At 49.2% G+C, this 144,179-nt stretch overlaps 1 protein-coding gene across 1 annotated transcript; it reads right to left on the bottom strand.

Moving 5' to 3' along the window:
- Positions 1-29,067: 29,067 nt before the first annotated feature.
- Positions 29,068-124,938, bottom strand: LOC138282304 (E3 ubiquitin-protein ligase TRIM39-like). Its single transcript, XM_069219691.1, has 4 exons — positions 124,286-124,938; positions 116,610-116,632; positions 94,969-95,066; positions 29,068-30,369 (listed from the first exon to the last, which is right to left on the bottom strand). Exons 1-4 carry the CDS (start codon positions 124,694-124,696, stop codon positions 29,852-29,854), a joined length of 1,050 nt encoding a protein of 349 aa, XP_069075792.1. The 5' UTR covers positions 124,697-124,938; the 3' UTR covers positions 29,068-29,851.
- Positions 124,939-144,179: the final 19,241 nt, after the last annotated feature.

Here is a 144,179-nt window from a genome sequence, read left to right as displayed (position 1 = left end):
GACCCTATACATCCCCTAACTAGAAGGCTCTGACAAAACTGTCAGTGTTTTGCTATTTCCAATCAATCATTGTGACAAAAAATTATAGTCGTGCATGTTGTCATAAATGACCGTGTAGTCATACAATTTTGTTTTCAAATAATTGATTTTATGAAGAACCTGAAGCACTTGTTGCATATTGTTGACTGCTCGCCACAATTTGGATAGAAACTCTTGGTTTTCATTCGAGGATGCTATTCCATACGTTAAATCGAAACCCACATTTTGAACTATAACACGATGGCAAATAGAGGCCGTGGCCATCACTCTATCACATGCAATATGCATACTGCTGTCTCCTCAGCCATTCCCACATTCTTCCTCTACATACGCACTCCTGCTACCCCATATCTTGTCCCATTTTTTATGTCACCCTGTACTCAGATAGACCACGCTTTTAGCCTCCCTGAAAACAGCCCAGGTCATCCTTCCAAGCCCCAACGCTTGGGGGCTGCCACACCCCACAGGCCCTCTCTATATTTCATTTAGCCTCCATGGCCGAAAGACAGCCACCTACTTTTGTATTTTGGCCAGTTGTCTTCGCTACGGATATTCAAAAATAGTAATTTCTGGTACAATGGAACTTTACCCCCATTCACCCAGGTCATAACGCCCTTCACACCCTCCCAGTATCACTAGGATTTCCAAGCTGGACCAAAGGATGTGGTAAAAGGTCACCTTCTGTTCGCATTACTTAAAAATTAGTGATACCCACAGTCGATCCTGTGCAATAATGTAGAGTAGTGGGGGCTTGAAGAATTCTCAGCAGTACCAGTCTCAAAAGGGCATGAATCGGCAACTCCCTTGGAGATCTGGAGCACAAATGCCCAATCATCGTCCTCCAATCCTCCCACATTCCCTTCCCAAGCCTCAAACAAGAAAATCAATGGGCCAGCGCAATTATTCATCAGATTCATATCAATTAAAGAGGTTGTTTTATTTTCAAATAGCTCTGTGAGGATGTTATCTTCTAATATGGTTGCCTCAGGCAGCTGTTCAGCCCCCGGATGTGAAAGCGCAGGGTATTCCCCAGCGGGAGCTGACGATAGCCCTCCAATCCAAACACACTGTTTTCTAACCTATGCTCAAGTGAAATATATTACTGTTTCCTCTAGACACCAACCGCAAGTTCACTACCAAGCAGTTCCCACTTTTGAAAAACTTTCAAACATCCCACCTCACTATGCACAGGGGTGTCATGTCCAAGATGGTGTCTTCCTGTTCCACATAGTAGGATGCACCCTTTCACATCTGTTGTACAGTGTTGGTTTTTGCAGGCCAGCCACTATCTAAAGAATGTTAATAGAGCGCCCTCTCGTATCCCACGCACCCAAAGGCATCCCTGTATGCCCAAAATGCTGTGTCCTGCTGGACACGCAAACACCCACGCACTGACCAGTACTAATTATGTTATCCAATAATATCTGTTAAGATCCATAGCAACAAGTCAACCCTCATATGCTCTGAGCTGCTATGTAATGAAAGCTGTAAGCGAGCCTCCCTCATTCCACAGCAGCAGTACAAGCTACTGTTTTATCTTTCGGTTCACCTAGCTTGAGACATTCATGTCTCAAGACATACAATAATCGCTAGAGTGATATCAATTTGTATAGTGAGGCCCTCCCGATGAGAGGCAAGGGCAGGGCCTGCAAAAGGCGCATATCTCACTGCAACCTACTTAGCTGGGTGAGGAGAGTGGACTCATAGCACCCTGATGGCTCACCAGCAATGTATATAACCAAGTACATTAATCCATCTTGAAATACGGGTGCCAGGCATAATGGAGGCAATTCCAGCTTGTCCCCAGACAGTGGAAATACAAGGAACTCATCCCAGTTAATAAGGTAGCAAGAATGTTCTGCGAAATATTGAAGACTTGCATATTCCTATCCGCGGCACAACGTGGATTAGTAACAGAGCAATACATCATGTGCGTATAGCAAGATTCCCTCATCCCAGGCCACGTAGGCCCCGATGCCCCATATCAGGGAATACTGTTGAAAACCAGGCTACCAGTTGCTCAAGTGCAAAAGCAAAGATCGTAGGGGAGAACGGACACCCATGATGCATGGACATGTGCATTAGAAAGAGTCGTAAGAGGGTTGCATTAAACCAAACCCTAGGCATTTGTTCCCTGTATAGGTGGTGGATCAAACTCCAAAAGCAAGGGCCGGATCGCAGCGCCTCGAGCAGTGTCATTATGTAGGGCCATTCAATACTATCAAAGGGAATTTTGGCGTCTAACAAAAAGAGAACCCGTCAATTCCGCTGTACACGTGTTGGTCAGATATAGATTTTCATAAAGGCGCTTCAAATGGAGGCTTGAACTCTTCTATGGCATAAATCAGGATTGATCCGTATGTATTATCTTGCCTATTATGTTACTCAATCTGACAACCCAGGCCTTGGCAAGTACCTTGATCTCTGTATTTGGCAAAACAATGGGTCTTTAGAAACCGCACTCCTAAGGGGTTTTTCCATTTTTATGTAGCACTATCATGGTCGCTGTTCTTTGATCTAATAGTAAGGTCCCCCTATTGAGAGACTGCATACAAATTTCAAGCATGGGCCTCGTCAGTTCATCAGTCGTGCATTTAAAGAATTGAGAGGACACTACATTGGGTCCAGCCACCTTACAAGACTGCAAACTTTGCAGTGCCTGCACTATCTCATTGACAGTCAACTCAACAGTCAGGGCCGCCCTGTCACCCTCATGACAGTTGGGAGAGGTCAATATCCCTCAATAAGACCATCCTGGTCAGTGATTGGTGTAAACCAGGATCTCTGTGTCCCTCTTGTCCTGGCAAGCTAATTGGTTAGAGACTATGGCCCTCATTCTGACCCTGGCGGTTTGTAACCGCCAGGGCAGAGGGCAGAGGAAGCACCGCCAACAGGCTGGCGGTGCTTCCGGGGAAATTCTGACCGCGGCGGTAAAGCCGCGGTCAGAAAAGGGGAACCAGCGGTTTCCCTCCGGTTTTCCCCTGCCCCAGGGAATCCTCCATGGCGGCGCTGCATGCAGCGCCGCCATGGGGATTCCGACCCCCTTCCCGCCAACATGTTCCTGGCGGTTTACACCGCCAGGAAGAGGCTGGCGGGAACGGGTGTCGTGGGGCCCCTGGGAGCCCCTGCAGTGCCCATGCCACTGGCACAGTCACAGTGAATGCTAGTGATTTCTTCAAGCCTGGAGTCAGTGGTGTTTCCTGCATGTGTGACCAGGTAGTATACAAACCTGTCTAGTGCCCAGCATATATTCCCCCTCATCTGTGTCTCCTGGAAGCGATTCACCTCCGCAGCATGTCTATGTATGTCCTGTAGGACGATGGTGCGCTTATTCCGGTTCACTAGGCCATTAACATTCCATGCCAATACTTAAACAGCGCAAGACATTGTGAATCTGTAGCGCTATGCGATGGACCCATGAATGCAGTGACCTTGTACTCTATGGTCCTCCTTTACAAACCTGTGCTCCCCCGAGGGCCCTCCGTACCACCCCTCCAACTAGTCAGTAAAGGCATAGTCTGACAACAGGCAATAGTCTCCTATGTGCCCACCCAGCCAACTTGCAGAGTGCAGGTACACCCAAAAGTAGGTTCAAATCATCTGGGTTGGCCTGGACCAACATATAAGGGTGAGGTGATATTGTTTAACCATCACTTGTGTGAAATCCACCATGCACCTCTGTACCCTCAAAATTGCAGACTTTGAATCGTTGAAATCCATATAGTGATAACACACACATTTGTTGCAGGTGTCCTCAATCACAACCGCGCTTCACAAACAGTACACACCACTTCCCCGTTCGGCTCATTGATCCAAAGTACGAGATAAGAAGAAACAACACTGGACCAAAACACAAGATCATTTCCAGCCTGCCACCCGTCCTGTGGTGCTTGTATTAGGACAGCATAAGACAGTCTGGAGATTGTCCATTGTCTTTGTGTGCCTGCGCTTCAGGGAGTTGTGCTGAACCCCCCTTCCAGCTCCTCGCATCCTCACCTTGCTTATGTTGACATCCCCCTCTGTTCCTCACCTATCGGCATTGAAGTGCCAGGTCTTTCCTTCCACTATCACCCGCAGCAGGAATGCATACATCATCATATAATAAAGGCACCTGCATCTCGCAGAACTTTTTTTCACCTCCTGAAAATGGGGTCGCTGTCTTTGCACTTAAAGTATGAAATCAGTTTAAAAAGTAACAAAAATATGCGGGATGACAGTGTTTTAATACTAAATGTCACCTTTCATTCGGGCAGTTTGAAAAATGTGTTCCGTGTAATGGAAGTTGAAAAGCCTGCAGGTTATAGCCTAGGTGGGTACACACTGACATAACTGTGGATCCGGCGACTCTTTCTATAGTGAGAAAGTGGGAAAACTGTTTGGGGACATAATTTCATAATATTGCGATCGTCCGAAAAGTGTTCCAAACTCTGCCAGCTCCAGCACACCCACTACTCAGATGTTATTTCTTCTGGTCCTTCCCTCGTGGTCCTCCAGCTGAGCCCCCATTTTTTCAACACTCCATGATCAGGAAAAAACTGTTGGCTCCCCAGGTGTTTTGACGTGGATTGATATTGCATGGTATCCATTTCCGTGACTAAAACCTTGTCTTCCACTTAAAGATCTGCATGTCGGAAAGTCACATCTATCATCGCGGAATCCAGTTTAGGTTGCAAAGTCACCTTCGGACATGAATAGCAGTCATAATTGCCCAAAGCGACAGTTTGGTCAATGCAGGTTATAACCCTTTCTTTACAGGCAGAACCACCTGCCGCTCCACCTGAGCCACTGGCAGCCTATTGACCGCGCAGTTGTCCATTTTATTGACCCTTGTGGGGACCTGCACCTGGTTTCTCACCATGCTGGAGTGTCCACCAGATGCAAATGGGTTCACCTAACCAAAACTTCCAGACCCCTAATTCTTCCACACAGCATTGATCAGTACAGTAGATGGGGGACTAGGTATAACTACCACCATGTGCCGCTACTGAGATGTCACTACCTCATGCAATCGATCATGCTCAAAGTCTGATGAACCGCTGCAGGCCGCAATGGCACACCCCTACAGCCCCTCAGAGGGCCCACTACAGTCAGCGCGTCGCTCACAGCGCAATTTTGTCCATGCCGATGGAGCCTACCATGTGGGTGGTGAAGCTACGGTCATCCTCAACGGCTGATTCTCCCAAGGTGCCCAAAAAAGAACTAATTGCCAATGAAGGCACCAGACTGCGCCTTGACTCCCGAGAGCTGCATCCTGCGAGTCGATACAGTAACCTTGAGGAAGATGGTGGTGTTGGTGGTTGGAGGTGTTGGGGTAGGGTGGGTTTCTCCTCTGCACCCAGAGTCAGCCAGCCAGAGGTGAAGCCACAACAGCCACAATCCACCACTTTGCTCTGTCACCGAGGTGAATGGGGCGCCATCTCCCAAGCTCCAGAGTCATCCTGCCAATCTTTCCTCAACACTCGGTGCTACAGCCTCGCCAGGCATCACCTGTCCTCCTCTGCTGTCAGGAGCGCCATCCCTCCTGGAGGAGACAGGCCACCCGCACTGCTTCTCAGTGGCACCCCATGTGTGGGTCACCAGCAAACCAGGTACTTTGGACAGAATAATGTATGGATTTTACCTGGAGGATCTCACCGCTAGTTGCAGAGATCAATGACCATACGCCATATTGGCCAGCGGCTAACTAGGCCCCAGTACCCTCTTCCTACTCATTTTCAGTATTTATTTCTTCTAAATTTATTTTTGTTATGAAAACCTTGAAGGATCTAAACAATAAACCCTTTCTGAATTAGTAATTTTGTGTAGTTTCCATAGATCTATAGCTGTTCTGGATTACAAATGTGTTTCACACTGGTTTCTGCCACAAACGTTAGTAGATTGAGAGCATAACAGATAGAAAAAATTATGGCACCTACACAAACTCAGGGAGCTGTGATACAAAATTAAGTATTTTGATTCCACTCTGCCATTTTTCTGGAAAACGTGGAAGATGAATTTAGTTCAACAAACCATTCCCAAGTGACATTTCTGAAGGGAGGCAGGGGGTGTAGGGGGTCGAGTTAGTAGCATTTTCTCACATTTTTACTCCATAAAAAAATATTAACGAAACAAAAAACAAAAAGCCAATCAAAAAATTAAAATCTAAATCTTAGCTATACTTTAACTATTTCCACAGTTCCCTACAGGGTAATCCATAAACCCTGGGCACATTTAGAATCCACAGGTTGCTGTAAAAAACAATAGAAATTTATTGTGGACAGCATATGTGGTGAAAAAGTGATGGATGCTTAAGTGTAAACTACTCCAAATTATCCAAAAAATGTTAGCAGAGGGGGTTGTGGGGGACACAGCAGGAAAAAGGTTAAAAAAATGAGATGTAGGTAACTTGGATAGAAAAATCACTGTTTATTTAATTGAACAATATAGAAAATTACTGCTGTTTCTGATACTTGAAAAATAACTGGCACAAGGTCCAAAGGGGCACACTGCGAGCTGTAAAGGTTTACAAAGGGTGGTGGGTATGGCTGGATTTTTTTTTTCCTATGGTGGTCAATGGTAGTGCTTTGTGGCAATCCAACTTATTTAAAAAAAAAAATATTTTTATTGTAAACAAAGCTCATCATACAATGGAACCCATATCAATTAGATAAGCATGGTAGCTCAATCAAGGAATACAATACACGATCATTGATCTTAAGTCGTCTCAAGTCACACCCAGTCACTCTTGTCTTCCCTCACTTCCTGAGAGTCGACTTCCTGTGTCTCTATATGCCTCCCACTTTGACAATATTAATTTGTATTTCTTCACGCATCCCCTGCTGTTGTAAATCACTTGTTCCGCTCTTTGGAAGCAGTCTAAGTCCCTCTCCCAGTCTGTGATTCTTGGAGGGTACCTCGCCCCCACCCCTATGCAATGTGTCGCTTAGCCACTCCGCCGGCAAATTTTGGCAAAATCTTCATGTATCTGGGCCACCCCTCATCACCAGTAATGCCCAATAACAACCATTTTGTCTCTAGGGTTGTGTGCAGTCCAGTTACCGTACACATTATTTGAACCACCCTCTCTCAATATTCCAGAATCTTTGGGCATCCCCACAGGGTGTGGAAGAAGGAACCTGCTGCATCGCATCCCCTGACACACCTGTCGTAGTCAGTGCGACCCATCCTATGCAATAGTGTTCTGCGCTGTGTAGAACCCTGAACTGTATGAGATGGAAACGGGCCTTTATGCCCACCTCCCTGGGGGTTTGCATCGCCTCCACACAATCCTCAGCGTTCCTAAGTTGCTTTCCCAGGCGGACCGAAATGTCCTCATAGGGTCTGGGAAATTGTCCTTAATTTTCTTGTATATCCGTGAGATAGCCCTACTCGCCACTGGTTCGGTCAGTTGTCTGCCCTTCAGGGGTGAAGACTCTGGTAGCTGTTCTCTCTCTACTATGTGTCTGTGGAGCACGTGGCCAGGTTGCAGTATCCTATAATGTTCCCATTGTCTCATCTCATATTCAAGTTGAAGGTCCTCAAAAGGTCAATAGTGCTCCTCCTCTCCATACATCACCCAGGAACTCTATCCCGATGAGCTCCCACCTTAAATCCCTGGAGTTTCCACACATCCTGCAACAGTGCGCAGGACCAAAGTTCGGTTCTATCTGTTAGTTTCCCTTCCCATCCTAGAAATCTATGGGCCATCCTCCAGGCTTTAACTACTGACTGCGTTTGAAACGGCAGAGGATCCAAATGGTCGCCCCCATACAGGAGCATATGAAAGCCCAGAGGTCCTATCGCCTCTCCATCCAGCCGAAATGCTAGGTCGTCTAATGCCACGAACACACAGTCATTGACCGTGCACAGTTGTGCTCCCCAGTAATGCGTACGTACATCCGGTATCGCCAGGCCTCCCCTCTGGAATTTTGGGCGATGCGAGAGATATCCCTGTGCCATAGCAGTTTACTCAATTCACTATTAATGTTCTGAAATACTCAGGGGAGCACCTCACATGGAGTATTTTGCAGACAATACAGAAGCAGCAGCAGGGCCATCATTTTAAAGAGAACCGCAGAGAGACCAGGAGACACCTCCAATGCAAGACATCCGCCTGGAGGCGCCTCAGTTGCACCAACAGGTTTTCCTCCAGGAACGTGGGCACATAGCACGTGACAGAAATACCTAGGTAACAAAACCATTCCATCGCCATTGGGGCAACACACCGCGTAGGTAGTCCAGGGTCACCCCGTGAGCTGGTAGGACAACGATTTGTCCCAGTTGATTTGGGATCCCGAGTAACTACCAAATACTTGGAAGATATGGAGCAGCCTGTCCGTCACTCTTGGTCTCGCCGCATAGAGCAGAATATTATCTGCATATAAAGAGAATAGCTCCTCACATCCCTCCTTCCCTTCTATGCCACATACCAAAGAATCTTGGCGTATCAAAGCCGCTAGTGTCTCAAGCGCCAGTGCGAAAATCATAGGGGACAAGGGAAATCCCTGTCTTGTCACCCTGCTGAGCACAAAAGGGCAATATATTGACCCGTTCAACCGCACCTGTGCCCGTGCCAGGGGGACCGGTATAGGGGCCACACCAATTTGCAAAACCAGGGCCAAATCCCATCCTGTCCAGTGCCGCAAATAGATATGGCCATTCTATACTGTCAAATGCCATTCTGGCATCCAACGCCAGCACTACAGCGTCCTCGTGGTCTGCTTCATTGATCATGTGCAGGACCCGATACAGGCGACAGAGGTTGAGCCTAGTCCCCTAACGGAGGCATAAAGCCTGCCTGATCAGGATGATTCAGTTTTCTAATCACTCTACTCAGCCTGTTGGCCAGTATCTTTGCCAAGACCTCAAACGCTACATTTAATAACAAAATGGGACTGTACAAACCGCAAGACTCAAGGTCTTTCCCTTTCTTTGGGATTTTCACTATTGTGGCTAATCTCTGATCCCTTGGCAGGATCCCTTCTATCCTTGCTGTCCTGAACATTTGCAGCATAAATTCTGCTGCCTCTTTAACTGTACACTTGTATAGTTCAACCGTGATACCATTGGGCCCGACTGCCTTTACGGACTGTAAGTCTCGAAGGGCATGACCAACCTCCTCCCCCTCAGCTCATCCCTGGCCTCAGTTGTGACAGTCGGCAGGGACAAATCATCTAAGAGCCCCACACATTCCCTTCCAGAGTATTCGAACATGTACTCGTATAGCCACTAATAATAGTCCGCAAAGGCCTCTGCAATGTCTACACTGGTCCTGCACTCCTGCCCCTTAGCATCTTGTACTGTCATGACCCAGTTCTTCCCCCACTCTCTTCTTTCAAGCCAGGCTATTAATTTCCTGGCCTTATCTCCCACGTCATAGAGCCGTTGTTGACCTGCGAACGCATTAGCCCTGCCTTCTGCCAAGTCCATCAACTCTTGCTGGCGAAGTCTAAGTTGGTGACATTGTTTAATACACGGCCGACCGGACTGCACGGCTACCCTGTTGAGTGTCCTGATCTCAGCTTCCAGACCCTCTACTTTGATCTGGTGTCCCTTTTTAATTCCTCCTATTAGCACCTGCACCTGGCCCGGATCACTGTTTTGTATGCCTTCCATAGGGTGACTGTTGATGCCACCGATGTGTCATTTTCTTGAAAATACAAAGTGGTCTGCACTCTCACTTTATCCCGGAATTCCAGTTCTAGGAAGTGCCAAGGGTACAACCTTGGAGGCAGTCCCCTAACCCTCCTCGGACCCCCGAGTGCCACCGTCACAGGGGAGTGATAAGAGATCCCTCTTGCAAAATGAGTCGCCCCATTGAACCGCCTAGCCTGGGAATCAAGCGCAAAAATGTAGTCTATCCGTGAAAAACTGCTGTGTGCTGCAGAAAAATACATATATTGACTACCCCCCAGAGATCCACCAGGCCCAACGCTTCCACAAACTTCCTAAGGGTACTCTATCAACCCGTCACCCTGGGCCCCGAAACCCTGTCCCCCTGCACATCCATGACATCCTTCATATCTCCACCCAGGATCAGGATGCACCTGGGCAGGCCCAGTAACTCTCCTCCCAACTCTCGGAATGTGTCACCTTGCATACTGGGAGGCACAAAGTGAGCAAATGTTTATCGTTGGACCCTCCCAGGTGCCTGTCTGCATGACGTACCTACCTAAGGGGTCTGCACACGTGGCACCTGGAGTAAATACCACCTTTACGCTGACAATTATTCCAACCCCCTTCAAACTAGATGTGTGACCCGTGTTTACAACCAGGGAGTAACCCATTAGATCTAGTGCCTTGTATCTGTTCCCTTTAAAATAGGTTCCCTGAATCAGGATAAGGAAAATGGCTACCTGTTGCAGTTAACACAACTTTTTGCCTAATATTGATGCTGACTTGACTGGGAAGTGTGCTGGGACCCTGCTAACCAGGCCCCAGCACCAGTGTTCTTTCACAAAAAATGTACCATTGTCCCCACAATTGGCACACCCCTGGCACACAGATAAGTCCCTTGTAAAAGGTACCAGTGGTACCAAAGACCCTGTGACCAGGGAAGGTCCATAAGGGCTGCAACATGTGTTGTGCCACCCTAATGGACCCCTCACCTAATACAGGCACACTACCATTGCAGATTGTGTGTGTTGGTGGGGATAAAAAGGCAAAGTCGACATGGCAACCCCCTCAGGATGCCATGCACACCAAATACTGCCTGTGGCATAGTTAAGTCACCCCTTTAGCAGGCCTTAAAGCCCTAGGCAAGGTGCACTATACCACAGGTGAGGGCATAGCAGCATGGGCAATATGCCCCTACAATGTATAAGCCCATTCTTAGACACTGTGGCCATATAAAGTATATGGTCTGGGAGTTTCTAAAAACTACCTCCACACCTCCATAATAGCTACATTGAACACTGGGAAGTTTGGTATCACACTTCACAGAATAATATACCCACACTGATGCCAAACCTCGATTTAACGCTTTGGTGCAGGATTGACTGGTCTGTGCCAGCCTGCCACTGAGATGAGTTCCTGTCCCCCTGGGATAAGAGAATTTGTGCTCTCTGGGACCAGAAACAAAGCCTTCACTTGGTGGAGGTGCTTCACTCCTCCCCCCTGCAGGAACTGTAACACCTAGCAGTGAGCCTCAAAGGCTAAGGCTTTGTGGTACAATGCCCCAGGGCACTCCAGCTAGTGAAGATGCCCACCCCCATGGACACAGCACCCACTTTTGATGGAAAGTCTGGAGGAGATAAAGAGAAAAACAAGGAGGAGTCACCTTCCAGACAGGACAGACCCTAAGGTGTCCTAAGCTGAGGTCACCCCAGCCTTAGGATATACTCCATCTTGTTTTGGAGGATTCCCCCCAGTAGGATTAGGGATGTGCCCCCTCCCCACAAGGAGGAGGCACAAAGAGGGTGTAGCCATCCTCAAGGACAGTAGCCATTGGCTGCTGCCCCCAGACCTAAAAACACCCCTAAATTGAGTATTTAGGGGTGACCCTGAACCCAGGAAATCCGATTCCTGCAACCAGAAACAAAAAGGACTGCTGACCTGGAAGCCCCGCAGAGATGACAACTGACTTGGCATCAGCCCTACCGGCCTGTCTCCAGACTCAGACAACCTGCACAGCGACACATCCAGCAGGACCAGCAAACTCTGAGGACTCACCTGCAACTACACAGGGAGCACGTTGTATGGGCTAGGCCTGGGTGGACAGGGCTGGGTGGATGAGGGAAGGGGGCAGAGTACATTGAACAGTCATGCATGGGGATGAATGGGCCACAGGGATAGAGTTGGGAGGGGGCCAATTACAACGACGGTGCAGTAGGTAATGACTGTTCCTCTTTACATGTCATGTAGGTCAGTGCCCACCAGAAGAGGGACATTTGGCGTGCCATCGCCAAGGAAGTCCGGACCCTGGGGGCCCACCAGAGACGGGGCACCCACTGCCGGAAGAGATGGGAGGACATTCGCCGCTGCAGCAAGAAGACGGTGGAAGCTCAGCTGGGGATGGCCTCCCAACGTGGGAGGGGTGCCCGTCGCACCATGACGCCCCTGATGTTCAGGATCCTGGCGGTGGCCTACCCGGAGTTGGATGGGCGCTTGAGGACATCACAGCAGACACAAGGGGGTGAGTACAACCTCATCCTATGGACTTTGCGTGCAGTGGAGCTGTCTGGGTGGGGGTGGTGGGCTGTGGGTGTCCCTAGGCCAGGGCAAGTTAGGTAGGCAAGGCCCCTCGGTTATGTAGGCCATGTGGCACTCTACCCCAGCTCAGAAAAAAAACAATTTTATGTATAGTTGCCCCTTTGCCATCCATGTGGGCAGATTACTACCATTGCCATGTAGGCCATATCCCAGAAATAGCATGTGCAGAGGGCAGGAGCACGGCGTAATGCAGGGGGCTGCTGTGTTTGTCTTGTCCGCCAACGTTAGCGGTATGCCATGCACTAAAACTCTCTTTCTTCTGTCTCCCCCCTTTTTGTGCTCTCCCTATGCTTCTGTACATCAGCATCAACAGGCGGAGGTACAGTGGCACCGGAGCACGAGGGAGCTGTATCCCACATGGCCATGGAGGGCCACACCACAGACTCTGAATTCACAAGTGGGACGGAGGGCGAGGGGAGCTTCACGTCGGCCACAGGATCACCAAACAGCGACACGGACTCGTCCACCGATGGGAGCTCCCCTGTGGTGGCGGCACCATCTGTGCGCCCCACTTCTACAGGTACAGCCGCCACCTCCCCTACCAGCACCGCCCTCCCAGCAGCCCCTCAGCGTTCGCCCGCGCCCGGTCACCCAGGAGGGTGGGCATCACCTTCGCCCCAGGCACCTCAGGCCCTGCCCCAGTCACCCCTGCTGCCCTCAGTGAGGAGGCCATTGACCTCCTCAGGTCACTCACTGTTGGGCAGTCTACCAGTGTGAATGCCATCCAGGGTGTAGAACGAGAGTTGAAACACGGTAATGCATTCCTGGAAGGCATTAATTCTGGTCAGGCTGTCCTTCAGCGAACCCTGCAAACTCTGGCCTCAGCACTGATGGCAGCCATTGTCCCTGTGTCCAGCCTCCCCCCTCCACCTTTCTCCACCCAGACCCAATCCCCTGTACCCCAGCCCGCCCCAAGCACACCTACAGACCAGCATGCACACAAGTCAACACACACAAGTAGCTCAAGCAAACATAGGCACCACACACACCACAGGCACTCACACAAGCATCAGACCCATACAGATACAGCAACATCCACTGTCTCCACTGTGTCCCCCTCCTCCTCTTCTCCCTCCTCCCTCCCAGTGTCATCTACACACACACCTGCATGCACCACATCAACAGGCACTAGGACTCGCACCAGGACACCCAGCACCACAAGCAGCTCACCTGCACTCACCACCTCCACTGCCATATACACGTCCCCTGTGTCCTCTCCCAGTGTGTCTGTGACGCCCCCTCCCAAAGTACACAAACGCCGGCAATCACTCACCCAACATCCATCCACCTCACGACAGCCTCCAGTCCCTCACCTGCACCCAAAACAGCTAAAGTGACACAACCTACAACCACCTCCTCTTCCTCCACTCCCAGAGCCCCTCCAGCTACCCATCCCAGTGTCCGTCAGAAACTGTCCCTATGTCCTGTCCCTATGTCAAATTGAACTTTTTGCCCCCCACCCTCCTATTCATCAATCCCGTCGTAACGCCTCAGCCAAAAAGCCTACCAGTGGTGCGTGTTCCAGGTTTTTGGAGTGCCCCGTCCACCAGGGCAGGCAGTAGGACCCGGAGCCAAGGCACTGTCAGCCCACCCCCTGTAAAGGCTCCAAAACTGGAGAGTGGACGACGGGACCGTGTCAAGACTCCTGAGGGGACAAAAAGTGAAATGGGATCCAAGGCAATTGGTGAGTCATCTGTAACTCCAAAGAAGGTGGGGAAGGTCCCGAGGAAGTCTCCCCAACCTGTTGTGAGTGTCACGGCGGAGAAGTGCGCCATCATTTCCGGCGGTCCAGACACAACCGCCAGCACCGTCGTCACTGGTCCGGAGACCACCGCCAGAGTCATAGCCCAGGAGGGCTCAAGTATCGTTACTGGTCCAGAGACCACCACCACCGTATTGTACATTTATTTTTGACAGATTTCGTGATATATATCAGTATATTTTTTTATGGGTAGTATATTGTGACAATACAAAGTTTGACCGCAATTCGCTTTGTCTTTGCATTCTTCTGGGGGGATTGTGGGTTGTTACTGTGATTTTTGTGACTGCATTGGTGTGTATATTGTGATATGCGAGGGTGGGGATGTTTGGTGGGTGTCCCTGTAACTTTTGCCTACCCCCTCCCCTGTGTCGTAGGTGCAGTACTCACCGGTATCTTCTGCGCGTACGTTGCTGTTGGTCGTAGATGAGCAGGAATGCAAGGGCTGGGAGTATTTGTAGTTCCGGCTCCATGGAGTCCTCGTTCCTCGTGGGATGTGTTAAGGTGAGCGTTTTCCCATAGCAAAAGCTGTTTCCGCCGTGTTTTTATCCACGGGGAATCCTCCCCGGAAAAGGTGGCGGTTTGGTGTGTTGTGATAGTGTGGGCGGTACATTGTCTTCCGCCTGTCTGTTGGCGGTGTCCGCCGCGCTGTTTGCCTGTACCGCCGTGGCGGGCGGTGTGTTAAAGTGGCTGTCTTAGTTGGCGATTTCCGCCAGGGTCGTAATTCCCTTTTTTTGTCCTCCGGCCTGTTTGCGGTGTTACTGCAGCTTTAACACCGTTCGCCAGGGTTGTAATGACCACCAAATTGTGGTAGCATGCTCACCAGCAGACGGGGAGCTGGGACTTCAGAAAGGTGAAGTTAAGTTAAAGGAATACTGTGAGCAGGCCCTCCATTGGAAGATGGGACGCAGTGACATCACAAAGGGCTTTGATTTAAAGGAAACTGCATCAGCCTGTTCTCCATCTGGAGAAAGGAAGCTGTGACATCAGAAAGGACTTTAAAGAAGACTATAAAGTGCAGTAGCCTGCTCTGTAGTGGTGCGAGAAGGAGATGTGACATCATGAAGGGCTTTACGTAGGGGAAAAGTGTGGCAGCACGCACTCCAGCAGGGAAGGGAGATCTGACATCAAAAGTATTTTTAAACTAAAGTATGGCAACTTGCTCTTCATCGGGAAAGGGGTAGCAGTTACATCGCAAAAGGCCCTTAGGTGAAAGTGTGAGAGCCTGTCCTCTAATGGGGGTTGGGATCTGTGACATCACAAAAGGCCCTTAGGTGAAAGTGTGAGAGCCTGTCCTCTAATGGGGGATGGGATCTGTGACATCACAAAAGGCCCTTAAGTTAAAGTGTGAGAGCCTGTCCTCTAATGGGGGATGGGATCCGTGACATCACAAAAGGCCTTTAAGTTAAAGTGTGAGAGCCTGTCCGTGACATCACAAAAGGCCCTTATGTGAAAGTGTGAGAGCCTGTCCTCTAATGGGGGATGGGATCTGTGACATCGCAAAAGGCCCTTAGGTGAAAGTGTGAGAGCCTGTCCTCTAATGGGGAATGGGATCCGTGACATCACAAAAGGCCCTTAAGTTAAAGTGTGAGAGACTGTCCGTGACATCACAAAAGGCCCTTAGGTGAAAGTGTGAGAGCCTGTCCTCTAATGGGGGATGGGATCTGTGACATCACAAAAGGCCCTTAGGTGAAAGTGTGAGAGCCTGTCCTCTAATGGGGGATGGGATCTGTGACATCGCAAAAGGCCCTTAAGTTAAAGTGTGAGAGCCTGTACTCTAATGGGGGATGGGATCTGTGACATTGCAAAAGGCCCTTAGGTGAAAGTGTGACATCGCAAAAGGCCCTTAGGTGAAAGTGTGAGAGCCTGTCCTCTGATGGGGGATGGGATCTGTGACATCGCAAAAGGCCCTTAGGTGAAAGTATGAGAGCCTGTCCTCTAATGGGGGATGGGATCTGTGACATCGCAAAAGGCCCTTAGGTGAAAGTGTGAGAGCCTGTCCTCTAATGGGGAATGGGATCTGTGACATCGCAAAAGGCTTTACCATAAAGGAAAGGTGTGGAGGCCTGGCTCCTAGAAAGAAGGGGAGAGCCGTGACATCACCAAGGCTTTTGAAATAATGTAATAATGTATGTATGGCCACATGCTCTCCAAAATGAAAGGGGGAGATGTGACATCACAATTTGTTTTTCAATAACCTGTGGCCACCTGCTCCCCAAGGGGAAAGGAGGAGATATGACACCATAAAGATTATAAGAGAGTATAGCCACGTGCTCTTCAAAGTGAAAAGGGGAGCTGTGACATCACAAAGTGCTTTTAGACTATGACAATGTGTTGCAGCCTGCCCTTCAGTGGGGGGGCGAGGGGCAGGAGGGGGCAGCAGCGACACGAAACACATTTAGGTAACAGTAGCCACCTGCTCTCCAGCAGTGGAGGGGGCTATGACATCACAAAGGCTCTTAAGTTAAAGAGGGAGCTATGACATCACAAAGGCTCTTAAGTTAAAGAGGGAGCTGCAGGAGCAAGAAGGCACCCAGCAGATCAGGATACAGAGCTACACCCGACTCTCCGAGGGCCTGCAGGAGTGATGGCCTGAACTCCTTTACCTGACATGTGCAGGGCACAAGCCTTGCATCTACTATTACAGTCTGTGTACATCTGGTGGGAAATGTGGGAGAAGCAGTGAGAGACACAGCCAGCGTGACAGGCGTCCTGAACATAAATATATATCAAGTTTAACCCTTCCAGCTCGGGGGGAGAAAACCTTGATGATCTGGGACAGCAGCGCAATGTCATCTTCCAAGTGTCGTCCAGTTTTGTTTTGTTTTGCTACCAAGGATTGAGCTTTAAGTCATATGTCCCAGTTGTTAATATTTGAGCCATTACAGCATTACAACACTTTCTATGTACACAACCTTGAAGCTGCAAGTCTGCAGTAGTAGGCACTGTGAAATTTTTGATCCTGAGGTAGAAGGAATGTGATGCTTTCCTGATCAACCAAAGTGAGATCAGAGTGGCATCCCTCCGTGGGGGACAAGTCCCCCAAATTCACAGAAGACTTCAGTGACACCAGTGCCGGGAATGCTACTAAAGTGCATGATGATATTTTTCTTCAGATGACGGGCCGTGCTGAAGGTATATCGCTTCAGATGATTGGCTGTGCTGATGGTATGTCTCTTCAGATGATTGGCTGTGCTGATGGTATAACTCTTCAGATGATTGGCTGTGCTGATGGTATAGCTCTTCAGTTGATGGGCTGTGCTGATGGTATGTCTCTTCTGATGGTTGGCTGTGCTGATGGTATGTCTCTTCAGATGACGGGCTGTGCTGATGGTATGTCTTTTCAGATGACGGGCTGTGCTGATGGTATGTCTCGTCAGAGGACGGCGTGCTAATGGTATGTCTCTTCAGATGTGCTTTGTCTCTTCAGATGATGGGCTGCGCTGACGGAATGTCTCTTCAGATGACGGGCTGTGCTGATGGTATGTCTCTTCAGTTGACGGGCTGTGCTGAAGGTATATCTCTTCAGATGATGGGCTGCGCTGACGGTATGTTTCTTTAGATGACGGGCTGTGCTGATGGTATATCTCTTCAGATGATTGGCTGTGCTGATGGTATGCCTCGTCAGATGACGGGCTGTGCCGCCGATATGTCTATTCAGATGAATGCTGTGCTAATGGTATGTCTCTTCAGATGATTGGCTGTGCTGATGGTATGTCTCGTCAGATGATGGGCTGTGCTGATGGTATGTCTCTTCAGATGATTGGCTGTGCTGATGGTATGTCTCATCAGATGACGGGCTGTGCTGATGGTATAGCTCTTCAGATGATTGGCTGTGCTGATGGTATGTCTCGTCAGATGATGGGCTGTGCTGACAGTATGGGGGTCATTACGACCTTCGCGGTATAAGGCGATTACCGCGGTGCAGAAGATCGCCAATATACCGCTGCAGCCGTGGAATTCCGCCACAGCTATTATGACCCACATCTCGGATTCCGCCGAAATTCAGACACCCACACAAGACCGCCACACCAAGGGTCAGCGATAAACTGGCGAAAACAAATCCTCCACCTCCACGCCAACAGAAACACGCCCATGCTATTACGACCCACGAATCCACGCAGCGGTCTTTCAACCGCGGTATTCCATTGGCGGTACACACCGCCACGCTCAAAATACACACACAGCTCCAATACACCGCCACATTGGACAATTCCAAATACACACACCTGATACACATACACACACAACTCCCACACACCCAACCCAATATAAAACACACACCCACATCACATACAAACCCCTACGACCACAATTTCTGAGGTAAGGCCAGAGAGAGACAGCACAGAATAGAGAACCCCATCACACCGAGGCACACTACACCATCACCCACACAACACCCACGCACAAAACACCACATACCACAACACTCACCACACTCAACACATACACCACCTCACACATCACACACACCACCCCATGGCACGCCAAAGACACCCCCGCTTCTCCGAGGAGGAGCTCAGGGTCATGGTCGAGGAAATCATCCGGGTAGAGCCACAACTATTTGGCTCACAGGTACAGACCACATCCATAGCCAGGAAGATAGAGCTATGGCAAAGAATAGTGGACAGGGTCAACGCTGTGGGACAGCATCCAAGAAATAGGGAGGACATCAGGAAGAGGTGGAACGACCTACGGGGGAAGGTGCGTTCCACGGTATCCAGACACAACATCGCTGTACAGCAGACTGACGGCAGACCACCACCTCCTCCCCCACAACTAACAACATGGGAGGAGCAAGCCTTGTCCATCTTGCATCCTGAGGGCCTTGCAGGAGTCGTTGGAGGAACGGACACTGGTAAGTACATTTTTAACTATCATATCCCCCACCCTACCTGCATGCTATCACACACACCCACCCTCACACCCTCCCCTATCACCCCAAAGCCTCACTAATCTACCCATTACACCAACCACCCATCCCAACCCCAAGACCTGCATGACATAACTAAGCATGGATACCCATCACTAAAGCATACCCACTGCACAGACCCACAACACCCCCCAACCATCACCACACAAGCCCCCACACAGGTATGCCTGCACTGGGGTACACGCGCACCCAAACATTGCACATCATGAAACACACACATGCAATAATCCTGTACTCATACCCCCGCAGGAACCCGAAGGAACGTCACCACACCAGAGGGTCCAGACAACACCACTCCACCCCCAGAAGAGGCCCACAGTGACGACAGCAGCTCTGCCCCAATGGATCTTGATGACCAGCCTGGACCATCATGGGCCTCAGGACAGTCGGTTCCCCTTGCCCAGCCACAGCCTAACACCGAACTGCCACCCTCTGGGAACACCAGCACAGCACCCACCCAGCGGGCCCAAACCTCCCTACCCAGGACAGGTCAATCAGCGGTGTGTCCACCACTACAGGGCACCCAGGCTAACCCACCACCCCAACAACAACAGGGACCTGGGGGCAGTGGTAGTGCGCACACGGTCCAGGGGACGGAGGCACAGGAACACAGGGGAACTGGGAGGGCTGCTGTGCGACAGAGGGAGGACAGGCCAAGGGAACCTACTCTCAACGAGGCCCTCTCCTCCATCATGGGAGCATACCACCACTCCCAGGAGACGATGGCTACGGTACTGGGCAAGTTGCAGGAGACCCTGCGTCTGCAGGAGAAACAGTATTTGGGCTTCAGGGAGGAGCTCAGGACCATCGGCTCCGCCCTGGGCACCATTGTAGGGGTGCTGACAGACATTCAAAAGACCTTGAGGGACACCGTGGCACTCCAAGGGGCCCCTGACACTAGCTACGACGATGAAATGCCCACCACCTCCGCCAGTGCTAGTGGACAGGATGCCCCGCCACAGGACCACCACACCAGCACTCCACCCCCTGCAGACGGACAACCACCACGAAAGCGGTCCCTGAGATCCAGGAACAGGACAGAGTAAGATGGCAAGAACCCCGCCAGGAAATAAGACCACCCTGATTGTCCTCCCACTGTCCCACTTTGTTACCCTGTCCAAATCGGAACTGCCCCAGCTCCACTTCCAATGGCCAGATGTGCAATGTAGCTGTGAGACTAATAGACTGGACTCTGCCATGGACATTCTTCCACCATAACCCATCCCCATTTCACAACCCCCCTTCATTGTTATGCACTTAAATAAACACCCTTGAAACACCAATAAAACTGGAGTCAGTCAATAATTGTGAACTTTATATTGTCAATTACAGTGTTAAAAAAGGTTACCCATTCGAAGGCCAATATACCAATGTCACACATCACAAGCCTTTCAAGGCTGCAAGCTGTTGACACGTAGGTTACCACTATAGTGAAACTGAAATGGAAGGGGACAACTCAGTTAACAAATAGTGAGTGAAATGTAGGTACAGGATAGAGGTAGATGTGTGAAAGTTAATATTATGTGAAACATGAAAATGTACTCACCTGTGTCTCACTGAAAATATTGCTGTATGACTGACTCCCTGTTGTCGTTTTCATCTTCATCAGCTTCATCCTCATCACTGTCCACAGGCTCCACAGGCTCCACAGCTGCCACAACACCGTCATCTGGATCATCCTCCTGCAGAAAAGGCACCTGGCGTCGCAATGCCAAATTATGGAGCATGGAGCAGGCGATGATGATGTCGCACACCTTCTTCGGTGAGTAGAATAGGGATCCACCTGTCATATGCAGACACCTGAACCTGGCCTTCAGGAGGCCGAAGGTCCGCTCGATCACCCTCCTAGCCCGCCCATGGGCCTCATTGTAGCGTTCCTCTGCCCTGGTCCTGGGATTCCTCACTGAGGTCAGTAGCCACGACAGGTTGCCTCTGGAGTTCACCTATCATATCAGGGATGCTGCTATTGCGCAGGATGTAGGCGTCATGCACTGAGCCAGGGAACATAGCATTTACCTGTGAGATGTACTGGTCTGCCAAACAGACCATCTGGACATTCATAGAATGATAACTCTTCCTGTTCCTGTACACCTGTTCATTCCTGCGGGGGGGACCAGAGCTACATGGGTCCCATCAATGGCACCTATGACGTTGGGGATATGTCCAAGGGCATAGAAGTCACCTTTCACTGTAGGCAAATCCTCCACCTCAGGGAAAATGATGTATCTCCTTACGTGTCCTCCACCTCAGGGAAAATGATGTATCTCCTTACGTGTTTCAGCAGGGCAGACAACACTCTGGACAACACATTGGAAAACATAGGCTGGGACATCCCTGATGCCATGGCCACTGTTGTCTGAAATGACCCACTTGCAAGGAAATGGAGCACTGACAGCACCTGCACATCAAGGGGGATTCCAGTCGGATGGCGGATTGATGACATCAGGTCTGGCTCCAACTGGGTACATAGTTCCTGGATTGTGGCACGGTCAAACCGGTAGGTCACGATGACATGTCGCTCTTCCATTGTCAACAGGTCCACCAGCGGTCGGTACACCGGCGGATTCCGCCATCTTCCAATATGTCCCAACTGACAGTGCCTAACAAGGACAACAGCGAAGAAACTGTCAGCATTCCTCCAGGTATGTACCCACAGTCAGACACAAGACTACAACAGACAATTAACCCATACGGGAAAGGTTTTGAGTGTAGGCCTCGGTATGTGTGACGCAGTAGTAATTGAAGCCATGTGGGCCCCTGAAATGGCAGCTGCCTGACCTCTAAACTGGGACAATGGAATTGTGGGGTAACTGCGCTGGCGTTGGACACCGTCGCGGTAGGCGGTCGTAGACCGCGGCGCAATGCTGCATTGGTTAACATTGGACCCTATGGGTCCCAGGAGCCAATGAACAGGTGCGCTGGCGGTGATGATGCGCCCCGCCGCGGACGTCACCACCATTTTCTATCTCTTCAATCACTAGATACCTGACCTTCGACAGGAGAGGACCTACACTGCTAGTGCTGCTGTGACCTCGGAAGCGACGATGGCTGCTGCGTCTGGAGAAAGGGCCCCTGCCTTCACTGCACAGGAGTTGGAGAAACTTGTGGATGGGGTCCTCCACCAGTACACACTACTCTACGGTCCTCCAGACCAACAGGTTAGTACACATGGAGCACGTTGTATGGGCTAGGCTTAGGTGGAGAGGGCTGGGGGGATGAGGGAAGGGGGCAGAGTACATAGAACAGTTATGCATGGGGATGAATGGGCCACAGGGATAGAATTGGGAGAGGGCCAATCACAATGACAGTGCAGTAGGTAATGACTGTTCCTCTTTCCTTGTGCATGTCATGTAGGTCAGCGCCCACCAGAAGAGGGACATTTGGCGTGCCATCGCCAAGGAAGTCCGGACCCTGGGGGCCCACCAGAGACGGGGCACCCACTGCCGTAAGAGATGGGAGGACATTCGCCACTGCAGCAAGAAGACGGCGGAGGCTCTGCTGGGGATGGCCTCCCAACGTGGGAGGGGTGCCCGTCGCACCATGACCCCCCTGATGTTCCGGATCCTGGTGGTGGTCTACCCAGAGTTGGATGGGCGCTTAAGGACATCACAGCAGACACAAGGGGGTGAGTACAACCTCATCCTATGGACTTTGCGTGCAGTGGAGGTGTCTTCTGTGGGTGTCCCTAGGCTAGGGCGAGTTAGGTAGGCAAGGCCCCTCCATTATGTAGGCCATGTGGCACTGTACCCCAGCTCAAAACAGAGGCAAGTTGATGTATAGTTGCCCCTTTGCCATCCATGTGGGCAGATTACTACCTTTGCCATGAAGGCCATATCCCAGAAATAGCATGTGCAGAGGGCAGGAGCACGGCGTAATGCATGGGGCTGCTGCGTCTGTCTTGTCCGCCAACGGTAGCGGTATGCCATGCACTAAAACTCTCTTTCTTCTGTCTCCCCCCTTTTCCTGCTCTCCCTTTCCTTTTGTACATCAGCATCAACAGGCGGAGGTACAGTGGCACCGGAGCACGAGGGAACTGCATCCCACATGGCCATGGAGGGCCACACCACAGACTCTGAATTCACAAGTGGGATGGAGGGCGAGGGGAGCTTCACGTCGGCCACCGGATCAGCAACCAGCGACACGGACTCGTCCACCGATGGGAGCTCCCCTGTGGTGGCGGCACCATCTGTGCGCCCCACTTCTACAGGTACAGCCTCCACCTCCCCTACCAGCACCGCCCTCCCAGCAGCCCCTCAACTTGTGTCCCGTGCCCGCTCACCCAGGAGGGTGGGCATCACCTTCGCCCCAGGCACCTCAGGCCCTGCCCCAGTCACCCCTGCTGCCCTCAGTGAGGAGGCCATTGACCTCCTCAGTTCACTCACTGTTGGGCAGTCTACCATTGTGAATGCCATCCAGGGTGTAGAACGAGAGTTGAAACACGGTAATGCATTCCTGGAAGGCATTCATTCTGGTCAGGCTGTCCTTCAGCGAACCCTGCAAACTCTGGCCTCAGCACTGATGGCAGCCATTGTCCCTGTGTCCAGCCTCCCCCCTCCAACCTCCTCCACCCAGACCCAATCCCCTTTACCCCAGCCCATCCCAAGCACACCTACAGACCAGCATGCACACAAGTCAACACCCAAAAGTAGCTCAAGCAAACATAGGCACCACACACACCACAGGCACTCACACAAGCATCACACCCATACAGACACAGCAACATCCACTGTCCCCACTGTGTCCCCCTCCTCCACTTCTCCCTCCTCCCTCCCAGTGTCGTCTACACACACACCTGCATGCACCACATCTACAGGCACTAGGACTCGCACCAGAACACCCAGCACCACAAGCCGCTCACCTGCACTCACCACCTCCAATGCCATTTACACGTCCCCTGTGTCCTCTCCCAGTGTGTCTGTGACGCCCCCTCCCAAAGTACCCAAACGCTGGCAATCACTCACCCAACATCCATCCACCTCACGACAGCCTCCAGTACCTGCACCCAAAACACCTAAAGTGACACCTCCTACAACCACCTCCTCTACCTCCACTCCCAGACCCCCTCCAGCTACCCATCCCAGTGTCCGTCAGAAACTGTCCCTCTGTCAAATTGACCTGTTTGCCCCCACCCCCCTCCAGTTCATCAGTCCCGTCGTAGCGCCTCAGCCAAAAAGCCTCCAGTACCAGTGGTGCGTGTTCCAGGTTTTTGGATGCACCGTCCACCAGGGCAGGCAGTAGGACCCGGAGCTAAGGCACTGGCAGCCCACCCCCTGTAAAGGCACCGAAATTGGAGAGCGGACCGTGTCAAGACTCCTGGTGAGACAACAAGTGAAATGGGATCGAAGGCGATTGGTAAGTCAGCTGTAACTCCAAAGAAGGTGGGGAAGGTTCCGAGGAAGTCTGCCCAGCCTGTTGTGAGTGTCACGGCGGAGAAGTACGCCATCATTTCCGGCGGTCCAGACACAACCGCCAGCACCGTCATCACTGGTCCAGAGACCACCACCAGAGTCAGTGCCCAGGAGGGCCCAAGTATCGTTACTGGTCAGGAGACCACTGCCGGAGTCAGTGCCCAGGAGGGCCCAAGTATCGTTACTGGTCAGGAGACCACAGCCGGAGTCAGTGCCCAGGAGGGCCCAAGTATCGTTACTGGTCAGGAGACCACCACCGGAGTCAGTGCCCAGGAGGGCCCAAGTATCGTTACTGGTCAGGAGACCACCGCGAGAGTCAGTGCCCAGGAGGGCCCAAGTATCGTCACTGGTCAGGAGACCACCGCCGGAGTCAGGGGCCAGGAGGGACCAGGATCCCACAGCCCCGCTGGGCGATGATGGAACGTCAAGCCACACCCCAAAGTCCAGTGTGGAGTTCGTCATGCCACACCCCAAAGTCCAGTGTGGAGTTTGTCATGCCACACACCAATGTCCAGTGTGGAGTTCGTCATGCCACACCCCAAAGTCCAGTGTGGAGTTCGTCATGCCACACACCAATGTCCAGTGTGGAGTTCGTCATGCCACACACCAATGTCCAGTGTGGAGTTCGTCATGCCACACCCCAATGTCAGTATCTGAACCGCCATGTCAGGCCACCGCTGAACAGTCCATAGCCAGCCATGGCAAAGCACTGCTGAACAAGGCCAAGACCGCCATGGTGAAGACCCCTGAACAGTCCATAGCCAGCCATGGCTAAGCACCGCTGAACAGTCCATAGCCAGCCATGGTGAAGACTGCTGAACAGGGCCAAGACCGCCATGGCAAAGCACAGCTGAACAAGGCCAAGACCAGCCATGGCAAAGCACCACTGAACAAGGCCAAGACCAGCCATGGCAAAGCACGCTGAACAAGGCCAAGACCGCTATGGTGAAGACCACTGAACAGTCCATAGCCAGTCATGGCAAAGCACCGCAGAACAAGGCCAAGACCGCCATGGTGAAGACCGCTGAACAGTCCATAGCCAGCCATGGCTAAGCACCGCTGAACAAGGCCAAGACCGCCATGGTGAAGACCGCTGAACAGTCCATAGCCAGCCATGGCTAAGCACCGCTGAACAGTCCATAGCCAGCCATGGCAAAGCACTGCTGAACAAGGCCAAGACCGCCATGGTGAAGACCGCTGAACAGGGCAAACAGCGTGTGGGTATGAAAAGGCCACCACATCAGGCATCCTTCTCCCATGTGCAGCTGGGACAGTGACAGGACAGGAACTTTCACGGGGAGACTCATCCAGTCTGGCCACCAGTCCCACCCAGTACCAGTTGAGAACTGCATCTACTTGCGTCAATGTGGCTCTGCACTCCCCAGGATGGCACAGTGGGCAAGCCACCCACTGTATAGACTTGAGAGACTGTGGTTTTGCACTCCCCAGGATACATCAATGGGCATGGAGCCCCGTCGTGGATCTGGCTTTGCAGTCATCTGGCTGAGGTGCCCCCCCTTCCCTTCCCCCTGAGGTGCCTGTAGTGTTTCTATCTGATGCCCCGGCAGTGTTCTCTCGGATTTTGGTTGGGTATCTATTGTGGGCCTCGCCCGTGCATTTTGGACTGTTGGTGCACGGACATTGTTGTGTACATATCTGCACTACTTCTTGTATTGTATATATAATAATGACAGATTTCGAGATATGATTCAGTATATTTTTATATGACATGTATATTGGCACATTACAATATTTGAACGGATCTCGCTTTGTCTTTGCATTTTTCCGGGGGAACTGTGGGTTGTTAATGTGATATTTTTGACTGCATGTTGTAATCTGCGAGGGTGGGGGTGTTTGGTGGGAGTCCCCCTAACTTTTGCCTCCCCCCTCCCCCGTGTCATAGATGCAGTATTCACCGGTATGTTCTGTGCCTACGTCGCTGTTGTTCGTAGAGGAGCAGGAAGACAAGGGCAGGTAGGATTTGGAGTTCCGGCCCCATGGAGTCCTCGTTCCACGTGGAGTGTGTTGAGGTGAGCGTTTTCCCATAGCAAAGGCTGTTTCCGCCGTGTTTTTATCCACGGTGAATCCGCCCCGGAAAAGGTCGAGGATTAGTGTGTTGTGATAGTGTGGGCGGTACATTATCTCCCGCCTGTCTGTTGGCGGTGTCCACCGCGCTGTTTGTCTGTACCACCGTGGCGGGCGGTGTGTTAAAGTGGCTGTCTTAGCTAGCGGTTTCCGCCAGGGTCGTAATTCCCTTTTTTTGTCCGCCGGCCTGTTTGCGGTATTTCCGCAGCTTTAACACCGTCCGCCAGGGTCGTAATGACCACCTATGTCTCTTCAGATGACGGGATTGTGCTAATGGTATGCCTCTTCAGATGAATGCTGTGCTGATGGTATATCTCTTCAGATGATGGGCTGTGCTGATGGTATGTCTCTTCAGATGATGGGCTCTACTGATGATATGTCCCTTCAGAGGATGGCTGTGCTGATGGTATATTTCTTCGGATGCCTGGCGGTGCTGATGATATGTCCCTTCAGGTGATGGAGTGTGCTGTTGCTATGCCTCTTCAGATGATGGGCTCTGCTAACAGTGCATCTCTTCAGATGACGGGCTGTGATGATGGTACCTCTCTTCAGATGAGTTCTGCTGACGGTATGTCTCTTCAGATGAGGGGCTGTGCTGACGATATATCTCAAAGACAGAGACAAAGTAGTCCTGTTAATAATTCAGGCAGGACTAAAGCTTGTAATTTAACAAGCACTGGCAAAGCCAACAGCTCTAGATTTTTTCATTTGTAAGCCAGACCTACAAGTTTTGCAAAAAAAACAAACTAAATTTAAATTAAGGTGACGTGTTGTAGTCCCCAACCATTTTCCCTTTTACAGTCCATCTGTCCTTCACCACACTTTAAAGTCCACCCTCCTTTACCCCTGAATATATGTTACAGTCTCCCACCCCGCCCTTGTGCGTGGATAGTGGGGACAGTGTCATACTGAGCCTAAAATGTGCACCTCTTGTCATTTCCCAAATGCCTGCGAGGCACAACTAATGGGCTCCTCTTTGCAGGACACAAAAGTATTTGAGACACTTAAGGCCACACTTGCGAGCACAACCACAGGTCAGGGTGACGCGGTGAGTCCTCAAGGAAACTCTAAAATATATTCAGTTCTCCCTTGGGAATGTGGGCAACCACTGAAGAGGAGAGAACACATACACATCACGTAACAAATAACATGTAACAGAACAGAATTCAACCCCTTTTATTTGTAAACCATTTAAATTTGGGTCCTGGCCATTTCTGGGCACTGCTGTCTTTGGTTTACCCAGGATCACACATTGAGGTTAAATGGAAACGCTGCAACTGGTCTGTAGATCTAGTGATCCACATAGGAAGAGCTGTCACAGATGGCATATCCTCACTCTCTGTGTGGTACTTCAGGGGCCTCTTAAACCCTGTTGATGTTTTGTGAAGCTTCACACATGTAGGGGTATTTAATGAACACTAGGAATCTTGGACACTGGGATCCAATATGGAGTATTTCCAGTTGGGCTCTGTGCCCACTCAGTGCTTTTACTATTGCGTCTCTGATAGGAGTCCTGCTAATGTTATCGTTTGACACAACTATGGCCAATAATAGGTTTTCTTTCAAATGTGCTAACTTAGCAATGACCTGGAGAGCCCTTCTCATACTCAGTGATGTCGGGTTTATCGAACATAGAGGCCTGATGTGCACATACACACAGTACTCCTCAGCAGATGCAGGGTTAAGAGTTCCCTCGTAGGGTGCAGTAATAACACTCTGGGGTCCAATGGAGATTTCTTCAGCATTTTTTGAGGCAGCTCTGGACCCGCGTCCCTGAGGCAGCCGGGTTTTAACTGACTCCAGGAACCAGAGGAATTCATGCCATGTATTTCTATCAGCTGACATTCTGGGTCAGACTAAAGATACAACGCAGAGCACTGATAGCCTCCATTTCACCTCTGGTGCTCTTGTCGATTCCAAAAGTATTACAGGGAAACAAATTGATGTGTTACATCTTCGAGAGACTACAGAATGGATTCACAAGCGCCTCTACAGACCCGTCTCTGAAGGGACCACTACTCAGACACAAAATGTGGATTAAAGTGCTTAAAATAAACAATTTTGCCAATATCTCTTTATATTCGTGAAACCCTTTAAATTTCTAGCTTTAAAAAGTTAGTTTGTCTCTTAGTGACAGCAGTGAGACTACAGCTGTGTTTTTTAATGAAAGTATGCTAGTGCCATGCTGTGCACTGGGCATGTGTATTACTACAGGGCACAAAGGATGGATGCCCCCTGATGGGCACTATCACGCAGCAGGTGATGGGTGTTTACAGGTATAATGATTGCATTCTGCCAGCTGAGTAGTGGATGCCTGAGGTGAAGCCCCAGTGGGGTTGTGCCAGTCCACATGTGCCGTGTGCAGGGACCAAGGTGTTTATAATGATTCCCACCCATTTGTCTGACAATAATAATTTCATCTAGCAACGAAAAGGTAGCAATGGCAAAATGAATGCACCTCCCATAAGTGTCCAGCAGTGCCTAGGTAGATTACACTTATTTCAGAGTGTCTACCAAGGGTGCTATATGGTTGTGTACCCCGCAACCCACAGGTAGAAATATGTATGATTAATACATAATACATTCAAACATTGCAACCAAAGCGCTCTCTTTGTTCAAACGTGTGTAGCACAGTCCATCGCATAAGTCCGTCCTGTGTTGCAAGATCTTCTTTTATTGTGAAAGTTCAATTCAATTCATATTCCCGTACAGTTCTTCATCACAGTTCTTCATGCTTGACAGCTAACACGTGTTTCATCACAAAGTGACTTTCTCACGGCTGTGGGGTATAGAAATGAACATATGCACCTGAACCAAGTGTCCATGGTGAGCACTGGCTGTTGTGTAAAGTGACTTCCCAACAAAAGGCAGTGACGTGCTGCACCAAGTGTCGTATGGAAATGTGTATAAAGATAGTGCAGCGTGTGCATCCAGTGCGTGTGTAGAAATCCTAATGTGAGATGCAGTTCATACAAAGGCAGATATAGGTAACAGAGGTCAGGACAGAGAATACCTTAAGTGTCCATAAAAGGGAATGATTGAAAGACAATAATCAATGAGTCCACCATGAATAGTTTTTAGTGCTATTAGTGCCTGTACTGACCCCCTCCATAGCCCCTCCCCCTGCAGCTCCTACACCAGCCTCAGCTCTGCTCCTGGGGCGGGGGGGGGGCTCCTACACCATCCTCAGCTCTGCTCCTGGGGCGGGGGGGGGGACCCCTACACCATCCTCAGCTCTGCTCCTGGGGCGGGGGGGTGGGGGGACCCCTACACCATCCTCAGCTCTGCTCCTGGGGCGGGGGGGGGGCTCCTACACCATCCTCAGCTCTGCTCCTGGGGCGGGGGGGGGGCTCCTACACCATCCTCAGCTCTGCTCCTGGGGCGGGGGGGTCTCCTACACCATCCTCAGCTCTGCTCCTGGGGCGGGGGGGGGGACCCCTACACCATCCTCAGCTCTGCTCCTCCCCTCCAAAAACAGAAGAAGGGGAAGAGTCTGCAAGTGAAGGGGGTCTGGGGGAAAGTGTAGAGAAGCTCCATGGAGTCCGCATTGTACAGGGACAGCCGCCCCCCCTCGTAGTCCAGATACACCCCCAGCTTCAGGGGCTCGTCACGAGGGGACAGAAGGGTCTGAGGGGAGGTGAGAGCCGTGTATTCACCATAAAACCCACTCACAGCCCAGACCCCCCCCTCAGGTGACCATGTGATCCCTCTCCTCCTTTCCACAGACTCTGCTGCGACCCCCACTCCCCATTCTCCCGGCTCCCCCAGCACCTGCACCTCCCAGTAATGTCTGCCTGAGGTGAACCCCTCATTCCCCAGCACACAGGGATCACGAAAGGTGAATCTCTTGGGGGTGTCCACCAGGATCTGTTCTGTCCATGTCCCTCTCACACGTCTCCCTCCCTCAGACAGGCGGAGCTCAGGATGTGCTGTGTCTGGATCCAGAGTCACCATCACTGAAGAGAAGAGACTCAAAGTTAGAGATTTAAAGCTATATACATTTTATTTATACCATATATTCAGGTTCACAGGAGGCAAAACTATACAGCACCTCTCTAGAAGGAGCACTCACTGCACAATACACTGCACTACACAGCAACTACCTGGAAGGAGCTCACAATACAATACACTGCACTATACAGCACCTACCTCGAAGAAGCACACAGTACAATATACTGCACTATAGAAGGAGCACACCTCACAATACATTGCACTACACAGCACCTACCTGGGTGGAGCACACAGTGATTTACACTGCACTACACAGCATCTACCTGGAAGGAGCACACTGTACTGAACAATACACTGCACTACACATCACCTACCTGGAAGTAGCACATAGTACAATAAACTGCAGCTACCTTTAAAGAGCACACTCTAATACGCTGCACTACACTGCACCTGCATGGAAGGAGCAGACTGTACTACACAGCACCTACCTGTAAGGAGCAGACTGTACTGTACAACACACTGAACTACACAGCACCTACCTGCAAGGAGCACACAGTACAATACCCTGCATTGCACAGCGCCTACCTGGAAGGAGCATACTGTACTGTACAATACATTACACTAACAGCACCTACCTGGAAGGAGCACACTGTACTGTATAATACACTGCACTAGCAGAACCTACCTCTAAACAGCAAACTTCCAATACACTGCACACCACAGCACCTACCTGGAAGGAGCACACTGTACTGTACAATACACTGCACTACACAACACCTACCTGTAAGGAGCACACTGTAATGTACAAAACACTGCACTGCACCTACCTAAAAGGAGAACACTGTACTGTACAATTGTAGGAAAGTACCATCTTGCCTGGCATGTTACCCCCATTTTTCACTGTATATATGTTGTTTTAGTTGTATGTGTCACTGGGACCCTGGTAACCCAGGGCCCCAGTGCTCATAAGTGTGCCTGAATGTGTTACCTGTGTAGTGACTAACTGTCTCACTGAGGCTCTGCTAATCAGAACCTCAGTGGTTATGCTCTCTCATTTCTTTCCAAATTGTCACTGACAGGCTAGTGACCATTTTTACCAATTTACATTGGCTTACTGGAACACCCTTATAATTCCCTAGTATATGGTACTGAGGTACCCAGGGTATTGGGGTTCCAGGAGATCCCTATGGGCTGCAGCATTTCTTTTGCCACCCATAGGGAGCTCTGACAATTCTTACACAGGCCTGCCACTGCAGCCTGAGTGAAATAACGTCCACGTTATTTCACAGCCATTTTACACTGCACTTAAGTAACTTATAAGTCACCTATATGTCTAACCTTTACCTGGTAAAGGTTAGGTGCAAAGTTACTTAGTGTGAGGGCACCCTGGCACTAGCCAAGGTGCCCCCACATTGTTCAGAGCCAATTCACTGAACTTTGTGAGTGCGGGGACACCATTACACGCGTGCACTACATATAGGTCACTACCTATATGTAGCTCCACCATGGTAACTCCGAATATGGCCATGTAACATGTCTATGATCAAGGAATTGCCCCCTCTATGCCATCCTGGCATTGTTGGTACAATTCCATGATCCCAGTGGTCTGTAGCACAGACCCTGGTACTGCCAGACTGCCCTTCCTGGGGTTTCACTGCAGCTGCTGCTGCTGCCAACCCCTCAGACAGGCAGCTGCCCTCCTGGGGTCCAGCCAGGCCTGGCCCAGGATGGCAGAACAAAGAACTTCCTCTGAGAGAGGGTGTGACACCCTCTCCCTTTGGAAAATGGTGTGAAGGCAGGGGAGGAGTAGCCTCCCCCAGCCTCTGGAAATGCTTTGTTGGGCACAGATGTGCCCAATTCTGCATAAGCCAGTCTACACCGGTTCAGGGACCCCTTAGCCCCTGCTCTGGCGCGAAACTGGACAAAGGAAAGGGGAGTGACCACTCCCCTGACCTGCACCTCCCCTGGGAGGTGTCCAGAGCTCCTCCAGTGTGCTCCAGACCTCTGCCATCTTGGAAACAGAGGTGCTGCTGGCACACTGGACTGCTCTGAGTGGCCAGTGCCACCAGGTGACGTCAGAGACTCCTTGTGATAGGCTCCTTCAGGTGTTAGTAGCCTTTCCTCTCTCCTAGGTAGCCAAACCCTCTTTTCTGGCTATTTAGGGTCTCTGTCTCTGGGGAAACTTTAGATAACGAATGCATGAGCTCAGCCGAGTTCCTCTGCATCTCCCTCTTCACCTTCTGATAAGGAATCGACCGCTGACCGCGCTGGAAGCCTGCAAACCTGCAACATAGTAGCAAAGACGACTACTGCAACTCTGTAACGCTGATCCTGCCGCCTTCTCGACTGTTTTCCTGCTTGTGCATGCTGTGGGGGTAGTCTGCCTCCTCTCTGCACCAGAAGCTCCGAAGAAATCTCCCGTGGGTCGACGGAATCTTCCCCCTGCAACCGCAGGCACCAAAAAGCTGCATTACCGGTCCCTTGGGTCTCCTCTCAGCACGACGAGCGAGGTCCCTCGAATCCAGCGACTCTGTCCAAGTGACCCCCACAGTCCAGTGACTCTTCAGTCCCAGTTTGGTGGAGGTAAGTCCTTGCCTCACCTCGCTGGGCTGCATTGCTGGGAACCGCGACTTTGCAGCTACTCCGGCCCCTGTGCACTTCCGGCGGAAATCCTTTGTGCACAGCCAAGCCTGGGTCCACGGCACTCTAACCTGCATTGCACGACTTTCTAAGTTGGTCTCCGGCGACGTGGGACTCCTTTGTGCAACTTCGGCGAGCACCGTTTCACGCATCCTCGTAGTGCCTGTTTCTGGCACTTCTCCGGGTGCTACCTGCTTCAGTGAGGGCTCTTTGTCTTGCTCGACGTCCCCTCTCTCTGCAGGTCCAATTTGCGACCTCCTGGTCCCTCCTGGGCCCCAGCAGCGTCCAAAAAACGCCAAACGCACGATTTGCGTGTAGCAAGGCTTGTTGGCGTCCTTCCGGCGGGAAAACACTTCTGCACGACTCTCCAAGGCGAGAGGGATCCGTCCACCAAAGGGGAAGTCTCTAGCCCTTTTCGTTCCTGCAGAAACCTCAGCTTCTTCTGTCCAGTCGAAGCTTCTTTGCACCCGCAGCTGGCATTTCCTGGGCATCTGCCCATCTCCGACTTGCTTGTGACTTTTGGACTTGGTCCCCTTGTTCCACAGGTACCCTAGATTGGAAATCCACAGTTGTTGCATTGCTGGTTTGTGTCTTTCCTGCATTATCCCTCTAACACGACTCTTTTGTCCTTAGGGGAACTTTAGTGCACTTTGCACTCACTTTTCAGGGTCTTGGGGAGGGTTATTTTGCTAACTCTCACTATTTTCTAATAGTCCCAGCGACCCTCTACAAGGTCACATAGGTTTGGGGTCCATTCATGGTTCGCATTCCACTTCTGGAGTATATGGTTTGTGTTGCCCCTATCCCTATGTTTCCCCATTGCATCCTATTGTAACTATACATTGTTTGCACTGTTTTCTAAGACTATACTGCATATTTTTGCTATTGTGTATATATATCTTGTGTATATTTCCTATCCTCTCACTGAGGGTACACTCTAAGATACTTTGGCATATTGTCATAAAAATAAAGTACCTTTATTTTTAGTATAACTGTGTATTGTGTTTTCTTATGATATTGTGCATATGACACTAAGTGGTACTGTAGTAGCTTCACACGTCTCCTAGTTCAGCCTAAGCTGCTCTGCTAAGCTACCATTATCTATCAGCCTAAGCTGCTAGACACCCTATACACTAATAAGGGATAACTGGGCCTGGTGCAAGGTGCAAGTACCCCTTGGTACTCACTACAAGCCAGTCCAGCCTCCTACATTGGTTGTGCAGTGGTGGGATAAGTGCTTGAGACTACTTACCACTCTTGTCATTGTACTTTTCATAGGAGAAAAATATACAAAACAAGGTCAGTGTATATACACATAGCCAAAAAGTTTTGCATTTCCTCTTTTCACTCTTTTCTAAGTGCTGAAAAGTACTTCTAAACTTTCAAAAAGTTCTTAAAAGTTTAAAAAGTTTTTTCTGTCTTTCCAAAAAGTTCTGAAAACTTTTTTTTCTATCACTTTAACTCTCTCTAAAAATGTCTGGTACAGGCCAAAATGTTGAACTGTCCAAAATTGCATATGATCACCTTAGCTGGAAAGGAGCAAGGAGTCTCTGCATAGAGAGAGGTTTGAGTGTAGGGAAGAATCCTTCCTTAGAACTGTTAATTAATATGCTTAGAGTACAGGATAAGGCCATAAGTGGCCAATCTGGTGAAAAAGTAGCTAATGGTTCTCAATCTGATCCAGGGACTCCCCCAGGAAAAGGTTCAGGAAAGAAACTTCTCAGCCTGCCCATTACTAGACAGTCTAGCATAGTTGGTACAGAGGTTGAATCACACCATACTGATGGTGTGCTCTCACATTATGCTGGTAGCCAAGCTGTTAGGGTGCCCTCTGTAAGGGACAGGTCTCCTTCTGTTCATTCCCATCATACCTCTGTATCTAGAAATGTCCCTCCCACCCACCCTGATGACAGATTGTTAGAAAGGGAGCTCAATAGATTGAGAGTGGAACAAACCAGACTGAAGCTCAAGAAGCAACAGCTGGATTTGGATAGACAGTCTTTAGAATTAGAGAAGGAAAGACAGAAGTTGGGTTTAGATACCCATGGTGGCAGCAGCAGTATTCCCCATAGTCATCCTGCAAAAGAGCATGATTCCAGGAATCTGCACAAGATAGTTCCCCCTTATAAGGAGGGGGATGACATTAACAAGTGGTTTGCTGCACTTGAGAGGGCCTGTGCTGTACAGGATGTCCCTCAAAAGCAGTGGGCTGCTATCCTATGGCTATCATTTAGTGGAAAAGGTAGGGATAGGCTCCTTACTGTAAAAGAAAATGATGCCAATAATTTCCAAGTTCTTAAGAATGCACTCCTGGATGGTTATGGCTTAACCACTGAACAGTACAGGATAAAGTTCAGAGAGACCAAAAAGGAGTCTTCACAAGACTGGGTTGATTTCATTGACCATTCAGTGAAGGCCTTGGAGGGGTGGTTACATGGCAGTAAAGTTACTGATTATGACAGCCTGTATAACTTAATCCTGAGAGAGCATATTCTTAATAATTGTGTGTCTGATTTGTTGCACCAGTACTTGGTGGACTCTGATCTGACCTCTCCCCAAGAATTGGGAAAGAAGGCAGACAAATGGGTCAGAACAAGAGTGAACAGAAAAGTTCATACAGGGGGTGACAAAGATGGCAACAAAAAGAAGGATGGTAAGTCTTCTGACAAGGGTGGGGACAAATCTAAAAATGAGTCTTCATCAGGCCCACAAAAACACTCTGGTGGGGGTGGTGGGCCCAAATCCTCCTTTAATCAGAACAAGGAAAAGAAACCATGGTGCTATTTATGTAAAATAAAAGGCCATTGGACAACAGATCCCAGTTGTCCAAAGAAAGGCACCACAGCTCCTACCACTACAACCCCTACTGCTACACCTAGTGTCCCTACTAATAGCAGTGGTGGTGGGAGCAAACCTACTAATAGCCAATCCAAGGGAGTAGCTGGGCTCACTTTTGGTAATTTAGTTGGGGTTGGTCTGATTAGGGAGACCACAGAGGCTACTTTAGTCTCTGAAGGGGCTATTGATTTAGCCACTTTGGTTGCTTGCCCCCATAACTTGGAGAAGTACAAGCAACTAACCCTAATAAATGGTGTTGAGGTCCAGGCCTACAGGGACACAGGTGCCAGTGTCACAATGGTGATTGAGAAACTGGTGCACCCTGAACAACACATACTTGGACACCAGTACCAAGTAACCGATGCTCACAACATAACACAAAGCCACCCCATGGCTGTTGTAAATCTCAACTGGGGGGGGGGGGTAACTGGTCCAAAGAAAGTTGTGGTAGCTTCAGATTTACCTGTAGACTGTCTATTAGGGAATGATTTGGAGACATCAGCTTGGTCAGATGTGGAGTTGGAGGCCCATGCAGCAATGCTGGGCATCCCAGGGCATATTTTTGCTTTGACAAGGGCTCAGGCCAAAAAGCAAAAAGGACAGGGAAGCTTGGATCCTGGAACAATGGACCAAGTGCTCCCTAAAGCTAGGGCTAGTAGAAGCAAACCACTTCCTACTATCCCTCCCTCTACAGTGGATTCAACTTCTGAGGAAGAAGAATTCCCTCCCTGTGCAGAACCTACACCAGAGGAGCTGGAAGCAGACACTGCTGAGCTTTTGGGTGAAGGGGGGCCTGCCAGGGAGGAGCTGAGTGTGGCACAGCAAACCTGTCCCACATTAGAGGGTCTCAGACAGCAAGCTGTCAAACAGGCTAATGGGGATGTCAGTGACTCTCACAGAGTTTACTGGGAGGACAACCTCTTGTACACTGAGCATAGGGATCCTAAACCTGGAGCTGCCAGGAGATTAGTGATTCCTCAGGAGTACAGAAAGTTCCTCCTAACACTGGCACATGACATTCCCTTAGCTGGGCACCTGGGTCAAATGAAAACTTGGAACAGATTGGTACCATTGTTTCATTGGCCTAGGATGTCTGAGGACACAAAGGAATTTTGTAAGTCCTGTGAAACCTGTCAAGCCAGTGGCAAGACAGGTGGCACTCCAAAGGCACCCCTTATCCCACTGCCTGTGGTTGGGGTTCCCTTTGAAAGGGTAGGGGGACATAGTTGGCCCCCTTGACCCTCCTACTGCTTCAGGCAATAGGTTTATCTTAGTGGTAGTGGACCATGCCACAAGATATCCTGAAGCTATTCCTTTAAGGACCACTACAGCTCCTGCAGTGGCAAAGGCCCTCCTGGGAATATTTTCCAGAGTGGGCTTCCCAAAGGAAGTGGTATCAGACAGGGGAAGCAATTTCATGTCTGCATACTTAAAGGCCATGTGGAAGGAGTGTGGTGTAACGTACAAGTTCACAACACCCTATCATCCACAAACAAATGGACTGGTAGAGAGATTTAATAAAACTCTCAAAGGCATGATTATGGGACTCCCTGAAAAACTCCGCAGGAGATGGGATATCCTTCTACCATGCCTCCTTTTTGCCTACAGGGAGGTACCCCAGAAAGGAGTGGGCTTCAGCCCCTTTGAACTTCTTTTGGGACACCCTGTTAGGGGTCCACTCGCACTTGTAAAGGAGGGTTGGGAACAACCTTTAAAAACTCCTAAGCAGGATATTGTGGATTATGTACTTGGCCTCAGATCAAGGATGGCTGAGTACATGAAAAAGGCCAGTAAAAACCTTCAGGCCAGCCAAGAGCTCCAGAAGCAATGGCATGATCAGAAGGCTGTTTTGGTTCAGTACCAACCAGGGCAGAAAGTGTGGGTCTTGGAGCCTGTGGCCCCAAGAGCACTCCAAGATAAATGGAGTGGACCCCACACAATTGTTGAAAAGAAGGGTGAAGTCACCTACTTGGTTGACTTAGGCACTGCCAGGAGTCCCCTTAGGGTGCTCCATGTCAACCGCCTGAAACCCTACTATGACAGGGCTGATCTCACCCTGCTCATGGCAACAGATGAGGGACAGGAAGAAGACAGTGATCCTCTACCTGATCTCTTCTCTTCCACAGAACAAGATGCTCTTGTGGAAGGTGTAGTTTTGGCTGATTGTCTTACTGCTGAGCAGAAAGATAATTGCATAAATCTCCTAGGACAATTTTCAGAACTCTTCTCTATTGTGCCAGGCACCACTTCTTGGTGTGAGCACACTATAGATACTGGAGACAGTTTACCTGTCAAAAGTAAGATCTATAGGCAGCCTGACCATGTCAGGGACTGCATAAAGCAAGAAGTTCAGAAAATGTTGGAACTAGGAGTGGTTGAGCCCTCTGACAGTCCATGGGCTTCTCCTGTGGTACTGGTACCAAAACCCAATTCTAAAGATGGAAAGAAAGAAATGCGGTTTTGTGTAGACTATAGAGGTCTCAACTTGGTAACCAAAACTGATGCTCACCCTATACCCAGGGCAGATGAGCTCATAGATACACTGGCATCTGCCAAGTATCTAAGCACTTTTGATTTGACTGCAGGGTATTGGCAGATCAAATTGTCAGAAGATGCTAAACCTAAGACTGCATTTTCTACCATTGGAGGACATTACCAGTTTACTGTAATGCCTTTTGGTTTGAAAAATGCACCTGCCACTTTTCAGAGGTTGGTGAACACAGTCCTGCAAGGGCTGGAAGCTTTCAGTGCAGCATATTTGGACGATATAGCTGTCTTTAGCTCCAGCTGGGATGATCACCTGGTCCACCTATGGAAAGTTTTGGAGGCCCTGCAAAAGGCAGGCCTCACTATCAAGGCTTCAAAGTGCCAGATAGGGCAGGGTAAGGTGGTTTATCTGGGACACCTTGTTGGTGGGGAACAGATTGCACCACTTCAGGGGAAAATCCAAACAATTATTGATTGGGTTCCCCCTACCACTCAGACTCAGGTGAGAGCCTTCCTAGGCCTCACTGGGTATTACAGGAGGTTCATTAAGAACTATGGCTCCATTGCAGCCCCTCTTAATGACCTCACTTCCAAGAAAATGCCTAAAAAGGTATTATGGACAGCAAGCTGTCAGAAAGCTTTTGAGGAGCTGAAGCAGGCCATGTGCTCTGCACCTGTCCTGAAAAGCCCTTGTTACTCTAAAAAATTCTATGTCCAAACTGATGCATCTGAATTAGGAGTAGGGGCAGTCCTATCACAACTTAATTCTGACGGCCAGGATCAACCTGTTGCTTTTATTAGTAGGAGGTTGACCCCTAGAGAAAAGCGTTGGTCTGCCATTGAGAGGGAGGCCTTTGCTGTGGTCTGGGCTCTGAAGAAGTTGAGGCCATACCTGTTTGGCACTCACTTCATTGTTCAGACAGACCACAAACCTCTACTTTGGCTAAAACAAATGAAAGGTGAAAATCCTAAATTATTGAGGTGGTCCATATCCCTACAGGGAATGGACTATACAGTGGAACATAGACCTGGGAGTAGCCACTCCAATGCAGATGGACTCTCCAGATATTTCCACTTAGACAATGAAGACTCATCAGGTAATGGCTAGTCTTATTGTCCTTCGTTTGGGGGGGGGTTGTGTAGGAAAGTACCATCTTGCCTGGCATGTTACCCCCATTTTTCACTGTATATATGTTGTTTTAGTTGTATGTGTCACTGGGACCCTGGTAACCCAGGGCCCCAGTGCTCATAAGTGTGCCTGAATGTGTTACCTGTGTAGTGACTAACTGTCTCACTGAGGCTCTGCTAATCAGAACCTCAGTGGTTATGCTCTCTCATTTCTTTCCAAATTGTCACTGACAGGCTAGTGACCATTTTTACCAATTTACATTGGCTTACTGGAACACCCTTATAATTCCCTAGTATATGGTACTGAGGTACCCAGGGTATTGGGGTTCCAGGAGATCCCTATGGGCTGCAGCATTTCTTTTGCCACCCATAGGGAGCTCTGACAATTCTTACACAGGCCTGCCACTGCAGCCTGAGTGAAATAACGTCCACGTTATTTCACAGCCATTTTACACTGCACTTAAGTAACTTATAAGTCACCTATATGTCTAACCTTTACCTGGTAAAGGTTAGGTGCAAAGTTACTTAGTGTGAGGGCACCCTGGCACTAGTCAAGGTGCCCCCACATTGTTCAGAGCCAATTCACTGAACTTTGTGAGTGCGGGGACACCATTACACGCGTGCACTACATATAGGTCACTACCTATATGTAGCTCCACCATGGTAACTCCGAATATGGCCATGTAACATGTCTATGATCATGGAATTGCCCCCTCTATGCCATCCTGGCATTGTTGGTACAATTCCATGATCCCAGTGGTCTGTAGCACAGACCCTGGTACTGCCAGACTGCCCTTCCTGGGGTTTCACTGCAGCTGCTGCTGCTGCCAACCCCTCAGACAGGCAGCTGCCCTCCTGGGGTCCAGCCAGGCCTGGCCCAGGATGGCAGAACAAAGAACTTCCTCTGAGAGAGGGTGTGACACCCTCTCCCTTTGGAAAATGGTGTGAAGGCAGGGGAGGGGTAGCCTCCCCCAGCCTCTGGAAATACTTTGTTGGGCACAGATGTGCCCAATTCTGCATAAGCCAGTCTACACCGGTTCAGGGACCCCTTAGCCCCTGCTCTGGCGCGAAACTGGACAAAGGAAAGGGGAGTGACCACTCCCCTGACCTGCACCTCCCCTGGGAGGTGTCCAGAGCTCCTCCAGTGTGCTCCAGACCTCTGCCATCTTGGAAACAGAGGTGCTGCTGGCACACTGGACTGCTCTGAGTGGCCAGTGCCACCAGGTGACGTCAGAGACTCCTTGTGATAGGCTCCTTCAGGTGTTAGTAGCCTTTCCTCTCTCCTAGGTAGCCAAACCCTCTTTTCTGGCTATTTAGGGTCTCTGTGTCTGGGGAAACTTTAGATAACGAATGCATGAGCTCAGCCGAGTTCCTCTGCATCTCCCTCTTCACCTTCTGATAAGGAATCGACCGCTGACCGCGCTGGAAGCCTGCAAACCTGCAACATAGTAGCAAAGACGACTACTGCAACTCTGTAACGCTGATCCTGCCGTCTTCTCGACTGTTTTCCTGCTTATGCATGCTGTGGGGGTAGTCTGCCTCCTCTCTGCACCAGAAGCTCCGAAGAAATCTCCCGTGGGTCGACGGAATCTTCCCCCTGCAACCGCAGGCACCAAAAAGCTGCATTACCGGTCCCTTGGGTCTCCTCTCAGCACGACGAGCGAGGTCCCTCGAATCCAGCGACTCTGTCCAAGTGACCCCCACAGTCCAGTGACTCTTCAGTCTCAGTTTGGTGGGGGTAAGTCCTTGCCTCACCTCGCTGGGCTGCATTGCTGGGAACCGCGACTTTGCAGCTACTCCGGCCCCTGTGCACTTCCGGCGGAAATCCTTCGTGCACAGCCAAGCCTGGGTCCACGGCACTCTAACCTGCATTGCACGACTTTCTAAGTTGGTCTCCGGCGACGTGGGACTCCTTTGTGCAACTTCGGTGAGCACCGTTTCACGCATCCTCGTAGTGCCTGTTTCTGGCACTTCTCCGGGTGCTACCTGCTTCAGTGAGGACTCTTTGTCTTGCTCGACGTCCCCTCTCTCTGCAGGTCCAATTTGCGACCTCCTGGTCCCTCCTGGGCCCCAGCAGCGTCCAAAAAAACGCCAAACGCACGATTTGCGTGTAGCAAGGCTTGTTGGCGTCCTTCCGGCGGGAAAACACTTCTGCACGACTCTCCAAGGCGAGAGGGATCCGTCCACCAAAGGGGAAGTCTCTAGCCCTTTTCGTTCCTGCAGAAACCTCAGCTTCTTCCGTCCAGTCGAAGCTTCTTTGCACCCGCAGCTGGCATTTCCTGGGCATCTGCCCATCTCCGACTTGCTTGTGACTTTTGGACTTGGTCCCCTTGTTCCACAGGTACCCTAGATTGGAAATCCACAGTTGTTGCATTGCTGGTTTGTGTCTTTCCTGCATTATCCCTCTTACACGACTCTTTTGTCCTTAGGGGAACTTTAGTGCACTTTGCACTCACTTTTCAGGGTCTTGGGGAGGGTTATTTTGCTAACTCTCACTATTTTCTAATAGTCCCAGCGACCCTCTACAAGGTCACATAGGTTTGGGGTCCATTCGTGGTTCGCATTCCACTTCTGGAGTATATGGTTTGTGTTGCCCCTATCCCTATGTTTCCCCATTGCATCCTATTGTAACTATACATTGTTTGCACTGTTTTCTAAGACTATACTGCATATTTTTGCTATTGTGTATATATATCTTGTGTATATTTCCTATCCTCTCACTGAGGGTACACTCTAAGATACTTTGGCATATTGTCATAAAAATAAAGTACCTTTATTTTTAGTATAACTGTGTATTGTGTTTTCTTATGATATTGTGCATATGACACTAAGTGGTACTGTAGTAGCTTCACACGTCTCCTAGTTCAGCCTAAGCTGCTCTGCTAAGCTACCATTATCTATCAGCCTAAGCTGCTAGACACCCTATACACTAATAAGGGATAACTGGGCCTGGTGCAAGGTGCAAGTACCCCTTGGTACTCACTACAAGCCAGTCCAGCCTCCTACACCTATACACTAATAAGGGATAACTGGGCCTGGTGCAAGGTGCAAGTACCCCTTGGTACTCACTACAAGCCAGTCCAGCCTCCTACAACAATGCACTGCACTACACCTACCTGGAAGGAGGACACTGTATAATACACTCCACTATAGAAGGAGAACACTGTCCTCTAGAATACACTGCACTACACAGCACCTACCTGGAAGGAGCAGACTGTACTGCACAATACACTGCACTACACAGTACCTACCTTGAAGGAGCACACAGTACAATACAGTGCACTACACAGAACCTACCTGCAAGGGGCGCATTGTACTGTACAATATATTGCACTACACAGCACCTACTTGGAAGTAGCACACTAAACTATACAATACACTGCACTACACAGTACCTACTGTAAGGAGCCCACTACTGTACAATACACCGCACTACACAGCATGTACCTGTAAAGAACACACTGTACAATTCACTACACTACACATCACATACTTGGAAGGAGCCATTGAACTGTACAATACACTGCACTACACCTACCTGGAAAGGAGCACACCGTACTACACAATGCACTGGCCTAACCGCACCTATGTGGTTAGGAGCACACTGTACAGTACAATACACTGTACTAAAAAGCACCTACCTGGAAGGAACACACTGTACTGTACAATACACGGCAATACAACACACCTATTGGGAAGGAGCACACAGTGATTTACACTGCACTACACAGCACCTACCTGGAAGGAGCACACTGTACTGTGTAATACACTGCACTACACATCACCTACCTGGAAGTAGCACATAGTACAATAAACTGCACCTACCTTTAAAAAGCACACTCTAATACGCTGCGCTGCACCTGCATGGAAGGAGCAGACTGTACTGTAGAATAAAATGCACTACACAGCACGGACCTGGAAGAAGCACACTGCACTGTACAATAGACTGCACTAACATCACCTACCCGGCAGGAGCACACTGTATTGTACAGTACAATGCACAAGCAGCAGCTACTTGCAAAGAGCACCATGTACACTACATTGCACTAGACAGCACTTACCTGGAAGGAGCACACTGTACTGTACAATACACTGCACTACACAGCACATACCTGGAAGGAAGGGGCACACAGTACTGTACAATACACTGCACTACACCACACCTACCTGGAAGGAGCACAAACTACAACACACTGCACTACACAGCACCTACGTGGAAGGAGCACACTGTACTGTGCAATACATTACACAACATACCACCTACCTGGAAAGAGCACACTTTACTGTACAAAACATTGCACTACACAACACCTACCTGGAGGAACCACACTAGAAAACACTGTACTACACACTGAACTTACTGCACAATACACTGCACCAGACAAGACCTACCTGGCAGGAGCACACTGTATTGTACAGTACACAGCACAAGCAGCAGCTACCTGCAAATAGCACCCTGTACAATACACTGCACTAAACAGCACATACCTGGAAGGAACACATAGTAGAATACACTGCACTATACTGCATCTACCTGGAACAACCACAATGTGCAATAAACTGCACTCCACAGCACCTACCTGGAAGGAGCACATTGTACTGTACAATACACTGCACTACACAGCACCTACCTGGAAGGAGCATACTGTACTGGACAATACACTGCTCTACACAGCACCTACCTGGAAGAAGCACACTGACCTGTACAATACACTGCACTAACAGAGCCTACCTGCACTACACAGCACCTACCTGGAAGGAGCACACTGTACAATACACTGCACTACACCGCACATATCTGGAAGTAGAACACAGTACAATATACTGCACAACACAGCATGTACCTGCAAGGAGCAGACTATACAATACACTGCACTACACATAACTTACCTGGAAGGAGCACAGTGTACTGTACAATACACTGCACTACACAGCAGCTACCTAGAACGAGCACACTGTACTGTACAATACACTGCACTACACTACAGAGCACCTACCTGGAAAACCCAAACTGTAGAATAAACTGCACTACACAGCACCTACCTGGAAAACCCACACTGTAGAATAAACTGCACTACACAGCACCTACCTGGAAGGAGCACACTGTATTTTACAATACACTGCACTAACCAGCACCTACCTGGAAGGAGCACACTGTACTATACAATACACTCCACTAACAGCACCTACCTGGAAGGAGCACATTGTACTGTACAATACACCGCACTAGCAGCACCTATCCTGTAAAGAGCACTCTGTAGAATACACTGCAGTACACAGCACATACCTGGAATGAGCACACTGTACTGTACTATACACTGTACTACACCGCACCTACCTGGAAGGAGCCCATTGTACTGTACAATACACTGCACTACATCACACCTTCCCTGAACGGAGTACACTGTACTGTACAATGCACTTCACTACACAGCACCTACCTGGAAGGAGCACACTGTACTGTATACTACACTGGCCTAACAGCACCTACCAGATTAGGAGCACACTGTACCGTACAATACACTGCACTACACAGCACCTACCTGGAAGGAGCACACTGTACTGTATACTACACTGGCCTAACAGCACCTACCTGTAGGAGGCTGGACTGGCTTGTAGTGAGTACCAAGGGGTACTTGCACCTTGCACCAGGCCCAGTTATCCCTTATTAGTGTATAGGGTGTCTAGCAGCTTAGGCTGATAGATAATGGTAGCTTAGCAGAGCAGCTTAGGCTAAACTAGGAGACGTGTGAAGCTACTACAGTACCACTTAGTGTCATATGCACAATATCATAAGAAAACACAATACACAGTTATACTAAAAATAAAGGTACTTTATTTTTATGACAATATGCCAAAGTATCTTAGAGTGTACCCTCAGTGAGAGGATAGGAAATATACACAAGATATATATACACAATAGCAAAAATATGCAGTATAGTCTTAGAAAACAGTGCAAACAATGTATAGTTACAATAGGATGCAATGGGGAAACATAGGGATAGGGGCAACACAAACCATATACTCCAGAAGTGGAATGCGAACCACGAATGGACCCCAAACCTATGTGACCTTGTAGAGGGTCGCTGGGACTATTAGAAAATAGTGAGAGTTAGAAAAATAACCCTCCCCAAGACCCTGAAAAGTGAGTGCAAAGTGCACTAAAGTTCCCCTAAGGACAAAAGAGTCGTGTTATAGGAATAATGCAGGAAAGACACAAACCAGCAATGCAACAACTGTGGATTTCCAATCTAGGGTACCTGTGGAACAAGGGGACCAAGTCCAAAAGTCACAAGCAAGTCGGAGATGGGCAGATGCCCAGGAAATGCCAGCTGCGGGTGCAAAGAAGCTTCGACTGGACAGAAGAAGCTGAGGTTTCTGCAGGAACGAAAAGGGCTAGAGACTTCCCCTTTGGTGGACGGATCCCTCTCGCCTTGGAGAGTCGTGCAGAAGTGTTTTCCCGCCGAAAGGACGCCAACAAGCCTTGCTACACGCAAATCGTGCGTTTGGCGTTTTTGGACGCTGCTGGGGCCCAGGAGGGACCAGGAGGTCGCAAATTAGACCTGCAGAGAGAGGGGACGTCGAGCAAGACAAAGAGCCCTCACTGAAGCAGGTAGCACCCGGAGAAGTGCCAGAAACAGGCACTACGAGGATGCGTGAAACGGTGCTCGCCGAAGTTGCACAAAGGAGTCCCACGTCGCCGGAGACCAACTTAGAAAGTCGTGCAATGCAGGTTAGAGTGCCGTGGACCCAGGCTTGGCTGTGCACGAAGGATTTCCGCCGGAAGTGCACAGGGGCCGGAGTAGCTGCAAAGTTGCGGTTCCCAGCAATGCAGCCCAGCGAGGTGAGGCAAGGACTTACCTCCACCAAACTTGGGCTGAAGAGTCACTGGACTGTGGGGGTCACTTGGACAGCGTCGCTGGATTCGAGGGACCTCGCTCGTCGTGCTGAGAGGAGACCCAAGGGACCGGTAATGCAGCTTTTTGGTGCCTGCGGTTGCAGGGGGAAGATTCCGTCGACCCACGGGAGATTTCTTCGGAGCTTCTGGTGCAGAGAGGAGGCAGGCTACCCCCACAGCATGCACAAGCAGGAAAACAGTCGAGAAGGCGGCAGGATCAGCGTTACAGAGTTGCAGTAGTCGTCTTTGCTACTATGTTGCAGGTTTGCAGGCTTCCAGCGCGGTCAGCGGTCGATTCCTTATCAGAAGGTGAAGAGAGAGATGCAGAGGAACTCGGCTGAGCTCATGCATTCGTTATCTAAAGTTTCCCCAGAGACAGAGACCCTAAATAGCCAGAAAAGAGGGTTTGGCTACCTAGGAGAGAGGAAAGGCTACTAACACCTGAAGGAGCCTATCAGCAGGAGTCTCTGACGTCACCTGGTGGCACTGGCCACTCAGAGCAGTCCAGTGTGCCAGCAGCACCTCTGTTTCCAAGATGGCAGAGGTCTGGAGCACACTGGAGGAGCTCTGGACACCTCCCAGGGGAGGTGCAGGTCAGGGGAGTGGTCACTCCCCTTTCCTTTGTCCAGTTTCGCGCCAGAGCAGGGGCTAAGGGGTCCCTGAACCGGTGTAGACTGGCTTATGCAGAATTGGGCACATCTGTGCCCAACAAAGCATTTCCAGAGGCTGGGGGAGGCTACTCCTCCCCTGCCTTCACACCATTTTCCAAAGGGAGAGGGTGTCACACCCTCTCTCAGAGGAAGTTCTTTGTTCTGCCATCCTGGGCCAGGCCTGGCTGGACCCCAGGAGGGCAGCTGCCTGTCTGAGGGGTTGGCAGCAGCAGCAGCTGCAGTGAAACCCAAGGAAGGGCAGTCTGGCAGTACCAGGGTCTGTGCTACAGACCACTGGGATCATGGAATTGTATCAACAATGCCAGGATGGCATAGAGGGGGCAATTCCATGATCATAGACATGTTACATGGCCATATTCGGAGTTACCATGGTGAAGCTACATATAGGTAGTGACCTATATGTAGTGCACGCGTGTAATGGTGTCCCCGCACTCACAAAGTTCAGTGAATTGGCTCTGAACAATGTGGGGGCACCTTGGCTAGTGCCAGGGTGCCCTCACACTAAGTAACTTTGCACCTAACCTTTACCAGGTAAAGGTTAGACATATAGGTGACTTATAAGTTACTTAAGTGCAGTGTAAAATGGCTGTGAAATAACGTGGACGTTATTTCACTCAGGCTGCAGTGGCAGGCCTGTGTAAGAATTGTCAGAGCTCCCTATGGGTGGCAAAAGAAATGCTGCAGGCCATAGGGATCTCCTGGAACCCCAATACCCTGGGTACCTCAGTACCATATACTAGGGAATTATAAGGGTGTTCCAGTAAGCCAATGTAAATTGGTAAAAATGGTCACTAGCCTGTCAGTGACAATTTGGAAAGAAATGAGAGAGCATAACCACTGAGGTTCTGATTAGCAGAGCCTCAGTGAGACAGTTAGTCACTACACAGGTAACACATTCAGGCACACTTATGAGCACTGGGGCCCTGGGTTACCAGGGTCCCAGTGACACATACAACTAAAACAACATATATACAGTGAAAAATGGGGGTAATATGCCAGGCAAGATGGTACTTTCCTACACAACCCCCCCCCCAAACGAAGGACAATAAGACTAGCCATTACCTGATGAGTCTTCATTGTCTAAGTGGAAATATCTGGAGAGTCCATCTGCATTGGAGTGGCTACTCCCAGGTCTATGTTCCAGTGTATAGTCCATTCCCTGTAGGGATATGGACCACCTCAACAATTTTGGATTTTCACCTTTCATTTGTTTTAGCCAAAGTAGAGGTTTGTGGTCTGTCTGAACAATGAAGTGAGTGCCAAACAGGTATGGCCTCAACTTCTTCAGAGCCCAGACCACAGCAAAGGCCTCCCTCTCAATGGCAGACCAACGCTTTTCTCTAGGGGTCAACCTTCTACTAATAAAAGCAACAGGTTGATCCTGGCCCTCAGAATTAAGTTGTGATAGGACTGCCCCTACTCCTAATTCAGATGCATCAGCTTGGACATAGAATTTTTTAGAGTAACAAGGGCTTTTCAGGACAGGTGCAGAGCACATGGCCTGCTTCAGCTCCTCAAAAGCTTTCTGACAGCTTGCTGTCCATAATTCCTTTTTAGGCATTTTCTTGGAAGTGAGGTCATTAAGAGGGGCTGCAATGGAGCCGTAGTTCTTAATGAACCTCCTGTAATACCCAGTGAGGCCTAGGAAGGCTCTCACCTGAGTCTGAGCGGTAGGGGGAACCCAATCAATAATTGTTTGGATTTTCCCCTGAAGTGGTGCAATCTGTTCCCCACCAACAAGGTGTCCCAGATAAACCACCTTACCCTGCCCTATCTGGCACTTTGAAGCCTTGATAGTGAGGCCTGCCTTTTGCAGGGCCTCCAAAACTTTCCATAGGTGGACCAGGTGATCATCCCAGCTGGAGCTAAAGACAGCTATATCGTCCAAATATGCTGCACTGAAAGCTTCCAGCCCTTGCAGGACTGTGTTCACCAACCTCTGAAAAGTGGCAGGTGCATTTTTCAAACCAAAAGGCATTACAGTAAACTGGTAATGTCCTCCAATGGTAGAAAATGCAGTCTTAGGTTTAGCATCTTCTGACAATTTGATCTGCCAATACCCTGCAGTCAAATCAAAAGTGCTTAGATACTTGGCAGATGCCAGTGTATCTATGAGCTCATCAGCCCTGGGTATAGGGTGAGCATCAGTTTTGGTTACCAAGTTGAGACCTCTATAGTCTACACAAAACCTCATTTCCTTCTTTCCATCTTTAGAATTGGGTTTTGGTACCAGTACCACAGGAGAAGCCCATGGACTGTCAGAGTGCTCAACCACTCCTAGTTCCAACATTTTCTGAACTTCTTGCTTTATGCAGTCCCTGACATGGTCAGGCTGCCTATAGATCTTACTTTTGACAGGTAAACTGTCTGCAGTACCTATAGTGTGCTCACACCAAGAAGTGGTGCCTGGCACAGTAGAGAAGAGTTCTGAAAATTGTCCTAGGAGATTTATGCAATTGTCTTTCTGCTCAGCAGTAAGACAATCAGCCAAAACTACACCTTCCACAAGAGCATCTTGATCTGTGGAAGAGAAGAGATCAGGTAGAGGATCACTGTCTTCTTCCTGTCCCTCATCTGTTGCCATGAGCAGGGTGAGATCAGCCCTGTCATAGTAGGGTTTCAGGCGGTTGACATGGAGCACCCTAAGGGGACTCCTGGCAGTGCCTAAGTCAACCAAGTAGGTGACTTCACCCTTCTTTTCAACAATTGTGTGGGGTCCACTCCATTTGTCTTGGAGTGCTCTTGGGGCCACAGGCTCCAAGACCCACACTTTCTGCCCTGGTTGGTACTGAACCAAAACAGCCTTCTGATCATGCCATTGCTTCTGGAGCTCTTGGCTGGCCTGAAGGTTTTTACTGGCCTTTTTCATGTACTCAGCCATCCTTGATCTGAGGCCAAGTACATAGTCCACAATATCCTGTTTAGGAGCTTTTAAAGGTTGTTCCCAACCCTCCTTTACAAGTGTGAGTGGACCCCTAACAGGGTGTCCAAAAAGAAGTTCAAAGGGGCTGAAGCCCACTCCTTTCTGGGGTACCTCCCTGTAGGCAAAAAGGAGGCATGGTAGAAGGATATCCCATCTCCTGCGGAGTTTTTCAGGGAGACCCATAATCATGCCTTTGAGAGTTTTATTAAATCTCTCCACCAGTCCATTTGTTTGTGGATGATAGGGTGTTGTGAACTTGTAAGTTACACCACACTCCTTCCACATGGCCTTTAAGTATGCAGACATGAAATTGCTTCCTCTGTCTGATACTACTTCCTTTGGGAAGCCCACCCTGAAAATATTCCCAGGAGGGCCTTTGCCACTGCAGGAGCTGTAGTGGTCCTTAAAGGAATAGCTTCAGGATATCTTGTGGCATGGTCCACTACCACTAAGATAAACCTATTGCCTGAAGCAGTAGGAGGGTCAAGGGGGCCAACTATGTCAACCCCTACCCTTTCAAAGGGTACCCCAACCACAGGCAGTGGGATAAGGGGTGCCTTTGGAGTGCCACCTGTCTTGCCACTGGCTTGACAGGTTTCACAGGACTTACAAAATTCTTTTGTGTCCTCAGACATCCTAGCCCAATGAAACAGGGGAACAAGCCTGTCCCAAGTTTTCATTTGTCCTAGATGCCCAGCTAAGGGAATGTCATGTGCCAGTGTTAGGAGGAACTTTCTGTACTCCTGAGGAATCACTAATGTCCTGGCAGCTCCAGGTTTAGGATCCCTATGCTCAGTGTACAAGAGGTTGTCCTCCCAGTAAACTCTGTGAGAGTCACTGACATCCCCATTAGCCTGTTTGACAGCTTGCTGTCTGAGACCCTCTAATGTGGGACAGGTTTGCTGTGCCACACTCAGCTCCTCCCTGGCAGGCCCCCCTTCACCCAAAAGCTCAGCAGTGTCTGCTTCCAGCTCCTCTGGTGTAGGTTCTGCACAGGGAGGGAATTCTTCTTCCTCAGAATTAGAATCCACTGTAGAGGGAGGGATAGTAGGAAGTGGTTTGCTTCTACTAGCCCTAGCTTTAGGGAGCACTTGGTCCATTGTTCCAGGATCCAAGCTTCCCTGTCCTTTTTGCTTTTTGGCCTGAGCCCTTGTCAAAGCAAAAATATGCCCTGGGATGCCCAGCATTGCTGCATGGGCCTCCAACTCCACATCTGACCAAGCTGATGTCTCCAAATCATTCCCTAATAGACAGTCTACAGGTAAATCTGAAGCTACCACAACTTTCTTTGGACCAGTTACCCCCCCCCAGTTGAGATTTACAACAGCCATGGGGTGGCTTTGTGTTATGTTGTGAGCATCGGTTACTTGGTACTGGTGTCCAAGTATGTGTTGTTCAGGGTGCACCAGTTTATCAATCACCATTGTGACACTGGCACCTGTGTCCCTGTAGGCCTGGACCTCAACACCATTTATTAGGGTTAGTTGCTTGTACTTCTCCAAGTTATGGGGGCAAGCAACCAAAGTGGCTAAATCAATAGCCCCTTCAGAGACTAAAGTAGCCTCTGTGGTCTCCCTAATCAGACCAACCCCAACTAAATTACCAAAAGTGAGCCCAGCTACTCCCTTGGATTGGCTATTAGTAGGTTTGCTCCCACCACCACTGCTATTAGTAGGGACACTAGGTGTAGCAGTAGGGGTTGTAGTGGTAGGAGCTGTGGTGCCTTTCTTTGGACAACTGGGATCTGTTGTCCAATGGCCTTTTATTTTACATAAATAGCACCATGGTTTCTTTTCCTTGTTCTGATTAAAGGAGGATTTGGGCCCACCACCCCCACCAGAGTGTTTTTGTGGGCCTGATGAAGACTCATTTTTAGATTTGTCCCCACCCTTGTCAGAAGACTTACCATCCTTCTTTTTGTTGCCATCTTTGTCACCCCCTGTATGAACTTTTCTGTTCACTCTTGTTCTGACCCATTTGTCTGCCTTCTTTCCCAATTTTTGGGGAGAGGTCAGATCAGAGTCCACCAAGTACTGGTGCAACAAATCAGACACACAATTATTAAGAATATGCTCTCTCAGGATTAAGTTATACAGGCTGTCATAATCAGTAACTTTACTGCCATGTAACCACCCCTCCAAGGCCTTCACTGAATGGTCAATGAAATCAACCCAGTCTTGTGAAGACTCCTTTTTGGTCTCTCTGAACTTTATCCTGTACTGTTCAGTGGTTAAGCCATAACCATCCAGGAGTGCATTCTTAAGAACTTGGAAATTATTGGCATCATTTTCTTTCACTGTAAGGAGCCTATCCCTACCTTTTCCACTAAATGATAGCCATAGGATAGCAGCTCACTGCTTTTGAGGGACATCCTGTACAGCACAGGCCCTCTCAAGTGCAGCAAACCACTTGTTAATGTCATCCCCCTCCTTATAAGAGGGAACTATCTTGTGCAGGTTCCTGGAATCATGCTCTTTTGCAGGATGACTATGGGGAATACTGCTGCTGCCACCATGGGTATCTAAACCCAACTTCTGTCTTTCCTTCTCTAATTCTAAAGACTGTCTATCCAAATCCAGCTGTTGCTTTTTGAGCTTCAGTCTGGTTTGTTCCACTCTCAATCTATTGAGCTCCCTTTCTAACAATCTGTCATCAGGGTGGGTGGGAGGGACATTTCTAGATACAGAGGTATGATGGGAATGAACAGAAGGAGACCTGTCCCTTACAGAGGGCACCCTAACAGCTTGGCTACCAGCATAATGTGAGAGCACACCATCAGTATGGTGTGATTCAACCTCTGTACCAACTATGCTAGACTGTCTAGTAATGGGCAGGCTGAGAAGTTTCTTTCCTGAACCTTTTCCTGGGGGAGTCCCTGGATCAGATTGAGAACCATTAGCTACTTTTTCACCAGATTGGGCACTTATGGCCTTATCTTGTACTCTAAGCATATTAATTAACAGTTCTAAGGAAGGATTCTTCCCTACACTCAAACCTCTCTCTATGCAGACTCCTTGCTCCTTTCCAGCTAAGGTGATCATATGCAATTTTGGACAGTTCAACATATTGGCCTGTAACAGACATTTTTTAGAGAGAGTTAAAGTGATAGAAAAAGAGAAAAAAGTTTTCAGAACTTTTTGGAAAGACAGAAAAAAACTTTTTAAACTTTTAAGAACTTTTTGAAAGTTTAGGAGTACTTTTCAGCACTTAGAAAAGAGTGAAAAGAGGAAATGCAAAACTTTTTGGCTATGTGTATATACACTGACCTTGTTTTGTATATTTTTCTCTTATGAAAAGTACAATGACAAGAGTGGTAAGTAGTCTCAAGCACTTATCCCACCACTGCACAACCAATGTAGGAGGCTGGACTGGCTTGTAGTGAGTACCAAGGGGTACTTGCACCTTGCACCAGGCCCAGTTATCCCTTATTAGTGTATAGGGTGTCTAGCAGCTTAGGCTGATAGATAATGGTAGCTTAGCAGAGCAGCTTAGGCTGAACTAGGAGACGTGTGAAGCTACTACAGTACCACTTAGTGTCATATGCACAATATCATAAGAAAACACAATACACAGTTATACTAAAAATAAAGGTACTTTATTTTTATGACAATATGCCAAAGTATCTTAGAGTGTACCCTCAGTGAGAGGATAGGAAATATACACAAGATATATATACACAATAGCAAAAATATGCAGTATAGTTTTAGAAAACAGTGCAAACAATGTATAGTTACAATAGGATGCAATGGGGAAACATAGGGATAGGGGCAACACAAACCATATACTCCAAAAGTGGAATGCGAACCACGAATGGACCCCAAACCTATGTGACCTGGTAGAGGGTCGCTGGGACTATTAGAAAATAGTGAGAGTTAGAAAAATAACCCTCCCCAAGACCCTGAAAAGTGAGTGCAAAGTGCACTAAAGTTCCCCTAAGGACAAAAGAGTCGTGTTAGAGGAATAATGCAGGAAAGACACAAACCAGCAATGCAACAACTGTGGATTTCCAATCTAGGGTACCTGTGGAACAAGGGGACCAAGTCCAAAAGTCACAAGCAAGTCGGAGATGGGCAGATGCCCAGGAAATGCCAGCTGCGGGTGCAAAGAAGCTTCGACTGGACAGAAGAAGCTGAGGTTTCTGCAGGAACGAAAAGGGCTAGAGACTTCCCCTTTGGTGGACGGATCCCTCTCGCCTTGGAGAGTCGTGCAGAAGTGTTTTCCCGCCGGAAGAACGCCAACAAGCCTTGCTACACGCAAATCGTGCGTTTGGCGTTTTTGGACGCTGCTGGGGCCCAGGAGGGACCAGGAGGTCGCAAATTGGACCTGCAGAGAGAGGGGACGTCGAGCAAGACAAAGAGCCCTCACTGAAGCAGGTAGCTCCTGGAGAAGTGCCAGAAACAGGCACTACGAGGATGCGTGAAACGGTGCTCACCGAAGTTGCACAAAGGAGTCCCACGTCGCCGGAGACCAACTTAGAAAGTCGTGCAATGCAGGTTAGAGTGCCGTGGACCCAGGCTTGGCTGTGCACAAAGGATTTCCGCCGGAAGTGCACAGGGGCCGGAGTAGCTGCAAAGTCGCGGTTCCCAGCAATGCAGCCCAGCGAGGTGAGGCAAGGACTTACCTCCACCAAACTTGGGCTGAAGAGTCACTGGACTGTGGGGGTCACTTGGACAGCGTCGCTGGATTCGAGGGACCTCGCTCGTCGTGCTGAGAGGAGACCCAAGGGACCGGTAATGCAGCTTTTTGGTGCCTGCGGTTGCAGGGGGAAGATTCCGTCGACCCACGGGAGAATTCTTCGGAGCTTCTGGTGCAGAGAGGAGGCAGGCTACCCCCACAGCATGCACAAGCAGGAAAACAGTCGAGAAGGCGGCAGGATCAGCGTTACAGAGTTGCAGTAGTCGTCTTTGCTACTATGTTGCAGGTTTGCAGGCTTCCAGCGCGGTCAGCGGTCGATTCCTTATCAGAAGGTGAAGAGAGAGATGCAGAGGAACTCGGCTGAGCTCACGCATTCGTTATCTAAAGTTTCCCCAGAGACAGAGACCCTAAATAGCCAGAAAAGAGGGTTTGGCTACCTAGGAGAGAGGAAAGGCTACTAACACCTGAAGGAGCCTATCAGCAGGAGTCTCTGACGTCACCTGGTGGCACTGGCCACTCAGAGCAGTCCAGTGTGCCAGCAGCACCTCTGTTTCCAAGATGGCAGAGGTCTGGAGCACACTGGAGGAGCTCTGGACACCTCCCAGGGGAGGTGCAGGTCAGGGGAGTGGTCACTCCCCTTTCCTTTGTCCAGTTTCGCACCAGAGCAGGGGCTAAGGGGTCCCTGAACCGGTGTAGACTGGCTTATGCAGAATTGGGCACATCTGTGCCCAACAAAGCATTTCCAGAGGCTGGGGGAGGCTACTCCTCCCCTGCCTTCACACCATTTTCCAAAGGGAGAGGGTGTCACACCCTCTCTCAGAGGAAGTTCTTTGTTCTGCCATCCTGGGCCAGGCCTGGCTGGACCCCAGGAGGGCAGCTGCCTGTCTGAGGGGTTGGCAGCAGCTGCAGTGAAACCCCAGGAAGGGCAGTCTGGCAGTACCAGGGTCTGTGCTACAGACCACTGGGATCATGGAATTGTACCAACAATGCCAGGATGGCATAGAGGGGGCAATTCCATGATCATAGACATGTTACATGGCCATATTCGGAGTTACCATGGTGAAGCTACATATAGGTAGTGACCTATATGTAGTGCACGCGTGTAATGGTGTCCCCGCACTCACAAAGTTCAGTGAATTGGCTCTGAACAATGTGGGGGCACCTTGGCTAGTGCCAGGGTGCCCTCACACTAAGTAACTTTGCACCTAACCTTTACCAGGTAAAGGTTAGACATATAGGTGACTTATAAGTTACTTAAGTGCAGTGTAAAATGGCTGTGAAATAACGTGGACGTTATTTCACTCAGGCTGCAGTGGCATGCCTGTGTAAGAATTGTCAGAGCTCCCTATGGGTGGCAAAAGAAATGCTGCAGGCCATAGGGATCTCCTGGAACCCCAATACCCTGGGTACCTCAGTACCATATACTAGGGAATTATAAGGGTGTTCCAGTAAGCCAATGTAAATTGGTAAAAATGGTCACTAGCCTGTCAGTGACAATTTGGAAAGAAATGAGAGAGCATAACCACTGAGGTTCTGATTAGCAGAGCCTCAGTGAGACAGTTAGTCACTACACAGGTAACACATTCAGGCACACTTATGAGCACTGGGGCCCTGGGTTACCAGGGTCCCAGTGACACATACAACTAAAACAACATATATACAGTGAAAAATGGGGGTAATATGCCAGGCAAGATGGTACTTTCCTACACTACCAGATTAGGAGCACACTGTACCGTACAATACACTGCACTACACAGCACCTACCTGGAAGGAGCACGCTGTACTGAACAATACACTCAACTACACAGCACCTACTGGGAAGGAGCACACAGTGATTTACACTGCACTACACAGCATCTACCTGAAAGGAGGAGACAATACAATACACTGCACTACACAGCAGCTACCTGGAAGGAGCACACTGTACTGTAGAAAACACTGCACTACACAGCACCTACCTGGAAGGAGCACACTGTACTTACTGCAAAACACACTGCACACCACAGCACCTATCTGGAAGGAGCACACTGTACTGTACAATACACTGCACTACACAGCACCTACCTAAAAGGAGCACACTGTACTGTACAATCCACTGCACTACACCTACCTGGAAGGAGGACACTGTATAATACACTGCACTATAGAAGGAGAACACTGTCCTCTAGAATACACTGCACTACACAGCAGCTACCTGGAAGGAGCAGACTGTACTGCACAATACACTGCACTACACAGTACCTACCTTGAAGGAGCATACAGTACAATACAGTGCACTATACAGAACCTACCTGTAAGGGGCGCATTGTACTGTACAATATATTGCACTATATAGCACCTACCTGGATAGAGCACACTGTACTGTACAATATACTGCACTACACATCACCTACTTGGAAGGAGCACACTGTACTATACAATACACTGCACTACACAGTACCTACTGTATGGAGCCCACTACTGTACAATGCACCGCACTACACAGCATGTACCTGTAAAGAGCACACTGTACAATTCACTGCACTGCACAGCACATACTTTGAAGGAGCCATTGAACTGTACAATACACTGTACTACACTACACCTACCTGGAAGGAGCACACTGGACTGCACAATACACTGGCCTAACCGCACCTATGTGGTTAGGAGCACACTGTACAGTACAATACACTGTACTAAAAAGAACCTACCTGGAAGGAACACACTGTACTGTACAATACACGGCAATACAACACACCTACTGGGAAGGAGCACACAGTGATTTACACTGCACTACACAGCATCTACCTGGAAGGAGCACACTGTACTGTGTAATACACTGCAGTAACAGCACCTACCTGGAAGGAGCACACTGTACTGAACAATACACTGCACTATACAGCACCTACCTGGAAGGAGCACATAGTACAATAAACTGCACCTACCATTAAAGAGCACACTGCAATACTCTGCACTACACTGCACCTGCATGGAAGGAGCAGACTGTACTACACAGCACCTACCTGGAAGGAGCAGACTGTACTGTAGAATAAAATGCACTACACAGCACGGACCTGGAAGAAGCACACTGCACTGTACAATAGACTGCACTAACATCACCTACCTGGCAGGAGCACACTGTATTGTACAGTACAATGCACAAGCAGCAGCTACTTGCAAAGAGCACCATATACACTACATTGCACTAGACAGCACTTACCTGGAAGAAGCACACTGTACTGTACAATACACTGCACTACACAGCACATACCTGGAAGGGGCACACAGTACTGTACAATACACTCAACCTACCTGGAAGAAGCACACTATACTGTGCAATACACTGCACTACACATCATCTACCTGGAAGGAGCACACTGTCAAATACACTGCACTACACCACGCCTACCTGGAAGGAGCACACACTACAACACACTGCACTACACAGCACCTACGTGGAAGGAGCACACTGTACTGTACAGTACATTACACAACATACCACCTACCTGGAAAGAGCACACTTTACTGTACAAAACATTGCACTACACAACATTGCACTACACAACACCTACCTGGAAGAACCACACTAGAAAACACTGTACTACACACTGAACTTACTGCGCAATACACTGCACCAGACAAGACCTACCTGGCAGGAGCACACTGTATTGTACAGTACACTGCACAAGCAGCAGCTACCTACAAATAGCACCCCATACAATACACTGCACTACACAGCACATACCTGGAAGGAACACATAGTAGAATACACTGCACTATACTGCATCTACCTGGAACAACCACAATGTGCAATAAATTGCACTCCACAGCACCTACCTTGAAGGAGCACATTGTACTGGACAATACACTGCACTACACAGCACCTACCTGGAAGAAGCACACTGTACTGTACAATACACTGCACTAACAGAACCTACCTGCACTACACAGCACCTACCTGGAAGTCGCACACTGTACAATACACTGCACTACACCGCACATACCTGGAAGTAGAACACAGTACAATATACTGCACTACACAGCATGTACCTGCAAGGAGCAGACTATACAATTCACTGCACTACACAGAACTTACCTGGAAGGAGCACAGTGTACTGTACAAAACACTGCAATACACAGCAGCTACCTAGAACGAGCACACTGTACTGTACTGTACAATACACTGCACTACAGAGCACCTACCTGGAAAACCCGCACTGTAGAATAAACTGCACTACACAGCACCTACCGGGAAGGAGCACACTGTATTTTACAATACAATGCACTAACCAGCACCTACCTGGAAGGAGCACACTGTACTGTACAATACACTCCACTAACAGCACCTACCTGGAAGGAGCACACTGTACTGTACAATACACTGCACTACACCACACCTACCTGGAAGGAGCCCATTGTACTGTACAATACACTGCACTACATCACACCTTCCCTGAACGGAGTGCACTCTACTGTACAAAGCACTTCACTACACAGCACCTACCTGGAAGGAGCAAACTGTACTGTATACTACACTGGCCTAACAGCACCTACCAGGTTAGGAGCACACTGTACCGTACAATACACTGCACTACACAGCACCTACCTGGAAGGAGCACGCTGTACTGAACAATACACTCCACTACACAGCACCTACTGGGAAGGAGCACACAGTGATTTACACTGCACTACACAGCATCTACCTGAAAGGAGGAGACTATACAATACACTGCACTACAAAGCACCTACCTGGAAGGAGCACACTGTACTGTAGAAAACACTGCACTACACAGCACCTACCTGGAAGGAGCACACTGTACTTACTGCAAAATGCAGTGCACTACACAGCACCTACCTGGCAGGAGCACACTGAATTATACAGTACACTGCACAAGCAGCAGCTACCTGCAAAGAGCACCCTTTACACTACATTGTAGTACACAGCACTTACCTGGAAGGAGCACACTGTACTGTGCAATACAATGCACTACACTACACAGCACATACCTGGAAGGAACACATAGTAGAATAAACTGCACTATACTGCATCTACCTGGAAGGACCACAATGTGCAATGAACTGCACTCCACAGCACGTACCTGGAAGGAGCACGGTGTACTGTACAATACACTGCATTACACAGCAATTACCTGGAAGGAGCAAACTGTACTGGATAATAACCATGCACTACACAGCACCTACCTGGAAGCAGCATACTGTACTGTACAATACACTGCACTAACATAACCTACCTGCACTACACAGCACCTACCAAGAAGGAGCACACTGTATTGTACTATACACTGCACTACACAGCACCTACCTGGAAGGAGCACACTGTACAATACAGTGCACTACACCGCACCTACCTGGAAGGAGAACACAGTACAATACACTGCACTACACAGCATGTACCTGGAAGGAGCATACTATACAATACACTAGACTACACAGAACTTACCTGGAAGGAGCACACTGTACTGTACAATACACGTCACTACACAGCACCTACCTGGAAGAACCACACTGTAGAATAAACTGCACTACATAGCACCTACCTGGAAGGAGCACACTGTACTGTACAATACACTGCACTACACAGCACCTACCTGGAAGGGGCACACTGTACTATACAATACACTGCAATACACTGCACCTACCTGGAAGGAGCACAATGTACAGTGCAATACACTGCACTAAACCACACCTACATGGAAGGAGCGCACAGTACAACACACTGCACTACACAGCATCTACCTGGAAGGAGCACACTAAACAATACACTGCACTACACCACACCAACATGGAAGGAGCACACAGTACAACACACTGCACTACACATCATCTACCTGGAAAGAGCACACTATACAATACACTGCACTACACCACACCTACCTGGAAGGAGCAAACTGTACTGTACAATACACTACACAACACACCATCTACCTGAAAGGAGCACATTGTACTTTACAATACACTGCACTAAGCAGCACCTACCTGGAAGGAGCACACTGTACTGTACAATACACTGCACTAACAGAACCTACCTGCACTACACAGCACCTACCAAGAAGGAGCACACTGTACTGTACAATACACTGCACTACACAGCAGCTATCTAGAACAAGCACACTGTACTGTACAATACACTGCACTACATAGCACCTACCTGGAAAACCCACACTGTAGAATAAACTGCACTACACAGCACCTACCTGGAAGGAGCACACTGTACCTTACAATACACTGCACTAACCAGCACCTACCTGGAAGGAGCACACTGTAAAATACACTCCACTAACAGAACCTACCTGCACTACACAGCAGCTACCTAGAACAAGCACACTGTACTGTACAATACACTACACTACACAGCACCTACCTGGAAACCCGCACTGTAGAATAAACTGCACTACACAGCACCTACCTGGAAGGAGCACACTGTACTTTACAATACACTGCACTAACCAGCACCTACCTGGAAGGAGCGGACTGTACTGTACAATACACTGCACTAACAGAACCTACCTGCACTACACAGCACCGACCAAGAAGGAGCACACTGTATTATACTATACACTGCACTACACAGCACCTACCTGGAAGGAGCACACTGTACAATACACTGCACTACACCTCACATACCTGGAAGGAGAACACAGTACAATACACTGCACTACACAGCATGTACCTGGAAGGAGCAGACTATACAATACACTGCACTGCACAGAACGTACCTGTGAGAAGGTAGCCTCTTTCTAGCCTTGTTACCCCCACTTTTGGCCTGTTTGTGAGTGTATGTCAGGGTGTTTGTCACTGTTTTCACTGTCTCACTGGGATCCTGATAGCCAGGCCTCAGTGCTCATAGTGAAAACACTATGTTTTCAGTATGGTTGTTAGGTGTCACTGGGATCCTGCTGGTCATGACCCCAGTGCTCATAGGTTTGTGGCCTATATGTATGTGTCACTGGGACCCTGTCACACAGGGCCCCAGTGCTCATAGGTGTGCATGTATATGTTCCCTGTGTGGTGCCTAACTGTCTCACTGAGGCTCTGCTAACCAGAACCTCAGTGGTTATGCTCTCTCATTTCTTTCCAAATTGTCACTGACAGGCTAGTGACCATTTTTACCAATTTACATTGGCTTACTGGAACACCCTTATAATTCCCTAGTATATGGTACTGAGGTACCCAGGGTATTGGGGTTCCAGGAGATCCCTATGGGCTGCAGCATTTCTTTTGCCACCCATAGGGAGCTCTGACAATTCTTACACAGGCCTGCCACTGCAGCCTGAGTGAAATAACGTCCACGTTATTTCACAGCCATTTTACACTGCACTTAAGTAACTTATAAGTCACCTATATGTCTAACCTTTACCTGGTAAAGGTTAGGTGCAAAGTTACTTAGTGTGAGGGCACCCTGGCACTAGCCAAGGTGCCCCCACATTGTTCAGAGCCAATTCACTGAACTTTGTGAGTGCGGGGACACCATTACACGCATGCACTACATATAGGTCACTACCTATATGTAGCTTCACCATGGTAACTCCGAATATGGCCATGTAACATGTCTATGATCATGGAATTGCCCCCTCTATGCCATCCTGGCATTGTTGGTACAATTCCATGATCCCAGTGGTCTGTAGCACAGACCCTGGTACTGCCAGACTGCCCTTCCTGGGGTTTCACTGCAGCTGCTGCTGCTGCCAACCCCTCAGACAGGCAGCTGCCCTCCTGGGGTCCAGCCAGGCCTGGCCCAGGATGGCAGAACAAAGAACTTCCTCTGAGAGAGGGTGTGACACCCTCTCCCTTTGGAAAATGGTGTGAAGGCAGGGGAGGAGTAGCCTCCCCCAGCCTCTGGAAATGCTTTGTTGGGCACAGATGTGCCCCATTCTGCATAAACCAGTCTACACCGGTTCAGGGACCCCTTAGCCCCTGCTCTGGCACGAAACTGGACAAAGGAAAGGGGAGTGACCACTCCCCTGACCTGCACCTCCCCTGGGAGGTGTCCAGAGCTCCTCCAGTGTGCTCCAGACCTCTGCCATCTTGGAAACAGAGGTGCTGCTGGCACACTGGACTGCTCTGAGTGGCCAGTGCCACCAGGTGACGTCAGAGACTCCTGCTGATAGGCTCCTTCAGGTGTTAGTAGCCTTTCCTCTCTCCTAGGTAGCCAAACCCTCTTTTCTGGCTATTTAGGGTCTCTGTCTCTGGGGAAACTTTAGATAACGAATGCATGAGCTCAGCCGAGTTCCTCTGCATCTCTCTCTTCACCTTCTGATAAGGAAACGACCGCTGACCGCGCTGGAAGCCTGCAAACCTGCAACATAGTAGCAAAGACGACTACTGCAACTCTGTAACGCTGATCCTGCCGCCTTCTCGACTGTTTTCCTGCTTGTGTATGCTGTGGGGGTAGCCTGCCTCCTCTCTGCACCAGAAGCTCCGAAGAAATCTCCCGTGGGTCGACGGAATCTTCCCCCTGCAACCGCAGGCACCAAAAAGCTGCATCCCTGGTCCCTTGGGTCTCCTCTCAGCACGACGAGCAAGGTCCCTCGAATCCAGCGACGCTGTCCAAGTGACCCCCACAGTCCAGTGACTCTTCTGCCCAAGTTTGGTGGAGGTAAGTCCTTGCCTCACCTCGCTGGGCTGCATTGCTGGGAACCGCGACTTTGCAGCTACTCCGGCCCCTGTGCACTTCCGGCGGAAATCCTTTGTGCACAGCCAAGCCTGGGTCCACGGCACTCTAACCTGCATTGCACGACTTTCTAAGTTGGTCTCCGGCGACGTGGGACTCCTTTGTGCAACTTCGGCGAGCACTGTTTCACGCATCCTCGTAGTGCCTGTTTCTGGCACTTCTCCGGGTGCTACCTGCTTCAGTGAGGGCTCTTTGTCTTGCGCGACGTCTCCTCTCTCTTCAGGTCCAATTTGCGACCTCCTGGTCCCTCCTGGGCGCCAGCAGCGTCCAAAAACTCCAAACGCACGATTTGCGTGTAGCAAGGCTTGTTGGCGTCCTTCCGGCGGGAAAACACTTCTGCACGACTCTCCAAGGCGAGAGGGATCCGTCCACCAAAGGGGAAGTCTCTAGCCCTTTTTGTTCCTGCAGAAACCTCAGCTTCTTCTGTCCAGTCGAAGCTTCTTTGCACCCGCAGCTGGCATTTCCTGGGCATCTGCCCATCTCCGACTTGCTTGTGACTTTTGGACTTGGTCCCCTTGTTCCACAGGTACCCTAGATTGGAAATCTACAGTTGTTGCATTGCTGGTTTGTGTCTTTCCTGCATTATTCCTCTAACACGACTATTTTGTCCTTAGGGGAACTTTAGTGCACTTTGCACTCACTTTTCAGGGTCTTGGGGAGGGTTATTTTTCTAACTCTCACTATTTTCTAATAGTCCCAGCGTCCCTCTACAAGGTCACATAGGTTTGGGGTCCATTCGTGGTTCGCATTCCACTTTTGGAGTATATGGTTTGTGTTGCCCCTATCCCTATGTTTCCCCATTGCATCCTATTGTAACTATACATTGTTTGCACTGTTTTCTAAGACTATACTGCATATTTTTGCTATTGTGTATATATATCTTGTGTATATTTCCTATCCTCTCACTGAGGGTACACTCTAAGATACTTTGGCATATTGTCATAAAAATAAAGTACCTTTATTTTTAGTATAACTGTGTATTGTGTTTTCTTATGATATTGTGCATATGACACTAAGTGGTACTGTAGTAGCTTCACACGTCTCCTAGTTCAGCCTAAGCTGCTCTGCTAAGCTACCATTATCTATCAGCCTAAGCTGCTAGACACCCTATACACTAATAAGGGATAACTGGGCCTGGTGCAAGGTGCAAGTACCCCTTGGTACTCACTACAAGCCAGTCCAGCCTCCTACATTGGTTGTGCAGTGGTGGGATAAGTGCTTGAGACTACTTACCACTCTTGTCATTGTACTTTTCATAAGAGAAAAATATACAAAACAAGGTCAGTGTATATACACATAGCCAAAAAGTTTTGCATTTCCTCTTTTCACTCTTTTCTAAGTGCTGAAAAGTACTTCTAAACTTTCAAAAAGTTCTTAAAAGTTTAAAAAGTTTTTTTCTGTCTTTTCAAAAAGTTCTGAAAACTTTTGTCTCTTTCTCTATCACTTTAACTCTCTCAAAAAAATGTCTGGCACAGGCCAAAGTGTTGATCTGTCCAAACTTGCATATGACAACCTTAGCTGGAAAAGAGCAAGGAGTCTCTGTATAGAGAGAGGTTTGAGTGTAGGGAAGAATCCTGCCTTAGAACTATTAATTAATATGCTTAGAGAACAGGATAAGGCCATAGGTGCCCCATCTGTTGAAAAAGTACCTAATAGTTCCCAATCAGATTCAGGGACTCCCCCAGGAAAAGATTCAGGAAAGAAACTTCCTAGCCTGCCCATTACTAGACAATCTAGCATAGATGGTAATGATGATGAGCCACACCATAGAAATAGTGTTGTCTCACATCATAGCAAAAGCATTTATTCTCACCATACTGGTAGTAATGTTTCTGTAAAAAGCTGTTAAGTTGGCTTCTGTAAGGGACAGGTCTCCTTCTGTTCATTCCCATCATAGCTCTGTTTCTAGAAATGTCCCTCCCACCAACCCTGATGACAGAATGTTAGAGAGGGAACTCAATAAGTTGAGGGTGGAACAAACCAGACTGAAGCTTAAAAAGCAACAGCTGGATTTGGATAGACAGTCTTTTGAATTAGAGAAGGAAAGACAGAAGTTGGGTTTAGATACCCATGGTGGCAGCAGCAGTATTCCCCATAGTCATCCTGCAAAAGAGCATGATTCCAGGAATCTGCACAAGATAGTTCCCCCTTATAAGGAGGGGGATGACATTAACAAGTGGTTTGCTGCACTCGAGAGGGCCTGTGTTGTACAGGATGTCCCTCAAAGGCAGTGGGCTGCTATCCTATGGCTATCATTTAGTGGAAAAGGTAGGGATAGGCTCCTTACTGTAAAAGAAAATGATGCTAATAATTTCCAAGTTCTTAAGAATGCACTCCTGGATGGTTATGGCTTAACCACTGAACAGTACAGGATAAAGTTCAGAGAGACCAAAAAGGAGTCTTCACAAGACTGGGTTGATTTCATTGACCATTCAGTGAAGGCCTTGGAGGGGTGGTTACATGGCAGTAAAGTTACTGATTATGAAAGCCTGTATAACACAATCCTGAGAGAGCATATACTTAATAATTGTGTGTCTGATTTGTTGCACCAGTACCTGGTAGACTCTGATCTGACCTCTCCCCAAGAATTGGGAAAGAAGGCAGACAAATGGGTCAGAACAAGGGTGAACAGAAAAGTTCATACAGGGGGTGACAAAGATGGCAATAAGAAGAAAGATGGTGAAAAATCTCAAGATAAGCATGGGGATAAGGGTAAAACCAAAGATCCCACTTCAAATCTTAAACACTCTTCAGAGGGTGGGGATAAAACAAATTCTTCCTCTTCTTCCCAACCTGCACACATTAAAAAGCCTTGGTGCTTTGTGTGTAAAAATAGAGGCCATAGGCCAGGGGATAAGTCCTGTCCAGGTAAACCCCCTGAGCCTACCACCACTAATACATCAAGCTCTAGTGCCCCTAGCAGTAGTGGTACTAGTGGTGGGACTGCTGGCAACAGTCAAGCAAAGGGTGTAGTTGGGTTCACTTATGGGTCCATAGTGGAAACTGATGTAATCAGTCCCAAGACAGTTTCTGTCACACCTAGTGGCATTGGCCTTGCCACACTGGCTGCTTGTCCCCTTACAATGGATAAGTACAGGCAGACAGTTTCAATAAATGGTGTTGAGGCCTTGGCCTACAGGGACACAGGTGCCAGTTTCACTTTGGTGACTGAAAACCTAGTACCTCCTGAACAACACATCATTGGACAACAGTATAAGATTATTGATGTCCATAACTCCACTAAGTTTCTTCCCTTAGCTATAATTCAGTTTAGTTGGGGTGGAGATACTGGCCCTAAGCAGGTGGTGGTATCACCTAGCTTACCTGTAGACTGTCTCTTAGGTAATGACCTAGAGGTCTCAGGTTGGGCTGATGTAGAGTTTTATGCCCATGCAGCCATGCTGGGCATCCCTGAGGAATTGTTCCCTCTCATTTCAAGTGAAATGAAAAAGCAAAGGAGAGAAGGCCTGAAAACTCAGGATCCCTCTCCATCAACAGGTAAAAAGGGTATCACAGTATCCCCTAACCACCCTACCATTCAGGATACTATTCCTGTGGTGGGAGAAACCTCTCCTGGGGTGGCACCTGTTCCAAGGGAATCATCAGCTGGCAAAGCTGGACTCCCTGAGGTGGAAGTACCTCTCTGTGGGATAACTAACATTGGTGAGAAAAACAGCACCATTTTAGTTAACATAGGGCATCCCTCCAACCCTCCCAGAGAAACTTTAGTGCAGAAACCCTGCACTACCTCACAACACTTAGGACAGCATCCCTGCCCTAGTGTGGAGCTCATAGGACAGCATCCCTGCCCTGCTCCAACTCAAGAGAAACAGCATCCCTGTTCTCTCTTCCAGCCAGATGGACAAAGTTTTTGCCCAGCTATGGCTTTTCTGAGACAGCATCCCTGTCTGGCATTTCCATCACTACAAATAGGTTCAGTGGACAATTCCCACTGCTCTAAACTAAAACTTACTGATAGAAACTCTGATAATACATCTTCACATTGTTGCTTAGCTAAAAATCTTCAAACTGGGCGGTTTACATACCCACAGGGAAGTAACCATATAGTGGATGATAAAGGGAGTAACCAGTCTATTGCAGAGCTACTCTCTACTTATCACCACTTAGACAATAAAGTCTCAACTGGCCAAGGTTAGCCTTATTGTCCTTCGTTTGGGGGGGGGGTTGTGTGAGAAGGTAGCCTCTTTCTAGCCTTGTTACCCCCACTTTTGGCCTGTTTGTGAGTGTATGTCAGGGTGTTTGTCACTGTTTTCACTGTCTCACTGGGATCCTGATAGCCAGGCCTCAGTGCTCATAGTGAAAACACTATGTTTTCAGTATGGTTGTTATGTGTCACTGGGATCCTGCTGGTCAGGACCCCAGTGCTCATAGGTTTGTGGCCTATATGTATGTGTCACTGGGACCCTGTCACACAGGGCCCCAGTGCTCATAGGTGTGCATGTATATGTTCCCTGTGTGGTGCCTAACTGTCTCACTGAGGCTCTGCTAACCAGAACCTCAGTGGTTATGCTCTCTCATTTCTTTCCAAATTGTCACTGACAGGCTAGTGACCATTTTTACCAATTTACATTGGCTTACTGGAACACCCTTATAATTCCCTAGTATATGGTACTGAGGTACCCAGGGTATTGGGGTTCCAGGAGATCCCTATGGGCTGCAGCATTTCTTTTGCCACCCATAGGGAGCTCTGACAATTCTTACACAGGCCTGCCACTGCAGCCTGAGTGAAATAACGTCATTTCACAGCCATTTTACACTGCACTTAAGTAACTTATAAGTCACCTATATGTCTAACCTTTACCTGGTAAAGGTTAGGTGCAAAGTTACTTAGTGTGAGGGCACCCTGGCACTAGCCAAGGTGCCCCCACATTGTTCAGAGCCAATTCACTGAACTTTGTGAGTGCGGGGACACCATTACACGCGTGCACTACATATAGGTCACTACCTATATGTAGCTTCACCATGGTAACTCCGAATATGGCCATGTAACATGTCTATGATCATGGAATTGCCCCCTCTATGCCATCCTGGCATTGTTGGTACAATTCCATGATCCCAGTGGTCTGTAGCACAGACCCTGGTACTGCCAGACTGCCCTTCCTGGGGTTTCACTGCAGCTGCTGCTGCTGCCAACCCCTCAGACAGGCAGCTGCCCTCCTGGGGTCCAGCCAGGCCTGGCCCAGGATGGCAGAACAAAGAACTTCCTCTGAGAGAGGGTGTGACACCCTCTCCCTTTGGAAAATGGTGTGAAGGTAGGGGAGGAGTAGCCTCCCCCAGCCTCTGGAAATGCTTTGTTGGGCACAGATGTGCCCAATTCTGCATAAGCCAGTCTACACCGGTTCAGGGACCCCTTAGCCCCTGCTCTGGCGCGAAACTGGACAAAGGAAAGGGGAGTGACCACTCCCCTGACCTGCACCTCCCCTGGGAGGTGTCCAGAGCTCCTACAGTGTGCTCCAGCCCTCTGCCATCTTGGAAACAGAGGTGCTGCTGGCACACTGGACTGCTCTGAGTGGCCAGTGCCACCAGATGACGTCAGAGACTCCTGCTGATAGGCTCCTTCAGGTGTTAGTAGCCTTTCCTCTCTCCTAGGTAGCCAAACCCTCTTTTCTGGCTATTTAGGGTCTCTGTCTCTGGGGAAACTTTAGATAACGAATGCATGAGCTCAGCCGAGTTCCTCTGCATCTCTCTCTTCACCTTCTGATAAGGAAACGACCGCTGACCGCGCTGGAAGCCTGCAAACCTGCAACATAGTAGCAAAGACGACTACTGCAACTCTGTAACGCTGATCCTGCCGCCTTCTCGACTGTTTTCCTGCTTGTGTATGCTGTGGGGGTAGCCTGCCTCCTCTCTGCACCAGAAGCTCCGAAGAAATCTCCCGTGGGTCGACGGAATCTTCCCCCTGCAACCGCAGGCACCAAAAAGCTGCATCACCGGTCCCTTGGGTCTCCTCTCAGCACGACGAGCGAGGTCCCTCGAATCCAGCGACGCTGTCCAAGTGACCGCCACAGTCCAGTGACTCTTCAGCCCAAGTTTGGTGGAGGTAAGTCCTTGCCTCACCTCGCTGGGCTGCATTGCTGGGAACCGCGACTTTGCAGCTACTCCGGCCCCTGTGCACTTCCGGCGGAAATCCTTTGTGCACAGCCAAGCCTGGGTCCACGGCACTCTAACCTGCATTGCACGACTTTCTAAGTTGGTCTCCGGCGACGTGGGACTCCTTTGTGCAACTTCGGCGAGCACCGTTTCACGCATCCTCGTAGTGCCTGTTTCTGGCACTTCTCCGGGTGCTACCTGCTTCAGTGAGGGCTCTTTGTCTTGCTCGACGTCCCCTCTCTCTTCAGGTCCAATTTGCGACCTCCTGGTCCCTCCTGGGCCCCAGCAGCGTCCAAAAACGCCAAACGCACGATTTGCGTGTAGCAAGGCTTGTTGGCGTCCTTCCGGCGGGAAAACACTTCTGCACGACTCTCCAAGGCGAGAGGGATCCGTCCACCAAAGGGGAAGTCTCTAGCCCTTTTTGTTCTTGCAGAAACCTCAGCTTCTTCTGTCCAGTCGAAGCTTCTTTGCACCCGCAGCTGGCATTTCCTGGGCATCTGCCCATCTCCGACTTGCTTGTGACTTTTGGACTTGGTCCCCTTGTTCCACAGGTACCCTAGATTGGAAATCCACAGTTGTTGCATTGCTGGTTTGTGTCTTTCCTGCATTATTCCTCTAACACGACTATTTTGTCCTTAGGGGAACTTTAGTGCACTTTGCACTCACTTTTCAGGGTCTTGGGGAGGGTTATTTTTCTAACTCTCACTATTTTCTAATAGTCCCAGCGACCCTCTACAAGGTCACATAGGTTTGGGGTCCATTCGTGGTTCGCATTCCACTTTTGGAGTATATGGTTTGTGTTGCCCCTATCCCTATGTTTCCCCATTGCATCCTATTGTAACTATACATTGTTTGCACTGTTTTCTAAGACTATACTGCATATTTTTGCTATTGTGTATATATATCTTGTGTATATTTCCTATCCTCTCACTGAGGGTACACTCTAAGATACTTTGGCATATTGTCATAAAAATAAAGTACCTTTATTTTTAGTATAACTGTGTATTGTGTTTTCTTATGATATTGTGCATATGACACTAAGTGGTACTGTAGTAGCTTCACACGTCTCCTAGTTCAGCCTAAGCTGCTCTGCTAAGCTACCATTATCTATCAGCCTAAGCTGCTAGACACCCTATACACTAATAAGGGATAACTGGGCCTGGTGCAAGGTGCAAGTACCCCTTGGTACTCACTACAAGCCAGTCCAGCCTCCTACAGTACCTGGAAGCAGCACAGTGTACTGTACAATACACTGCACTACACTGATTTTTCACCATCTTTCTTCTTATTCCCATCTTTGTCACCCCCTGTATGAACTTTTCTGTTCACCCTTGTTCTGACCCATTTGTCTGCCTTCTTTCCCAATTCTTGGGGAGAGGTCAGATCAGAGTCTACCAGGTACTGGTGCAACAAATCAGACACACAATTATTAAGAATATGCTCTCTCAGGATCAAGTTATACAGGCTGTCATAATCAGTAACTTTACTGCCATGTAACCACCCCTCCAAGGCCTTCACTGAATGGTCAACAAAATCAACCCAGTCTTGTGAAGACTCCTTTTTGCTCTCTCTGAACTTCATCCTGTACTGTTCAGTGGTTAAGCCATAACCATCCAGGAGTGCATTCTTAAGAACTGTAAAATTATTGGCATCACTTTCTTTCACAGTAAGGAGCCTATCCCTACCCTTTCCACTAAATGATAGCCATAGGATAGCAGCCCACTGCCTTTGAGGGACATCCTGTGCAACACAGGCCCTCTCAAGTGCAGCAAACCACTTGCTAATGTCATCCCCCTCCTTATAAGGGGGAACTATCTTGTGCAAATTCCTTGAATCATGCTCTCTTGCAGGATGACTATGGGGAATACTGCTGCTGCCACCATGGGTTTCTAAACCCAATTTCTGCCTTTCCTTCTCTACTTCTAAGGATTGTCTATCTAAATCCAGCTGTTGCTGCTTAAGCTTCAGTCTGGATTGCTCCACTCTCAATCTATTGAGCTCCCTTTCTAACATTCTGTCATCAGGGTGGGTGGGAGGGACATTCCTAGACACAGAAGTATGGTGAGAATGGACAGAAGGAGACCTGTTCCTAACAGAAGGCATCCTAACAGCTTGGTTAACAGAAACATCACTTCTACTGTGGTGAGAAGAAACACTCTTGCTATGATGTGAGACCACACTATCAGTATGATGGGACTCAACATCTGTACCAGCTATGCTAGGCTGTCTGATAAGGGGCAGGCTAGGAAGTTTCTTTCCTGAATCTTTTTCTAGGGGAGTCCCTGGATCAGATTGTGAACCATTAGCTACTTTTTCAAAAGAAGGGGCACCTTTTGCCTTATCTTGTTCTATAAGCATGTTAACCAACAGTTCTCTGGGGGGATTCTTACCTACACTCAAACCTCTTTCTATGCAGAGACTCCTTGCTCCTTTCCAGCTAAGGTGATCATAAGCAAGTTTGGACAGATCAACAGTTTGGCCTGTGCCAGACATTTTAGAAAGTGTTTAAGTGACAGAAAAAGTGAGAAAAAGTTTTCAGAACTTTTTGAAAGACAGAAAAAAAAAACTTTTAAAACTTTTTAAGAACTTTTAGAAAGTTTAGAGGTACTTTTCAGCACTTTAGAAAGAAGTGAAAAGAGGAAATGCAAAACTTTTTGGTTATGTGTACACACACTGAACTTGTTTAGTATATTTTTCTCTTATGAAAAGTACAGTGACAAAAGTGGTAAGTAGTTACAAAGTACTTATCCCACCGCTGCACAACCAATGTAGGAGGCTGGACTGGCTTGTAGTGAGTACCAAGGGGTACTTACACCTTGCACCAGGCCCAGGTATCCCTTATTAGTGTATAGGGTGTCTAGCAACTTAGGCTGATAGATAATGGTAGCTTAGCAGAGCAGCTTAGGCTGAACTAGGAGACGAGTGAAGCTCCTACAGTACCACTAGTGTCACTTGCACAATATCATAAGAAAACACAATACACAGATATACTAAAAATAAAGGTACTTTATTTTTATGACAATATGCCAAAGTATCTCAGAGTGTACCCTCAGTATGAGGATAGCAAATATACACAAGATAGATGTACACAATACCAAAAATATGCAGTATAGTCTTAGAAAACAGTGCAAACAATGTATAGTTACAATAGGATGCAATGGGGACACATAGGGATAGGGGCAACACAAACCATATACTCCAAAAGTGGAATGCGAACTACGAATGGACCCAAACCCTATGTGACCTCGTAGAGGGTCGCTGGGACTATTAGAAAATGGTAAGGGTTAGAAAAATAGCCCACCCCAAGACCCTGAAAAGTGAGTGCAAAGTACACTAAAGTTCCACAAAGGACAAAGAAGTCGTGATAGGGGAATTCTGCAGGAAAGACACAAACCAGCAATGCAACAACGAAAAGCTTAGGCTGATAGAAAAGGTAGCTTAGCAGAGCAGCTTAGGCTGAACTAGGAGACGAGTGAAGCTCCTACAGTACCACTAGTGTCATATGCACAATATCATAAGAAAACACAATACACAGATATACTAAAAATAAAGGTACTTTATTTTTATGACAATATGCCAAAGTATCTCAGTGAGTACCCTCAGTATGAGGATAGCACATATACACAAGATATATGTACACAATACCAAAATATGCAGTAATAGCAATAGAAAACAGTGCAAACAATGTGTAGTCACAATAGAATGCAATGGGGGCACATAGGGATAGGGGCAACACAAACCATATACTCTAGAAGTGGAATGCAAACCACGAATGGACCCCAAACCTATGTGACCTTGTAGAGGGTCGCTGGGACTATTAGAAAACAGTGAGGGTTAGAAAAATAGCCCACCCCAAGACCCTGAAAAGTGGGTGCAAAGTGCACTTAAGTTCCCCAAACAGCACAGAAGTCGTGATAGGGGAATTCTGCAAGGAAGACCAACACCAGCAATGCAACAACGATGGATTTCCTGACGAGAGTACCTGTGGAACAAGGGGACCAAGTCCAAGAGTGCCGATCAAGTCGGGAGTGGGCAGATGCCCAGGAAATGCCAGCTGTGGGTGCAAAGAAGCTGCCACCGGATGGTAGAAGCTGTGGATTCTGCAAGAACGACAAGGGCTAGAAACTTCCCCTTTGGAGGATGGATGTCCCACGTCGGGAAGAGTCGTGCAGAGGTGTTTCTGTGCAGAAAGACCGCAAACAAGCCTTGCTAGCTGCAAGGGTCGCGGTTAGGGTTTTTGGATGCTGCTGTGGCCCAGGAGGGACCAGGATGTCGCCAATTGCGTGAGGAGACAGAGGGGCATCCAGCAAGACAAAGAGCCCACTCAGAAGCAAGCAGCACCCGCTGAAGTGCCGGAACAGGCACTACGAAGTGGACTGAACCGGAGCTCACCCGAAGTCACAAAAGAGGGTCCCACGACGTCGGAGGACAACTCAGGAGGTCGTGCACTGCAGGTTAGAGTGCCGGGGACCCAGGCTTGGCTGTGCACAAACGAAATCCTGGAAGAGTGCACAGGAGCCGGAGCAGCTGCAAAACACGCTGTTCCCAGCAATGCAGTCTAGCGTGGGGAGGCAAGGACGTACCTCCACCAAACTTGGAGTGTGGGAGTCACTTGGACAGAGTTGCTGAGTTCAAGGGACCTTGCTCGTCGTGCTGAGAGGAGACCCAGGGGACAGGTGATACAGTTCTTTGGTGCCCGAGGTTGCAGGGGGAAGATTCCGTCGACCCACGGGAGATTTCTTCGGAGCTTCTAATGCAGAGAGGAGGCAGACTACCCCCACAGCATGCACCACCAGGAAAACAGTCGAGAAGGCGGCCGGATCAGCGTTACAAGGTCGCAGTAGTCGTCTTTGCTACTTTGTTGCAGTTTTGCACGCTTCCAGAGCAGTCAGCGGTCGATTCCTTGGCAGCAGGTGAAGAGAGAGATGCAGAGGAAGTCTGATGAGCTCTTGCATTCGTTATCTAAGGAATTCCCCAAAGCAGGGACCCTAAATAGCCAGAAAAGGAGGTTTGGCTACTTAGGAGAGAGGATAGGCTAGCAACACCTGAAGGAGCCTATCAGAAGGAGTCTCAGACGTCACCTGCTGGCACTGGCCACTCAGAGCAGTCCAGTGTGCCAGCAGCACCTCTGTTTCCAAGATGGCAGAGGTCCGGAGCACACTGGACGAGCTCTGGGCACCTCCCACGGAAGGTGCAGGTCAGGGGAGTGGTCACTCCCCTTTCCTTTGTCCAGTTTCGCACCAGAGCAGGGCTGGGGGATCCCTGAACCGGTGTAGACTGGCTTATGCAGAAATGGGCACCATCTGTGCCCATGAAAGCATTTCCAGAGGCTGGGGGAGGCTACTCCTCCCAAGCCCTAACACCTTTTTCCAAAGAGAGAGGGTGTAACACCCTCTCTCTGAGGAAGTCCTTTGTTCTGCCTTCCTGGGCCAAGCCTGGCTGGACCCCAGGAGGGCAGAAACCTGTCTGAGGGGTTGGCAGCAGCAGCAGCTGCAGTGAAACCCCAGGAAAGGTTGTTTCGCAGTACCCGGGTCTGAGCTAGAGACTCGGGGGATCATGGAATTGTCTCCCCAATGCCAGAATGGCATTGGGGTGACAATTCCATGATCTTAGACATGTTACATGGCCATGTTCGGAGTTACCATTGTGACGCTATACATATGTCGTGACACATGTATAGTGCACGCGTGTAATGGTGTCCCCGCACTCACAAAGTCCGGGGAATTTGCCCTGAACAATGTGGGAGCACCTTGGCTAGTGCCATGGTGCCCACACACTAAGTAACTTAGCACCCAACCTTTACCAGGTAAAGGTTAGACATATAGGTGACTTATAAGTTACGTAAGTGCAGTGGTAAATGGCTGTGAAATAACGTGGACGTTATTTCACTCAGGCTGCAAGGGCGGGCCTGTGTAAGAATTGTCAGAGCTCCCAATGGGTGGCAAAAGAAATGCTGCAGCCCATAGGGATCTCCTGGAACCCCAATACCCTGGGTACCTCAGTACCATATACTAGGGAATTATAAGGGTGTTCCAGTATGCCAATGTATATTGGTGAAATTGGTCACTAGCCTGTTAGTGACAATTTGGAAAGAAAATGAGAGAGCATAACCACTGAGGTTCTGGCTAGCAGAGCCTCAGTGAGACAGTTAGTCATAACACAGGTAACACATACAGGGCACACTTATGAGCACTGGGGCCCTGGCTGGCAGGGTCCCAGTGACACATACAACATATATACAGTGAAATATGGGGGTAACATGCCAGGCAAGATGGTACTTTCCTACAACTACACAGCACCTATATGGAAGGAGCACACTGTACTGTACAATACACTGCACTACATCACACCTACTTCGAAGGAGCACACTGTAGAATACACTGCACTACACCACACCTACCTGGAAGTAGCACACAGTACAATATACTACAGTACATAGCACCTACCTGGAAGAAGCACACTGTACTGCACAATACAGTGTACTACACCGCATCTACGTGGAAGAAGCACAGTGTACTGTAACAAACACTGCACTACACCGCGCCTACCTGAAAGGAGCACACTATACTGTACAATACATTGGCCTAACAGCACCTACCTGGTTAGGAGCACAGTGTACTGTAACATACACTGCACTATACAGCACCAACCTGGAAGGAGTACACTGTACTGTACAATACAATGCACTACACTGCACCTACCAGGAAGGAGCACACAGTACAATACACTGCACTACACAGCATCTACCTGGAAGGAGCAAGGTGTTGAATACACTGAACTAGGCAGCACCTACCTAGGAGCCCACTGTACTGTACCATACACTGCACTGCACTGCACAGCACCTACCTGGAAGGAGCACAGTGTAGAATACACTGCAGTACACAGCACATACCTGGAAGGAGCACACTGTTCATTACACTGCACCACACAGCAACTACCTGGAAGGAGCACACTGTACTTTACAGTACACTGCACTACACCCCACCTACCTAGAAGGAGCAAGCTGAATTGCACAATACACTGGCCTAACAGCACCTACCTGGTTAAGAGCATATTTTACTGTAAAATACACTGCACTACACAGCAACTACCTGGAAGAAGCACACAGTACTGTACAATGCACTGCACTAAACCTCACCTACCTGGAGGGAGCACATAGTACAATGCACTGCACTACACAGCTTCTAACTGGTAGGAGCAGGCTATGCAATGCACTGCACTACACAGCACCTACCTGGAAGGAGCACACTGTACTGCGCATTCCACTGCACTATACAACACCTACCTGGAAGGAGCACACTGCAATTTACAATACACTACACAGCACAGAGCCTACCTGGAAGGACCACAGTGTAGAATACACTGCACTACACAGCACCTACCTGGAATGAGCATAGTGTACTGTTCAATACACTGCACTAAACAGCACCTACCTGGAAGAAACACACTGTACTGTACAATACACTGCACTGCATCTACCAGGAAGGAGCACACTGCACTACACAGAACCTACCTGAAATGAGCCCACTGTAAAGTACATTGCACTACACAGCACCTACCTGGAAAGAGCACACTGTACAGTACAATACACTGCATTTCACAGCACCTTTCTGGAAGGAGCGCACTGTACTGTACAATGCACTGCACTAAAATCACCTACTTGGAAGGAGCTTACTGTACTGTACAATACACTGCACTACACAGCACCTACCTGGAAGGAAGACACTGTATTGCACAATTCACTGGTCTAGCAGCACCTACCTGGTAAGGAGCACAGTGTACTGTAACAATCACTGCACTACACAGCACCTACCTGGAAGGAGCACACTGTACTGTATGATACACTGCACTGCACATCACCTACCTGGAAGGAGCATGGTGCAGAATACACTGCAGTACACAACAGATACCTGAAAGTAGCACACTCTACTGTACAATACACTGCACTACATAGCACCTAACTGGAAGGAGCACACTGTACAATAGATTGTACTACACAGCACCTACCTGGAAGGAACACAGTGTACTGTACAATACACTGCACTGCACCGCACCTACCTGGAAGAAGAACATTGTACTGTACAATGCCCTGCACTACACAGCAGAAATCTGGAAGGAGCACACTGCACAATACACTGCACTACAGAAAGAGTACACTGTACTGTAGAATACACTATACCACACAGAACCTACCTGGAAGGAGCAGACAGTATTGTACAATACACTGTACTACATCACACCTACTTCGAAGGAGCACAATGTACAATACACTGCACTACACCACACCTATCTAGAAGTGGCACACAGTACAGTATACTGCAGTACACAGCACCGACCTGGAAGAAGCACACTGTACTGCACAATACACTGTACTACACCACATCTACGTGGAAGAAGCACACTGTACAATACACTGCACTACACCGCGCCTACCTGGAAGGAGCACACTATACTGTACAATACAATGCACTACACTGCACCTACCGGGAAGGAGCACACAGTACAATACACTGCACTACACAGTATCTACCTGGAAGGAGCACGGTGTTGAATACACTGAACTACGCAGCACCTACCTAGGAGCCCACTGTACTGTACCATACACTGCACTGCACAGCACCTACCTGGAAGGAGCACAGTGTAAAATACACTGCAGTACACAGCACATACCTGGAAGGAGCACACTGTTCATTACACTGCACCACACAGCAACTACCTGGAAGGAGCACACTGTACTTTACAGTACACTGCACTACACCCCACCTACCTAGAAGGAGCAAGCTGAATTGCACAATACACTGGCCTAACAGCACCTACCTGGTTAAGAGCATATTTTACTGTAAAATACACTGTACTACACAGCAACTACCTGGAAGAAGCACACAGTACTGTACAATGCACTGCACTAAACCTCACCTACCTGGAGGGAGCACATAGTACAATGCACTGCACTACACAGCTTCTAACTGGTAGGAGCAGGCTATGCAATGCACTGCACTACACAGCACCTACCTGGAAGGAGCACACTGTACTGCGTATTCCACTGCACTATACAACACCTACCTGGAAGGAGCACACTGCAATTTACAATACACTACACAGCACAGAGCCTACCTGGAAGGACCACAGTGTAGAATACACTGCACTACACAGCACCTACCTGGAATGAGCATAGTGTACTGTTCAATACACTGCACTAAACAGCACCTACCTGGAAGAAACACACTGTACTGTACAATACACTGCACTGCATCTACCAGGAAGGAGCACACTGCACTACACAGAACCTACCTGAAATGAGCCCACTGTAAAGTACATTGCACTACACAGCACCTACCTGGAAAGAGCACACTGTACAGTACAATACACTGCATTTCACAGCACCTTTCTGGAAGGAGCGCACTGTACTGTACAATACACTGCACTAAAATCACCTACTTGGAAGGAGCTTACTGTACTGTACAATACACTGCACTACACAGCACCTACCTGGAAGGAAGACACTGTACTGCACAATTCACTGGTCTAGCAGCACCTACCTGGTAAGGAGCACAGTGTACTGTAACAATCACTGCACTACACAGCACCTACCTGGAAGGAGCACACTGTACTGTATGATACACTGCACTGCACAGCACCTACCTGGAAGGAGCATGGTGCAGAATACACTGCAGTACACAACAGATACCTGAAAGTAGCACACTCTACTGTACAATACACTGCACTACATAGCACCTAACTGGAAGGAGCACACTGTACAATAGATTGTACTACACAGCACCTACCTGGAAGGAACACAGTGTACTGTACAATACACTGCACTGCACCGCACCTACCTGGAAGAAGAACATTGTACTGTACAATGCCCTGCACTACACAGCAGAAATCTGGAAGGAGCACACTGCACAATACACTGCACTACAGAAAGAGTACACTGTACTGTAGAATACACTATACCACACAGAACCTACCTGGAAGGAGCAGACAGTATTGTACAATACACTGTACTACATCACACCTACTTCGAAGGAGCACAATGTACAATACACTGCACTACACCACACCTATCTAGAAGTGGCACACAGTACAGTATACTGCAGTACACAGCACCGACCTGGAAGAAGCACACTGTACTGCACAATACACTGTACTACACCACATCTACGTGGAAGAAGCACACTGTACAATACACTGCACTACACCGCGCCTACCTGGAAGGAGCACACTATACTGTACAATACACTGGCCTAAAGGCACCTACCTGGTTAGGAGCGCACTGTATTGTAAAATACACTGCACTATACAGCACCTACCTGGAAGGAGTACACTGTACTGTACAATACAATGCACTGCACTGCACCTACTGGGAAGAAGCACACAGTACAATACACTGCACTACAAAGCATCTACGTTTGAAGGAGTAGACTATACAATACACTGAACTACGCAGCACCTACCTGGAAGGAGCACACTGTACATTACATGCATTATAGAAGGAGCACACTGTAGACACACTGCAATCCACAGCACCTACATGTAAACACCACACTGTTCATTACACTGCACCACACAGCAACTGCCTGGAAGGAGCATACTGTAGTTTACAGTACACTGCACTACACCTACCTAGAAGGAGCATGCTGAATTGCACAATACACTGGCCTAACAACACCTACCTGGTTAAGAGCATATTGTACTGTAAAATACACTGCACTACACAGCACCTATCTGGAAGAAGCACACAGTACTGTACAATACACTACACTACACCTCACCTACCTGGAGGGAGCACATAGTACAATGCACTGCACTACACAGCTTCTAACTGGAAGGAGCAGACTATGCAATGCACTATACTATACAACACCTACCTGGAAGGCGCACACTGTAATTTACAATACACTACACTGCACAGAGCCTACCTGGAAGGACCTCAGTGTAGAATACACTGCACTACACAGCACCTGCCTGGAAGTATCACACTGTACTGTACAATACACTGTACTGACAACACCTACCTGGAAGGAGCATAGTGTACTGCACAATACACTACACTAAAGAGCACCTACCTGGAAGAAGTACAATGTACTGTACAATACACTGCACTACACTGCATCTACCGGGAAGGAGCACACTGTAGAATACACTGCACTACACAGAACCTACCTGAAAGGAGCCCACTGTAGAATACACTGCACTAACCAGCACCTACCTGGAGGGAGCACACTGTACAGAACAATACACTGCATTTCACAGCACCTTTCTGGAAGGAGCACACTGTACTGTACAATACACTGCACTAAAAGCACCTACCTGGAAGGAGCATACTGTACTGTACAATACACTGCACTACACAGCACTTACCTGGAAGGAACACACTGTACTGTACAATACACTGCACTACACAGCACCTTCCTGGAAGGAGCACACTATACTGCACAATTCACTGGTCTAACAGCACCTACCTAGTTAGGAGCATATTGTACTGTAACAATCACTGCACTACACAGCACCTACCTGGAAGGAGCACACTGTACTGGAAAATACACTGTACTGCACCGCACGTAACTGGAGGGAGCACACAGGACAATACACTGCACTACACAGGTTCTACCTGGAAGGAGCAGGCTATACATTACACTGTACTGCACAGCACCTAATGTACTGTACATTACCTGTACTACACAGCACCAACCTGGAAGGAGCACACTGTTCTGTACAATACACTACACAGCACCTATCTAGAAGGACAACATTGTAGAATGCACTGCACTACACAGCACTTACCTGGAAGGAGCACAATGTACTGTACAATACACTGCACTACACAGCATCTAACTGAAGGAGCACACTGTACTGCACAATGCACTGAAACAACAGCACCTACCTGGAAGGAGCATATTGTACTGTACAATACGCTGCACTACACAGCACCTACCTGGAAAGAACACATAGTACAATAAACTGCACTATACTGCACCTACCTGTAAAGAGCACACAGTATAATACACTACACAGCACCTAACTGGAAGGAGCACACTGTACTGTAGAATACACTGCACTAACAACGCCAACCTGGAAGGAACATACTGTACTGTACAATACACTGCACTACAGGGCACCTACCTGGAAAGAACACATAGTACAATAAACTGCATTACACTGTACCTCCCTGTAAAGAACACACAGTACAATACACTGCACCGATCTGGAAGGAGCACACTATAGAATACACTGCAGTACACAGCACATACCTGGAAGGAGCACACTCTACTGTACAATATACACTGCATTACACAGCACCTACCTGGAAGAAGCACACTGTACTGTACAATACACTGCACTAACAGTTCCTACCTGGAAGCGGCATACTGTACTGTACAGTACACTGCACTATACAGCACCTACGTAGAAGGAGCACAATGCACATTGTACTGTACAATACACTGCACTACACCACACCTACCTGGAAGGAGCACACTGTACAATACACTGCACTAGCATCACCTACCTGTAAGCGGCACAACGTACAATACATTGCACTACACCTACTTGGAAGGAGCCCACTGTACAATACACTGCACTAGAAAAGGAGCACACTATACCACCCACTGCACTACACAGCACCTACCTAGAAGGAGCACACTGTAGAATACACTACAAAGCACTTACAAGGTAGGAGCCCACTGTACTGTACAATACACTACACAGTACTGCCAAGGTAAGAGCACACTGTACTGTAAAATACATTGCACTACACAGCACCTACCTGGAAGGGGCACTTTGTACAATACACTGCATTATAGAATGAGCCCACTGCAGAATACACTGCACTACACAGCACCTACCTGTAAAAAGAACATTGTTCAATACACTGCACTAGCAGCACCAGCCTGTAAACAGCACACTGTACAACACACTGCACTACACAGTACCTTCTTGGAAAGAGTCCACTGTACAATACACTGCACTATAAAAGGAGCACACTATACCACACACTGCACTACACAGCACCCTGCTAGAAGGAGCACACTGTAGAATACACTGCATTATAGAAGGAGCACACTGTACAATACACTGTACTACACAGCACCTACAAGCTAGGAGCACACTGTACTGTACAATACACTGCACAGCACCTACCTGGAAGAACCACACTGTAGAATAAACTGCACTACATAGCACCTACCTGGAAGGAGCACACTGTACTGTACAATACACTGCACTACACAGCACCTACCTGGAAGGAGTACACTGTACTGTACAAGATACTACACTGCACAGCACCTACCTGGAAGGAGCACACTGTACTGTACAATACACTGCAATACACAGCACCTGTCTGGTTGGAGCACACTGTACTGTGCATTACAGAGGACTATACAGCACCTACCTGGAAGGAACACATTGTACTGTACAATACACTACACTATACAGCACCCTGCTAGAAGGAGCACACTGTAGAATACACTGCATTATAGAAGGAGCACACTGTACATGCACTGTACTACACAGCACCTACAAGGTAGGAGCACACTGTACTGTACAATACACTGCACTACATAGCACCTACATGGTAGAGGAAAACGGTACTATACAATACACTGTACTATACAGCACCTACCTGGAAGGAGCACACTGTACAATAAACTGCATTATAGAAGTAGCATACTGTACTATGCACTGCACTACACAACACCTACCTGTAAATAGCACACTGTACAATACACTGGACTAGACAGCACCTACCTGGAAGGGGCACACTGTATGGTACAATATACTGCACTACACAGCACCTACCTGGAAAGAGCACACTGTACAATACACTGCACATACCTGGAAGGAGCACACTGTACTGCATCCCTGCCAAGCACCACACATCATGAGTTAGACTAACGCATTTTAATGTGGTGGTCTCCATCAGTGCCTTAACACGCATTATCCCACATTTGTAGCACCTTGAGCACCTTGCTGACTGAACCTTCTGAGGCTGACCCGGTCATAAGTACTCTAGAACTCCCTGCATGTCAGGAGTGCTGCAGAACTCCCTGCATGTCATTAGTGCTGCTTTTTCTTGGTGACACTCCCAGTTAGTGAGCTCTTTCCTTTGGGGTGGGGAGTCTCCGAGCTCACAGAAGGGCAGCGCTCATTAGCGTAGAACCTACAGAAGGGGCACCAGGAACCTGAATAAAATGATATTTTTAAAGCCAGGATTATGCCTGTTAATTAAATTGCTTCTTATGGCAGCTGCTAACTATCTCGGTTTTGGAAAACCTCCCACCATTTTCAGTCGACCCTCTATAAAAACCAGGACATGAGCTAAATTGCCTGAAATGTGCTGGGACAGCTGGTGAAAAACCAGGACTGTCCCGGCAAATCTGCCAGGATGGACAGGGGGCTCCAGCAAGGCATAGCGCCGTGACACGGGTACACTTATGCTTCCTGCACTCGAGGTGCTCCAGGGAAAGGCCTGCCATCTGGGGCATGGTCCTGACCAGACTGTGCCCAGTCAGAGCGGACTATGTGCCTGGCGTGGTTACTGGTGCCACGCCTCCACTGCGGAATTAAAATCATGACCCACTGCACTGAGGACTCACAAGAGAAGCTTGTTCCAGACCTTTCATCCTGCAGCAAAGAAAGTCCTCAGCTCTCCTTCTGCAGTGTCAACCGTGGTCTGTCTGTGGTGCAGAGGCAGGGCCATCTGAGGACAGCTGGAGATTGGTCTCACTAGACTGGTACTTCAACCACCATTCTTTATTAGCGCAAAGGGTTAATATCCGTGCTCGATGGCATGCACATTCTGTATGTTGAGGTGTGTTTAGCCAGTGCTAAAGTGCATATGCTCTCTTTGTAAATTGTATTGTTGATTGGCTTATCCATGATTGGCATATTTGGTTTAATAGTAAGTCCCTAGTAAAGTGCACTAGAAGGGCCCAGGGCCTGTAAATCAAATGCTACTAGTGGGCCTGCAGCACCGGTTGTGCCACCCACATGAGTAGCCCTGTAAACATGGCTCAGATCTGCCACTACAGTGTCTATGAGTGTAGTTTAAACTGCCAGTTCGACTTGGCAAGTGTACCCACTTGCCAGGCCTAAACCTCCCCTTTTCTTACATGTAAGGCACTCCTAAGGTAGGCCCTAGGTATCCCCATGGGCAGGGTGCAGTGTATGCTAAAGGTGGGACATATACTAGTGTGTTTTATATGTCCTAACAGTGAAATACTGCCAAATTCATTTTTCACTGTTGCAAGGCCTATCTCTTTCATAGGTTAACATGGGGGCTGCCTTTAAATAGGATTAAATCGCAGATTTCCTTTGGGAGCAGATGGACATGTGGAGTTTGGGGTCTCTGAACTTACAATTTAAAAATACATCTATTAGTGAAGTTGTTTTTTTAGATTGTGTGTTTGAAAATGCCACTTATAGAAAGTAGGCCTTTTCTTGCTTAAACCATTCTGTGACTCTGCTTGTTTGTGGATTTCTTGTCTGGGTTAGTGTGACAGTTGGGCTGTTTGCACCTCTCTCTAGACAGTGACACAAAGGGAGCTGGGGTGTAGCCTGCATAGCCTGATGAGCCATCCGTGATAGATGGGAAGTGAGGAGTGGGCATTCACACCTAGCTGGGCTGTGCCTGCCCTCTCACAATGCAGTCTCCAACCTCCTGGTGTGTGGCTGGGGCCTGGCCTGGGCAAGGCAGGATCTTGAAAACAACAAAGACTTCTCTTTGAAGTAGGCCTACTTCAAAGGCAGGAAGGGGTGTAAGAAGAGCACCCAAAATCCCTGAAAATCAGATTACTTCTGGAACCAAGAGGAACCTCTGCCAAGGAGAAGAGCTGGAAGCTGGAGGAGGAGTACTGCCCCTTTGCCTGTGACTGTGCTTTGCTGGGTTGGCCTGCAGTAGCCGCTTCTGCCTGAGAGAGGACAAAGACTGACGTTTGTGTGACTTCCCACTGGTGAAGAATCTCCAAGGGCTTGAACTGAGCTTGCCTCCTGTTGTTGAAGTCTCAGGGACAACAAAGACTCCTCTCTGCCAGCACTTGGGCTTTCTGCTGAGAGTCCTGGCTGCCAAGTGGTGCCCTAACCTGTCTCTGGGCCCTTGAAAGGTGCAGCTGGTGGAAAAGGACAGAAATCTATGCAAAGAATGCCGTTCTGGGAAGGTTTCGACGCACCACCCACTTCACAGTTGATAACTGACACGCCGCCAGCCTCACAGCTAAAATCGACACTCCACCTGCATCGCGGCTGGGAGATCGACGCAGCGCGGCTTAAGAAATTACGCACAACACCCACAGCGGCTACTGTTAACGACGCAAGCCCCCACGCAGTGCAGTTTCTTGGCACTGTGCGACCGGATTTCAACGCAACATCGCTGGGCGCGAAAAATCAGCGCAAAGCCTGCCCAGACCTAAGGTGTCCGTCTGGATCTATGCATCGCTCTTTTGCAGGAGAGAAGAGACAACGCACGCCGACCGGAGGAGAAATGATGCACGTTCTCGCTTGCGAGTGAGAAGTCGACTCATCGCTGGCCTTTTCCGACGCACACTCGCCCGTGCAGCTTTATTTTGACACTACCCAGGTACTTTTGTGCAATAACAGCATTCTCACTCTTTTCTAAGGATTTAAGACTCATTTTCTTTAAAAATTCATAACTTGACTTGTGTATGTCGGATTTTCATCCTTTTGGTCTTGTTTTGTTTAGATAAATATTTTCCATTTTGCTAAACCTGTGTTGTGTCCTTTTGTGGTGGGTTCACTGGGTTACTGTGTGTGTTGGTACAAATACTTTACACCTTGCTTCTGAAGTTAAGCCTGCCTGCTCGTGCCAAGCTACCAAGTGGGAGAGCGGGGTTTAACTGAGGGTGATTCTCCTTTACCCTAACTAGAGTGGGGGTCCTTGCTTGCACAGGGGGTAACCTGACTGCCAACCAAAGACCCCATTTCTAACAAGATGTTCCCTTTTCTACCACACAATTCACAAATAGCAGCAGCCTCTCTTTCCCAGCACTGTGAGACTTGGTAAGTCAGAGGTAAGTCAGGTGATTAATGGTCCCGCTGGAGAGGCTGAGGTAGAGGGTTAATATGACTGCAAAGACAGTCTGCCAGCATATTACAGAACTGTATTTTATGTGGATAGCTCAGTGGGTTGCTGCTTTTGTAACAGAGATCCCTTTGTTACCTGTGGTTCAGCCACGCCTCGCACTGAGGTTGGGGTGGAGGGTGTTGAAATGTCACTCATAATTACACCGAAATCAGGAAAGAGTCACACATAAGCAATCTGAAACCTTGGCAGCTATGGTACTGTACTGCACTAGACAGTACCTATCTTATAGGGGCCCTCTTTACTGCACTACCCAATAGACCGCGCTGTACAGCACCTGCCTGGAAGAAGTGAACTGCACTATACAATACACTGCTGATGGACCTGGCCCTTTTTGCATCCCCAAACCTTTTACCTCCTTCCTCTTATTTTTTCTGATCAGTTTTTGTTGGCATTAGGACTCTGGGAACTTTACCACTGCTAACCAGTGCTAAAGTGCATATGCTCTCTATAAATTGTATATGTAATTGGCTTTTCCATGATTGGCATATTTGGTTTACTAGTAAGTCCCTAGTAAAGTGCACTAGAGGTGCCAGGGCCTGTAAATCAAATGCTACTAGTGGGACTGCAGCACTGGTTGTGCCACCCACGTGTAGCCCTGTGAAACATGGCTCAGACCTGCCACTGCAGTGTCTTTATGTGCAGTTTCTAAACTGCCAATTCGACCAGTCAAGTGTACCCACTTGCCAGTCCCAAACCTTCCCTTTTTATACATGTAAGGCACCCCTAAGGTAGGCCCTAGGTAGCCTCATGGGCAGGGTGCAGTGTATTTTAAAGGTAGGACATGTGCTGGTGTGTTATTACATGTCCGAACAGTGAAATACTGACAAATTTGGTGTTCACTGTAGCAAGGCCTATCTCTCTGATAGGTTAACATAGGGGCTGGCTTTAAATAACTTTTAAGTGTAGTTTGTAGATAGACCTATGGAGTTTGGGGTCTCTGAACTCACAATTTAAAAATACATCTTTTAGTAAAGATGGTTTTTAGATTGTTAGTTTGAGAATGCCACTTTTAGAAAATGGGCATTTTCTTGCTAAAAGCATTCTGTGACTCTGCCTGTTTGTGGGTTCCTTGTCTCGGTCAGACTGACAGTTGGGCTGTTTGTGCATCTCCACTAGACAGTGACACAAATGGTGCTGGGGTGTAACCTGCATATCCTGATGGGCTATCTGTGCTAGAGTGGAGGGAGGAGTGGTCACTCACACCTAAAAGGGCTGTGCCTGCCCTCACACAAAGCAGGCTCCACCCCCCTGGTGTGTGTCTGGAGGCAGGCCTGGGCAAGACAGGATCCTGTAAACAACAGAGACTTTTCTTTGAAGTTGGGCAACTTCAAAGGCAGAAAGGGGTATAAGTATTGGACCCAAAACACCAGACTTTTAGACTTTTTTGCACTAGATGGTCCTCAGTGATGCACGGTACACCGTGGTATACAGCTCTAAGCACACTGCACTAGATGTTCTTCAGTGATACACAATACACCGTAGTATACAGCTCAAAGCACACTGCACTAGATGGTCCTCAGCGATACACGGTACACCGTGGTACAAAGCTCAAAGCACACTGCACTAGATGGTCCTCAGTGATACAGGGTGCACTGCAGTACACAGCTCAAAACACACTGCACTAGACAGCACAACCTATTAGATGGTGCACAGCTCTAGACAGCACAAAACAAAAGACCACTGTACTTGATGTTAAGCTGCATAATATATCATAACGATAAAGAAAGCGCACTGTACGAAACAACACAGCATTGTATAATTCAGTACAGGGAACACTTTGCACTCTGCTCTAGACAACACACAATGATAGGCAGCACACTGCACTACATGGGATTCTGAACTTAACATTACAGTGCGGTAGAGAGCACACAGTCCTAGAGGCACACTGCACTATTAAGAATTCTACACTAGGCCACACTTCATTCAACTGAAGCCTAAAATGGTGCAATGTACCAAACAGTACACTGCACCAGTTAGCACACTGCATGAGACTGCCCACTGCAATAGGCAGTCCAAAGCGCTACACAATGCACTATGAACGGCACTAGAACTAACACTATATTAGACAGCACATTGCACTAGTGTAGGAAGCTGGCTCTGTATATACTAAATCAAAATGAGATATAGTGTGCACAGAGCACAGGGGTTCCCCAGATGCTTAACAGAGGCTAAAGTAGATAGTACTAATGCTCCCTTTTGTGGTAGTGTGGTCGAGCAGTTACGCTTATCAGAGGGTAGTGCAAAGCATTTGTTGTACACACACAGACAATAAGCTAATGTAGGAAAGTACCATCTTGCCTGGCATGTTACCCCCACTTTTACATATATGTCAGTTTGTTTTTGCCTGTGTCACTGAGATCCTGCTAGCCAGGACCCCAGTGCTCATAATTGTGGCCTGAATGTGTGTTCCCTGTGTGGTGCCTAACTGTATCACTGAGGCTCTGCTAACCAGAACCTCAGTATTTATGCTCTCTCTGCTTTTAAAATTGTCACTGCAGGCTAGTGACCATTTTCACCAATTCTAATTGGCACACTGGAACACCCTTATAATTCCCTAGTATATGGTACCTAGGTACCCAGGGTATTGGGGTTCCAAGAGATCCCTATGGGCTGCAGCATTTCTTTTGCCACCCATAGGGAGCTCAGACAAACCTTTACAAAGGCTGCCACTGCAGCCTGAGTGAAATAACGCACACGTTATTTCACAGTCACTTTACACTGCACTTAAGTGACTTATAAGTCACCTATATGTCTAGCCTTCACTTAGTAAAGGTTAGGTGCAAAGTTACTAAGTGTGAGGGCGCACTAGCCAAGATGCCTCCACATAGTTCAGGGCAATTTCCCCAGACTTTGTGAGTGCGGGGACACCATTACACGCGTGCACTACATATAGGTTAATACCTATATGTAGCTTCACAATGGTAACTCCGAATATGGCCATGTAACATGTCTAAGATCATGGAATTGTCCCCCCATGCTGGATCTGGTATTGGGGTGCCAATCCCATGCATCCCCGGGGCTCCAGCATGGACCCCGGGTACTGCCAAACTAGCTCTCTGGGGTTTTCTTTGCAGCTATCGCTGCTGCCAACCCTCAGACAGGTTTCTGCCCTCCTGAGGTCTGGGCAGCCCAGTCCCAGGAAGGCAGAACAAAGAATTTCCTCTGAGAGGGTGTTACTCCCTCTCCCTTTGGAAATAGGTGTGAAGGGCTGGGGAGCAGCAGCCTCCCCCAGCCTCTTTAAATGCTTTGAAGGCACAGATGGTGCCCTCCTTGCATAAGCCAGTCTACACCGGTTCAGGGATCCCCCAGCCCCTGCTCTGGCACGAAACTGGACAAAGGAAAGGGGAGTGACCACTCCCCTGTCCAGCACCTCCCCAGGGGTGGTGCCCAGAGCTCCTCCAGTGTGTCCCAGACCTCTGCCATCTTGAATGCAGAGGTGTGAGGGCACAATGAAGACCTCTGAGTGGCCAGTGCCAGCAGGTGACGTCAGAGACCCCTCCTAATAGGTGCTTACCTCTCTTGGTAGCCAATCCTCCTCTGAGGGCTACTTAGTGTCTCTCCTGTGGGCTTCTCTTCAGATAACGACCTGCAAGAATTCACCAGAGTTCCTCTGCATCTCCCTCTTCGACTTCAGCCAAGGATCGACCGCTGACTGCTCCAGGACGCCTGCAAAACTGCAATAAAGTAGCAATAAGACTACCAGTGACATTGTAGTGCCTAATCCTGCCGGCTTTCTCAACTGTTTCCTGGTGGTGCATGCTCTGGGGGCTGTCTGCCTTCACCCTGCACTGGAAGCCAAGAAGAAATCTCCCGTGGGTTGACGGAGTCTTCCCCCTGCTAACGCAGGCACCAAACTTCTGCTTCACCGGTCCTCTGGGTCCCCTTTCATCTTGACGAGCGTGGTCCCTGGAACACAGGAGCTGGATCCAAGTGACCCCGACAGTCCAGTGGTCCTTCTGCCCAAATTTGGTGGAGGTAAGTCCTTGCCTCCCCACGCCAGACAGTAATCCTGTGTACTGTGTGAACTGCAGCTGCTAAGGCTTCTGTGCACTCTTGCAAGGATTCTTTCGTGCACAGCACAGCCCAGGTCCCCAGCACTCCGTCCTGTATTGCTCAACTCGCTGAGTTTACTTCTGGCTTCGTGGGACCCTCCTTTGTAGTGCTGAGACGACTGCTGTGCTCAGATTTCTTGAACCCCTGTTCAAGTGCTTCTGCGGGTGCTGCCTGCTTCTGCGTGGGCTGTCTGTGTTGCTGAGCTCCCCTTCTGTCTCCTCATCCAAGACCTCCTGGTCCTTTACTGGGCCCGGGCAGCACCCATTTTCTTCAACCGTGACTCTTGCAGCTAGCAAGGCTTGTTTGCGGTCTTTCTGCGTGGAAACAACTCTGCATCCTCGGCACGCCGTGAGACATCTTCTGACCAAAGGAGAAGTTCCTAGCACCTTCCGTTGTTGCAGAATCTTCGGCTTCTTCCACCCGGAGGCAGCCCTTTTGCACCTTCATCCGGGGTTTAGTGGGCTCCTTCCCCCCCTGGACATGCTCTTGGACTTGGTTTCCTTCCTTTACAGGTCCTCAGGTCCAGGAATCTGTCTTCACTGCTTTGCAGTCAGTTTTTGCCTTTGCAGAATCCCCTATCTCGACTTTACTGTCTTTCTGGGGTAGTAGAGTAACGTTACTCCTACTTTTCAGGTTCTTGGGGTGGGGTATCTTGGACACCCTTCGTGTTTTCTTACACTCCCAGCAACCCTCTACACACTACACTAGGCCTGGGGTCCCTTCGTGGTTCGCATTCCACTTTCAGAGTATATGGTTTGTGTTGCCCTTAGGCCTATTGCATCCTATTGTGTTCTATACTGTTTGCACTATTTTTCTAAATGTTTACTTACCTGATTTTGGTTTGTGTGTATATTTTGTGTATTTTACTTACCTCCTAAGGGAGTATATCCTCTGAGATACTTTTGGCATATTGTCTCTAAAATAAAGTACCTTTATTTTTAGTAACTCTGAGTATTGTGTGTCTTATGATATAGTACTATAGGATATAAGTGGTATAGTAGGAGCTTTGCATGTCTCCTAGTTCAGCCTAAGCTGCTCTGCTATAGCTACCTCTATCAGCCTAAGCTGCTAGAACACTACTAATCTACTAATAAGGGATAACTGGACCTGGCACAAGGTGTAAGTATCTCTTGGTACCCACTGTAAGCCAGGCCAGCCTCCTACAGGGAAGCACACACTCAATGACTAAGAAACTCCAGGCCAATAGTTTTTAAATAGCAAAAATACGTTTTGTTACATTATTTCTAGAACCACAAGATTCAAGTTGTAGATAACTGGAGACTGGAACTGTAAGTCCTGTACCTACGTTGTAACTGTGCTAACTTTACTTCCCCCTAGACCTGTTTCTGAAAATTGCAGTGTGTCAACTTTTAAAACAGATTATTGCTATTTGTTTGAAAATCGTATAACTTGCCAATTCTAAACAAAGTGGTATTGATACATATGTTGGATACTTACTTGCAAACTTACTTACCTACAACTTGAATCTTGTGGTTCCAGTCTCCGGAGGTTAGGATGTCCACAGGTTGGGGTTCAAGTTAACCCTGAACACCCACCACCAGAAACACAGGGCCAGTCCTATGGAGATGGGGGCACTTGGAATCAGGCCTGCTTGCAGGTAAGTACCCGTGTCTTAGGAGGGCAGACCTGGGGGGTTTATAGGAGCACCAGGGGGGGGGCCACAGGTCAGCACCAAACACACACCCTCAGCGTCGCAGGGGCAGCCAGGTGTAGGGTGCAAACACAGTGTCAGGCTCCCAATGCTTTCCTAAATGGGGGGGGGATCCCTGGGGTCACAAAGATACTGTAGGTGAAGTCCAGGGGGTCGGTTCCAGAAAACCACCAATGGACAAGGAGGAGGGCTGCCTGCTGGACATCGCTGGACCAGTGGTTGAATTCCCTAAGGCCAGGGGGCTGCGGGTGCAGGGGTACCTTTGGGCGTTGGGTATCTTCATCCGGATCCTTCGTGGTCAGGGGAGGTCCTCTGGATTCAGGCTGCAGATGTTGTTGTGTTAGACAGGAGGGGTCAACCCAGGGTGGGGACTTGCTCAGAACTGCCTGGGGACCAGCTTTAGTCAGTTGGGCCTCCTGGACATGGGCTGTGGACGTCGGGTGCAGAGTGGATAGGATCTGGGGCGTTCTGGAGTCCTTAGTTGGAAGTTCTTCATGTACAGGACTGCTGTGCATGGGTGTTCTTGGTCCTCGGGGGTGCAGGCAGTCCTCCGAGGGATTTTCAGATGTCGCTGGTCCTGCAGGATGCGTCACCTTCTTTTAGCAGGGCTTTAGAAGCTGGAGACAGGCCAGTAGGGCTGGGGCCAAGTCAGTTTGCGGCCTCAGTCTTCTCTGCTGGGGGTCAGGTTAGCAGTCCTTCTTATTTCTTCTTGTGAGGTCAGCAGGAATCGGACGAGCTCGGTTCAGGGGAGCACTTCAATCATGGATTGAGGGGCGTTACTGGGGTCAGAGGGCAGAAGCCAGTGGCTACTGTCCCTGAGGATGACTACACCCTTCTGGTGTCCACTCCCTTTGGGGAGGGAGGCACAGACCTAACCCTGTTGGGCCTTTCCTCCAAACCAAGATGGAGGATTCTGCAGGGAGGGGGTCACTTCAGCTCTGGGCACCTTAGGGGTGGTCCCAGCTGAAGTGGTCACTCCTTGTTTTTCCTAAGTTTCCTGCCTATCTTGCCGCCAAAAGTGGTGCTTTCTCCAGGAGCGGGCATTGTAACTGGATGCCCGAGCCTTTGAGGCTCACTGGCAAGTGTTACAGTTTCTGCAGGGGGGGGGGGGGGGGGACTGTGAAGCACCTCCACTCAGTGCAGGCTTTGTTTCTGGCCTCAGAAAGCAGAAAAGGCCCTCACCCCATGGGGTCAGAAACATGTCTCTTAGTGGCAGGCTGGCACAGACCAGTCAGTCCTGTACTAAAGAATTGGGTAAAATACCGGGGGCATCTCTGAGATGCCCTCTGGGTGCATTTTTCAATAAATCCAACACTGGCATCAGCGTGGATTTATTGTGCTGAGAGGTTTGATACCAAACTTCCCAGTACTCAGTGAAGCCATTATGGAGCTGTGGAGTTTGTAATGACAAACCCCCCGTCCATATACTCAGTATGGCCACACTGCACTTACAATGTCTAAAATGGACTTAGACACTGTAGGGACACATTGCTCCTGCACCTATGCCCTCACCTGTGGGATAGTGCACCCTGCCTTTGGGCGGTGAGGTCTGCTAGGGGGGTGACTTACCTATACTACAGGCAGTGGTTTGTGGGCATGGCATCCTGAGGGGGATGTCATGTCAACTTTACCTTTTTCTCCCCACCAGCACACACAAGCTCCATTGGCAGTGCGCATGTGTTTGGTGAGGGGTCCATTAGGGTGGCACAATATATGCTGCAGCCCTTAGGGACCCTCCCTGGTCACAGAGCACTTGGTACCACTGATACCTTTTACAAGGGACTTAGCTGTGGGCCAGGGGTGTCTCAATTGTGGAACAATGGTACAGATTAGCAGGATCCCAGCACACACTTAGTCAAGTTGGCATCAGATATCAGGCAAAAAAAGTGTGTGTGGGGGGGGGGTCAAGTATTGCAAACAAGGGGCCAGTTTCCTACAACTGGAGAATACACCACAGCACATGGGTCTAGGCAGGATTACGCACTAGAGAGCACAACAGAATAGACACTTCACTATTTCACAAAATGCTGCACCAGACTGTACACTGTACTACATGCCACAATGTACCAGATGGCTTGTTGCACAAGAGAGCACACTGCATTACACAGTACACTATACTACACTGTCCACAGTGCTGCACTAGACAGTATACTGTAGTAAATAGTACAACTGCAGCATCATCTCTATTCCCAACCAAATCCTTTAATCTTTTAAACACAGCTCAAGACTTTTCTGCTCATGCACAACTTTAATCTTGGCTAGCCTCCACTTTTGTCGCCCCCCCCGGCTTGGTTACCTCACAAGCGCAGACACTTCCTTCTGAAGCAGCTGATTGCACTTTTACAAATGGTCTCAAGCAATGCACCACCCTCTCTAAAGCTGCCCCACCGCTGGTAGTGGTATCAGGGGAGCCTTGGGTTTGCCTCCTCCTTTGCCACTGGCTTGGCAGGTCACACAGGAGCGGCAAAACTCCTTGACCTTCTCTGACATCTGGGACCAGTAGAAGTGGTTGACCAGCCTCTCGCAGGTCTCAGTCACCCCCAGATGCCCAGCCAAGGGGACATCATGGACAATGTTAAGGAGGACCCCCCTGTACTGCTGAGGGACCACCAGCACGGCTCAGGAGTTAGCACAGCTGAGGGGGTCAGTGTGTAACCTGCACTCGCCAAATGTTCGACCAGGTCTTCCACAGTAAAAGCTGCAGCTGTAGCTGGTGGAGGCCAAGGTCTCAGTGTGGACACCAACAGATAATTACATTCAGCACAACTCTATTTACCTTTATATTTCTTCATCTCCTCTTCAGGTTTCAGAGTTATCATAACCTCTTTTTCCTTTTTCTTCATCTCACTCTCTGGACCCTGAAACTTCTTACACCTGAAGGACACACAAATCATTTTAGTATTAGAGAAAACTCAGAGGCTACAGGATCTGAAAAGGAACAGCACAAACACCCTGTAATTGGAAATAGAATACTGTAATCAGAGGAGCTCCTGCAGGACACACACACACACACCCCTCCCCACAGCCCTGAGGGGCATCCACAAGTGTCACACATTATCTCTACTATGCACATCCCTCTGCTCAGAACCTTGCATGGATTAGCACATGATAATACAAGCTTCAGGATCTCAGGGGAAACAGTGAAAGTCTCATCAACTAACACACATGGCCACTCTCTCTCTCTCCACCTCCCTTCCTGTCTATTTATCTGATTACCTGTATAACTCTTTCTTCTTCTCTCACATCACTTAGTGTTCCTCGCTCTCTCTCTGGTCCTCTCTTTCAGAAAGCTCCAGATATCGCAAAGGTATCTGTGCACATTGATTGTTACTTCAAACACTCACACAGACTCTATGCTGCACTGTCTCGACTTTATTTCATCCTCCCACCTCCTCCCTCTTTCCTTCTCTCTCTGAGACTCTAACAGCACAAACATAATTGTGCACAATTGCTGTTACTACCCTCACATTCTCTATCTCTGTCTCAGCATCTCTCGGCCCCTCTTTGCTTCTCTGTAACTGAATAAAGCTTGTCACACACACAAACACACACTTTGTTTCTTTTTTCTCTCTCTTTCGTATTGACTCTCTTGGTTTGTTTGTCTCGCTGACAGATCTTCAGATCTCAAAAGCAGATGTGTATATTCACACACTATCTCTTTCATTCTCTCCCTCACTCTCTACATATGCCTCTTGATCTTCTACTCACTCTTGTGATCTCCTGCGTCTGTCAGGCTCACTCTCTCTTTTTTTTCTCTCGCTCTCTTGCTTTCTTCCTCTTCTCCTGTAAAATCTCAGAAGTGCTGAGTATGACTATCTGTGAGATCCTGCATCCTGCACACTGTCTGTGAAAGCTTTCAACCTGGAATTACTACATCTCCTGCATCATCGAATCATTGTGCTCCTCCACCTTGGGATCCTTGAAATCCTACACAGTGGAATCTTTGGAGTCATGGTCCTTGGAATCTCTGCATTTCTGCATCTTGGAATCTCTGGATTCCTGTACCTTGGAATCTCTGGATCCCTGTACCTTGGGATCTCTGGATCCCTGTACCTTGGGATCTCTGGATCCATGTTGCTTGGGATCTCTGGATCCCTGTATACAGTGATCACATTGTATGACCCGCCTGGAAGCTGGCTGCATAGTGATAATAATTATATAGCTGTATTAAAAGTAGTAACATAGAACGGGATGAAAGGCAAACAAAGCATCTCCCTTCCTCCCTCCCTCGCACTGGGAGCACATTTACCCATTAATACAGCAACAATGAGAGAAAACACTAGTGGTTAAACCCCTACATGGTCCTGTTCACTGTATCATGGCTGGTGTGTTGTGAAGCCTCAGGAGCCGGATATATCTGGGAAATATCAATTCTGTACACTCTGTAGAAAGGCCCCATAACTCTCGGAAAGAGTCTGCTTGGCTCGTCAATGTCAGAGTAATATTCTCCATGCCTAAGATGTGCCACAGGCGGTGTATCCATCCCAGGTGCATGGGAAGAGTATCAGTACCCCAGTGAGAGAGTATGTTTTGAGTAGCCGAACCCAATGCCAACCCTATTAGACACCCCCTATGGTCGCAGATTCTACGCTTGCCATATTTTAGCTGTGTGACGTGCCCTGTAGTATATGTCTTCCCATTCCCTATGTGTGAGAGATCTACTGATTTCGACCTCCCATTGTCATTGTCCTGGGGATTTCTGTGTATCGGGGGCCTTTTGTAGGAAATTGTACAGGTCAGTGATTAATCTTTTATCTGAGGTCTTCTTCAACAGCCATTTCTCAACATCAGTAAGGGATCTCTGTGCCTGGTCTCGTATCCCAGGATGCATGGCCCAATGCCGAATTTGTAAGTAGCGCATCTGCTCTACCTCGGGGAGTGCATGTTCGGATTTCAGAGTGTCAAAAGATGGCCAACAGAGTGACACTCCGGTTGCAACCACTTGCTGTAGGCCAAGGTGTTCATACCAGGAGTAAAGGATGAATTGCCAGCAATTGGTGTCAAGGGCGAGGAAAATGTAGTCAAGTTTTTCCCTGTTGCAACCCGGTGCCACGTTCTCGTAAGTGAGATTGTGATTGGAGAAGAATATAAACCCCAGGGATGTTGTGGGCGGGATAGGAAGGGGATCTTCCACAGGGATGTGCCTGCGAGCACCCTATACATATATAGCCACCTCTTTTCGAACTCGTCTCTCAACCACTCTACTAAATAGTGGAGTTGGGTGGCTTGAAAACAGTGCAGTAGGTTAGGCACCCCTAGCCCCACTTGTGCTGGCAATTGATAGCATAGGGTGTGGCTCACGTGAGGCCACCTCCCTGCTCAAATGAAATTGTAAAAATCTTTCTGTAAAGATTCAAGCGTTCCCGGGAGAGGCTCTACTGGTAGGGCCGCATGAGGGACCATGATATTAAGGGCTTGGGATTTCTGAACATTTACGCGTAAGCCGGAGATCTTCCCAAACTCCTCTATCTCCTGCAGAAGAGCCAGAAGGGCCCCCTTGGGATTATCTAAGGAGACTAAAACGCCATCCACGTATAAAGCCAAGGTGTGCACTTTGCCTCCAAATATCACACCCGTTATATTTGGATTTGATCGTACACTCTGTGCAAACCGCTCCAATAGTAGGAGGGACAAAGGGCAACCCTGTCTGGTGCCTCTGCATTGGGGAATTGATTGGGAGGAATGTCTGTTCACCCAAACCGTTGCCAACGGTTTGCTATAGGTGGTATGGATCCATGTGAGAAACGGAGGGCCGAAACCAAAGTGGGTTAATGTTGTGGTCAGGTATCGCCAATGCACTCTGTTGAAGGACTTCTCCATGTCCAGGGTTAAAAGAATAATGTCCCTACGAGCACGACCTGCCTCATCTATTAAGTGAAGAATGCGTTTTGTGTGTCCCCACATTGGGGGTGCATCACAAATCCATTTTGGTCTGGGTCAATCAGACCTGGTAGAAGTGGATAGCTAGAATACTGGTTAGCAGCTTAGTGTCCGTATTAAGTAGTGAGTTGGTCGGTAGGACCCGCATGATTGAGGGTCCTTCCCAGGCTTAGGAAGAACCACAATGGACGCCATCAGCATTGAGGGTGGAATGGAATCAGGGGCTGTTATGGCATTAAATAGGCGTGTCAACATGGGCGCCAGTTGGAAGCAGAAAGCTTTATAAAATACAGAAGGGAACCCATCCGAGTCAGGGGATTTATGAAGCTTGGTTTTAGCTATCGTCGCTGTTGAACCTGGCCCTTGTGGCAGGTTCATCCCCTGACTTTTTGCCTCCTTCCTCCTATTTTTTCTGACCTCTCGCTGTTGGCTCTAGGACTCTGAGCACTGCTAAAGTGCAAGTGCTCTCCCTTCTAAAGTTGGTATGATTGGCTTATATCTAATTGGCATATTTAATTTACCTGTAAGTCCCTTGTACAGTGGTATCTCTATACCCAGGGCCTGTAAAATAAATGCTACTAGTGGGCCTGCAGCCCTGACTGCGCCACCCACTGAAGTAGCCTTTCAAACCTGCCTCAGGCCTGCTAGCGCAGGGCCTGTGTGCACAGTTTTCTGCCACAGGGACCTGGCATCTAAATTTACTTGCCAGGCCCAAAACTTTTACTACATGTAAGTCACCCCTAAGGTAGGCCCTAACTAGCCCTATGGGTAGGGTACTATGTATGTAGAAGGCAGGACATGTGCCAGGTAGCGTGGCCTGTCCTGGTAGCGACAAACAGCCTATTTGGTTTCTCACTGCTGTGAGTGCTGCCTTCTCATAGGATTGCATTGGAAATGCCCTGCCTCATGTCTAGAGGGTATTGTCTGATTTATGAGGGGTAGCGTAGGCATGTTTGGTATGGTTTTAATGGTGATGAGAAATGCTGCTTACTGGTGTAAGTGGATTTTTTATTACTACTACAGAAATGCCACTTCTAGAAAGTGAGCATTTATCTGTGCTTATGACTCTGGTGTTTTGCAGCTTGACTCCAATCCACGTCTGGGCAGAGTGACAGTTGGGGCTTTGTGCATACTTTTCAGACATCCTGTACACAGGGAGGGTGGAGGTGTCACAGAGGTGCATCTGCATACTGAATAGTCTTCCTGGGCTGAGAGAAGGGAGAGGTGGAGCACACCTGCATTTGTAAAGGCTGTGCCCTGGCCTCACACAATAGGGTTGTTTACCCCAACTGATGTTTGGAGCCTGTGCTGGAGGAGAGAGGGGGCACTCCCAGAACCAGTTGTAACTGGTTGGAACCTCCTCTCCCCTTTCTTTGTAAACACACTGTAAAACTGAGTATAAGTACAGGGGTGTTTTCCCCACAATGTGGAGACACTGGAGACATCTTGGAACTGGACACAGAGGCGGTCATTATGAACACGGCGGTAAACACCGCTGCGGCGGCGGTGAATGGAAAACGCCATATAATGAACGAAAATCCCAACCCCGCAAAAAATCATCAGACCAGCACTCCCCGCTATGACTTTCGGCGGGAATCCCGGAGCTCCCCACCCCGCCACCGCCAAGCACACCCACATCCCGCCCTCCAAATAATGATGCACAAATTACCTCGGTGGACAGTGGAGGCCGGACGACCATTGGCGGCTGCGACCGCCACGGGCGGCAAGTGGACTCAACAGCAAAAAGTGCACACATTGGATAGGCATATGACGCACACACCTGACACACATCCAGAACCCCATAAAACACCCCCAGACACACCCCACAATCCCTTGCAACGAAAGCAGGACAAGAAGACGGAGAGCACCAGAGGCAGAGAGCGAATGCCAGCATACAGGACACGCACACCGACCCACAGAAGAGCACCCTTACCTCGTTCCCAGCCCCGACACCATTCCCCACACTCACCATGTGTCCCCCCAAATGTCCACGCTTCACAGAGAGGGAGTTAAGGACCGTGGTAGACGAAATCCTGAAGGTGGAGCCACAAATATTCGGGGCGGAGGTGCAGCACACACCCATCGCAAGGAAAATAGAGCTGTGGCAGACCATTGTGAACAGGGTCAATGCAGTGGGACACCATCCACGCACCAGGGACGACATCCGGAAGAGATGGAACGACCTGTGGGGGAAGGTCTGGGACATGGCATCAAGGCACCACATCGCAGTGCAGAAGACTGGGGGAGGACCGCCACCAACACCACCCGACTACACTGACTGGGAGGAAAAGGTACTGGCCATCCTGCACCCAGAGGGACTCACTGGACTCACTGGAGGAATAGACTCGGGTAAGTGATCTACATTTACCCCATATACACCACACCTGTAATGCATGCACCACCCCACCCCACCAGGACCTGCACCCCACACAGGCATCAGCTACTACATCCACCCCCCTGCATGACCACAAACCCACTAACAGGCCCACATCCCTCCCGCTGTGCACAGTCACCCACCCCTGCACGTACCCACAATGGATCGACACCCCCCACCACAATGCAACCCCACACTGGCGCAAAATGCAATGTAAACCTCACAAATGCACCCTGGAAGGCCACTGAAAGTACAACCAGCACTAAAAAGCCCAGTCCTGTTCACCTCAAACGTTCATGCAGATGTAACAGACATGTCTATGTCCCCCAACAGGCACCACCACCCATGCTACCCTAATGGAGGGGACAAGGAGTGCCAGTGTCCCCCAGGTAGACAGAGGCACCTCACAGGACACTGGTGAAGGATCCCTGGACACAGATGAGCAGGCAGGCCCGCCACACAGTCCTGGACTCTCACCATGCAGCAGCCTCACCCAGGAAACCACAGACACCCCTCCCACCCAGTCAAGACCAGCAGCCCAGGGCAGGCGTTCCCACATCAGTGTACCCAGGGCACAGACTGGTGGAACACAGGTACAGAGGCCACAGTCTCCCACTCCCAACATGCAGGAAGGCGAGGGTCCCAGTACAAGTGGCACTGCCAGACCAGTGCAGGGGATACAGGCACAGGGGGCTAGGGTAAGTGCCAGTGGCCCGGGGGGGAGGCCACAGGATGGATGCAGCAGCCCAGGACGTGATATCAGAAGTATTGAGGGCCTACCAACATACCCATGACAGGTTGGCACAGATTGTGTCCACCCTGGAACACAGTCAGAGGATGCAGCAGGAACACCACCAACAGGCCAGGGAGCAGTGGAAAGAGAACAATGCCACAATGGCCACCATAGCAGGAGCACTGCTGCAGCTGGTCAAAAACCAGTCTGACACCCACCCCGGACAAGAGGCCGCCACAGCAGCACCGGACAACCAGCGTCAGATGACCCCAGCAGCAGAAACATCCCAGGAACTACCCTCACAGGAAACACAAGGGCCTACCATGTCATCCCTATGAAGCTCAACATCAGGTGCCCAAACGGACTCTCAGGCCAAGATATGGCACTGTAACCCCAGCAAAGAACAAGGCCCCCTCCAAAAAGTAACTGCAACAAATGCTAAGCAACCATCCCACCCAATCACCAACCACACATTGTTAAGATGCAATATGAAGTACTGTTAGACAAGATGGACCCATCAATACTACCAACAAGGCTGCCACCATGTTGGTCTTGAGGACCCCCCCCCCACCCCTACGACTTCCCATCACTGTAAATTGCACAATTCATTCACTTCAACCAATAAAACACTTTTCACACCTGTAACACTGCCCCCTGTGTTAAATTGTGAACAAAGTGGAGTATGGATGCAACAGGCAGAGAACAACTTTATTGTCGAATCTGTGCATAATCGAAGTCCTGTGTGCCCAAATGGTGGGAAGGAGGAAATGCGTATATTTTCAGTCAGTACCATGCAGAAGTGGGCCATGTTTTGCCTATCATTACCAACACCCTCTATATGACAGAGTACACTGATAGTATTATTCACTAACCCCAATGACAGGCCTTAGTCCCACGCAGTTACTGGAAGTAGAGTTGTATCAGTTGGTTCCTGGAATTGACATCTTCCCCTTCCTCATCATCACCATCACTCTCCTCAACTCTGTAAGGTAGCTCATCAGGACCTATAGCACCCTCCACCTCCAAGAGAGGGATAGAATGTCTCACTGCCACGTTGTGCAACATGCAGCAGGCCACCACTATTCTACATACCTTATCAGGCCCATAGGCCAGGGACCCCCCAGAGATATGTAGACACCGGAATCTAGCCTTCAGGAGATCTATAGTTCACTCTATTACCCTTCTAGTTCGCCCATGGGGCTCATTGTAATTCCTCTCTGCATCCGTCCTGGGATTCCTCACTGGTGTCAGGAGCAAACGCAAGTTTGGATAGCCAGAATCACCTAGAAAATGGTGCAATACAGACTCGTCAATGGTATGACCCTTAGTCAGACAGGCTGGTTTTCTGCAATGTGTCAGTTACTGACAGGCACACTTAACTATGATCCACTCTCTGTCCTCTTGTAATTGTTCCATCTTCTGTGACACACTACTGTTCCTCAACACAAAGGAATCATGGACTGAACCTGGAAACATGGCATTCACATGTGAAATGTACTGGCCTGCAGTACATACCAATTGGATGTTCATGGAGTGAAAGTTCTTTCTGTTCCTGTACACCTGTTCACTCACTCTTAAGGGGATGATAGCTATGTGGGTGCCATCTATGCCACCTATGACATGGGGTATGTTGGCAAAGGCATAGAATTCTGACTTGATGGCAGGTAGGTCTGTACTTTGGGGAAACCTCACATAGGACTGCAGATGTCAGACAAATGCATTCAGAAATCTTGTCAGTACCAGGCTGAAGATTGGCTGTGAAAAACCAGCACCCATGCCCACTGTCACTTGAAATGAGCCCGTGGCCAGGAAATGGAGTGCGGAGAGCACCTGCACTTCAGTTGGAATGGCAAGCTGATTACGATTTCCCAGAGTTAGTGCAGGATCCAGTAATGCACAAAGGTCCTGAATATTTGCACGTGTGAGTCTGTAAGTGATTATGATCTGACGCTCCACCATGGCCCCCATATCCACAAGTGGTCTGTACACCGATGGTGCCCTTCCTCACCACAAGGGTCGGTACCTACAAGGGGTTACAAAAAGGAGCGATGAAGACACATACACAGGCACACTTGTCATTATTTGTGCACTGCATTGTTCATTGTAGTGTCTCTACAATAACTTCTACCTGACAGTAATACATGTACATCACAAGGAGGGAACAGAGTACTTCATGTGTGCTACAATACTGAATGGACAGAGGCCTAGGTGCTTCATGTGGCTAATAGGGCCTGCATTGTGAGTAGTTAATAATTCTAGATGTGTAGGTGATGCTAAAGTGTCTGCCCACTGTAGATCTGCCCTTTCGTTGTGGAAGTGACCTCATACCGCTAGCGGTTGACGTCACAGCGTACGGCGGTGTTTACCACTGTTCGCACCCTCATTGGCTAATGGGGAATCATAGGGTATGATGATCGCAGCCAGCGGTGACGGTGCACACCGCCGCGGAACGTACATGCGTTCGTCATGGTTTGATCACTTGACTCCCTGATCTCGTGCTGACAGGTACTCCACTCTGTGTACTGCTGTGGCCTGCCTCTGGCTATCGATGTGCCACGTGTTGCAGGGGAAAGGGCCCCGGCCTTCACCCAGGAGGAACTGGAGAAGCTAGTTGACGGGGTCCTGCCCCTGTACGCGAAACTGTACGGACGGCCAGAGGTACAGGTGAGTCTGGGTTGGGGGGGCACTGTGTGTGTGTAACGGATGGTGTTGATTGCACATATGTGTGCACCGCTGAGCCTGCATGGGCCATGGTAAATGGCATGCTGAGTACGACTGTCCTGTAAGTCTGAGAGTACTGTCCGTCCCATAGTGGACGTTTAGCCAGCTGTTCCTATCGTGCAAGTGCCTGACCTCTGTGTTCCATTTCTGTGTCACCCTTTTAGGTCAGCGCCCACCAGAAGAGGGCACATTGGCATGCCATTGCCACGGGGGTGCGGACATTGGGGGTCTACAACCGGCGGAGCACCCACTGTAGAAAGAGGTGGGAGGACCTGCGGTGCTGAGTGCGAAAGATCAGTGAAGCCCAGCTGGGGAAGTCCTCCCAACGTGGAAGGGGTGCCCGTCGGGCACTGACCCCCACTCATGCGACGGATCCTGGTGGTGGCGTACCCAGACCTGGATGGGCGCTTGAAGGCTGCACAGCAGTCACAAGGGGGTGAGTACTCATTTCACATACTTCAGTCTGGAAGGATGTCTGGGTGTGCATTAGGGTTCATGCTGCTTAGAGGCAGGGACTTTGACTGGTGTCCATCTACTTTATGGTCCCCAAAAAGTGTAGGGGTGTCTTTGTCAGGTCTCCCATACGTCGCCTCCTTAGGTAGTCCAGGGGATGGGTGTAGATCAGTATTCTGGTCAGTAGTCAGGGGCATGGCCATGGGCATAGTGAAAGGTGCTGCCTGTTGGGTGTGTCTTCTGGGTGGGTGTAAGTCTGGCCATTATGTACCTGCAGTCAGCTATTTTCAAGTGTCTCTCCTGTTTTGTCTCCCCATCCCTGTTCTCTTGCGTTGGTTTGGTACAGCAGCAACTTCAGGCGAGGGAGCTGAGGCACCGGCAAGTGGGGAGGCGGCGGCCCACGGATCCTCCGAGGCAGAGACATCTGACGCCCAGGGGACCAGTGGGTGGGAGGGCGAGGGGAGTTCCACGGGGGAGGCTACTACCATAGGAGGTAGTGACTCAGACTTCCTCCGATGGGGGCTCCCCAGCAGTGGCAGACCCTAGTGCACACACCACTACCGTTATATCTTCCGCCACCCCCATTCCATCACCGCCCTCCCTTCTGCTCCCCAACGAGTTGCCCGTGCCCGACCACCCAGAAAGGTGGGCGTCTCCTTCGCCCCAGGCACCTCCTCCCCTGCCCCAGTCGGCTCTGCTGCCCTCAGAGGAGGCTATTGACCTCCTGAGAACCATCTCTGTAGGGCAGACAACCATCGTCAATGCTATCCAGGGGCTAGCATCAGAGGTGCAGCAGACTAATGCTTATTTGGATGGCTTTCACGGAGCCGTGTCTGCCCTACAGAGATCTTTTCAGGCTCTGACCTCCTCTTGGACGGCAGCCAGTTTCCCTGGCCATTCCGTCCCCCCTCCTATTTCCTCTACCCCTTCCAGCACCCCACTCCCTTCACCCGTCCAAGGCACACATTCAGACACCCAGTCAAGCACATCAACACACAAGAAACACACTTCAAAACACAAGCACCACTCCTCCCACCACAAGCATTCACACAGCCAACAGACACCTGCACACACAACAACGTCCACTTCCCCCAGTGTGCCCACCTCTTCCGCCTCCCTGTCTGTCCCCTCTACTTCCAAACCCTCATACACTGCACATTCACTCACTGTTGCTGCTCCTCTTCCTGCACTCACCACAATAGCAGACAGCCATACATGCACCCCATACGCCACACCTGCACTCACCACCACTACGGTAGTTGACACATGCAGCACACTCACCAGACTTGCAGACACCCACACAACATACATCCACAACAGCCGTCTGTCTTCTCCCTCTGTGTCCACCCCCCTCCTCCCAAAACACGCAAATGCACCAAGACACCCACCCATTAGACATCCACCATACCACAGCATACTGAGCAGTCACCTGCACCCACTACACGCATCCCTACACCACATACATCCACACCCTCTGCCTCCACTCCCACGCCCTCATCCACGCCCACTCCAATTGCTCCAAAGAAACTTTTTCTCTCCCGTGCTGACCTCTTCCAACCCACTGGCCCACCCCGTCTTGTCCCCAAAAATGCTCACCTCCTTGCAATGTCCACTCCTTCACCATCACAGCCCAGCCCGCCCTTCACGTTCCTGTGCCCCTTCCCCAGATAAGAAAAAGGCCCGGACTGAGCCTAGGTCATCTAGCTCCACCCGATCCAAACAGCCCCCACCCCCGTCAAAGGCCCACCCCGTCGTAAATCGACACCCCCCACCACCCCCTGTCCCCCTTCTGTGAGGTGCCTGGATGCCCATATGGAGTACCATGCACTTGTGGGAGTCAGGTTGGGCCCGTTGTGGCCCATGACAATTGTCGGCATAAGGACTGGCCAATGGCCCTGTTTTTAAGACTGTTTGGCTCAGTGAGCTTCATAATAAAGTTTCTGTGTGGCCTGTGTTTGGGCTGCATGCCATTGAACCCTGGTCTTTAGTTTCCTTTTTGATGGGTATGGGCATTTGTATGTACTATGGTCATGTTGGATTTGCCTTGTGTCGGTTAAGTACCTCTTGCTGTGGAGGGTATGGGTTATGCTGCTGTGAAGGGTTGGGGGGCGTTGCAGGATGGGTGGAGTGGGTGGGTATGTAACTGTGCCCTTTCTTCCCTTGTTTCATAGGTTGCAGTACTTACCGTCGTCGTCTTCGTCGGCGGTCTCGGTCGTGGGGGTATATGCCAAGGAGCAGGGCTGGCATGATCTGCAGCTCTCTATCCATGTTTGCCGAGGCGCGTTCTGCGGGACTCCAGTGAGTGTTTCCTTATATTTGGTTCCTTTCCGCCTGGCTTTGTGTGGTGGTGGGTCCCACCCTGGAACTGGCGGCGGAATGGTGGTTCATAATTTGATGGGCGGGTTGGGCCTTTCTGACGGCCTGTGGACGGACTCTGCCGTCGTCACTCCTCTACTGGCGGTGGGTGGTTCGCGGGATGCCTGACTTTTGGTTGGTTCATTATTTGGCGGTCCAGCCCGCTCCTCTGTTGGCGGTTTCTACAGCCACCAGCGGCGCGGAACAGACCGCCATGTTCATAATGAGGGCCAGAATGCTGGAAGGACTCACCAGGAACCGCCAATGGACTGCTGTTGCTGTGCTGACCTGCGACCTGCTGGGTCACTGTAAGGAACTGCCACTTGCTTGCATTCATCTTGTGCTGGCCTTCTGCTGGGTCCTGCTGCCCTGTGCTCCTTGAGTACCTTGTCCCCCAGGGGCAGGGTGCCGTGGCCCCTGAACCCTGTAACAACCAGAAACGCATGAGGAGCACTTCTTCATCCTGAACCTAGCGCCTGGAGGAGCGCTCATCTATTGGTTTGTAAAGTGCTCTGAAAGCGCATTATGGTGGCTGAGGAAACTGCCCCCAGCGCCTGGAGAGCGCTCTGTTTTCTCTTGCTGAGCGCTCTGGGAGGTGCTTCATCTAATTGCCGCCAAGATCACTGCTGCAGCCCGGGCGGGCTGGTTATGTGAAGCGCAAGTGAATTGCAATGTTTGAGGCCCCCAGGGCACGAGGAGAACACGAAGAAAAGGAAACCGGAGCAAGTGTGCTCCTATCGGTGCCCCAGGGTATGGTCCGCTCCGAGGAGCACCCCCGGGGCATCAGACGGCCCTAACTTAGGGCCGATAACGGTCGCAGCCTCGGCGAGCCCCTTTCTGCGGCTGGAGACGATCAGGCGGCGAAGGAAGCCTCATCGGAGGCTCCCCGCCTGCCGAAGACCCTGAGTGTGTGGTGCATGGGCAGGGGGGGAAGGAAGCCTAATCAGAGGCTCCCCCTGCCCCTTTGAAGCCCTGACTATTCTTGGCAGAGACTGCGGGTGGGCGGAAGCCTCGCCACAGGCCCCCGCACTGCAGGTCTCCTTGTGTGGCCCCACTTGTTCTTTTGGGGCATTGTTGTGGAAGGCCAGTGGAGGCCTGGGGGCCCCCCAGAGATCGCAGGCCCCAGGAGGGGCCAGTTATAAAACTGGAGGGGGTGCATGTCGCCCCCCTCCCCCGGAATTACCGCAAGGCCCCTGCTTAGCATGACGGAGCGCCAGGGGCCCCCTTCGTTTGCTTCTATCAATCAATCAATCAATCAGTGAATTTATAAAGCGCACTATGTACCCGTAAGGGTTTCGAGGCGCTGGGGGGGGGGGTGCTGCTAGCGTTCGAAGAGCCATGTCTTGAGGAGTCTCCTGAAGGTGAGGAGGTCCTGGGTCTGGCGTAGTGAGGTGGGGAGAGAGTTCCAGGTCTTGGCGGCGAGGAAGGAGAAGGATCTTCCGCCAGAGGTCTTGCGCTGGATTCGGTGGACGATGGCGAGGTAGGCAGAGCAGAGTTGACGTGTGGGGGCGTAGAAGTTGAGTCTGGAGTTGAGGTAGGTGGGTCCGGTGTTATGTAGAGCCTTGTGAGCGTGGGTGAGGAGTTTGAAGGTGATCCTTTTTTCCACGGGGAGCCAGTGGAGGTCCTTCAGGTGGGGGGAGATGTGACATCGGCGGAGTATGTCGAGGATCAGGCGGGCGGATGCGTTCTGGATGCGCTGGAGACGTTTGATGTCTTTTGTTGGGATGCCTGTGTAGAGTGCGTTGCCGTAGTCAAGTCTGCTACTGACGAGGGCTTGAGTCACCGTCTTTCTGGTTCCTGTTGGAATCCACTTGAAGATTCTGCGGAGGGTGTTGAAACAAGAAGAGGAGACGGCGTTAACCTGTTTGGACATGGTGAGAGCGGAGTCGAGGATGAAGCCGAGGTTTCTTGCGTGGCTGGCAGGGGTGGGTGGGGGTCCGAGGGCTGTGGGCCACCAGGAGTCGTTCCAGGCCGAAGGGGTGCGTCCGAGGATGAGGACTTCCGTCTTGTCGGAGTTGAGCTTCAGGCGGCTGTTGTTCATCCACTCGGCGATGGATTTCAGTCCCTCGTGGAGGTTGGTTTTGGGGGTGAGCAGATCTTTGGTCAGGGAGAGGACGAGCTGGGTGTCGTCAGCGTAGGAGATGATGCTGAGGTTGTGTTGACGGGCCAGTTGTCCGAGGGGGGCCATGTAGACGTTGAACAATGTTGGGCTAAGAGAGGAGCCTTGGGGGATGCCGCAGATGAGGTTGGTGGCTTTGGAGCGGAAGGGTGAGAGTCGGACTCTCTGGGTTCTGTCGGAGAGGAAGGATGAGATCCAGTTGAGGGCTTTGTCTTGGATGCCGGCTTCGTGGAGACGGGTTAGCAGGGTGCTGTGGCAGACTGTGTCGAAAGCGGCTGATAGGTCAAGGAGGATGAGGGCTGAGGTTTCACCGTTGTCCATTTGTTGTCTGATGTCATCTGTGGCGGCGAGGAGTGCGGTCTCAGTGCTGTGGTTTCGTCTGAATCCCGATTGAGAGGGGTCTAGGATGGAGTTTTCTTCTAGGAAGTGGGCGAGCTGTGCGTTGACGATCTTCTCAATGACTTTCGCTGGAAAAGGGAGGAGAGAGATCGGTCGGAAGTTTTTGAGATCGTTGGGGTCAGCCTTGGGTTTCTTGAGGAGGGGTTGGATTTCTGCGTGCTTCCAGCTGACTGGGAAGGTGGCGGTGTTGAAGGAGAGGTTGATGATCTTGCGGAGTTTGGGGGCGATGGTGCCGTCGGCTTTGTTGAATACGTGATGTGGGCAAGGGTCCGTGGGAGAGCCTGAGTGGATGGAATTCATGGTTGTTAGGGTTTCGGCGTCATCTACTTGGGTCCAGGCGGTGAGGCGGAAGGCGTGGGAGGAGTCGTCGGGGGTGGGGACTGGCGGAGGTGTGGTGTGGAAGCTGTCGTGGATGGCTGTGATTTTCTGGTGGAAGAAGGTGGAGAGGTCGTTGCAGAGTTTCTGGGAGGGAGGGACGTCGTTGATGTTGGCGTTAGGGTTGGAGAGTTCCTTCACGATGCCGAAGAGTTCTTTGCAGTCGTGGGCGTTGTTGTTGAGGCGTTCTGTGAAGTGGGCGCGCTTGGCGAGTCGGATCCGTTGGTGGTGTTCGCGGTTGGCGTCCTTGAGGGTAGCAAGGTTGTCGGGTGTGCGCTCGAGGATCCATTTCTTCTTGAGTTTTTGGCAGGTGCGTTTGGAGGTGGTCAGTTCGTATGTGAACCAGGCTGTTTTTTTCTTTTCTTGGTTGGCGGTGGGTTTCTTGAGTGGAGCTACGGTGTTGGCGCAGTCGAGGATCCATTGATGGAGGTTGATGGCGGCGGCGCTCGGGCCGGTGGGGTCGGGTGGTGGGTTTTGATGAGGGTGCTGGTAAGTTGGTCTTCGGTGACTTTTCCCCAGCGGCGGTGAGGCGGGTAGCGGGATGCGGTGGTGTTCAGTGTTTTTCGTGAAGGTAAAATGGACACAGTGATGGTCGGTCCAGTGGAGTTCGGAGGTGTGGCTGAAAGAGATGTGGTTGCTTGAGGTGAAGAGGGGGTCAAGTGTGTGTCCGGCGATGTGGGTGGGAGTGTTGACCAGTTGACGGAGTCCGAGGTTGAGGAGGTTGGTGGTCAGTGATGCGGTGTTGGCGTTGTTGTTGTTTTCCAGGTGGAAGTTTAGATCTCCCAGGAGGATGTAGTCTGGAGAGGCGAGGGCGTGGGTGCTTGCGAGGTCGGAGACGGTGTCGCTGAAGGGGGCTCTTGGTCCTGGAGGGCGGTATAGGAGGGTTCCTCTGAGGGTAGTGTTGGGGTCCGTGTGAATCTGGAAGTGGAGGTGTTCGGCTGTCTTGAGGGTGTCGTCCGTGTGGGTGTGGATCTTGAGGGTAGATTTGTGGGCGATGGCTATCCCTCCACCGATTCCGTTGGTGCGATCTCTTCTGGTGATCTTGTATCCGTTGGGTATGGCGATGGCGATGTCCGGGGCCGAAGAGTCGTTCCACCAGGTTTCAGTCAGGAAGGCCACGTCTGGGGCGGTGGTGTTGAGCAAGTCCCAGAGCTCGATGGCGTGTTTTCGTACGGAGCGTGTGTTGAGGAGGATGCAGTGCAGGTGGTTTGTGTTGGTTGTTTCTGGCTTCGTTGTTCTGTTGCAGGAGAAGTTGCAGGTGCGGCAGGAAAAAGGTCCTTTGGTGTGCTACGGGGTGGCCAGGAAGCACTCTGTTGAGGGGCCAGGGTTGAGTGCGCGGAGTTCGTAGGCAGGAGTAGCGGGGGGCTTGAGGACCAGGGGGGGTGGCGCTGGGCGCGGTCCAGGCGCGGACGGGCACAGACGGGCTTGCCCAGACTAGAGTGGGTAGGTTCTGCATGGCTTAGGTGCATACCCTAGGCAACCAGAAACCCCATTTCTAACAGTCGCAATATCTTCTTTTGTTTTAAATGGGCCCTCCAGCTGTGCCACCTGATCCAGTATCAGCCGAGCAGTGGGAGCATCCCGAGATAGGTCCCCGAACCATCCCCCACCGAGTTGCCAACAGCGTGCATGGTTTCATAGAACTGACAGAAGGCCAAAGCTTTGGGACTGTTACCTCTAATCATGTGTCCCCTCAGATGATCGGAAAGACTCCACTCCCGTGGACTGTCGAAGGGCGCGGAGGCGGTTACCCAGCAGCCAGCACGTACGGTTGCCTCCCACATAGAAATAATGGTGCATCCGCAGGAGTCCATATTCCACTCTGTCTTGGCCTAGGCCTGCCAATTGTTTACGAGCTGCCTCCAATCGCCTCCAGATCCTTGGCGCCCCAGTACGCTTATGGATCTGTTCTAGATCTAGCACCTGTTTGGTCATCATTTCCCTTTTCTCTTTCCTAATCTTGTTATCCGTAGCTGTAATTGCTATGAGCTCTCCTCTAATGACCGCCTTTAGAGCTTCCCACAGAACGGGAAACAGAGCAGCCTGCCTGGAACTTCGTTGAGTGCCAAATATCTGGAAATAGCGTGTTTTATCTGTCTAATGAATGGTGGGCGCTGCAAAACAGCTTTGTTCCGTTCGCCATGGGCAAACCTGTCTTTGGAGAGGAGGAAGCTCCAGAGTCAAAGACACTGTCGAGTGGCCCAAAAAGCAGCTGGGTTGTATAGCAATGGTTGGCAGTAAGGATTTTATACCTGTAGTTCTAAAAAATAGTCTAGTCTTGCATATGTTTTATGGGCATGTGAGTAGAAGGTGTAATCTCTAGACTAAAGATAGGACTCTCGCCACAGATCTCGGAGTCCCAACTCCCCCACCCGCCTAACCCCTTCTGCTGATAACGTTCCCACTCCCCCTGTGCGTGGAGCCGATCTGTCCATCTCATTGTGGAAGACTAGGTTCAGATCTCCTCCCAATAAAAAACAATTTGTCTGGAATGGCTGTCACCTCCACCACCAGTTTGTTGGATAAATCGTTCTTGACCCTCATTTGGTGCATAAATGGATCCCACCACAATAGTGTAGTTATCAAAGTGTATCCCATAAGCCAGAAACCTCCCCTTGACCTCCAGAACCTTATCTCCCACCTTACCCTGTAAGGAGCGGGAAACTAATATGGCAACCCCGGATGTCTATTTATCTACTGAAGAGAGATACTGGTGAGTAATCTATGGCAGTCCCTGGCTAAGAAACGTGTCTCCTGTATAAGGCATATGTCACCTTTCAAATGCTCTACGTGTGAGAGGACCGCCATACGTTTGACCGGAGTGTTAAGACCCCTAACATTAAGGGTCAATGCAGTTAACTTATCGTGAAGAGCGGTAGATCCTGACGATGTAGTAGTGTAGCCCCTGGAGAGTGATAGGAAGTCCCACCACCTGTTCTCCTATGATCGTGTCCCTCATAGGTTGATGGCTGTTTACCTGTTACTGTGAATGTGCACCCTCCCCTCTCAGAATAAAAAATCCCCAACCCTGAAAGTACAACATAAACATAGTTCAACAACTCTGGACTAACCCAGAATAGTCTCTGTGGGCAGTCCTATAAATGAAGGTCTAATCCCACTGAGTCCACTGTCTGCTTCCATTGGTCCCTCCATCCCCCACCCATTTCCTCTCTGTGTCGGGCCTTCACATAGCCAGAACTGTGTTGTGGTCCAAGGATCTTCACCACTCCGCATCCCCCAATAGGGACTCCAGCACCGCCCTCCTCTTCTAGTCTCTGGATCAGGCATGTTGGGGTCCTCCTTTGTTGTCAACCGAGTCGGCTCATGGGGGGGTACTCCAATCGCAGGGCCTTGCAAGCTGCCTCCAGTGAGTGATGCTGGTGCACGGTTCCATCCAATCAGAAGATAAGCCGAAATGGAGGAGACCGTCGCCCAGCTCTGATACCTTGAGTCGGACCTCTCTTAGATCCTGGCAGAGATCTTGTTTCACCACCTGAAGGTACTTCTTAAGAGACTAGAAAAGGGCCTCCAAGAACGAGCGCGTTACCTGTTCCTCTCATCCATTGCCCTCTGGGGTGCGATCGCGATCCCCCGTGGTCTACATGGTGTGGAGAGCATCTCCCTCAGTGTGCATTCCTTTTTAGCACGGGCTGCTGTCATGCTGATCTAGGTGATAAGCTGTATCCAGACACCGTCGCTATGAATCCCGATGGCGGGGTCACAACGGAATCCATGCTCTATGTTGGGGGGTGTCTCACAGGCTCTCGTGCTTTCTCATACATCCCACTCCTGTCGATCTAATGGGTGGCGAGTAGTGGGGGCCCACCAGGGGGGTCGCTCACTGGTATATCCTGCCAGGCCCGCTGGTTCCAAGTAGGGGCCCACGCCCCAGAGAAGGCCCTGTGTGCACCACTCCATCGAGGTGATGTCCCGGGGGCAATCTCTTGGACCCCCAAAGTAAGTAGGCACCCCCAATTATGGCCAAAGAAGAGACCCGCAGTGGGCCCCGCTCCCCTGCTGGTGGCGTCTGGGGGGTGGTTCATGCTATAGTGTCGGCCCCACCTTCGACCCGGGCCCCGCCATCACCCCCCGGGCCCGCTGATGTCCTGGTGTGGACGAGGCCTCCCCAGCAGAATGCGATGAGAGCTGCCGTGGCCTTTGTGCCAGGCCGGGCCTCCACGCTGGGCCCAGCTGCATGCGCTGTCCCGGGAGATGATCAGGTTTCGCATCCCCTCCACCCCCTCCCCATCCCCCCCCGGGTCTGATGTCCCCCATTTCACCGCCGTGGCCACAGGTGTGATTAGGCCTCATTCACCTCTCCCCAGGCCGGCCTGGCCGGAGAAGGTGGCCTGCACTGCGACCGCCACGACGATCAGCGCCCGCCCCACGTGGTATCCGCCAAGTGGTCCAGCTCATGGCTGCATCATGCTGTGCCGGGGGGGTGTACATGGCTGGATTCTCCCCAGCACCGCCTTGGAATGTGTGGCAGGCACGGAGGGACCAAACCATGCATCCTATCTGTCCGCCATCTTGACTCCCAAGTCCTGCATTTTAGAGTCTCTGGAGGCTTTGAACTACAGGACCATGGACTCTCTTAGCTCCTGCACCATGGAGACTCTAATGTCCTGCACCCTGAAGTCCTGCATCCTGAGGCCGTTGAGGTCCTGCACTTTGGAGACTCTGAAGTCCAGCACCTCGGGGACTCTGATGTCCTGCAACTTGGAGTCCCTGAGGTGCTGCGACTTAGAGTATCTAAGGTCCTGACCTTGTTGCAAATTCAGTTTGTGGACATCTCACTTCAAGGCTATGACCTTTGGTTTGACAACTTCTAAACGGCTTCTTCTAACACCTTTCTAGAAGGATCAGTGACTTTTCTTCTATTTCTTGGTGTTGTGAACTGCTCCCAGGTGCCTCTCACTCAAGTGTCAAAGGATTAGCCCCTCCGTTAGGACCCAGACTGCTTTCAGATTACTGTAAACCACATGCACAGGATATTCACTCCAGTGTATCTTAAAAGTGAAATGGTTCCTGCCTGTGTCTCACTCGGCATTCTGCACTTCTCTCTGTATTTCTCCCTCCTCCTCATTCCCTTCCCCTTCAACTGCCTTCTCTCTTCTTCTACATTTCTTGCTCTTTTCACCTTTTTTCTTTCTGAATATTATAGTCTCCATCTCTCCCTCTCTCTGCTCTGATGCCAGGAGTGAGGGTTCTGGACACTTTCAGAGGTTTGATGATTGACTGGATGCTGACCCCTGAAGATGCTGTGGACTGAAGGGAAGTCGTGAGGGATGAAGAAAGGTTTCTTACCACCATAAGCAGATCTGAGGAACAGAGTTGGGTTTAGGAGGACTGGGGGAGCCCTTTGAGGACTGGAGCAATTTCACAAAAGAATGAGTAAAAATAAAAGTAGGCAAAAATTGAAAAAGTATTCAGAAGAATTAATATCCACATTAAAGGAACTAAATCTGACAATCAGTGGAAGAGTGCAGAAACTATAGAGCTGTAGTTTTTTTAGAATGGCCATTGGACTTATTTATACCTGTATTTTGGACAATTACATTACATTGTGACTCAAGACAGGAACGAGCCCCTTTCACTGCACAGTGTTCCAGTACACGTAGGACATCTTAATTGAACTGCGATTTTCACTTGAGCAGAGCATTATCTTCAAGTGACATTCCTTCATGTACATCTTTTTGACACTGAATGCACATTTCATGGTGTCTCTTGTTTTTAACAAGCGCTCCACGTCACACATTTCTCATTTTTAAGAACTTTTCTTTTTTAATGCTCTCACTGAGGACTGACGTGCAGTGCATTACCCTTGCTTTAGACAAGGATATCACTACAAAAGTGGGAGTATGCTTTAAATTTTAATAACTGTTCTAAAGCCATTCCCTTGGGAAAGCTATTGTGTTAATCACAAGTGGGTGAAAAGTGTTTCTGCAGAGCCTTCTGAACATGAAGCATCCATGTGGAATGTACTGTTCTGCATAAACCTCTGAATGTGGAATACTATGCCGAATAACAAATGTATTGTAATATTGTAACTCAGCAACTGCATAACTTTGTCTCAGTTTGAACAAGTGAAGTACCCGTCTCTCTACTCTACCCATCTTTAGAAGATTGGGATGTTGGGAGCTCCCTTGAAGACAGTAGAATAGCTCCGGACTTATAATGGCTGGAATAAGCCGAAGCTCCAACATTCCAATGCTTGTCTTCATGTTTCTCCTTTTTTACCACTAAGGGCAGAATGTTTTAGGAGACTTATAGCCCTTCTGCCTCGGGCTATACCGGTTGTTAAAGGCCCTCCCCTTTCTTCTAGGCCCTCACCTATGGCTCGCTCCTCTCAGAATTATTTGCTTTCATATCGCTGCTAATTCCCAATTAAAGCTTTGAAAATTGCGCCCACTTTCAGTTTTAGTAGTAACTAAATTGTTTGTAATATGGCCACTCACAGTCAGATAGGCACAAGCAATACCTTAAACTAGGGCATAAAACTAGGTTTGTAGCCCTTTAGCGCCCTACACAGACTCCTTAATAAAAGATGAGGCAGGTTTGTGAGATGATTTGGTTTTTAGACAATTCCAATGATGTTTCAAAGCACTAGAGGGACATTTGGGGATTGGCAGTGGGGTCAGAAGGTATTGAAGGAGGTTTTGAGTATTCTGTGATTGTGGAAAACTTGAGGTAGTTTCTGTGGACAAAAGTGATTTTGGTGGACACGAGCACGTTTCCCTGGGTTTGGGGGTATTTTCATAAGACTCTGAGTTTAAGGAGTCTGAAGGAAGCTTTTAAAGACAGTGGATGTTTTAAGGATAAGCTGAGGGGCCTCAACACTGTTTGGAAGACAGGAGAGTAGCTACGAGGTGGTCTACATATAATAATTGTATGAGGTAGTACTGCTCGGGCAGCAGAGTGGATTTGTGTGAGCTCAGTACTGACATTTCCACACTGCAGCAGATCTGCTCCTTACACACTGAGAGGAGAACAATAAATCAACCTTACCTGTCCAGGGCGCTTCTAACATCCTGCAAAACAGAAGAACAGGCAGAAGGACATCAGTTCCCACAACAGATTTTAAATTCTGGCAGAATTTTAGGTACAATATAAGTTGTGAAATTCAAGATCAGTTACACACATGGGAGTTTGTTCTGAATAGGGTCACATGACACAGCGCAGCTGGTGATATCCCAAATGGTCCCACAAGACAGCAGAACGTTGGAATTCTGAATGAGGGCAGATGACAGTACAATCGGATATATTCTGAATGCATCATGTATTATAGTCTAGAGTTCCTGAGATCAGACGCCAGACCTGTTATAACTCCTGCATCACTTGAGAAACAACTAGTGTCTATACTCAAAGTATACCACGCCAAAAATACTTCTAACGCACTTGTATGGCATTAAATGTAAATGAACAAGGACTTTGGATAAAGCGTGAGATAAGATCCTTAGGCCTCTTGTTTCTGTTACAAAATGTCTATTTACACAAACTGCAGCATAGAACTGGGTATAACCAGTACTCAGGAAGAAGCCCTTGTGTCTATATACTGTGGTGTTTTCATTTAAAACAGGCAGCTCCAAATGCTCTCTGAGAACTGATCACACTTGAACTGGAACAGTCTCAGTCGACAAATTATGTTCTATGTATAAAACTGGACTTCCCTCTGAATTGTTTTAATTTGAAGAACAAATTATGAAATGAATGGGCAGAAGTAATTCTATGTCATGACCGGAGGGGAGAATTATGATTATACTTTTCTTTCTTCGCTTTAATCAATATGATAAACTACAAATCCCAAGAACCTTTGGGAATGGCACAGGCAAAACATCCAATCAAACATAGGCATTAGTCCATGACCAATCAGAGCCCATCAGAGACCCATACAATCCATTATCCATGTTGTCCCAGCCTCTTTCTTCGCTGCTCACAATTCTTGTTTCCTTTTTGGAGAAATAGGTGTGCATGTCATTTCTTATTAATACTGGCAGTTTGCTTGGCAAGAGTTTTGGGTACTGAAATTGAGCACAGAAACATTCTACGCTCCTATCACGGCAGACTGCTTGGCTCAACTCCTCATCGAGGTGCAGGCTTCTGCCCCTAGGTGTTGCCTAGATAAGGCCTGGTTAGTGGCTGTGATGCGTGAGTTTTGACTTCTCCTGCCAGTGAAGTCGGAGTCAGGCCCTGCGTCGCGTGGAGCCTTCGGAACGGGGAGAGAGACACCTCACAGAGCTTGGGGTCTGTAAACTGCTTCTATCTTGCTTGATGCCCTGTTTAATAATGCTCGGTAGTGCAAGGACTTATGCCCCCCCACGAGGTAAATATTGACAGCGGCTGCACCGCAGATTGCTTTCTGTGATATGGACACGCTCCCAGGCTGCCTTTCCCCCGCGATCTTGTCTGCACCTGTGTCCCTGGGCTTAGAGCCCTCACATTGAAACACCTTGGCTGGACCTCCAGCCCCACGATACCATGTTGCAGAACTTATGACTCCTCTGGGGTCATAAATTCAGCTGCGCTTGCCTAAGCTCACCTCTAATGCCCAATCGGCACTTTAAAGTACTTTGGCTGTTTTCTGGTGCTCACTTGTAAACTAGCGCAGCGCCGCCTCATTCCCCACTTGCACTTAATTTTAGCATACATGGAGGTTTCCGGGGATCAGCGGTCAAAACGGGACCCCTCAAAATTCCTGCCCTGGGACGATGAATTTTAAGAGGCGGCTTAATTTACCAGGCGGTTGCTGGGGCCATGGGCCCCTTGGAACAGCACCTGGTGGATCAAGTTGCGAGTGCCTGCACCCATATCTCTAATCCCAGGAAGGAGCCCACTGCACTCTCTTGGATCTTAGGCGCTTTCCATTCTGCCCCAAATCCAGACCCTGTCCCTGCCAAGCTTCCTCGCAAGGATGGCGTTGACCATGATGCTTTCGCTCACCTTAAGCAAGTCTTCTTGGCTACCCAGCCGAACCCCAATCCCACGTCCTACTGAACCAGCCTTGGAATCCCTATGCCCTGTTTCCCCAGACCCTCAAAATGATGAGGCCCCTGTGGACTCAGATGATGAGGCAGGGTCCTCCAGACCTTGGAGCCCATCCATCCCTTACTCTGCAAACCCAGAGGCCCAGGGCTTGGACAAGCTTGACCCCAATGACATCCTCCACCCTTGGTCCTCTGAGTGGGCCCCGGCAGAAAAGGTAGCCAGCTATGTGGCGGGTCAACTTAGGAAGTCCCTGGAGAAAGAAGCCTGCAGCTGCCTTCGGGTCGAATCTCACTGCCCTGGCTTGGAGGGTAAAGTTGTCCTGACCCCGACATTGACTTCAGAATGGCCGCTTCCCTGGCAAAATTCATAAAAGAGCCAAAAAGGGCATATTCCATTCCTGGAGGGCTTGTCAGGATAGGCTTTTGAGTACTATTGGCCCCTTACCAAGATCCCTGATATGGCTGAAGACGCCAAGGCCAGAAGAGCCCTTATTTCACCGAAGGTCCTTTCAGGGTGGGCACAGCACGCGATCATCTTCTTAGGTAACGCCAATTGCATGCCATCCACAAAGTGCTGCTGCTCCCTGTTGATTAAGGTGGACCAGAAGCACCGGGACAATGCAACCTCGGAGGCGGGGCTTATCGCCCAAGGGGACCCTTTATCAAAGAGTTGGGCAAGTTTGTGACAACCTTCATTTCCCTAGACTAGGCCAGGTCCTCCATAAAGAAAGTCTTGAGCCCTCAGGTTTTCCAAGGGGCTGGTCATGGCAGAGGCCGCTCGGTCGGCCATGCACTTCTCCCAATACCCTTCAAGCGGGCAATGCTCCAGACGAGGCTCCTTTCAGGACAACACCAGATTCACCAACTTCCACCCCACCAGAGGGCAATGCATCCAGGACAGAGGATTCAAAGGGAGCTCCGCTTCCTCCAGTTCTGGTGAGTGCTCATCCTTCCTCTCTTATAAAAGTGGGGTCAGACAGGTGGTTTTCCTCCAGGCCTGGAGATCCATCACAGCAGATGCTTGGGTTTTACAAATGTTTTTTAAATTCAAAAGGATTTTAAATTCATATTAGTTTGAGAATTTGAACCATTGTTCTAGCTAATCCCAAACTGCAGTTAGGCATTATAAGGTGGAATATTCTAACCTGGTGCTTTCCAATGGGAAAGCCAGCCTTGTTACAGTGAAACATTGTGACTTTGCACTGGCAGGACATGTAAAACATAAAATTGACATATCCTTCATTTTAATATCATGCTCCATCTTATGGGAGGTTAAGGCCTACTTTAGGGCGACTTATAAATATTAAAAAGGAAGGTTTAGGCTTTGCAGAAGGGTTATTTTGCCAAGACAACTTAGCAGTTTAAAAGCTGGCACCCTAGGCTGCAGTGGCAGGACTTGAGTCATGCTTTCACTTTGTCACTTTAGTGGTTGCACAATCAGTGCTGATGTGCAATAGTGACATTTAACTTTCAGGCCCTGGATACACAGAGAACCATATACTAGGAACTTTTAAATAAGTTAACTATACCAATCAAGTGTTAGATAATTACACATATACTTTAGGGGTCAGATCACAGGCACTGGGACCTGGTCAGCAGAGCTCAGAGCACTTCAGAGCCATTAAACCGGCACTTACTCCAGCAAAACGTGGGGGTGATCCTGTAAAAAGGGCATTCTCTCACACTTAGCTGCAGACGGAACAAGGGAGACGGGCGGTACCTAGAATTATTGGAGGGATCCACAGGAAGTTTCCTTAGGAGAGGGGGGTGAAGGAGGTGGGCCACACTAGAGAGTATTAGAGGGATCCACTAGAGAGGGAGATAGAGGGAGGTGAGAAAGTACTTGTGAGTATTGGAAGGACACATAGGAGTCTTCTTCAGGAGGAGAAGGACAAGGGAGTTGGGGATGTACTTGAGAGTATTGGAGGGATCTACAGGAGTATTCTTCAGGAGAGGAATGACGAGGGAGGTAGGGTGGTACTTGAGAGTATTGGAGGTATCCACAGGCGGTTTCTCCAGGACAGGGAGTTCTATACCAGCGTCAAAAAGACCTGATCTGCTGACAGAAGACCCAGCAGAGTTCAGGATGACTGTTGAAGGATTAACCAAGATATTTTTCATCAGTGGGAGGAAGCTCACTGGAATCAGGCCCAACAGATTACCCGCGGTAGAGATCCAATAACACAAATTATCAAAGTCAATCAAATTAATGCCAGACCATAAGTGGCAGGTGCTGGTGGAAGGGCAGGAGAAGAGGAAGTAAGGCCAAATTCCAAAGCAACGTTTTCTCTGACGGTTGTGCTTTTTGTGAAATAAACGCTAGCTGCACAAAATATTTAGGAGGCAAAATTATACCAAACAAACAGAAGTTAACACAGTGATAATTAAAAAAATATCTTCTTTGTTGTTAGCAGTAAGAATTGTGATCAAGCAATATTGATGCCACGCCTCTCTAATGGGGGATTCGTATTTGAAGAGCACAACTTTGTACTCTGATTTTTATTGGAGCCTTAACTGCATCTCCAGATGTGTTCATCACATTCTATTTCTTGTTTTATCTCAGCTAACCCCTCCTTAAACCACACTGACCACTTAGGGGCTGATTTAGAGTTTGGCAGAGGGTACATCATCGTGATGGACTGAAGGTCCAACTGCCAGATTTATAGTCGGCTGGGCCTCAAGTATTTAATTGGCAGCACAGCTCCAGCTCCGTTGCTGGCGTTGCGGAGCACAGGCCGTCGGAGGTTCACATATAACACACTCTGCCTGACTCAGAGTTGATGCTGTTATGTATTCTTTTTGTTTTTCTGTTCATCACCACCAGAGGGACAGGGAAAGAAATTACCCCCACAACATGGGAGGCAACCACAGGGGGTAGGGGGATTATTAGTTTTACTTTTCCCAAAAAAAGAAAGCCCGCTGTGGATGTTTGTTATTGGATAAAGTAAAATGTTGCAGAAGTTTGAGAGGTAGCTGTCATGTTTGATGGAGCCGCCCATCAAACGTTTACAACATTGGCAGGAGCCACCAAGAACAACCGCAAAAGCGGTTCCTGACAATGCTTAGAGCTGTCCGCAGGGCTGCAGAAAACTCTAAATTTGGCCGGTGCAGTTTCCTTGGCATGGCGGGAGTAAAGTAAAGTTCTCTACCAAGATGTAAATCAGCACCTTGCTTTTTATTCACCTGTGTCTATTGATGACATTAGATAACGCATTGTTAGACCTGTTAGGCTGCGGCGCCGCTGAAGACTGGCAGATCACTGTGGTTACATCTGAGCCGCTGCGGCGCCGCTGAAGACTGGCAGCTTTGCTGAGTAGGCGCTGTGTTTAATGAGTCAGCTCAGTAAAGTTTTTTTTCCCCAAAAACAAACTACATATTTTGATATAGAAAAAGGAAATGCAATTGAGAGTTTTCTACCATTTCAGGGGGGAGGGGATGGAATTTCTTTGGTTTGCTGTGTGAGACCGCCAGGCGCTTCCTGGTGAGCCCAGTTAGGTAAACTGGACTCTAAGAGCCCCTTCTATCTCTGGTATAGTGACCGAGGGCCCAGCGGCAGATGGGCCGTAGAAAGGGTTTCTGCTGATGGAGCCCAGGGAGGCTCTGCTGTTGGAAACAAGGCACTTCTCCTGACCCTAAACAGAGTGGGTGAGCTGCGGGTTAGGCGGAAAAGACAACCGCTGCTTTCTGGTGGATCCCTGCGCCTGCCAAACTCTGGTGAGGCCCATACTCAGTCATTCCTGGACGCGTTCTCCGTGGCTCCTCAAGAATGTCATGAATAATCCCTGCTTCCCTGCTCCCTAGACTAGGGGCTCAAGTGTACGACCTGTAATCCCAGGGCTGTGACAGATGCACCATGTGCTCCTCTGCAGCCTCTTCTCTGGAACTAACTTGTCCAAAGTGGGATTCAAAGGCTGCGACCCACACACCCTGTGCTCCTCTGCAGCCACTTCTGTAGCACTGGCACTCTCAGTTTGTGACTAGTGATCCCTGGACGGCACCTGCCATACCTTGTGCTCTGCTGCACATGGGGCTCACAGTATGAGATCTGTGATCCCGGGACAGACGCAGACACAAGTTGTACTCCTGGCCCTCTCTCCGGATAAAGCCCACAGAAGTATCTGAGATCCCATAACATATTACGTGTACACTTGGATCTCTTTCACTGCAGAGCCCACGGTGCTGGAGATCCCTGAACACGCACAGACATACTGTGTACACTTCTGCAGCATCTTCTGTGGGGCTCAAGGTGTGGGACATGTGACCACAGGGCTGTGACAGACATACCGTCCCTTGTTCTCTTCTGAAAGTACTTTCTATGGGCTTCACACCTTGTGCTCTTGTGCAGAATTCTCTATGGAGACCTTGCAGTGCAATGAGTGATCTCTGAATTCCTCCAGACCAACTCTGTGCTCCTGGGCAGAATTCTCCATGAAGCCTTTAGTAAGCAATAACTTAAGCCTACATTGATACAGACCTTGTACGTCTGCAGCCCCTTCTTAGGGGCTCAGTGTAGGGTTGTGATCCCAGGGCTGTGACATACCTTTATGCCCTTGGATAGGCCTGGGTGGAACTCCGCGAACTGACCAAAAGACTCCACCGCTCTATGTGGAGTTCTGCAAGCAGCGGAGTGCATTAGGTTGTGTCGTTGGTGCTGATTCATAGCGCTGGGTGTTTGTCCCGCGCTGAAAAATCAGTACGAATGGCACCACGGGCAGCGCAAGAGGGTGCTGCTTCTTTTCTGCTGCTCGAGTAGATTTTCAACTTGAGAAGCAGCTTCCTCAACGTGAACGGAAGGTTTCTCAATGTGTGAGGTAGCGACCATCCACGACCGCCCAAGATGACAAATGTCGCTGGAAGGAGGTCTGGAGTAAGATCTTTCTCGCTCGCCAACTTAACGTTGGCGATCACGAACGAGGAAAAAAACTCTGCTCCACTATGTGGAGTTTTTTGGAACTCCGCGCTCTAACGGGAGTGGGAGAAACTCTGCAAACTCCGCGAGCGGAGTTCACCGCCCACACCTACCCTTGGACAGCTTTCTCAATGTAATCTTAAGTACGCAATCAGTGCTCGGTGACCGTTAAGCATAAAACAACAAACGCTGGATTTCCAGATCTAAATGGCCTTGGGTGGGCCAGGGCACTTCCTTGGGTGGGACGGGCCCACCTGGCTTAACCTCTAGATCTGGGCCTGCTTCCCTATAATTCTCAAGGAGTGACTTCACTTGTGATCCCATCACACCCACACACATACCTTGTACTCCTCTGCAGCCTTGGCGATCACGAACGAGGAAAAAAACTCTGCTCCACTATGTGGAGTTTTTTGGAACTCCGCGCTCTAACGGGAGTGGGAGAAACTCTGCAAACTCCGCGAGCGGAGTTCACCGCCCACACCTACCCTTGGACAGCTTTCTCAATGTAATCTTAAGTACGCAATCAGTGCTCGGTGACCGTTAAGCATAAAACAACAAACGCTGGATTTCCAGATCTAAATGGCCTTGGGTGGGCCAGGGCACTTCCTTGGGTGGGACGGGCCCACCTGGCTTAACCTCTAGATCTGGGCCTGCTTCCCTATAATTCTCAAGGAGTGACTTCACTTGTGATCCCATCACACCCACACACATACCTTGTACTCCTCTGCAGCCTTCCCTATAATTCTCAGGGAGTGACTTCACTTGTGATCCCATCACTCCTACACACATACCTTGTACTCTTGGGCAGCCTCCTCGATGGGACTCACTGAGTGGGATTTATGGTCCTCGGACTCTCGGCAGACCACACATATCATCCTCTGATCCTCTTCACAGAACAGCCGGAGTTTCTCCTTGTGTTTCTCGCACAGATTCCCCTCCGGGAGCTTCACGGGGGGCAGGTGAAGCTGTTTTACCATTTCCACCATGTTTTCCAGTTGCCTGTTGGGTCGGAGGCTTCTCCCAGGAGATATCTCTCTGCACTGCGGACAGGGGGAGTTTCCATCTCTCCCCTCCCAGCTCTGAGTGATGCAGGAGCGGCAGAAGACGTGTCCACAGTCCGTGGACACCGGGTCCGTGAAATATTCCAAACAGATGGAACAAGTGGCCTCATCTCTGAGACCCGTGAGCTGAGCTGCGGCCATGATCCTGGAAATGCAGGGAGGGGAGGGAAGTTTCGTTTCTCTGTTTGTAAAGTGGGAGTGTCTGTGTCCCCTCCTCTTGTGTGTACTGGGATTTCCTGGTTCAAACCCCCGTCGCTTTACAATCTCGGCCACTAAAGAAGACCTTTCTAATTGTATTTTAAATGTGTGGATACAGCGCTTACTACCCCGGACGAGACATCGAAGCGCTAATGTGCAAGTTCAGCTCTGACTGCAGCAGCCCCGGCCCCAGAGAGGGTAAATAACCGAAGACTGGGCCACGGGGGTTTATTTCTGGGAAGAAGAGTGAGGCGGAGCGTGAGTGAAATACAGGAAATTAAAAGTGACCCCAAGACTTTCAGTCTGAGACCACAAGAGAAAGGGGCGGGGGAGGGAGGAATACACGGGTGTGAAAGAATCAAAGGGAAGAGAGGGAAACACGGACATAAAGGCAGAGAGGGGAGGAAAGAATGTCAGAGGAGAAAAGGCAACAGAGGTGGAGAAACGAAAAGGACGAGGAATAGAAAACGCTTCAGCTTTTTCAGAATTGAAAGTTTCACAAAGTTCCAATAACTGACCCTAAACAGGTCCAGCACCACTGAAGGCTCCTTTAATGCACAGACAGGCGCGCCTATGGCTGCTCTGTGGCTCTATTTTAGCGCACAGTGCATTCTGGGACTTGTAGTTTGTCTTTATAGATTGAGTATTCTCTCAAACCTCGTGGCCAGTAAGAGCTCTTAGCTAACAGGCCAGGACTGCTTGGAGGTGTCAGACACGCAGAGGGTGATGGGAGGAGTGAGTGCACTTTGTCTAACCCAATCCATGCTCCTTTGCTCTGATGCCTCCTCAGTTTGGCTCCAGCCGTGTGCACATCAGCCTTGAGCCTGTTCAGGTAGGAAGAGTCCAGCCTGAGCTGCCAGGCCAGGTCCTCCCTGAACCAGAACACAAGTGACCAGTGTAGGAAAGTAACATCTTGCCTGGCATGTTAACCCCCATTTTTGACTGTATATATGTTGTTTTCGTTGTATGTGTCACTGGGACCCTGTTCTCCAGGGCCCCAGTGCTCATAAGTGTGCCTGAATGTGTTACCTGTGTAGTGACTAACTGTCTCACTGAGGCTCTGCTAATCAGAACCTCAGTGGTTATGCTCTCTCATTTCTTTCAAATTGTCACTAACAGGCTAGTGACCAATTTTACCAATTTACATTGGCTTACTGGAACACCCTTATAATTCCCTAGTATATGGTACTGAGGTACCCAGGGTATTGGGGTTCCAGGAGATCCCTATGGGCTGCAGCATTTCTTTTGCCACCCATAGGGAGCTCTGACAATTCTTACACAGGCCTGCCACTGCAGCCTGTGTGAAATAACGTCCACGTTATTTCACAGCCATTTTACACTGCACTTAAGTAACTTATAAGTCACCTACATGTCTAACCTTTACCTGGTAAAGGTTAGATGCAAAGTTACTTAGTGTGAGGGCACCCTGGCACTAGCCAAGGTGCCCCCACATTGTTCAGGGCCAATTCCCTGAACTTTGTGAGTGCGGGGACACCATTACACGCGTGCACTACATATAGGTCACTACCTATATGTAGCTTCACAATGGTAACTCCGAATATGGCCATGTAACATGTCTAAGATCATGGAATTGCCCCCTCTATGCCATCCTGGCATTGTTGGTACAATTCCATGATCCCAGTGGTCTGTAGCACAGACCCTGGTACTGCCAAACTGCCTTTTTTGGGGTTTCACTGCAGCTGCTGCTGCTGCCAACCCCTCAGACAGGTTTCTGCCCCCCTGGCGTCAAGCCAGGCTTGTCCCAGGATGGCAGAACAAAGGACTTCCTCTGAGAGAGGGTGTTACACCCTCTCCCTTTGGAAAATGGTGTGAAGGCAGGGGAGGAGTAGCCTCCCCAGCCTCTGGAAATGCTTTCTTGGGCACAGATGTGCCCAATTCTGCATAAGCCAGTCTACACCGGTTCAGGGACCCCTTAGCCCCTGCTCTGGCGCGAAACTGGACAAAGGAAAGGGGAGTGACCACTCCCCTGACCTGCACCTCCCCTAGGAGGTGTCCAGAGCTCCTCCAGTGTGCTCCAGACCTCTGCCATCTTGGAAACAGAGGTGCTGCCAGCACACTGGACTGCTCTGAGTGGCCAGTGCCACCAGGTGACGTCAGAGACTCCTTCTGATAGGCTCCTTCAGGTGTTAGTAGCCTATCCTCTCTCCTAAGTAGCCAAACCCTCTTTTCTGGCTATTTAGGGTCTCTGTCTCTGGGGAAACTTTAGATAACGAATGCAAGAGCTCATCAGAGTTCCTCTGCATCTCTCTCTTCACCTTCTGATAAGGAATCGACTGCTGACCGCGCTGGAAGCCTGCAAAACTGCAACAAAGTAGCTAAGACGACTACTGCAACTCTGTAACGCTGATCCTGCCACCTTCTCGACTGTTTTCCTGCTTGTGCATGCTGTGGGGGTAGTCTGCCTCCTCTCTGCACCAGAAGCTCCGAAGAAATCTCCTGTGGGTCGACGGAATCTTCCCCCTGCAACCGCAGGCACCAAAAAGCTGCATTACCGGTCCCTTGGGTCTCCTCTCAGCACGACGAGCGAGGTCCCTCGAATCCAGCAACTCTGTCCAAGTGGCCCCCACGGTCCAGTGACTCTTCAGTCCAAGTTTGGTGGAGGTAAGTCCTTGCCTCACCTCGCTAGACTGCATTGCTGGGAACCGCGACTTTTGCAGCTACTCCGGCCCCTGTGCACTTCCGGCGGAAATCCTTTGTGCACAGCCAAGCCTGGGTCCACGGCACTCTAACCTGCATTGCACGACTTTCTAAGTTGGTCTCCGGCGACGTGGGACTCCTTTGTGCAACTTTGGCGAGCACCGTTTCACGCATCCTTGTAGTGCCTGTTTCTGGCATTTCTCCGGGTACTACCTGCTTCAGAGAGGGCTCTTTGTCTTGCTCGACAACCCCTCTCTCTCCTGGTCCAATTTGCGATCTCCTGGTCCCTCCTGGGCCACAGCAGCGTCCAAAAACGCTAACCGCACGATTTGCAGCTAGCAAGGTTTGTTGGCGTTCTTTCGGTGGGAAAACACTTCTGCACGACTCTCCAGGGCGAGAGGGATCCGTCCACCAAAGGGGAAGTCTCTAGCCCTTTTCGTTCCTGCAGAAACCGCAGCTTCTTCTGTCCAGTAGAAGCTTCTTTGCACCCGCAGCTGGCATTTCCTGGGCATCTGCCCATCTCCGACTTGCTTGTGACTTTTGGACTTGGTCCCCTTGTTCCACAGGTACCCTAGATTGGAAATCCACAGTTGTTGCATTGTTGGTTGGTGTCTTTCCTGCATTATTCCTCTATCACGACTCTTTGTCTTTTGGGGAACTTTAGTGCACTTTGCACTCACTTTTCAGGGTCTTGGGGAGGGCTATTTTTCTAACTCTCACTATTTTCTAATAGTCCCAGCGACCCTCTACAAGGTCACATAGGTTTGGGGTCCATTCGTGGTTCACATTCCAGTTTTGGAGTATATGGTTTGTGTTGCCCCTATCCCTATGTGTCCCCATTGCATCCTATTGTAACTATACATTGTTTGCACTGTTTTCTAAGACTATACTGCATATTTTTGGTATTGTGTACATATAACTTGTGTATAATTGCTATCCTCATACTGAGGGTACTCACTGAGATACTTTGGCATATTGTCATAAAAATAAAGTACCTTTATTTTTAGTATATCTGTGTATTGTGTTTTCTTATGATATTGTGCAAGTGACACTAGTGGTACTGTAGTAGCTTCACACGTCTCCTAGTTCAGCCTAAGCTGCTCTGCTAAGCTACCATTATCTATCAGCCTAAGCTGCTAGACACCCTATACACTAATAAGGGATAACTGGGCCTGGTGCAAGGTGCAAGTACCCCTTGGTACTCACTACAAGCCAGTCCAGCCTCCTACAACCAGGGCCGGTCCCGCACCAACGGGGGTCTTCAGTCGGGTACAGCTTGGTTCCAGTGGCACAGAGCACAAAAGAAGGGTGGGTTGGAGTGCGACCCGAGCGATTGCCGGTGGTTAGACACATTACAAGCATTCGTGCCATCACCTTTTGTCTGCTTGGAGGTGTCACCCATAGCATCGACCCCTGGAAGGTGCGGGTGGAGTATGGACAACAGCCGTGCAAGCTTCCCTCACTCACACGGGGTGGGCACAGCACAGACAGCAACAGCACAAGCACCGCTCATGTGCAGAACAATTACTGTCATGAGTCACAGGTGCAGCCATAAAGCAAAGAAGTCAGCCGCCTAGGATGCCCAGGTACGCCACATACCAACCCGAAGGGAAAGAAATAAAATTACTAAATCAAAGCTCCGCCTAGATCTATATGTATGTGTGTGGTCTTTGTACAGCTCTCACCTGGGCGGACTGTACCATCGAGCTGTACAGGTCAAAGACAAAGTTACCATCAGTGGAGGGGCCACTGGGCTCTGACAGCTTCAGTGGTCTTTATTGCATCACAATGTAGTGTAGTGTTGTTTTAAAAGGTTGTGTCTTCAGCTTTAAGTGTCTATTTATCCAGCACCAGGCGAGTAGTACATAATCTCCACTATTTACACAGCAGCCAGCAAAACAGTTCATACTCTCTGCTGTTTACACAGCAGCCAGCAAAACAGTTCATACTCTCTGCTGTTCACACTGCAGCCAGCAAAACAGTTCATACTCTCTGCTGTTTACACTGCAGCCAGCAAAATAGTAAATAATCTCCACTATTTACACAGCGCCCAGGAAAATAGTACATAATCTCTGCTATTTACACTGCAGCCAGCAAAATAGTACATAATCTCTGCTATTTACACAGCAGTCAGCAAAATAGTACATAGTCTGCTATTTTCACAGCGGCCAGCAAAATAGTACATAATCTCTGCTATTTACATGCGGCCTGCAAAATAGTACATAATCTCTGCTATTTACACAGCGGCCAGCAAAATAGTACATAATCTCTGCTATTTACCCAGCGGCCCCCTAAATATCTGAAGTTTCACTGTTTATCCGGCTGCAGACTAAATAGTAGTGATGATGTACTATTGACCAGCTGTTGGATAAATAGTGTGAAGGAGCTCTTTATTTAGCTGGACATGGTGGTAAAAGGGACTCCAGGCGAGGGCAGGGCGGGGGCCATCTTGTAATGGAGGTGCAGGAAAGTGAGAGACGGATTAGAAAGTAAGTGTAAACACACATGTACAAAAGTATGTCCAAAGGTAAGTGCATGAACTACGATTGTTTACAGATCAAAAACAGTACAACCAATTTGGATTAAAAATATTTATGCTATTTTAATATTAAAATAAGCAAAGTAGGAATCAAGACTTCGGTTTCAGGAGCTTCAGGATAGGGCACACACATTCTGTGCCGCAGTCTAGGAGTATTTGGCTGTCTGCATAGAATAATGAGTATTGTGTTAGAGCAGGTTACGTAAAGGTTGTATTCACTTGTGAAAATACATGTTTTTTAATGTTCATGCACTTAACCATTGATGATTTTTGACGGCGGGATCATTGTGGGCTTCTTGTAAAAGCCTTGCACTAGTTTTAGGCTTCTTTTTGAGGCGGATTCGGACCTGGCGAGACAGCAGCAGTCGACAAGCAGCAGCAAAGAGGGACCGCTGAGAGACAGTCAGTGTCTGGGCCACAGAGGGAGCAGCCCTGCCGAGCGCCACACATCGGGGGTAGGAGCGGCCAGAAAATTAAACACCCCCCTTAAATCTCATCCAAAACCAATGTGGTAGAGAGAAGTGAGCGCGCTCGACTCTGTCTAGGGAAGTTTGGGGGTGGAGGGGTTGGAGGATCTCCCACCAATATGTGTCTTAAAAGCTGGAGCAGTTGCTGCATTTTACAGGACAATCTTCAACAAATGTGGACAAAAGCTATGTCTTCCAAGCATTTCTTGAAGGGCCATCAGCAAATAATCCAAAAACAAGGTCCAGTTTACTGACCTTCAGCATGGATTTTGGGAGGTTTTAAACCAGGAACAATGAGGGAAACAATATTTCCCTGTACAATTTCCTAGGAAGCTGGTTAAGTGACATTGGTTTGCAATTTGATACAGGTTCCTGCCACTTTGTTCAGTAATAAAAGTGTTTTTGTTTACTATTACCCGTCACATCCTTTCACAACTCACCGTAGTGACAGTTACAGACGCACAATGCTGGTGTTCTCTGTCAGCATGGACTACTACTGGGGGTGTGACCCGATGCCCTGGTGTATCATCAGCCCAGTAACAACCCCACCCCGCTGACGAAGCGGGGGTCGTGACACCCCGGTCTAGATCTACTAGATGATCCCCTATCAGCGTATCTATTTTATCTTCACGATAACAAGTCCCTGCCTAATTTGCTGGAAACTTAAAATAAGCGTTCCGTCCATATACAAACTAAACTCCAGGAATCACCGGATCTTCACTTGTAAGAGTTTGAGCAGGGCCACCTAAAATCTCAAACTTATTCAAACTATTTCACACTCACTTCCACCCATTAGTGTATTCCTGGTTGCACGTTTTTATTTATGTACAAAGAATGTCCTCTTTTGCTGCCACTTCAGTTTCATATTAGGGTGTACTCCCTTTTCCCTCTACTCATCTTCCTCCTTTTTCCACACGTTCTTTAAAGCATCCTCCCTTCCCATGGATGGGTGGTACACATCGGCTCCCCACTCCTCTGGATCACTAGTTAATTGGTTCTCTGCAGGACTCATGGAACATGTCAGATTCAATCTATGGGCACGCGCAGCGTCAATCCTAACAGGGGGTCGAAAGAAACCCCTATTGGTGCCCATCTCATCTGCCTGAGGATGGGGATTCATAAGTCGTTTAAGGGGAAATTCAGAAAGTTTTAGGTCATAAGTCGAAATAATATTCACGGCATACCTATCTATATAAAAAGCTAAGCAGAATACTACATGTCTGCCATAAGTAAGGGAAAGCTAGTGGTATGTTATGCCTTCAGCCACTGAAGCAGGAGGTGGGCACGGACATGGCACTCCTTGGCTTCCATGGAATGTGTGCACTCGTACAGCAGTCGAGAAGAAGCATCTGTGATGAAGTCTTCCTCTGAAGCATCCTGGTGTAAAATCCTAACATCAACGCTATTGTCATCATCTACAGGGTGTGTGGGTGTAGTGGGCCTTGGGGTGAACCTAAAGGGACCAGTGTCAGAAGTGGAACTTAACCCTAGTAGCAAAGCGGCCATGACTATAATAGTAACAATTAGTACTCCAGCTATTACTAACCTTTGCTGGTCTTTGCAGCCCTGCCAAGTATCACACATCGGGGGTTAGAACATCACATTTCAGTGCTGGTGTCTGCATCATTGCACTAAAATTAATTAATCACGCATTACAGGTCATCTGACTTCAAGTACCATGAGGAACTGCACTAATTAATAAATCCTAGACCTGGGTCAGTTTGCAGAGTAAATCGTTATCAGGTAATTTACTTTGCTGCTGCCAACCTAGGCTTGTTGCTATTGTGACCAGTGTGTCACTGATACGTTGTATTTCTGCAGAAGGGCAACAACTCAGCATCAAAAATGAAAAGTGTTATGGTCAGGCCCACTTCTTTGTGATGCGGATCCAGCAACTCATTCTTCTCTGTGACAGATTGTGGAATGTGTGCAACAAACAGGCTAAATCCCAGGGCCTGATTACGACCTTGGCGGATGGGATACTCCATCACAAACGTGACGGATATCCCACCCACCGTTTTACAAATTCCATAGGATATAATGCAACTTGTGATACAGCGGATGGGATATCCGTCACGTTTGTCAGTTCACCACACTTCACAGCAGTGCTGGTTACAAGTATAACTTGAAAGGGGCCTTTCTATTGTGGCTCCAAGCACAACTTCCAAACATGCTTTTTCACCAGGACCCAGTCCTCTGGACTGAGGTCACAGCACTGCTCCTGATGCGGAAGAGCAATGGCAACTAAAACCTGGTGAGAGACAGAATGCACAACATCAGCCAGTCCTTTGAAGTGGTCAAGAATCATATCATCTGTGACATTCACAATTGCATCTGTAGGTCCGGCAGGCATTATCACAGCTGGACAGTACTGTTCGCCAATTAGGAGAACTTCAGAGACTCATCAACACCAACGACAAGGCACTGGCCACTTCAAAATAGAAGGCGCACATACTTTCACCATCCTGGACTTCAGCGTCCCACAGATCTGTTCTACAATGTCAGAAGCCTCTGGTTCGTAACTGCAGTGTGGTTGCTTTACAACCTGCAGAGCTGCATGCAGCATTTTCAGGACTTCTATATTAAAATTAGTCCCTTGGTCTGATTTCAGACAAATTGGGAATCAGTTCATGCGACAGCAGTTTAGCTACAGTCAGGCTGTCATTCCTTTTAGTCTGGTATGCCTCAACCCAACAGGAGAAAATGCACACTATAACCAGGACACATTTCAGCCCAATACACACAGGCATCTCGATAAAATCCAACTGCATTCTGTTGAAAGGACCTCCTGTTCTCTCCATGTAACTCATGGTAACTGGGGCTCTTCCCTCTACATTCATCTACTGGCAGGCAACGCCTCGGTGACACACATTCTCAGCGATGGTTCTTAATTGGGAGTTGCAACATTTCTGTCCAAACAGTCTCAGCATCGCACATCTCTGTATGTGTGCGGGACCATGAACATGTCTAGCCATCGGGGACAACAATATGCCTGGCAACACAGGTGTTCCATCAGCTGAAACCCAGATCTCATCCTCATTCTTCACACAACCTGCTCTGACCCAGCCCTGCTGTTCTACCACTGGCACTTATTCTTGCAATCTCTTTACTTCCTCCCAAGTAACAACAGACAACAATAAACTGGGATTTGTCTCGTTTACAGCTCCCTTTGAATATTCCCTGTTAAATGGATAGAACCTTTGCACACAGTGGCAACCTCATTCTCACACTGGTTTGCAGCTGTTACACAATCATTACCACTCCTTGTGTTGAACATTTAACTACAGCAATCGCTTGGGCATATGCACTGCTGCAAGTAGTTTCATTACATATTCTCCATTCCGAATCAGAGATCCAGATGACATCATGAATCCCCTTTGTGACCACAATTGTCGAAAATCATAGACAGCACCAAAGTGATACTGACTATCACTGAAAATAGTAACTCTCATTTGGCTGAGACACAGCAAGCTCTGATAATAGCAACTTATTCAGCCACCTGGGCAGATTTTACATGCCAAAGCTAGGAGGTTTCTACTACACCTTAAATGGTGCCGACTGCATATGCAGCTCTCAAGTTTACCCCATCATCTCTCAAGCAAGAGCCGTCTACGAATAATATATAATCGGGCCCTGCACCGGCTTCATCTTTGATACTGGGTCTTGCCTTGGTGCACAATTCCCGTGGTATCGCAACAGCCATGCTCAACCCCCTCTTCACTTTCAGATTCAGGCAGGGATAGCAATGTGGCAGGATTTAAGCTACAGCACATTTTCAAAGTGATGGTTTAATCAGCAAGTATGAGTTTTTCATAACTTGTGAGCCAGCTATTGGTCAAGTATTGGATCATACTACGAGTTGGCAATATTTCCACAGCGTGGGGAACCATCATTTTAAGAGATAGCTCATAAATGTCTCATCTTCTCAATGCTGACATTGACCACTTTTAGGGAGCTGGCTGTCCAGAGGCTACAAGGTCAATTTTGGCAAAAAATATATGCTACTGGTCTTTTAAAATCACCATGCATTTGTGTAGGAAACAGACTCTTTCTATAGCGGACCAAAACGAGGGACACTGTGCAAAGAGGCCAGACAAACATAGAGGTATCACAGAGGCACAAACTACATCCCAAATGCTCTCTTTTGTGGTAGTGGGGTCGAGCATTTAGGCATATCAGAGGGTCGAGCTAAGGACCACACATACAGTAAGTGAGACACACACTGTAGGAGGCTGGACTGGCTTGTAGTGAGTACCAAGGGGTACTTGCACCTTGCACCAGGCCCAGTTATCCCTTATTAGTGTATAGGGTGTCTAGCAGATAATGGTTGCTTAGCAGAGCAGCTTAGGCTGAACTAGGAGACGAGTGAAGCTCCTACAGTACCACAAGTGTCACTTGCACAATATCATAAGAAAACACAATACACAGTTATACTAAAAATAAAGGTACTTTATTTTTATGACAATATGCCAAAGTATCTCAGAGTGTACCCTCAGTATGAGGATAGCAAATATACACAAGTTATATGTACACAATACCAAAAATATGCAGTATAGTCTTAGAAAACAGTGCAAACAATGTATAGTTACAATAGGATGCAATGGGGACACATAGGGATAGGGGCAACACAAACCATATACTCCAAAAGTGGAATGCGAACCACGAATGGACCCCAACCCTATGTGACCTTGTAGAGGGTCGCTGGGACTATTAGAAATTAGTGAGGGTTAGAAAAATAGCCCACCCCAAGACCCTGAAAAGTGAGTGCAAAGTGCACTAAAGTTCCCCAAAGGACATAGAAGTCGTGATAGGGATGTTCTGCAGGAAAGACACAAACCAGCAATGCAACAACAATGGATTTCCAGTCGAGGGTACCTGTGGAACAAGGGGACCAAGTCCAAAAGTCACAAGCAAGTCAGAGATGGGCAGATGCCCAGGAAATGCCAGCTGTGGGTGCAGGGAAGCTTCTACTGGACAGAAGAAGCTTAGGTTTCTGCAAGAACGACAAGGGCTAGAGACTTCCCCTTTGGAGGACGGATCCCTCACGCCGTGGAGAGTCGTGCAGAAGTGTTTTCCCGCCGAAAGACGGCCAACAAGCCTTGCTAGCTGCAAATCATGCGGTTAGCGTTTGTGGATGCTGCTGTGGCCCAGGAGGGACCAGGATGTCGCAAATTGCGTCAGGAGACAGAGGGGACGTCGAGCAAGACAAGGAGCCCTCTCAGCAGCAGGTAGCACCAGGAGAAGTGCCAGAAACAGGCACTACGAGGATGCGTGAAACAGTGCTCACCCGAAGTTGCACAAAGGAGTCCCACGTCGCCGGAGACCAACTTAGAAAGTCGTGCAATGCAGGTTAGAATGCCGTGGACCCAGGCTTGGCTGTGCACAAAGGATTTCCGCCGGAAGTGCACAGGGGCCGGAGTAGCTGCAAAAGTCGCGGTTCCCAGCAATGCAGTCTGGCGTGGGGAGGCAAGGACTTACCTCCACCAAACTTGGACTGAAGAGTCACTGGACTGTGAGGGTCACTTGGACACAGTTGCTGGATTCGAGGGACCTCGCTCGTCGTGCTGAGAGGAGACCCAAGGGACCGGTGATGCAGTTCTTTGGTGCCTGCGGTAGCAGGGGGAAGATTCCGTCGGCCCACGGGAGATTTCTTCGGAGCTTCTAGTGCAGAGAGGAGGCAGACTAACCCCACAGCATGCACCACCAGGAAAACAGTCGAGAAGGCGGCAGGATCAGCGTTACAGAGTTGCAGTAGTCGTCTTTGCTACTATGTTGCAGTTTTGCAGGCTTCCAGCGTGGTCCGCAGTCGATTCCTTGGCAGAAGGTGAAGAGAGAGATGCAGAGGAACTCTGATGAGCTCTTGCATTCGTTATCTAAAGAATCCCCAGAGACAGAGACCCTAAATAGCCAGAAAAGAGGGTTTGGCTACCTAGGAGAGAGGATAGGCTAGCAACACTTGAAGGAGCCTATCAGAAAGAGTCTCTGACGTCACCTGATGGCACTGGCCACTCAGAGCAGTCCAGTGTGCCAGCAGCACCTCTGTTTCCAAGATGGCAGAGGTCTGGAGCACACTGGAGGAGCTCTGGACACCTCCCAGGGGAGGTGCAGGTCAGGGGAGTGGTCACTCCCCTTTCCTTTGTCCAGTTTCGCGCCAGAGCAGGGCTAAGGGGTCCCTGAACCGGTGTATACTGGCTTATGCAGAAATGGGCACCAAATGTGCCCATGAAAGCATTTCCAGAGGCTGGGGGAGGCTACTCCTCCCCTGCCTTCACACCATTTTCCAAAGGGAGAGGGTGTAACACCCTCTCTCAGAGGAAGTCCTTTGTTCTGCCATCCTGGGACAAGCCTGGCTGGACCCCAGGAGGGCAGAAACCTGTCTGAGGGGTTGGCAGCAGCAGCAGCTGCAGTGAAACCCCTGAAAAGGCAGTTTGGCAGTACCAGGGTCTGTGCTACAGACCACTGGGATCATGGGATTGTGCCAACTATGCCAGGATGGCATAGAGGGGGCAATTCCATGATCATAGACATGTTACATGGCCATATTCGGAGTTACCATTGTGAAGCTACATATAGGTAGTGACCTATATGTAGTGCACGCGTGTAATGGTGTCCCTGCACTCACAAAGTCCGGGGAATTGGCCCTGAACAATGTGGGGGCACCTTGGCTAGTGCCAGGGTGCCCTCACACTAAGTAACTTTGCACCTAACCTTTACCAGGTAAAGGTTAGAGATATAGATGACTTATAAGTTACTTAAGTGCAGTCTAAAATGGCTGTGAAATAACGTGGACGTTATTTCACTCAGGCTGCAGTGGCAGGCCTGTGTAAGAATTGTCAGAGCTCCGTGTGGGTGGCAAAAGAAATGCTGCAGCCCATAGGGATCTCCTGGAACCCCAATACCCTGGGTACCCCAGTACCATATACTATGGAATTATAAGGGTGTTCCAGTAAGCCAATGTAAATTGGTAAAATTGGTCACTAGTCTGTTAGTGACAATTTGAAAGAAATGAGAGAGCATAACCACTGAGGTTCTGATTAGCAGAGCCTCAGGGAGACAGTTAGTCACTACACAGGTAACACATTCAGGCACACTTATGAGCACTGGGGCCCTGGCTGGCAGGGTCCCAGTGACACATACAACTAAAACAACATATATACAGTGAAAAATGGGGGTAACATGCCAGGCAAGATGGTACTTTCCTACACAACCCCCCCCCCCGAAACGAAGGACAATAAGACTAGCCATGACCTGATGAGTCTTCATTGTCTAAGTGGAAATATCTGGAGAGTCCATCTGCATTGGAGTTGCTACTCCCAGGTCTATGTTCCACTGTATAGTCCATTCCCTGTAGGGATATGGACCACCTCAACAATTTAGGATTTTCATCTTTCATTTGTTTTAGCCAAAGTAGAGGTTTGTGGTCTGTCTGAACAATGAAGTGAGTGCCAAACAGGTATGGCCTCAACTTCTTCAGTGCCCAGACCACAGCAAAGGCCTCCCTCTCAATGGCAGACCAACGCTTTTCTCTAGGGGTCAACCTTCTACTAATAAAAGCAACAGGTTGATCCTGGCCCTCAGAATTAAGTTGTGATAGGACTGCCCCTACTCCTAATTCAGATGCATCAGTTTGGACATAGAATTTTTTAGAGTAACAAGGGCTTTTCAGGACAGGTGCAGAGCAAATGGCCTGCTTCAGCTCCTCAAAAGCTTTCTGACAGTTTACTGTCCATAATACCTTTTTAGGCATTTTCTTGGATGTGAGGTCATTAAGAGGGGCTGCAATGGAGCCATAGTTCTTAATGAACCTCCCGTAATACCCAGTGAGGCCTAGGAAGGCTCTTACCTTAGTCTGAGTGGTAGGGGGAACCCAATCTATAATAGTTTGGATTTTCCCCTGAAGTGGTGCAATCTGTTCCCCACCAACAAGGTGTCCCAGATAAACCACCTTCCCCTGCCCTATCTGGCACTTTGAAGCCTTGATAGTGAGGCCTGCCTTTTGCAGAGCCTCCAAAACTTTCCATAGGTGGACCAGGTGATCATCCCAGCTGGAGCTAAAGACAGCTATATCGTCCAAATATGCTGCACTGAAAGCTTCCAGCCCTTGCAGGACTGTGTTCACCAACCTCTGAAAAGTGGCAGGTACATTTTTCAAACCAAAAGGCATTACAGTGAACTGGTAATGTCCTCCAATGGTTGAAAATGCAGTTTTAGGTTTCGCATCTTCTGACAATTTGATCTGCCAATACCCTGCAGTCAAGTCAAAAGTGCTTAGATACTTGGCAGATGCCAGTGTATCTATGATCTCATCTGCCCTGGGTATAGGGTGAGCATCAGTTTTGGTTACCAAGTTGAGACCTCTGTAGTCTACACAAAACCGCATTTCCTTCTTTCCATCTTTGGAATGGGGTTTTGGTACAAGTACCACAGGAGAAGCCCATGGACTTTCAGAGTGCTCAACCACTCCTAGTTCTAACATTTTCTGGACCTCTTGCTTTATGCAGTCCCTGACATGGTCAGGCTGCCTATAGATCTTACTTTTGACAGGCAAGCTATCTCCAGTATCTATAGTGTGCTCACACCAAGAAGTGGTACCTGGCACAGTAGAGAATAGTTCAGAGAATTGATCTAGGAGATTTATGCAATGGTCTTTCTGCTCAGCAGTAAGACAATCAGCCAAAACTACACCTTCCACAAGAGCATCTTGTTCTGTGGAAGAGAAGAGATCAGGTAGAGGATCACTGTCTTCTTCCTGTCCCTCATCAGTTGCCATGAGCAGGGTGAGATCAGCCCTGTCATAGTAGGGTTTCAGGCGGTTGACATGGAGCACCCTAAGGGGACTCCTGGCACTGCCTAAGTCAACCAAGTAGGTGACTTCACCCTTTTTCTCAACAATTGTGTGGGTACCACTCCATTTATCTTGGAGTGCTCTTGGGGCCACAGGCTCCAAGACCCACACTTTCTGCCCTGGTTGGTACGGAACCAAAACAGCCTTCTGATCATGCCATTGCTTCTGGAGCTCTTGGCTGGCCTGAAGGTTTTTGCTGGCCTTTTTCATATACTCAGCCATCCTTGATCTGAGGCCAAGTACATAGTCCACAATATCTTGTTTTGGAGCTTTTAAAGGTTGTTCCCTAGTCCCTGAGTCACTGACATTCCCATTAGCCTGTTTGACAGCTTGCTGTCTTAGACCCTCTAATGTGGGACAGGTTTGCTGTGCCACACTCAGCTCCTCTCTGGCAGGCCCCCCTTCACCCAAAAGCTCAGCAGTGTCTGCTTCAAGCTCCTCTGGTGTAGGTTCTGCACAGGGAGGGAATTCTTCTTCCTCAGAAGTTGAATCCACTGTAGAGGGAGGGATAGTAGGAAGTGGTTTGCTTCTACTAGCCCTAGCTTTAGGGAGCACTTGGTCCATTGTTCCAGGATCCAAGCTTCCCTGTCCTTTTTGCTTTTTGGCCTGAGCCCTGGTTAAAGCAAAAATATGCCCTGGGATGCCCAGCATTGCTGCATGGGCCTCCAACTCCACATCTGACCAAGCTGATGTCTCCAAATCATTTCCTAGTAGACAGTCTACAGGTAAATCTGTGGCTACCACAACTTTCTTTGGACCAGTAACCCCCCCCAGTTGAGATTAACAACAGCCATTGGATGGCTAAGTGTGTTGTTGTGAGCATCGGTTACTTGGTACTGGTGACCAAGTAGGTGTTGTTCAGGGTGGATCAGTTTCTCTATGACCATGGTCACACTGGCACCAGTGTCCCTGTAGGCCTGAACCTCAACACCATTTATTAGGGGTAGCTGCTTGTACTTATCCATATTAAGGAGACAAGCAGCTAAGGTGGCTAAATCAATAGCCCCCTCAGAGACTAACACAGCCTCTGTGGTCTCCCTAACAAGACCAACCCCAAATAAGTTACCAATAGTGAGCCCAGCTACTCCCTTGGATTGGCTATTAGTAGGTTTGCTCCCACCACCACTGCTATTAGTAGGGACACTAGGTGTAGCAGTAGGGGTTGTAGTGGTAGGAGGCTTGGTGCTTTTCTTTGGACAACTGAGATCTGTTGTCCAATGGCCTTTTACTTTACATAAATAGCACCATGGTTTCTTTTCCTTGTTCTGATTAAAGGAGGATTTGGACCCACCACCCCCACCAGAGTGTTTTTGTGGGCCTGATGAAGACTCATTTTTAGATTTGTCCCCACCCTTGTCAGAAGACTTACCATCCTTCTTTTTGTTGCCATCTTTGTCACCCCCTGTATGAACTTTTCTGTTCACCCTTGTTCTGACCCATTTGTCTGCCTTCTTTCCCAATTCTTGGGGAGAGGTCAGATCAGAGTCCACCAAGTACTGGTGCAACAAATCAGACACACAATTATTAAGAATATGCTCTCTCAGGATCAAGTTATACAGGCTTTCAAAGTCAGTAACCTTACTGCCATTTAACCACCCCTCCAAGGCCTTCACTGAATGGTCATTGAAATCAACCCAGTCTTGTGAAGACTCCTTTTTGGTCTCTCTGAACTTTATCCTGTATTGTTCAGTGGTTAAGCCATAACCATCCAGGAGTGCATTCTTAAGAACTGTAAAATTATTGGCATCACTTTCTTTCACAGTAAGGAGCCTATCCCTACCTTTTCCACTAAATGATAGCCATAGGATAGCAGCCCACTGCCTTTGAGGGACATCCTGTACAACACATGCCCTCTCAAGTGCAGCAAACCACTTGTTAATGTCATCCCCTCCTTATAAGGGGGAACTATCTTATGCAGATTCCTGGAATCATGCTCTTTTGCAGGATGACTGTGGGGAATACTGCTGCTGCCACTATGGGTTTCTAAACCCAACTTCTGTCTTTCCTTCTCTAATTCTAAAGACTGTCTATCCAAATCCAGCTGTTGCTTTTTAAGCTTCAGTCTGGTTTGTTCCACCCTCAACTTATTGAGTTCCCTTTCTAACAATCTGTCATCAGGGTTGGTGGGAGGGACATTCCTAGATACAGAGGTATGATGGGAATGAACAGAAGGAGACCTGTCCCTTACAGAGGGCACCCTAACAGCTTGGCTGACAGTGTAATGTGAGAGCACATCATCTGTATGATGTGACTCCACCTCAGTAACAACTATGCTAGACTGTCTTGTAATGGGCAGGCTAAGAAGTTTCTTTCCTGGACCTTTTCCTGGGGGAGTCCCTGGATTGGGAACCATTAGCTACTTTTTCAACAGATGGGGCACTTTTAGCCTTATCTTGTTCTCTAAGCATGTTAAGTAACAATTCCAAGGAAGGATTCTTCCCTACACTCAAACCTCTCTCTATGCAGAGACTCCTTGCTCCTTTCCAGCTAAGGTGATCATATGCAATCTTAGACAGGTCAACATTTTGGCCTGTGCCAGACATTTCTAGAGAGAGTTAAAGTGATAGAAAAAGAGAAAAAAGTTTTCAGAACTTTTTAGAAAGACAGAAAAAAACTTTTTAAACTTTTAAGAACTTTTTGAAAGTTTAGAAGTACTTTTCAGCACTTTAGAAAAGAGTGAAAAGAGGAAATGCAAAACGTTTTAGCTATGTTACACACACTGAACTTGTTTTGTATATTTTTCTCTTATGAAAAGTACAATGACAAGAGTGGTAAGTAGTCTCAAAGCACTTATCCCACCGCTGCACAACCAAAGTAGGAGGCTGGACTGGCTTGTAGTGAGTACCAAGGGGTACTTGCACCTTGCACCAGGCCCAGTTATCCCTTATTAGTGTATAGGGTGTCTAGCAGCTTAGGCTGATAGATAATGGTAGCTTAGCAGAGCAGCTTAGGCTGAACTAGGAGACGAGTGAAGCTCCTACAGTACCACCTAGTGTCACTTGCACAATATCATAAGAAAACACAATACACAGTTATACTAAAAATAAAGGTACTTTATTTTTATGACAATATGCCAAAGTATCTCAGAGTGTACCCTCAGTATGAGGATAGCAAATATACACAAGTTATATGTACACAATACCAAAAATATGCAGTATAGTCTTAGAAAACAGTGCAAACAATGTATAGTTACAATAGGATGCAATTGGGACACATAGGGATACGGGCAACACAAACCATATACTCCAAAAGTGGAATGCGAACCACGAATGGACCCCAACCCTATGTGACCTTGTAGAGGGTCGCTGGGACTATTAGAAAATAGTGAGGGTTAGAAAAATAGCCCACCCCAAGACCCTGAAAAGTGAGTGCAAAGTGCACTAAAGTTCCCCAAAGGACATAGAAGTCGTGATAGGGGAATTCTGCAGGAAAGACACAAACCAGCAATGCAATAATGATGGATTTCCAGTCGAGGGTACCTGTGGAACAAGGGGACCAAGTCCAAAAGTCTTAAGCAAGTCAGAGAAGGGCAGATGCCCAGGAAATGCCAGCTGTGGGTGCAAGGAAGCTTCTACTGGACAGAAGAAGCTTAGGTTTCTGCAAGAACGACAAGGGCTAGAGACTTCCCCTTTGGAGGACGGATCCTTCACGCCGTGGAGAGTCGTGCAGAAGTGTTTTCCCGCCGAAAGACCGCCAACAAGCCTTGCTAGCTGCAAATCGTGCGGTTAGTGTTTTTGGATGCTGCTGTGGCCCAGGAGGGACCAGGATGTCGCAAATTGCGTCAGGAGACAGAGGGGAAGTCGAGCAAGACAAGGAGCCCTCTCAGCAGCAGGTTGCACCCGGAGAAGTGCCAGAAACAGGCACTATGAGGATGCGTGAAGCAGTGCTCACCCGAAGTTGCACAAAGGAGTCCCACGTCGCCGGAGACCAACTTAGAAAGTCGTGCAATGCAGGTTAGAGTGCCGTGGACCCAGGCTTGGCTGTGCACAAAGGATTTCCGCCGGAAGTGCACAGGGGCCGGAGTAGCTGCAAAAGTCGCGGTTCCCAGCAATGCAGTCTGGCGTGGGGAGGCAAGGACTTACCTCCACCAAACTTGGACTGAAGAGTCACTGGACTGTGAGGGTCACTTGGACACAGTTGCTGGATTCGAGGGACCTCGCTCGTCGTGCTGAGAGGAGACCCAAGGGACCGGTGATGCAGTTCTTTGGTGCCTGCGGTAGCAGGGGGAAGATTCCGTCGACCCACAGGAGATTTCTTCGGAGCTTCTAGTGCAGAGAGGAGGCAGACTACCCCCACAGCATGCACCACCAGGAAAACAGTCGAGAAGGCGGCAGGATCAGCAATACAGAGTTGCAGTAGTCGTCTTTGCTACTATGTTGCAGTTTTGCAGGCTTCCAGCGCGGTCCGCAGTCGATTCCTTGGCAGAAGGTGAAGAGAGAGATGCAGAGGAACTCTGATGAGCTCTTGCATTCGTTATCTAAAGAATCCCCAGAGACAGAGACCCTAAATAGCCAGAAAAGAGGGTTTGGCTACCTAGGAGAGAGGATAGGCTAGCAACACCTGAAGGAGCCTATCAGAAAGAGTCTCTGACATCACCTGATGGCACTGGCCACTCAGAGCAGTCCAGTGTGCCAGCAGCACCTCTGTTTCCAAGATGGCAGAGGTCTGGAGCACACTGGAGGAGCTCTGGACACCTCCCAGGGGAGGTGCAGGTCAGGGGAGTGGTCACTCCCCTTTCCTTTGTCCAGTTTCGCGCCAGAGCAGGGCTAAGGGGTCCCTGAACCGGTGTAGACTGGCTTATGCAGAATTGGGCACCAAATGTGCCCATGAAAGCATTTCCAGAGACTGGGGGAGGCTACTCCTCCCCTGCCTTCACACCATTTTCCAAAGGCAGAGGGTGTAACACCCTCTCTCAGA

The sequence above is a fragment of the Pleurodeles waltl genome, unplaced genomic scaffold, assembly GCF_031143425.1.
Source record: "Pleurodeles waltl isolate 20211129_DDA unplaced genomic scaffold, aPleWal1.hap1.20221129 scaffold_97, whole genome shotgun sequence".
NCBI classification, from domain to species: domain Eukaryota; kingdom Metazoa; phylum Chordata; class Amphibia; order Caudata; family Salamandridae; genus Pleurodeles; species Pleurodeles waltl.
The sequence above is the reverse complement of the archived record's forward strand: the minus strand, read 5'-3'. Positions and strand labels throughout refer to the sequence as shown.

What these genes read in the sequence shown, in the direction of transcription:
- LOC138282304 (XM_069219691.1), bottom strand. Translation starts at nt 124,696, where the DNA reads ATGGCCGCAGCTCAGCTCACGGGTCTCAGAGATGAGGCCACTTGTTCC. An exon ending in AGGCTGCCCAAGAGTACAAG is followed by an intron (nt 116,633 to 124,285) that starts GTATGTGTGTAG and finishes TCTGTTTTGCAG; the next exon opens with GATGTTAGAAGCGCCCTGGA. An exon ending in GTTAGAAGCGCCCTGGACAG is followed by an intron (nt 95,067 to 116,609) that starts GTAAGGTTGATT and finishes TGTGTCCTTCAG; the next exon opens with GTGTAAGAAGTTTCAGGGTC.